At 45.6% G+C, this 144,179-nt stretch overlaps 1 protein-coding gene, 1 long non-coding RNA gene and 1 pseudogene across 2 annotated transcripts; 1 reads left to right on the forward strand and 2 right to left on the reverse strand.

The window, feature by feature from the left end:
* Positions 1 to 22,763: 22,763 nt before the first annotated feature.
* Sall1 (spalt like transcription factor 1) lies at positions 22,764 to 39,409 on the reverse strand. Its single transcript, XM_036187494.1, has 4 exons — positions 39,265 to 39,409; positions 37,601 to 37,693; positions 25,472 to 28,908; positions 22,764 to 24,328 (listed from the first exon to the last, which is right to left on the reverse strand). Exons 2-4 carry the CDS (start codon positions 37,674 to 37,676, stop codon positions 23,888 to 23,890), a joined length of 3,954 nt encoding a protein of 1,317 aa, XP_036043387.1. The 5' UTR covers positions 37,677 to 37,693; positions 39,265 to 39,409; the 3' UTR covers positions 22,764 to 23,887.
* Positions 38,460 to 86,048, forward strand: LOC118583795. The gene is made up of 3 exons (XR_004944976.1): positions 38,460 to 38,615; positions 84,826 to 85,053; positions 85,463 to 86,048. It is a non-coding gene; the product is annotated as an uncharacterized LOC118583795 (long non-coding RNA).
* Positions 86,049 to 96,201: 10,153 nt separating this feature from the next.
* On the reverse strand, positions 96,202 to 96,578 carry LOC118584817 (annotated as a pseudogene).
* Positions 96,579 to 144,179: the final 47,601 nt, after the last annotated feature.

The following is a 144,179-nucleotide window of genomic DNA, read 5'->3' on the forward strand; positions in this document are numbered from 1 at the left end:
TTGAGCTTGGGGGAGGGGGCAGACTTCACTTTTAGCAAGGTAATATAAGCTCTGCTAGGACATTAAAATCTACCATTGACTGCCCTTGTCTGTATCCCTCTGTTTGAAACAGATTGTGCATGCTAAGGTTACCATGTATTATGCTGCTGGGGAAAAAGAGTAACAATTGATATCAAAATCTTTTCAAAGAAGTTGAGAAAGCATGAGGTCAGAGACTCGTGACTCCCAGATTGTTAAATCATTTATTTATGTCTGTGTCTGTGTAAATGGAGCTTGGGGGATATGCTGTGTGTTTTAAGCAGTCTGTGTCTTACTTTTCAAACACACCATACACACACACACACACACACACACACACACACACAAACACCTAATACTTTTTTGTAAGACAGGCATAGTGTAATAGATTTGCTAAAAGCAGATTCACTTGCTGTTCAATGACCTTTGTGCTTTGTAATGTCATCAGAAATAAAAAATAAAAGTTAGGCATTAGCAACGTTGAGGTACTGTGGACTAGATCGTGGGGGTGGAGTAGTGGATGCACTGAATATTAAGCAGTTTCATTCTTTCCTAAAAAGAAAGAGACTTCAACTAAAAGACATGGTGTTCTACCTGTCTGCCAGCCCCCGATTAAATCTAGAAGCAGGCATCCCATCTGTTTGCTCAAATGAAGAGTGCAATATTCTACTAACTACTTTCTATTATCATTCAACTTAAAGGTTTCTCGGGAAAACGATCCTCGGTTCATTTGAAGTTTGTCTGCCACACAAAAGGAAGTTCCCGAAAGCTTAACGCTGTTCAGCTAATCGGCAGCACATAAGCAGCTGGTGAGCTGGCTGTGCACTGTGTTCTCAATACCTGATCGCTGCCATCACTGGCATGTTCATCTTGGTAGACCCCCACTTGTTGTGAGTCAGAAAACCTAGAAACATCTCAAGGACAAGGGACAACCAAGAATATAAAACAAATTAAATTAAAACTGCTGTAAATGTCTGTCTCACCACAGACAAATGGCTGGCCTCATGAAAATAACAAATGCTGTTGAGGGGCCTGAGGGAGGAACCCTTAGACTCTACTGGTGGCCTTGGGAATTGGTTCAGTCCCTATGGAAATCAGTACAAAGGCTCCTTAAAAAACGAAAAAATAGATATGTCAGATAACCCAGTTATTCTACACCTGGAGACAATACCGGAAGTAATCTAAGTCAGTGTTTCATTGAGACACTTGTACATCTATGTTTGTGGCTACTTTCTCCTCAACAACCAAGATATAGAACCAGCCTTGGTGCCCACCACCAGATGAAGGGTCAAAGAAAGGGTGGAGAACACAGTAGAGCTTCTGACCCAGCCATAAATAACAAAACTATGTCATCTGCAAGAAAATGGATGGAACTGGAGGTCATTGTGTTAAGTGAAGAAAGCTAGACTGTACTTTCTCAAATATGCATAATCTAGATTTTAAAAAAAGACATTAAAGTAGGAAGAGGGTTGTTTGGAAAGAGGAAGAGGACAGGAAGTTGTGGTGAGGAGGCAAAGTACATGATATATGTGTGTGAAAATGTCATAGTGAAACCTAAATGTTTTGTATGATGAATAAACACCAATAAAAAGTAATAAATTAAAAAAAAAAAACAACTAAAAGCCAAGTCTCCATTTTTTTTTCTGTGACTAGGGATGTTTAAAGTTACTGTGTTGTGTTGTATGACAGTATTTTCCCCACTAACATAAAACTTTTTACTAAATGAATCAAATCTGTTTTTTTTTTTCAAACGGTTGCAGCTTAGCCTCCAAGTGTGAGCATCACATACACATTCCCCACCCACACTTCCAAGCCCCAAGGGGGTGAAAGTTTGAAGTTGGGTTGTTCCTCATTCTTGCCTATGCTATGCTTTTATAATCGAAACGATGGGATAACCCAGCTGAGGGCAAATCTACCAGCTTGCTTGCAAATGCTCTCCCCCTGAGCACCTGCTTGGAAAAAGAATTCCACTTTCGGTACAATTCGGAAAGTCTTTGGGGGTTCCTCGGCTATATTAGATAATTGAATATAGCTCTCTCTGGTTGGAAAAGAAAATATCTCACACATGCAACTACCCCCGAACTCTCAACTCCCTCAGCGCACTAGTCAATTCTATGACAAAGTTAATCTGGAGCGTGACTTATGGAGTCCCAGTGGGAGGTCACTGGGGCCGGTAAATATGTAAACAGGGCTTTTTCAGTTTCCGTTTCGCATGAATACAAAATAAACTGCGGCCCTCCGCACGCTGGAAAGTTCTTCCTTAAAGTTAATAAAATCTGTCAACTTCCATAAAGGCCGAGAGGAAGGGGGTCCACAGGTGCAGCCGGTCGGCCGAGGCTGGGGAAGTCGGGGCAGCTAATACAAAGCCCTGGGCTCCGCGCGCCTCTTCCCATCAATTCTCATCAAGCGTTATTAGTCATCTGCCGCCTCGGAGGTGCGTCCGCGCTCGCCCCGCAGAAGCGACAATGACATTTGGCCGCGCTGCAGGTGCGGCTGTGTGTGGCCGCGGCCGAGTGGGGCCGCCTTTGTGGCGTTCCGGTCCTTTGATCTGGGCACAAAGGGCGGCGGAGCTGCAGCCCCCAGCTTTCTGCTCGCAGCTCCGCCCGCGCGGGAGGGGACGAGCCAGGAGGAGTGGCAGGCTGAGAGAAGGGGCCTCGGGAGGGGGGAATCCATAATATTTATTTCAACAATAGCTTCAAATCTTTTTAAACATCATAAGAACACGGCTCATTAAGCCCACAACAGCCTTGAAATTGTATTATAAAACCGCAAAACAGAAATCAATACATTTGCTAGAAAGGAGGTAATGAAATATATTGAGTTGCCTGAGAAGTGGTTTGTATGAATCATAATATTATTATGTGCGCATCAATTCCATTCCAATACTTAAAGTTAACCAGCTAGCGAAGAGCACCCTGAACCCTCGTTAAACAAACTCTCCGTTACTCCCCAGGCCGGCGCATCCTGTAATAACCGAGGGAGGAGGCCAGATCAATGTTGCCCACCCTGGGCTTCAGCTGCGCAGCTCTATTGCTTCCTGACCTGATCAATACTGGCTCACAATGGCCGGGGGAAAGCCGGGGGCAGGCCCGGAGCTTCCATCCAGAGCTGCACGGCCGCCAGCTTATGCCAAGGGGGGCTCTGGCCAGCTGCTCAGCCCCTCCCAACCGAGGCTGCTGCTTCCCTCCGGCGGCGCGCACCCCTCTGGTCAGGAACACCTAGTGTCTAGGCTGCCCCTACCCTACTAAGTGCGACCATTTCCAATGGCCCCAGCACCTGACACTTACCCAAGGCAAGGGGTGACCTCTAATTTGTTGTTGTTGTTATTGTTGTTTTCTCCTTGCTTTTGGTTTGCAAAAAGATATCGGTTTCTTCCTTCCAGGGGGCGAATTGAAATTTGATGCGTTTTATCCTTTCTCCTTACTATTTCTCCCAAAGCAGGACCCAATTAAACGTGGTTAACAGGAGACTGGAAGTCATGGAGGGTAAAATCACTGGAAATCATGGTTAGAGGGTTTGTGAGACATAAAGCTTAAGCAAGTTAAGGAGGAGGTTCTCTGAAATAAAAACTATTTGGCTTTTCCAAGCTTAAAAAATGGGTCTTAGGGAGGGCTCCAAGGATGGAGGCCTTACACTTCCTTTGAGAAACTCACACAAAAATAAATAAATAAATAAAAATTTTTAAAAAGTCCTATACACGCAACTCCAAACTGCCTCCAACCCTAAGCGCTGCCATGCTGTCCAGTGGCCCCAGAGCTAGCAGGGTCACCCCAGAGACAATTGCTGGAGTAGGAAGATCAGAAACTGCTCAGCTCAGGCCAGCTAACAGTCAGAGGGTCCTCTGAGGCCTTAAGATGGGGCTCCTCCTTGTCCTCCCTGGCTCCACTAGTGGCCCTCGCTCCGTGCATTTGAACCAAATGTTGAAGCACGAAGAACTGTGGAGTCCTGGGACACTGGTCACTTTGTGGACACAGTCTCATGTAAATGTGTTTGCATGGACACACATACACACAGAGACAAACCCTCACTCATGCACAGATGCACACACACACAGCCAAGTCCAAGCTCTGGGACAGACTTTTGCCTCAGCAAACACCTCAAAGTACAGCTGGATGGCCCCAAGCAATGGTTCCCTGCCTCTCCAAGACATTTGGTTCTGTTTGGGGATATTTTGGATTGGCATCACCTGGAAGAAAGGGAACACTTGGTTTCTATTGGGTCAGGGAAGGGCACTACTAGTCATACACAGGGCAGCCCCTCCCAACAACCCCAACGTCAAATGGCAAAGGTGTTGAGAGGTGGAAGTCTAGGCTACCCACTGTTTCTTTTCATAGTTCACAATGTTATGGTTACTGTTTCAATCCCAGTGGCTTTGACATTATATCCAGAGAAGGGCTAAGTGAGCTGAGACCCCGTGCTTCTCTCTCTCCCTCTTCTCTCTCTCTCTCTCTCTCTCTCTCTCTCTCTCTCTCTCTCTCTCTGTCTCTCTCTCTCTCTCCTCTGGGAAACAGCTTTGTGTTTCAGCCTCTATAGCTAACCACCAACAGCCATTGTCCTCATGTTTGCCGAGGCTCCAGCCCTGGGCCCTTGCTTGAGTCAGGGACACTTGTGCACTATCTCTCTCAGATTTTGGGGACACTTTAGAATGTCACTCTAACACGGCTGTTAGTGCCCAGCTGTGCCAGGAGCTGGCTGTGGGGGGTCGCTGTCCACAGCTAGCCCAGAATCACAGAGGAGTCAGGCATGGAGGCTCATTTTCCGGAGCTGTCTCCCTACCCCTTCCCTTATTCTTTCCCAACCTCCTTTTCCTTTCTTTTCCCTCCCAGTGGCCCGCTGTCTCATGCCCCTCCCCCACTGCCTGCTGTCTTACGCCCCTCCCCCACTGCTTATCCCAGAATTGATCACCCCTGCCATCTTGCCTGCTTCTAGAGACAGGCTTTGCTATGACCCCAGTTTTTGCTCTCCCTGGCTGAGAAAGAACAGTGGTCATCTAGACAGCACGACCACCATGTCTTTGCTTGGAGAGGGAGGGCCACATCTACCACACAATCCCAGTTACACACAATTAGATGACTGAGGCCAATGGCCACCTGGCCCATGACTGAGTCACCTCAGAGCCCCCAAACTGGTTTACTTTGGGCAAAGAACACTAAGTCAGAGCCCTGTATTTCTGTGTGAGCTAAAAACTTACATAAAATGCCCTGGCTGTTTTGAGAGCCAAACTAGAAAATAATTGGTTCTGGGTGTTTTGTTTGTATGCTTGTTTTTTGTTTTTTCAGATTTTCTTAAATTATTTTTAAAAAATTTGTTCTCACATCAGGTGTGCACCCAAGGAATGAACCAAAAAGAAAAACGTAGTGATACAAAACTCTCCTCACTGTGGTGCAGAAATGCCTATGAAAAATTAGCCCTGATTTCATTTTGAAACTTCAGAGGAAGAAGTTCAGTGACAAGAAAGAAAAATTGCTCAGGCCTAACATATTAAACTAACTTAAACAAAATAACTCAATCATCCTGTGAGTTAGGATTTGCCATAATTTGGTTTATGGAACCAATATTGAGTAAGAAAGTCAAAATGATTTCTTTCTCTGTAAATTTTTTGGGAGATTGTTTATAAATGTAGAGATTCCATCATAAAATATATGAGTTTTCTTTAAACCAAGCATGCAAAACATTAGGAATTCCTCCAAAATGGCAAGCAATTTATTCTTGTTTACTCTATTTATTGCCTCCAGGGTGTCCATAAAGTCTGGAAACACAGGCAAATATAAACAATGTGATCAAGGACATCTTTTGTCATAAAAAGCAGCTAATAATATCTAGATCCCCAAGTCTTCTGGTCATCTTTGATTATCTCTGTCATATAGACAGTGAATGTGAAAATCCAATTCACATCTCCCAGGTTATATTCAAATACACAGTCTAATTGAGAGTAAATACGTCTTCCTCTACATAATAATGAATTCCACTTGTGCAAAGTTTTCTGGAAGGCAGAGCAGATTGAAAACGAGTAGTACAGAGGATAGTTTCTTATAAGTGAAGAATGTTCTTGAGAATTCATCAGTTTCTGAGGTGGCGTTCACAGTTCCTTTAAATCCAGACACGACATGATGAGTTAATGATGGTGACAGAGATGAAGGTGGCAGCTCAAGGTCCTTGGGTTCTGCTGCATGGCAGATGCTCAGCTGTGGACTTGACACGTTCCATCTCAGTGGACACTCCTGCCTGGTCTGCTGGGATTGGGGGATGGCTTTAGGCACACCACAGAACACAGCAATGCTCTTGTTCTGTTTAAGTTGAGTCTAGGCCTGGGTATTCACTCTGAATGAAGTATGCCAGATGGTCAAGAATGTAGAAAGACAAAAACATTCAGGCGGTGTGACATTGATTAAAATGTTCTTTCTTCCTCACTTCCCTTTAGTGTCGGGCAAAATTTCTACAGGAACAAAAACATCCCAGGATGAAAATCCTATCAACTCCAACTCCATTGTTGGAGAAACACTCTTAGTTTCCAAGATTCCAAACTCACACATCCAGTCATCCAAAGGTAAGAAAAATGCTCACCATAAGGGCTGAATGGCCTACTGGGAGGCTCAGAGACACCAAAATTACTTCAAAGATATCTTTGGGGTAGCCTGGTGGCGGTGATGCAGGCCTTCAGCCCCAGCACTGGGGAGGCAGAGGCAGGCAGATCTCTGGGAGTTCTAGGCCAGCCTGGCTTAAAGAATGAGTTCCAGGACAGCCAGGACTACACAGGGAATCTCTGTCTTGAAAAACAAAAACAAAAGATAGAGAAGAAATCTTTGGAGCCACGTTTGAAGTTCTGATTCAGAGTTGGGACATTAGGCTGGTGACTTACTCCTCGAGTATTTGATATGCTTTCTAATTTTTGTGGGTAATGGTAATGTCATCTTCATGTGTTGCCATGATATCTGAGGGACAGACAAACGTGTTAAGTTTTGTTGAATTAGTGATTGTAAAGATTCTGTCCTTAATTACGTCATCAGCCTGGGATAGCCAGCCTAAAAAGCCGGTGGGCCCTCTGTGTGTCTCCCCTTTTCCCTCTCTGCTCTCTTCCCTCCCGGACGGTCCCCCTCCCCTCTCTCCCAATAAAGCTCTAAAAGGTAACTACGTTGCACTGAATCCTCTGTCCAGCACTCTGCCAGCAGCCAGCCATGAGCACCGGCCAGCCACCAGTGCCGCTGCCTTAACCAACAGTGATGATACTGATTGTACTAATAATTCAGGACTAATGGAGTTAGAGTCAGTAGGCTGTAGTGGGAAGTATGCTTGTCCCCATTTTAAAGTCTGACTCATCCCCTCAGCCCCTGTTCTTGCCATTGGCCCTATACTCACCTACTGCACACCAAACCATCTGAATCTGAACTTCAGCTGAATGTAAGCAAATCTTGTTTGCCACATTGCCTAAGTTTATAATAGCCTACACACACACACACACACACACACACACACACACACACACACACATGCGTGTTGGGAGGGCCTGGGTCCAACCTCCATGCTAGGGGGCATCTGTGTTTGCTGATGTGTGTGTATGTCTTGCCAATAAGAGAAGGACTGGCTTTTCTTTTACACCCCTGCAAATCTTGGAAGTATTCAAACTATCATTTTCAGCACCCGAAGCAGTATTTTAATAGAAAATTGCAAAGAAAAGAGTATTTGGGTACCAAAAGCTGGGACTGAGAGCAGAAGGATTAGTACGATAGTGGCTATCATCTGAAGAGAACCGACTCTCCTCCATCTCTACAGCTCCTGCACTGACTTCATAGCCAACATTCTTGTTCAGGACCTAATTGCTGGTTTTAACTGTCCCCCAGTCACACACAGCTCTGGCTTTGGCTGCCTCTTTGCACGCACACACACACACACACACACACACACACACACACACACACACACACCCCTTCTCCAAGGCCTGGGTCATTAGCTGTTGTAACTTGTTGGATGGCTTCTGTTCATAGAGCAGTCTCTCCTGACTGCTCCTCACAGGGCTGGGGCTCTGGGGAGGAGACAGGTAAAATGGGGGCCAAAGCTGCCCACAAGCACTACTTTAGAGGTGTTCTCTCCTCACCTGTGAGATCAAGGAATGCACCCCCACAGTTGGAGCCCACAGCACTACTTCTGGTTTTGCTGAGTTTGACAGCTCAGATCTGACACCTCCTTAGGAAGGCTGCAAGTTTAATATTTGCACTATTTGAAATGCAATTCCAAGTATTTCTGAGTTACACTCCATGCACAATCAATCTAGAAAAGAATGGGAGCCCAAGGGAGGGGACAGCAGACACCCCCTGTGTCTAGAACTTCCGTGGTGAGGGTGGAGACATCATAAATTGTCTCTATACCAATTTTCTCTGCAAAGGTCAGGCAAAGTCTCAAAGATTTAAAACTGGGGGAAAGGGCATGTGGATTTCTTAACTGAGGAAGGAGGCTGTTCCAGTGTCTGCATACTAGTGTGGGGTTCCCAGTACCTCCAGGCCCTGCTAAAGTTTTCAAAGATCCAATCTCCTCTCCTCAAGAAAAGATTTGGGTTGGGGATGGGGGACTGGATTCCAAGCACCCACCTTTAACCAAAACCTCTTTTGGAATTTAGAAAGTCTAGTTCTGTAAGGACCAGATCACCTCTCTGCCGCAGGTGGAGAATGTTTCCTGGGTTCAGGTGGTTTTCTCTGGGTTTGCGACACCGACTGTGTCTTGGTGTTTACAGGAAACCATGGGTCCAAAAGGAAGGGCTCCAGAAATGTTGCAGGTCCTCCCTGAAACTCCATAGTTATAAGACATCTTCAGACTGAGGATGTGGCTCCCTGGTAGACTGCTTGTGAAGCGCCCTAACCCTGGTTCTAGCACAGCCCAACAAGCTCACAAGCAAGCTAACTGTGCTTCCACTTTCTGTCGCTCGGTGGAAGTTAACCAGCTGTTGTTCCAGGTTCTTGGAGCAGTAACTCCAGTTTCCTGAGACCTGGTTGTGAGGCAGAATCCCGGGGCAAAGTCCTACAGGCTGAGGGCAGAATGCTAATTGGAGTTTTGAGTGGCTGTTGAATATTAACCCTGACACTGTCCTGGACAGTAAGTTTCTGGCCTGCACTGTTGACTTTAGGCTGGGCAGTCCTTTTTGACGCCCCGTGTCTCAGGAAGCGGGGCAGCATCCAGGCTCTACCCTGTTCTCATGTCCTCTCTAGTCATGACAACCAAAGATGTCTCTGGATGTCTCCAGTGTCTCTTATGGGGCCAATGTTAACTAGTTGAAAAGTGTTGCTCTCATCAAGGGGGAAAGCCATGTATTAGATATTTCTACTCCACTTGAGAGAGGGCTCCCGCAAAAGAGTGCCTGAACACAAAGTAAAAGGAAAAAAAATGTATTTTCACCTTGTAACAAAATGTTAAGCAGCCATTAAAAATGTTTTAAAGACACTTTCTAGGCTCTAGAATATGCGCACCCTATGATGTGAAGCAGGGCATGAGAATGTGCGGGCCACCTGTATTCTGTACAATGTCCACATCTGAAAACACTAAAAATGTCCCCAAAGGTAAAAGCACAAAAATTTAAAGCCATAGTCATTTCTGGGCAGCAGGATAATGTAGTATATACTTTCTTACTTAAGCTTTTGTTTTTTCCAAACTGTTTGCCTCATGAGTCTTGCATGGCACCTCAGTATACCCCGGGCTGGGAAGCTGCACACTGCCATCCTCTGCTCTAAGTCTGGCTTCCTTCCACACTGGAAGCAACCCCTTTCCTATTCCTGTGACCATCTGCTCATTCAACACTCACGTCATCCGCTTCACTCTGGGGCTAAGGTTCCAAGGTCAGAATTGTTTACATACACCTTGCTTCTCAGACTGAGCACTCATTCACACACTCAACCCTGACCCCAGCACTGCACCAGGGGCTGGGAAATTCATCCACGGAGAAGTAGGTGGAGTCCCTGTCCTTAGGAAGAAGACAGAAAACCAGTAAACAAATACAATAGACATATACAATGAGGCAAGACAGCTGGTCATCCAAGGCCTCCCTAGGGAAGTAGTGTCTGAGCTCGCAGCAAACAACAAGTCGAAGAGTGGAAAGACTTGTGGGAATAAACTCATCGCAATTTTGCGGACAAAGGGGAGAGCGGTGGGGCGTGGCGGTGAGGTGTGGGTGTGGGTGTGGGTAGGGATGGAGGGTCGCCAAGAGCAAGAGGCAGTTTCCAGCCTCCTGCGTCGGGCTTGGGTCTAACCACAGTGGTGGCAGAAGTATATCAGATTTTTGATCCAGGGCCCTGGGGGTCTGTCTTCAAAGTGATTCTGGGATACTAGAAAACTGTATGCCTAAAGCAAAGAGACCAACATGCCAGACCTGTGTTTCATTAGCGGTATCTCAAGTGGTCTGACGGCTGGCAAAGTAGGAGAAGAGTTGGTCTCAACCAGTGCATTGTACTTCACAAGGCAGTATGGACAGGAGCTAGGCACAATGGGACATACCTGTAATCCCCCAGACTTGAGACCCAGGAGGATCTCAAATTCAAGGTCAACCTGAGGAGTACAGTGAGACTCTGTCTCAAAAAACTAAATCAAAATCAAGTATATACACCTAGAGGGCATGGGTACTATGCGATTTTTTTAACTGATAAAAGATAACTGAACAGCAAAATATCTGATGATACCATCATTTTTCTCTGGGATGAAGGAGCCATAATATGGAAGACCAGTGTAGCTGTGGCTGTGTACGTGGCTCTTCTTCATGGACTGAATAAAGTATGGTGTGGACTGTCACCTTAGAATCTAGACATGCCTTTACACAGATTCATCTCAGGCAACAGATAAGGGATTTTTTCCCCCTTTTTTGTCTTTAGTTGTTTTGTTTTTTAAAGAAAGGAAAGTTCCTTATTAAAATAGGAATTTATTTGTGAGTGTGGTGGTTCACACCTTAAATCCCAGGATTCAGAAGCCAGAGGTAGGCTTATCTCTGTGAGTTTGAGACCAGCCTGGCTTATGTAGTGAGTTCTAGGATGAGGGGGTGGGGGGAGGAGAAAGGAAGGAAAGAAGGAAAAGGTATTTATAAATATTTACTATGCTGGGTTGGGTTAGTGCTCCACATTGAAAAAAATACATATATATCTTGGGAGTGATGAGCTACTCAGCAGGTAAGTACAACTGCCACCAATCCTGAGTTCGATCCCCTGACTCCACTTGGTGAAAAGAAAGAACTGACCTCTGACCCTCTGACCTCCACACTCATGCTCACCTAGGCTCACCCACTCTCACTGCCCCTCCCCCAACAATACATACGTTTTAAAAATCCCTCCGTCTTCCCTACCTCTTGAATCTGGCTTCTCCCTTTTTTATGCGCTAGCTTGTGCTGATGTCAGGACAGACACTACCTCCTTCCAGTTCTCAGGGAAAAGGCCACAGTGCTGTGCATCTTTGTCTACTCCATGGGTCTCCCTACTCAAGTACTTCCTCCAGCTGACCTGTGGCTCCTGACTGCCTTGTCCTTTGAAGCTGGTGAGCTGTTATTTCTAGCAACCCTCTCTAATCCTCGAATAAACATTTTGTTTCCTCCAGAGTGTTACAGAAAAACCAAGAGTTAGAAAAGGCCCCATCTCCATCAGCATTCTGCTGTAAAAGGAAGCTAAATGTGGGTCTAACAGGGCCAAAAACTAGAAGCAGGGTTCCCCCCTGTTGGTCAAGCCCCTGATCCATAGGCTTTCTCAGCTTTGTATCAATCACTATGTAAGGAGGGGCAGAAAGGAATGCCTTGATACCTTTTCTCTGACGGACAAGAGCTATGTTCTTTTGAGGCCTGTATTGTCACTGAGAAGTTTTCTGTGGAAGGATGGCTCCCAGTTCAGGGCATGGCCTTTGGAGGAACCGTGTCTGGCCTCAAGGCTAGCCCTGCTCTGTGCTGAAGGTGCAGAAAACCAGCATCTCACCAGCCACCAGGTCATCAGCATTCATCCCTGCTGGAGCAGCAGCTCCTGAAAAAGCAACTTGGAGCCTGGAGGGCTACTCCTCTGGGTAGTCTGCAGGATTGGAGTCAACAGGAGCCAGCTTGGCTCTGTTGCTGCTTGGGAGACAATGCTCCAGGCAGGGGAGGTGCTGAATATTTGTCATACCAGGACTGGGAAGGCTTTCATGAGCTCCTTCCCTGAGTGTGGCCATACTCCAGTGTCCTTTGCATTCTTCTGGACTCTTCTTGGCACCCTTTGGGCCTACACAGTGACCTCTACTGTGTTGTGAGCACCAGGGAGCAGTTCCGATGCTTGCCAAACTGCCTGGCATTTAGAAAGTGTTTTATCATTTACTAATTGTCTCAGTCTGTTTTCTGTTGCTATAGGAGAATTCCTGAGACCAGGCATTTTATAAAGAAAAGGGGTTACCTTGAATAATGGCTCAACATGCTTGGAAGGTGTCCCCCTCTGCCTGGCTGTCATAGTAGAAAGGGGAAGAGAGGTCAGGGAGCAAGAGAAAGCTGAGGAAGCCATACTTTCTCTCTCTCTCTCTCTCTCTCTCTCTCTCTCTTTCTGAAACCTGCTTTTGTGCAGCTAACCCATTCTCGAGGGAACTGCATCCATCCCTTCATGAAGGCAAATTCCCCAACACTCCAATGCCTCACAAAGGCCTCAGGACCCCCAGGATCACCCCCCAAGATCTCTCAATACCTTCATGAGGACTAGGGTCAACATTTTTGACAAGGACAAACCACTCTCAAATGACTACTTAAACTTTTTACTATTTGATGAAGGGAGGTGAGAGGTGAGGACAGAAGGAAGCTGGGAGTCAGGAGTGGGCAGGGAGTTGTGGGCAGAATCTGCTCCCTTCAGTGTGAGCATGAGGATTCCTGGTACAGGGCCTGCCTAGCCTGTGAAAGACCCCGGGCCTGAGCTCTGCACTATAGAACACAGTTCTTTCTGGATTATTTAATGCCCTTCTGTGGGAAGCTAGCCTGTTTATGTCTTTGTTGTGACTGAATCTGAAGCGAACCTGCTAAGGAGAAAGATGATAGAAGTTTCTTGCCATAGGAAAGATAAAACTTCTGGAACAGTGACTATCTGGTTGAAAATACCAGGCTTGTAGAGAGGAATCTCAGATTTACTCGTATTTATTAGATGTATTATTTGTGTAAAACAATGACTTCCATATATGATAGATATGCTCCGCTTTGATTCTATTCACCCTCTGTGACTCTCTTTTGTCCCCTCTCCTCCCATTGGTCTCTTTCTGCTTTCATTCATGTCTCTAAGGTAAATCTAGATCACTCATGCAAGACAGCTCATACAGTGTTTCTAAGTCTGGTTTCTTTTGCCTACTATGATTATCTACATTTCCATCCATTTTCCTTGGAATGACATTCTTTATCCTTCTTCATGGTTGAACCGTACTCTATTGACTATATCTACCACATTTTATTTATCCTTTCTCCTTCTCTGAAAAATCCGGGATGTAATTCTTTTTAAAGATATATTATTATGTGAGGAAGGGGCTGTGCATGCCGTGGTAAGGTCAAAGGACAACTCTGTGGAGTCAGTTATTTCCTCCCACCTTTATGGGTTCTGGGGGTTAAACTCAGGCGATCAGGCTCACAGACCAAATGCCTTTACCTGCTGAACCATCTCCCCAGCCTAAATCCTGAATAGAATGATTCTCTGCTGTTTACTCAGATGCTCCAGACAGATCTTAGAAAAGTGTCAGTTCTCTGGGCCTCATCTCTTCATTTGCGGGGAGGTGAGGTACTTCCGTGTGTCCCTTCCCCTTCAGCAGAGTTAGAGGAACAGCTTTTGGAAGGCAGTCTTGGGGGCCCAGGATGATCCCCACAGAAGGCCTGGCTTCATGAATCCTGTTGTTTTTGAACATCTCCAGGGAGAACTCCCTTCTGCAGGAAGCTGAGATCCTGTCTGGTTCCTCCCAAGGGCGCCTCATGCTAGGAAGGGCCTTGGTGATGTGTCGGGCTAGGTACTTGGACAGCTTGGGAGGAACTGGAGGAGTCTGGTAGGAGAGAGAAGCACTTAGCTCCCTCTGCCACCGTTGTTGAGATGTGGGAAGGAGACAACACTCAACTGACTGAAAAAAAAAATCCCTGGAAATTAGAGCATTGGAATGAGACCTTCAAGTTTTTAGTGCTGGCAAGACTTTCACATTTGTTAGCCAGGCGACAGGAGCCAAGCGAAACACTCACTAGAGTGGGTGGCGGGAGTCTGCAGGCTGTGGCTGGCTCCCCAGGCGCTTTTGCAGCTCTGAACACACTGCTTGTTGGGTTGGTGGAATCTGCTGGAAGTCCCCCAGGGCCCCTTCCCCTTTTCTCTCAGGTCCTCTTGGAGTCTCACCTGGGCTACTGTGATGGACAACTGGTAGCTGTTCCCAGGGCTTTATGTAGAAATAAGGTCTTTCCAGACGGGATCAAGTGAAGAGAAGATCTAGATGCTGCAACATGGTGGGTGTCCTCATAAGAGAAGTGGATAAACATGAGGGAAGGAGACAGTGTGAAGACAGGAAAGGCTTGCTGTGTGCAGGCTGTTGAGGCAGAGGTTGAAAGGCCGGATCTGCAAGCCCCGAGGTGCTGAGTCTTTCTGGCAATAGCAGATGCTAGGACAGGCAGGGTAAATTCTCCCCCAGAGAGGGTATAGCTCTGCCAATGTGAATTCAGACCACGAGTCTCCAAACCAAGACAGACCCTCTGCTGTTTCATCTACTGTCAGGCTCAGGTGGGCGAGCTATGGGTGGATACCTGCCATCCCTGAAGCATCCTGATTGGTACTTTTACTGAGGGGGGGGGCCTAAAGAGGCGAGCAGGCCCTCAGGAATGAGGTCCTTGCTGGGCTGCTGGAGGATGTCTGTCATATCTACTTCTGCAATGGCTGCCATCCTGCCCACAGTGGCCACACAATCTTGGACTTCCAGCTCCTGGAACCACAAACTAAATGAGTTTGATAAATCTCCAGTCTTACTGTTTTGTATTCTTTTGGCCAAGATGAAGTGTCAGTTTTGGACTGTGAGGGCTTGCCTCATACCCTGACCCCCAAACATGCTTTCAGTTTCAGATATTCTGTTGTTGCAACAGAAAACAGATCAAGACACCCATCCTGCCAATCTTCTCAAGCCTGTCATGCCCCATAGCACATCTATACAATTTCCTAAATTTGAATGCCTCCTCTAAGCACATCCTTGATTTTCCAGGAATGTTCAAATCTAGCTTTGTGCAAATGAGAACGTGTGGATTGCAGTGATTGTTTTTACACAGAGTAGAGACACAGCAGCTGCTCATGCCTGCAAATGTTCCCCTCTCAGTGACAGCAACTTGGGATGACTAGATGGCTTGCAGCCTGAAAATACACAGAAAAAGAGGAGTGTGCCAGCAGGTAAAACCCCACACATTTTTAGCTATCTGGAAGGATCATTTTCTATGGAAATTTATCTCTAAATTTGAGTAAGGCCTCGTGAGTAGGTAATAATTATCACATGCAAAAAGCACCTCTGGACCCTGAAGGAAGATGCTGGAATTAGGGGGAGAAAGGGTCTACCCAAGCAGCCCTGGCTGACCAGGAACCCAGGATCCTACTACCTCAATCTCTGGCCTTCTGGAATTTCAAGCTTGCACCACCACACCCAGCTGAGCCTCTGTTTTTTCAGTCTCCACTGTGACACTCAGATAGGAAGTTTCTTCCTCAGGCGGGTGTTTAGAGGACAGATCATTTGCCTGTGGGTCTGAGAGGGCTCTTCCATGGACACTTACAAGCGAGTAGGAAAAGCAAATGCCAGAGAAGGACACTGACTTATGAGGGAACTCTGAGCCTGAGGCCTAGCCAGGGAGGGACAGGTAGCAGATTCCTAGAGAAGATGTGTAACAAGGTGATAACAGCTCAGTCTTTAAGACTCCATAAGTGCTCTGGAGCCAGGCAGGGTTCTGTTGTTGCTTATCAAATGTGTGTCCTTAGGCATTTAGCAGAACCTCTTTTAATTAGTCTCCTTATCCACCAAACAGACTCTCCCGCTGTACCTCATCATGTGGGTGTTTCAGATTTAAAGCGTTAATTCAAGTGAAGTTTCTAGGTTGGTGATATTTTGTGCTACTAAACACAGCTTACAGAGCGAGGTGGCTTGTAGAGGATGTTGAGAAATCATTTCCAAAACCAACAGCATAAAACATTCAGGTGCCTGTGGCTGGGGCTTGGCCAGAAAAGGCTCCTACAAGCCACATTTTCCTTCTTTCTGAGGCTAGCTGGTCGCAAGATCACATGTAGAAATATGTCGTGTCCTCAGACCCAGGCTTGGGACCAGCACACAGCATCTACCTTCTCTCCCGGCCAAAGTGAGTTCCTTGAAACTTGGAGGCCACTGTGGGCAAGAAGCCCAGCAAAGGGAAGGGTGGCAGAGAGGGAGAGGAGATCTATCTGGTGCTGACTACTGTGGTAACTTGCTTGTCCTTTAAGAAGGGCTGAGCTGAGAATCCAGGCAGAGAGGCTGTACTCTGGCCTTGAGTCTTCCAACTGACTTTGACATCATTCTGCTCTCAGACTGTAAAGGGTTAAATCTAAGAAAGTCAGGCTCTGGACCTTAGACAAACTTCTATCCAGTCAAACAAGTTCCTTGCTGGTCAGTCTCAGCTCTGGAGACCAGGCAAGTGGACAGATAGGGTGGTGCATTCATTCCTGAGAGCCTAGCTTTTGGAGGCCAAGGCATACATTTTGTCAGTTTGAGACCAGCCTGGCCTACATAGCAAGACCTTCTTTCAGAAGAACCAAAGAGGAAAAGAGCAGTTTAAGTGACTGTTGCTGTGTTAAAATCGTATGTCCTGGAGTCCTCACACAACCTTCCTCGTGGTGGAGCAGGGTTTTCCTTTCCTCCTCCTTTGTGCTGTGCTGGGGATCTGAACCCAGGGCCTAGTGGAACTAGGCAAGTCCTCTACCACAGAGTCACCAGCCCAGCTCCCCTGAGGAGTTGTTCCTAAGGACTCTTCCCAGCTGCCTTCTGCTCTTGGGCCATGGTAAACTCCACACTGAGTACTGTGACTGGGACGCTTAGAAATGGCAGGATTTGGGAGGGATGTTATCTTAGTTACCCAAGAGCTGGGCCCAATTACCAATGGGGGAGGGGTCTTAAAGGGACAGTGCAGCCTGCTGTGTAATTAAGCTTTCCCACTCACAATTTTTGTTTCCTCTTTTGCATTAGTGTGTGTTTAAGGAGAAATCCTCTCCACAACAGAATGCTACTAAAACCCTCCAAGTGGAAGCAGCCTGGGCAAGAAGAGCACACCACAAGGCAGTACTGGGAGCCCAGCTGAAGGCCTCCTTCTCAGGGACAGGAGTGGCTAGAAAATGCTACCTAATGGATGAGTGTCCTCAGGAGAGTTTAGGGACCTGGACCATCTGCCTGTGCCTTCATCGTCGCTGTGTCCCAGCCCGGTTCTGACTGCCAGCCCTTGTTCTACTGTGTCAGCAGAAAATCACACAGGAGACCTTTGTTGGTGACCTTCCAACTTCTGTTTGTTTGCTTTTTCCTCCTAACGGTCTCCCTGGGTAACACAGGAATGGCTTGTAAGTAGTGATCCGCCTGTCTCAGTCTTCTAGGTTCTGGGATGGTAGGCATGTATTACTTAACCATACCCTGGTGCTTTAAAACTGTTTATTCTTTAAACAGGATGTCACTCTGCAGGTGGCCTGGAACTTACAGTGATCCTCCTGTCTCTGCCTTCTGGGTGTTCGAATTACAGGACACTCACCACCATGCTTGGCCCTTAAACTTTTTTGTGTGCTAACAACCACACTAACAGATGTGACGTTGGCCACACATGTGTGCACATGGACACAGCTGAGACCAAAGCTTCAGGAGACAGTCACATCCAAGCAGAGCGCTGGGGAGGCATTGATGTCACCACGTCCTGAATCACAAGCCAGGCTGAGGAACCCTGGTGATTTCAAATGTGTGTGGTGCCTGGTCAGGAAGTAGGGATCAGACCCCAATAAAACCTTCCAAGACCCATAGACTCCATGGATGGCAAGTGGCTGGTGTAGAAGAAAATGTAGCTGAGTGGCACAGCCGAGTGTGCTCAGATTATTTGATTTGGGGGCGTGTCACTGGCTTGGACACTTCAGCTGTGCACCAATTTCTCCTGTGCAGGATTCCAAGACTGTTGGGGAAACCTGAAGCTTGCATTTCCCATTCCTTTGGGAATGGGTCCACAGGAGCTTTAAAAGGGACTCAGCTAAATCACTGAATAAGGAACTGGAGATGCTTCATCACAGGAGGCTGTGACAGTGGCAGGACTCTGGAGGGACCAATGGCTTGATGAGGGCTGTCTAAGCTTGCACAATGCAAGATGGGGAAACCAAATCACTGATGGGATCAGCATCCAAGAATGTCCAGACAGGCTGTCAAGCTAGGGCAGCTCTGGTTCTCCTGTTAGTCCAGCCACCGGATTTCTGTTTTGTTTGTTTGTTTTTTGGCCTGCATGTCTGTGTGAGGGTGTCAGGTCCCCTAGAACTGGAGTTATAGACAGCTGTGGGCTGCCAGAAGAGCAGCCAGTGTTCTTAGCTGCTGAGCCATCTCTCCAGCCCCCAAGTCACTGCTTTTGGGACCTCAGTTTTGCCATCTGTCAAATGGATTTTTGTGACTCACACACAAGATGAGACACTTAGAAAAGCCCAAAGTTTGGGATGCAGAAGGAGAGCTACAGACCCACCAGGTCAGCCTTCCTTTTCCTGTTGTCACCATCATGGATTAGGTGGCCACAGTTACAATCCCACCCATGTTCACAGAGGGCATCTAGGCCTCCTATCAAAGGGAGCCATGATTATGATCTGTGACTCCAGTCTCTCATCCATGCCCTGATAGACTGCTGTGTCAGGATTTAACTATGCTTCCTGAGGCTGGGTGAGGTCCACTCTGCCTCCAACAGAGAGAGACTTATGTGGAACTTCAGCTTTGTGCTTTGTGCATCTGCAAAGCCCTCTACAAAAACCTAAATAAACGGTTGATCCTGGAGTTGCCCTCCTTGAGGAAAATGGAGGGCCCCACACAGAGGATCGCCTGTTCCTGGGGGTGTCTGTAAGGGCCCCTCACATTCAGTCCTTCAGTGTCCTGATTCACAGAGGGCCCAGCCAAGCCAACACATCATCTAGGAGTCCTTTCAACTTGAGCTAAGATGGATGCAGAAACTCAGGGAAGCCAAATCATATGTTTAAACAGTTGAGAGGAAACCAGACTCAGCACGGATGTAGGGCCCTGGATTTAGCCCGGGTGAATTTTCCTTCTCTGGGATTTCCTGTCCCTTTTCTGGATGTTTCTATCTACCCCATGTTCCTTGGCAGTTGGCTTAAAGGCCATCAGCTCGGCGGTGAAAGAACGTCTTACACAGACTTGGGCTTAGCTGTTAAAATATCATCCACTGCTGAATTGTGTGGATCCAATGCTAGGCTTATAGACATAGGCTCTCAGCCTCTGTCAATCTCGTCTTTCAGTGGAAAATGACCAAACTTTAAGACTAAGCTTAAAAAGCACACGCACACCCAACAGCCACTCTGGAGGCAAGCCACAGGGGCAGGATGGCTGCTTGGGGAGACAAAAAAAGAGATGGACCCTTAAGGAATGTAAAATAAGTGCTTCCAAAAGAAGGCCTCCTGCAACGTTCTTAGACTGTAGTTAAAATTTAACCATTTCTTAAAATGGAAATTATCCGGCATTCTCAACTACACAGGACAGGAGGGGGTTGGGGTGGGGGCAACGAGAGGAAGGGACAGTGCGTTAGGATTAGATAATTTACTTAGTGCTAAAATTCCAGGAAGTTTATGTTGATCTGGGCCTGCATGTTGTTGTTACTCTTTAGCTCAAATCTAAATCTTTATCTTCCCATTACAGTTGAGAGGACATTTTTCTACTTAGTCGTTTTTACAGTTGCAATTTTTACCCTTTCATCAAAGCGAGCTGGTTAGATTGGCACTTCTTAGCACCGAGATGAAAATATTGGGAGGCCCAGTGGGTCCTGTTTTGTTTCCTCTCACAGTGCAGCCTTTGATCTAAACATATTTCCTGGGGTCTGGACCAGATGACCTAATTCCTGTCTTACCCTGTTCCACTTTTCCGTGGATCTCAGATTGCTGCCTTACCGAGGGACCCTTTGAAACTCCCTGGACGCTCTTCCCCACGTTGTTACCCCTCTGTCGTTTCATTGGGGTGGAGTGTGTAACTCGGAGCAGAGAGCCCATGGCTTTGTTTTCTATCAGAACTGCGAAGAAGTTCTAACAGAGTGAGGACTCTTTGCCTTTTCTCTTTTAGACGTCTCTTTCTTGACATTCCCAACACGCCAAAAACAATAAGCAAATAACCTATTGCTAGAAGTCTATGTGAACTGCAAATCATCACGGACTTTCTGTTTGAACACTTTTAAAAAACAAATATAAAACTTAAAAATGCCGTTGCCTCCCCACGCCCTAACAGCCGTTTAGAAATCTGAACTGGGAAGCGAGGATGTGAACAGCCAAAGCTCTCTTCCGTAAATCTCCAGTAGATCTGCAAGGCCCTTTCTTCCATAGTCCTGCCCCCCCTCGCAGACCCCCTACTTGAGGGTCTTTAGGTAGCTTCCGCCAGCAGGGGTGGTAACTTCTTTTCCTCCCAGGTCACTGTCAATCATCAACTGCTTTTCCAAGGGTGTTTTCCAGGAAAGGAGGCCCTTATTGGGGAGGAGAGGAAGCAGGACAGGGAAAGGGGTGGAGGGAATCATGAAGGAAGAGAAGGGAAAAGACAGTGACACAGGGATTACGAAGCAGAAACAAGTCCTTAAAGTTGGGTAATTTTGGGCCATTGGCACCAGTAAATTTTTAGGTATCTTTACAATTTACATTAAAAAAAAACAACTCACCACAGTGAGGGTATTTAGTTTTAAAATTTTGCAGCCACCACCGTCCTTAGTTCAGCCAACCTGGCTCCAGATTACCATGTTGTCCCTCAAGGGAAAAGGAGGCTCGGTGGCAGAGCCGGAGATGGGCAAGGCACGTTTGCATCTTCTGCCGGAACCCACCCAGTTGCTCTGAGTATCAAAGGCCAAGCTTGTTTATTTCTGGGCTCCGCGGTTTCTGGGTTTGGAATGGACGTGGAGAGGAATGGGCAGGTAGTGATCAATACATTAAAATGATAATCCATCGACACACAGATAGGTCTGGACAAAAGGCAGGAGAAGGGGCACAGAGACACGGAGACTCTACCATGGGTGCCTAGGTGTCCTTCGACAATTTGTCTGAACCCAAAGTTACTTTAGTTCGCCTTAACCTAACTTGCAGAAAACGCTATAAGGGAGGTTAGAGGGATAGAGAAAAGCGCCCGCCCCTGCCCCCTCGCGGAAACGGCCTCGCAGCCCCCTGGGAAGCGCGCGGCCAGCGAGACTTGGGGACCCGTCGGCCTGCGGCAACCCAGGAGCGCGGGCCCAGCTGCCTCGCGGTGGCCGCGGAGGTGGCAGAGGCGCTGTCACTGCCTGGCCCCTGGCGGTGGCTGCAGCCCGGGCATCGCCCCGATGTCCCCAGGCTTCGTGCGTGAGCCGGGAGCGCGGCCCCTTCTCTGCAAGCGAGACCAGCGGTACCGTAGCCTCTCGGCGACCGAGGAGCGTCTGGCCTCTTCGTCCCGTGCTCACTCTTGGAGAAATAAATGTCGCAGGCAGGGTGGCAGGAAAAGACTCGGGAAGGTGAACGGGAACCAAGGCATCTGCACTGTACCCCCACTCCGCCCACTCGCTCTAGTTGGGGGCCCCATCCCGCAATGTCAGATCCAAGGACAGGGACTTTCCCTAACTCCCCGCTGGATGCTGAGGCTTAGTTGACGCTTGAACCGCGCCCTCGTGGCTCTCTGGGCTTTGGAGTCTAAGGACAAATCTTGGGTAGGAGCTGCCAGGGTCAGGGTAGCCCTGGAATGACCCAGGCCTGATGGGAGCATCTGCTGGGAGTCCTCACCTGGGCACAGCCAGGTTCAGTGAAATTCATCACCTGCCTGAGACAAAGGGTTCATCGACCCCTGTGCAGACAACGTCCATACTGTCCAGTGCTCACCCTAAAATTGTGCACAGAAAACATGCCCCCAGAACAAAAGACAGACAGAACTCAGGTGAACTTGGATGGTGAAATGTTTCAAGTTGTTCCTACAGATCCGAATTATACTTTTTTCATTTTAAATATGCATGTGCTTTTAAATGCCTAAAAGACTAATTAAATAAAGAAAATGTTGACCTGGGTTGAGGCCCAGTTTGAGTCAGGTTATATAACCCTGCTGCATGGGGAATTCTCTAGTAATGCAACTCTCAGCTGCCTGAAAAAACAGGCCACAGAATCAAGTGAAATGGAACTAGAATAGTTAAGGTTGAAATCTAAGTCCACAGATCATGTTGGAGGGAACTTACCTGTCAGGATGAGGTCTCCAACCACAGCTTATTTTTCCCCCCTCTCTTGGGAAGTGGAATGGGAGAAAGGTGGAAAGTAATATACATTCCCAAACAAGAAATGGATATTGGAGAAATAGGTAGATCGCCAGATCTCAAAAGCAAGCAAGCCAAGTAAACAAAAACAAACAAGGAAACAGGAAAAAAAAAAAAAAAGGTCCAAATCAAAACAAAATGCAGGCTCATGCTGGCCAGTTCCTGGTAGGCCTTTTACTATTTCTTATTTAGAGGAGATACTCGCTTACACACGCAATTTACAACTACCTGGGGAAATGTTAAACTACCTTTAGGGATCGGGCTAAATAGAAATGCACTCTAAAAACACAGACACGGTATGTTGTTTTATCTGTTGCAAAAAAAAATGTATTTGATTACTTGAGTAAAATTACAGTATCTCTGTTGTTAGTAAGTATTAAATGTTAAAGAAATTGGAATCCCCCCTTTTAACTTTCCAAGAAAGTGCATGTAACAGTCCATTTTTTTCTTTCCATACCTAATACAAAATAAACCAACACTATACCTGCTCTCAATCAAGAAGCATTTGCTCTTGTAAGGAACATATGTACATTTTAATGAAAGTGATATTTCTTATTGTATATACAAGAGCATCTACATTTCTCCACTGAAGCTTGTTCAAGATGCTTTCGTTAGCAGCATTGTGAAATTCCAGCACACGTTTTCTACTGTGAATATACCCTACAAGGCAAAAATGCTACGTCTCAGTTTCAACTACCAAAACATTTGTGTTTTTTCCCCTCTAAAGAATTCTGCGTGCTTATTACTGTACAGAAACTTATTAACATTGAAGACATCTCAAGTAAAAAGCACAATACATATAGCAGTTCAAAACGGAAATGGTTAACTCTATAAAATAACCAAAAAAAGCAGGTTGAAGTTTAGAATAAAAATGAAACAAAACCAAAACCGAACAACAAACAAGCAAACAAAAAACCCAAACCTTTCAAATGTTCAGCCTGTACTTAAAGTCCTTCCCTTAAATCTGTTTGGAAAGATTCGACAATGTGTTTGCTGATAAAAGTTCCCAGCAGGATCAAAGTGTACATTTATATACAGACTTTATTAGGGATCTAACGCATCACGGAGGCATTGCATCAACACCAGATTCATAGTAAACTGGATATAGAAAATAAGTTAATGCCAGATTAAGACGCCTAGCAGGGCAACTTGCGATTGCCATAAATGTTACAGCAAGCTTACAGCACTCTAGTCCATTAGTATTTAGTCCAAAATACAGAAGACCAAAGTTAATGCTTGCATTCTGTTTGCAAAGCAAGGTTATAGCACTAATAAATAAGCTTTCTTAGAACTCTAGAGGTTGAACAAAGTACAAAAGAATGTCTTCATAATGTAGTTCATAGTCCCAGGGGCCAGAAGGTAAGGGGCTGGCTGGGGTGGGAGGCAACCTCGGGCGGCATTCTGAGGGGAAATGCTCTGGCAGCTTTAGCTGGTGACTATCTCTTTGCTGTCCTCCACGAAGCGGGTGAATCGGAAGTTGGTTCCATTCTCGCTGCTCGCCATTTTCTCCAGGCCAGCCAGAGGAGCACCAGGTTCAGAATTCCCCAGCTTTTCCACGTTCCCTGTCAGCCCGCTGATAGGTGAGCTGCTTCCGCTGCCCAGGCTTCCAGGGATTGGAGGGATGCCACCATTCTGAATGACAGAGATCTCGTTGGTCTTCATGGCCAACCCGTTGGACAATGCTGCTGTGTACTGGTTCCAAAAACTGGACGCATCCCCACTTCCTGACCTCGCCGCCAGATCCTTCTGGAACATTTCTGGGAACTTGACAGGATTGCCTCCTAGAAATGTCATGGGGCCATCCACGGAGAGCCGCCGGCCCCGGCGGGCAGGGGTGCTGTTCCACATGTGTGTGCCCATGTGGACCTGTGATGTGGGTTGGGGAAGAGAGAGAAGAAAAGAGAGAGAGAGAGAGAGCCAGAAGCTTAATAGCTGAATCTGTCTCAATTCATATCCCAACACTCGACATAGCAAGCGGTCTAAATGTCTCTTCTTATTACACGACAGACAGGGAGAAAGATACGAGGAACCATCCACTCCCAAGATCTAGTAATAATGTGTTCACTCTCTGCAGCCCTGGGCTGGCTCTCCTCTTCCTGGGCAAAGAAGCCTTACTTACTCTTTTTTTTTTTATTACCCGTATTTAGCTTATAATGGCCTCAAGCAAGGCAGGCAGTCGCAGATAGAGCCTTTCAGGGTTAGAATTGTTATGTCCACTCTCATTGCAGTGGTAAGTATTGTATCTGACACCCTTTACCCTGTAAATGTCCTTTTCAGATGGGAAGAAAGTAGCCCTCACTGATTGCCCATTGGAGGGCCTGCACAGAGAAAAGAAAAACCAGAAAGTAATTATTCATTCCACATTTCTGGCAGCAACCTCCGGAGAAATACTCTGTCAACAGAAAAATGTACACAGCGAGAGTGCTCAACTGTTGCTCTAGAACGAGCATATTTGCTTTATTTCCAACACATATCAGTAGGAAATGTTGTGTAATCAATTATCATAATGCCCATTAGCAGAGGAGTGATGTTACTGTTTCTAGAAAAACAAACCATGCTAGCCTGCAGTTATGAAAAATAGCTGCATACGCCAAAGAGAGCCGTAATTATTAAGTGATACGGGCAGTACGCAGGCCACATGGAGGTCTTTAATCAATACCCCATGGCAACGCCAGGCTGTCTGATTTGGTAGGTAAAGCCATTCATTTGGTGCACTTAGCGAGACAGCAGAGAGGGGCTGCTACTTTGCTTAGGTACCAAATTATTCAAGGCGTGGTGACATGAAGCAAGCTACAGGCTGCCCTTGTCCCTGCCATGATTCCGACCTAATAAGGCTCCTTCACATCATATCCCCCCTCCACCCCTGTCAGCTGCCTGCAGCAGGTCCCCTTTCCAGAACCTTCTCCCCGACTATGCAGCTGAGGGCTCCAGGAGCATGCACATGCACTATCATCAATCAAGGGCATGAGAAAGGGCTGGTGGGTGGTGGGGTGCAGGCAGAGCAGGTACCTTCAGATTGCCTTTTGTTGTGAATGCTCTTCCACAGATAGTGCAAGCAAAGGGTTTCTCTCCAGTGTGAGTTCTCTCGTGGATCTGCAGGGCACTCGAGGAGGAGAAGGTTTTACCACATGTGTTACAATAGTGCTGTTTGGGAGTTCTCCGGGGCAGAGCTGGGAGCAGAACTGGGGATGTTGAAGTGGATGACAGAGTCCCCGAAGGGACTTGACTAGTGGGGGCATCCTTGCTGTCCTGAGGAGAAACGTGCACAAAGCCGTTGACCTCCGTTTTGATGAGAGATGACAATGAGTTGGCGGGAATCACCGCAGAGTTCTGATTGGGGCCGAGGTTGGGACTGGGCTCAAAGAGCTGCGACGGCAGATCTCGCATCTGATGTGTCAACATGTGCTGCTTCAAATTACCCTTTGTGGAAAAGCCACGATTGCAAACTGTGCAAATGAACGGTCTCTCTTTGGTATGACTTCTGTAGTGAATGTCCAAGGCACTCTGACAAGCAAAGGTTTTACCACAAATGTCGCAAGCAGTGTTTTTAAATTTACCCCGGTCTCGGAAAGGGAAGAGGATTCCCAGAGCATCTTCTTTGATGATTTTCTCTGCATGACCAGAGGTCAAGTCCAAAGCACCCCCATTCACTGGGGTGGGAGACAGACCATTGGCAAACTCGCCAGGCCCCACTCTCTGTGGCTTCTCCTCAGCGCTGGGCGACTTGTGAAATTCTTGGGTGCTGTTGGATGGGGACAGAGCCTGCATGGAAGAGGTAGACTCTGAGACTGCAGGGCTGCCGGCACTCTGGCTCTCCATATCGCCACCCACTGAGGACGAGTCATTGGTCAGCACATCCCCTTCCACGGACCCATTCTCCACTGACTTTAGGCTGGCCTGCAGCTGCTCTGCAAGGCCAGCATTGATCATCTTCATTTGATTTTCCAAAGCAGCGATGCTCGAGATCTCAAGGGGCAGAGGCGAAGATGACAGGCTGTCTTGGGACGCGTCAGCTGACTTGGGTGTATCCGGGATGCTGCCCTCAGGACAATCTTCCATGTTCTCATCCGAGAAGTTGTCTAAGTCATCAAAATTTTTCTCATCAAAGGAGCCCGTGTCAGACTCCATGGACTCGGGGTAGTTGTCAGGGACTGGGGTATTAGGGATCTGGCCTCCCATGTGCATCCGGATGTGCTGCTGAAGGACCACCGCGTTTGTGAACTTCTTCTGGCAGATTGGGCAGGAATGCTGGACTCTGAGTGGGGGCATGGCCCGGTGGACACTGTAGTGGGTCTTAAGGTTCCCTTTAGTGGTGAAAGCCCGGCCACAGATCTTACACTTGAAGGGCCTCTCCCCAGTGTGCGTCCGGTAGTGCATTTTCAAGGCGCTCTGGCAGCTGAGAACCCGGTGGCAGATGACACACTCGTTGGGGTCAGTGGCTTTCTTGTCAATGTTCTCTACCAGTTGCTGCAGCTTGGATGTCTCCGAGGCCTGGGCTGAATCTAAGAGTCCCCCAAAAGGAAACTTGGCCTTGAACTTCTCAGACATGAGTGGCAACAGAGGGTTGGTGAAGGTGGCCCCTGCTGGGCCACAGTCAGCCACTGGGGAGCCCAGTGTACTGCTGCCCACTGTTGGGACCGAGCCAGTGGTCACCCCAGTCTCTTCACTCCTTCCACTGAAGGGTGGCACAACAGACCCTTCGGCTTCCTCTGGGAGCCCACCTGGGTTTCTTGTGGCCAAATCAGGGGCCCCAGAGTCGCTTTTGACTGAGCCCTGGGGGCTGGCAGCAGAATGACTAATAGGGATGGGGGCTGGCTCTTCCGTCTTGATGAAGGGTGTGAGGCTTGGGAGCGTTGGGGGTAACGGAAGTCCAACGGAAGTGGTCAGAGTGGGCAGGACTGGCTTGGTGTCTAGCCAGCTGGTGACTGGCTTCTCCGGGGGGATGGACATGCCGTAGGGGATGCCGGTGCTCGTGGGGATATTGTCCAAGTGCTCTGGTACAGGGTAGGGGTTCATCTGGATGTGGGGGTACTTCTCTTTGTGGCGCTGGAAGTGGACCTTCAGGTTCCCCTTGGTAGAGAACCTGTTCCCACAGATGTTGCACTTGAATGGCCTCTCTCCAGTATGGGAGCGCAAGTGAATCTGCAAGGCACTGTCGCTCCCAAAGACCTTCGCACAGAACCTGCACTTGTGTTTAAAGAATGCCTCATCTGCAGTACTCTTTGCTTCAAAGGCAGTGACATTTGGTGGCTTGCTTTTCCTTTGCTGAGCCAAGGCAGACAGGGAGTTTAAATCTTCTGCAGTTGTCGCAACGTTGGGCAAAGGGCTGGGGAAAACAGCGTTAGCCGGGGTCGGCTGAGGTAGAAGTGGGTTAGATGCAGGACTTAACAGACTGCTTATTGCGAATGCTGGTGGCGATGACACAGAGACTGCCGGGGAGCTGACATGGGGGGCACCAGCGCTGGAAGCCACTTTGTCTGAGGACGGGGTGGGAACGGCGGCCGTCACTAGGCTCATGTTGGGAGAAGTGCCACTACTGGGCGGGACGATGGTGCCGGAGCTGTTCTGAGGTAGCTGGACTGGGGGGAGCTGTTTCACACCGCTGATGCTGGCAGATTGGCTAGCCAGGCTCTGCGCTAATCCAGCTGCCGCCGCCAGCTGCTGAGATAAATGGGAACTTAGTGTGGACAAGGGGTTGGCAGATGTTCGTAAAGTACCTTGAGAAGGGCTAGGAGATGTTGGCAGGTCTGCGTTCTGAGAAGCCAACAGCAGTATTTGGTGACGAATCTGCTCAATGAGTTGCAGCTGGTGGATCTGCTGCTGCTGCAGGGCTAGGAGCTGTTCCATGAGGGCTGGGATGGCCAGCTTGCCTCCGGAGGCCCCCCCACACCTCGCTTCCTGGGAGAACTGGGCCACTGCCACCTTGGTGCTCTGGAGATTCTCGATGATGACGTTGCTGTTGATCACCGAGAAGTTGCCCAGTGTTGTCAGGTCCCCGAGTTGAGGTAGAGAGGTTGTGATCGCTGAGGTACCCGTGGAGGAGCCGCCGTGGCAGCTTGGGGTGGTGCTGTTGGTGATGCTGCTCAATGTATCGCTGCTGCTGTTGCTGCTGCTGCTGCTGGTGGTAGCAACTGTGGCCTCCACCTCCATGGACTCTTCCCTGTCAAGTCCCTTGTGTTCTAAAAGGTTGCTGCAATCTTCTTGGTCTGTTTTGTTCACGGCGTCTTTCGTTTGCTCATCAGGATTATTGAGAGACGGGTCAGGAGGGAAGGTTTTGGGTGGGGAGGCTGGACTTTCACTGACGATCAGAACTAATTGATTCTTACTGCAGTTCTTTTTGTGGAGCAGAAGATCTGATAATTCAAAGAATTCAGCGCAGCACCGGCCACAGACATGGGCATCCTTGCTCTTAGTGGGGCGACTTGGTTGAACCTTCTCTGTGTCCCCTATAAACATCAAAAGGTGCAGGATTAAAATGAAGCCAGCACAGGTTGTTAGCAATGATTTGAAAAAGAGAGTAAGGGTCATAAATGCTTCCTATCTGCAAAACTCCAAATAGAGCCCCTGAAAGCTAGGTTGTGTTACCTGAGTTGTTGAGGGATTCCTATCCAGCTGGCATCTTGGATAGTTATGGCCTTCGGATAATTCATCAAAATATAAACTCCCATGAAAGGAGGACATTGGTACATAATGAAATTCCATAGTGAAATATTGATTTCCAATATTTTATACACTGATTGTCTACTTGCCGGGAGAGGGTCCCTCAAGCAGGCTGAGGACTTATTAGGCTCTTGAGTTTCTGTCAACCTTATTCATTTTCAACTGATGCAAAGACATCTGTGACAGTTTGTTCTGTCACTAAACTAATTTGTAGTCATTCAAGTTCCAATCAGTTGTTGACAAGGGGAAAAAATGCATATCACCTAGCTGGGGACCGACTCCAGAATCACCTCAAGCCCTTGCCTGGAACCTGAGCCCAGGCTGAGCAATGACAAGCACAGTTCAGTGACATCACTAACAGACCCATTTTGACTTCAAAAGAGAAAGCAAAACACACACACACACACACACACACACACACACACACACACACACATATGCAATGAGAACACAGGAACATAATCCTTCACAGGCTTGTCTGGTACCTATGTATCACGCCCCACACATTCAGTTTTCAAATTCAGGAATGAACCCTGGCGATCATTCTCCTAGCCAAAGAACATACGCTATTGTTCCCCAAGTGGCACTCTTCTAAATACCTCCTCAAAAGTGGTCGTTCTGTCTATAAAATCGCCATGGCACCTATAGTTCTACTAAACACTAATGGAAGAAGAATATGGTGAGAAGTACTCCCATCTTTAAGGAATCGTGCTTGAAGGACAGTTTGCCAATTTTTGCCTGAATGTCTTAAAAAAAAAACAAACCAACAACTCTGTTTCTTATTGTTATCAATTGTTTAACAGATCGTATCAAACCCTTTCATATACATATATTTGATATATATACATCCCCAGATTTCTTGTTTGTCTTCACTGGTTGCTCAGATGTCTTCTCACTAAGATCCATTTGTAAATTAAACACCAAAATCTCCAACTCCAAGCTAACATCCTATTCAAAGACAGGATGGCGTTCCCATGTTTGCTCAGCATGGGGAACACCAACTTCTGTTGTACAAATGGTGTGTGGTCATCTCCAAAGGCTGTGAAAAAAACTGTTTAATTCAAGGATTACCTCCCTGCATGCTTTTCTACAAAGCTGAATCAGATAATAGGTAGTTTCCATGACTTCCAAATTGAATCTTCTAGAAAACTTGCAAGAGGAAAAAAAAAAAGTAATTGCAGATATGAATACATGTAAAATCAAAATGCTGTTCACCCCCCTCCCCCTCCCAGTCAACTCAGAGTCTACTCCAAAGAGCCAGAGGTTACCTTTTTGGATTAAGCATCTAACAAGCTTGAAGAGTTTTGCATTTCAGAAAATACAATTAACACCTAAACAGTCACTTGTGAAAATTCCTTAACCCTATCTGCCTGGAGTGATGCGGAAGTCCATTAGGGCCCCTGGTAAGGCATGCCGCACATATGCATGCTCTCCTCACTGGGAGAGTTATTTTAGTAGCTAAGTTATACTTAATAAGCCAGCTTTCCTAATCCCCATCTTTAAGTCTACACAGGGTTATAGTGCAAAATGCATTAACAACACCAAACAAATCGCAGTTGTAGCAGAAAATACCGATAATGATCCAGTTTTAATTTAATGTTTAATCATCCTAATTGGCACCAGATTCCCATGCACACTGAAGGTGCTGTTTTAAGCACTTTCTGTCTCTCCTCCTGCCTTGAAATAATACAAACAAAATATTAAATGAAATTTGCTAAAGTTATACTGCTTCACTTGGGACAAAAATGATGTGACAAAAATTCTGTTTAAAGCTTTGTATTTTGACAACTGATTTTAAATGATGCATCCATTTCAGATGCTTATTTTAAACTGGAAATGCAATTCCTAATATATTCAACAGAAATGTTATTTCTTTCTCTTTGCACATTTCCATATGTAATGGTTATGTTTCCATCTACTTTTACAGCCAATTATGAAGGAACAAAAGCTATTCTGTTTGTTCACACATTTTCAACAAAATGCATTAAAACTATTATGTCAGCATGTTCTATTAAGCTCTGCATTCAGTGGAAAATACTTTTCAACCAGCTCACATTTATCAAAACATAAAGCCACTTTAAAACACAGTTTTGCTTGGTCAGCTGGGCTTAGACAAATAATGACAGATTCAGAACTAAATAACCAGCAAGGGACGTCAGAAAACTGACTTCATCAATTGTACACATTACAATGTGGTTGCTTCAAATATTTAGCACATCTGTGCTCACGGTTAAAGGACATTTTAATTCTTTATAACTTGCAAGCATCTGATATTCTCATAACATATAGAAAAAAATAAGAGGAGGTTACTTTGGAGGGCTTAATGGATTATTATCTCCCTGCACTGGGATTCTGCATTAGTGTAGCTTCAAGACTCACTGGAGAATTTTTAAGTTTTTCAACCTGAACATTTTTATATTTAGGATTATGCTAACAGGATAGAGAACAGAGATGCTTCAAAATAAATGCCTGCTTGCTTCAGAGACAGCCCCTGTCTAAAAGTTGCCCAGATGTGAGCTTTGATTTTCATAATTTAGTAAGCTGACATTCAATCTCACTGTTCAATCAACTAATTTAATTTCCTGATGTTTATGAACATGCTGCCCCCACGCCCCAAATTCTGGTATCTCTTTTGACTCACTTCCGAAGCAGGTGTTGCTACACTCTCAAATGCCTAACTTTAAACACATCTGCATTGTGAACACAGTTCTCCAGTGAAGCAGCTTCAAGAGAAAGAAGACAGGCCAGGAAACCAGCATGAATCTTTAGCCCCAACTGCTAAAAGGAATACTTTAAGTTGCAATTAGATAATAGACAGGCAGATGTGCGCGCGTGCGCACACACACACGTACACACACACACCCCTGTGTTCTAATTCATTTTTTTCTCATCCTATCCTCTGTTATCTTGTATCTCTCAATAATCTATTAGACAGGATAGCAACTGGTGACCTCATTATAGTAACTACAGTTAGTTGCCTCGTTCCCCTTATTGTAGTGAAAATCGCATTCTGGATCCTTTTTGAAGGATTTTGCATTCACATTAATTTTGTAATTCCAGTCAGGTGGGAACATTAACGAAGCAAGAGCCTTTTTTTTTTTTTTTTTCTCAGCAAACAGAAAAAGATGCTTATTATTTCTGTTCTTTTTTTGAAGGAAAGAGATGTGTACCAAATTGTTACCAAATCGACACTGAAACTCCAGATGTTTAAGCTCTTGGTGAGCTATTTAGGTACCCAATTCAAATTTGTCACTTTCTCATCCTCTGAACCAAACACAGCAGACTCGGAAGGAAAAAACTGAAGTGTTGCAGCCTATCTGTCTACTCAGAAAACAAAAATAAAACTATGCCTGGTACAGAAAGGTTTAGCCAAGCAGGAAAGGAAGAAAAGGAAAACAACCACCAGTCTCTACCAGATTTAGTTTTCTTTTTTGGAGCTCTTTAGAAAGACCCTCCACTCTACTTTACCTTAAGACCACATTAGCATTTCTTAATAGAATTCAAACAATGGTGGAGTGGGGCCCCTAATTTTAACAGGCTGTTCCTTCCCATGGACCTCCTTGCAAAGGTGATCACACACATATTTGATTGAGTGATTCTATATATTTTCTTATTTTTTTAAGATAGAGAATGTCCAACTTAAGGTTCCAGAAAAACTGTAAACACAACATGTGCTGTGCATATTTTCAGTAATGTCTGAAGTTTCCTTTATGCAGTATGCAACCAAATGACAAACTAACTGGCCTCCTTCAAGTTTACAGTGCCGGCCCCGATTCTGTGAAAGGATACAGGAGAAATCTCTGGAAAAATAACATAGACAAGATACTCCTTTGAAAGCACTGCTCCCGGCCCACCTCTTGCTCACAATAAATAAAAGGGGAAAACGTCTTCCCCACGGATGAATCAAACTGAACACTAGATGGGGTCCCAACTGCAAGCGTTTGTTCAAAAACTGCTTTGTGGCTTTCCTATTCCAGTGACGCGTAAAAGAGAGACTCCTTAAGGCGAGATCTAAACGCTGCTACACAAACATTGGCGAAGTCACAAGAAACTAAATCCTGCTGTTGGAGGGTGAAGCTGAGCTATGGGAACTACCTGTCAATCTTCCCCTCTGGGGGTCTGGCATCTGGGGGTGGCAGGGGAATAAGGTTAGGAAAAGAAGCCAAGCTGATAAGGAGAAACTAAAATAAACTACTAACTTCCTGCTAAGTGACTAGCAAGGCTCAAATTGGGGGTCACTGGGAAGACACTGAGGGACATATTATGATCTGGACCTTGTCACCTCTGCATGGGAGGAGGCCGGCCAAGGTTAGAACAGCTCTATGCACACAGGTTTTCTAAACCCTGGCACAAACTCTTTCCATTGGTGGGGGGAGGGGTGTCAAGTCTTAGGTTAATAGTCTCTTCTCTATCCTGTAAGAGTATTTTGGAACATAGGCTTTCCTCACTAGGGACTGTATTAGAAAAACCATGTTTCAGCTGTAGAAGAATTTCGATTTTCTGGTTACTACACACTGAGCTTGGCTAAGTTCGGAAACCTGGAACCTGTCTGAGTCCCTTCCCCCACCACCCTCCAGATTCTCAAGCAGAAAAATGTGAGCTTTTGCCTTCTGAAGGAGACTGTTGGTAAAAAGACAACTTGAAGCCTCCAAATGTGGAGAAAAGAAAGTGCTTCCCAAAGAGCACCCTATAATTTGGTACTTGTGCCCATGAGCCATTGCAGACACTGGATGTAAACTACACCACCAAATGCTCCATACCAAAAAGCCACCTTCACACATTTTATCTCCTGCCTGATCCGGCTTTGCTGTGTGTTTGTTTTCTACATTTTAGAGAGTATCTGCAGCCTGAAGCAAATCTCAAAACAAAACAAAACAAAAGAAAACAAAAAAGCAGTTCATTTTTTATCATCCAAAATCTTCCATATCCACCAAACTTAAAATAGGCTTGATTAAACATGAATTCTTTCCAACTGCCTTATCTTGCAGGTGTCAGATTTTTTTTTTTTTTTAAAGCAATTCATTATAGTTCTCCCTAACCTTTTGGGCCCAGAAATCAATGTGTGGCCATTAAGCTGCTTACAATGAGTAAATTACTTTGGTAAATAACACAATTTCTTTATTAATATGAGTAACAGGGGTTTTCAGGATACTTCTTAAGAGAGTCAATGTTTTATCTCCAATTTCTGATGTTTTAATTTTCTTCCAATATCATCCTTTCCTTAAAAAAGCTGAACAATAAAAATACTTAAACGAATCAAGTCAGAATGGGACTTCCAAGTAGCTGCAAGAATATTGAAACCATCACCAAAAGAAGTGAACACACACACACACACACACACACACACACACACACACACACTGGAAATCCAAACTCACAGAAAAGTAACATTTTAAATCATTAGATTCACACATTCTATTTTCTAAGAATTATCTATCTTGGTAAATAAATCTTTCCAAGGCCAGTTATCATTGTACAAGTAACTTAAGACTTGTTGAATATCTTTTAAGATATGAATCCTACTTACTATAATCCTGGTTTCATAAGAAACAGAAAAAAAAATACCCAAGTAGAATAAACTATCAACATTCTAAGATCAACTAAATAACCCTTAAAAAAAAAAATAAACAAAATTAAAACACACAAAAACCCTAAAACTTCCAAAACCTCAAATAAAGCTGTTGGAATGGCTGCTTAGCACGGCATGGCTTTCTTTGTAAGATTCAAACACAACATATACTACACATACATGAAGTAGGACATATAACCTAACAGGGGAATGTTTGCTTCAGGGCCACTGTGGCTGGCTCTGCAAACTTTTCTAGCTTTTGTTCTGGGTAGGAGTCAGACCGTTTTGAGGGACAACATGGGAGAAGGGCATAAACGGGCTGCACTTTGGTAATATCAGGTATTTCCCTTGCTACAGCAAGACCCTCTTGTGATAGAGAAAAAGGAAGGCTGGCATCCGAGTCGGGGATTGCTTTCCAAAGTGAAAATATCAAATGTCTGGGCAGCACCTTCTCAAGCGCATGCTCTATGCAGGTAAGTGGAGTGAGACTGTTGGACTCGCTTTTTAAAGCAAAGTTGAGCTATGTCATGAACTTCCATTTCTATCTATCTCACAACTGTTCCCGAATGAAAAGAACAGGGGGTTATGGGAGGCCCTCCTGACCTTCAGCTGGTGGGGAGGGTTCTCGTGTAGGAGTACCACTACAGCACACTAAATCCTGTAACCCTATTACAAACCTACCCTCTAGGCAACTTTTCCAAACTTATTGTTCAACCATGTAAAAACAGTCATAACCTAAAACTATTACTACTGAAGAAAAGGAGGGAGTGAGAAAAGGGCCGGGGTGGGGTGTTTCCTAGGGTGCTCAGAATAATCACTGCTTTGTGGACAATGAACTAGCTTTTAGGAAGAAAAAAGGAGAAATTAAGTGAAAAAGAAGAAAGAGAAAGAAAGGAAACTTGATTCAGTTCCTTAATTAACTTACCTCAAAGCTCAAATAAACTAAAAAAAATTGTACTAATAAATAATAATAGTAAGAGGTAGTGAACTCCTTTAATGCTATCGCTTTATGAGAAGCCTTAACTATTAAAAATTCCAGATCCAGACTCAAAGCGGAGAACTAGCAGGCATCATTTCTTCGAACGCCCGACGTGGTGGTTGTTGTTTTTGAAAATTTTGCATGGAAAATGTAAACAATCAGTACAAATTTACAAAATAAAAAATCCCTTTCTCCTCCCTAGTTGGGTTTTTCGTATGCAAATTGTTAACTTCAACAGCATTCTAGTGCAAAAAAAAAAAAAAAAAAAAAAAAAAAAAGCCTCCTCAGAAACTTTAAGGAAGATTGGTGTGGGGGCGGCAGGAGGCCTAAGAAACTAGCTGAGAAACCACACAAAATAGTCCGAGTGGTCGCTGCGGCCTTGGCTAATCTCATCTGGTTTACCCTCGAACCGGTTCTTTTGGGGTGGGAAGCCGGGTGTGTTTCAAGGGATCTTTCCGAAGAACCGAGAGAAGCAGACACTGATAGGGCTTCAAGCTTCAAAAAGTGCTGGGCAAACAGTTGTCTTAATGGGTCTTTGGTCTCCCGAAAAATGTCCAGGTATCTCAAGCCAGGACTGCCCTCTCCCAACAGCGGGGAGGAAGGAAGCGCTGGACCCTTCTCGCTGGGGCTCTGCCTGCGCGTCCCTGCACCCAGAGCTGCTAGTCAGGCCTCTGGGGAAGGAGCCTGCGATGTGGGACTCAGCCGTCCGCAAAGCCGAGTGGGCAGAGGTGAGGATCCCAGGTCACGATTCGGAACTCCGCTGGGGTGTAGTTCCCACCTCTACACCCAGCAACGCCTCCCGGGATTGAGGATCCCGAGGGGCAGCAGTAGCCGTGGACCCACGCAGCAGAGTCGGGCACTGCGCCGGGTGGCCCGGGAAGCGGGCGGAGGCTCCGGCCTGGGAGCTCGGAAACTCTGTCCTGAAACAGCTCCGGTCACGCTGGGGTCGGAGGGGTCTTCCCTCGGTAGCCCCGGTTCCCTGCCCGGGTGTCTCCTACTCTAGGCCATAGTTCCCTCACGCAAACTTTTCCCGACTTGCCCATTCCCTTCTGGACCCTGCCTTCGTCGCCTGCTTGCTTCAGGGGTCTGGTGGGCTAACCCCCAGACCCGAGAGAGTGTCCAACGAACGACCCTTTCCAGGACCAGTCCGGAAGGATGGGACTCCTCAATAGTGGGGAGCACACACCCAAGCCCGAATTTGAGGGATTCTGAGTGCAAATGTTGGGAGAAACTGTGTGGGGGATAAACTTGGAAAGCCGGACCGCGACACTTCCCGGTCCCAAAGCCCAGTCCTAGAGCCACTGGCAGCACACTCTGGCCGCGACCTCGGCAGCCACTCCTCCACCCCAGCCCCTGCTTCTCACGGGTCGAAACCCCCAAAGGCTCCACATTTCGCACGCTAGCCGAGTGGAAACGAGAGATGGGGAGGGGGTGCAGCGAGCTCCCCACGCGCTCGGCGTCCAGCCACCCGCACTAAGTAAACTTCTTTAACGCTGGCGGCGGGGATGGGCTGAGAGGCCCAGGCGACAGAGGCCCAGCCGAGGGACCCGGGTGCCGCGAGGGGAGCACGAGGGACCTCGCGTGGGCAGCCACGGCCGGCCTCTGCCGAGCGATCGCCCCTGGGGCGACCGGGTTGTGGCCCGGGCTCCTCGGACCGGCGGTGGCGCGGGGAGAGGCCGGCCGACCCTGCTCCGCCCAGCCGAGGACACGGAACTCCGGAAAGCTCCAGCCGGGATGGGCTGGCTCTCCCGGGGCAGGGGGAAACCCAGCCCGGCAAAATGAAATCGAGGAAGCATGAAATAAAATCAGACGCGCCGAGTGCAGAAGGCGAGAGCGGCGGTGGGCGCGGGGCCCGCCGCGTGTGCGTGGGTCCGAGTGTGCGTGTGAGTGCGTGTGTCTGTGTGTCCGCGGCGCGGGCCGGAGCACTCACCATCTCGCCGGGGGAGCGAGGCCACTTCGGGGTCGGATTGGAAATGTTGAGGCTTCGCTTGCTTCCTCCGCGACATGCTGGCTCAAACATCAGCTGGGGCAGAATAAAAAATTACTAAAAAAAATCTTCTCAAAATTACGGAAATCGAGCGGCGGCGGCGGCGGCTCCCCCCGCCCGCCGGCCCGCCCGCCCCCTCCCCGGCTCCCCGGCCCCGGGCACAGCGCGCATGTGTCCTGCTATAATTATGATTATCAATAATGCATTGCGATTAATCATAGAGGGGCTCTTTGAAAGGCGATTGGCACCGGGCCAGCGCTATTCAAACCCGCTCGCCTTAATCAATTAGTTCGTGATTTGCTGCAGACCCCTGTCTCTCCGCGCGCTGGCCCAATAAGCCGGCCGCGGGGCTGGCTCTGCGCGCCGCGCCGCCCGACTCTGGGTTAACCCTCTTGGCGACCGCCCGGGACTCCACGGCCCGGCCGCCGGGGGCCTGCCTCCTCGCCACTGCGCGCCCGGCGCCCCGGCCGGCGCCCCCCGCTCGGTCCCCTCCCCCCTCCCCCGCCCTCCATCCCGGGCTGGGCCGACCCGAATTAGCATGCCCGCCCCGGAGCCCAGCGGAGCAGGGCCGCGGGGAGGGGGGGCGGGGGACGGCGGCGGGGGGCTGGGGACCCAGGCTGCGGGCGCGCGGCGAACTTCCCAACTCCCGCGCTGCGTGCCGGCCCGCGGGGGGAGGGAGTCCCGTGGCGGGATTGGGGGTGGGGAGGGCGTCCCGTTTCGTGAGTGTTCCTTCGTTTCTTTAAGAGCTACCAGAAAGCAGCCCACCCCCACCCTCGTAAAAAAAAAAAAAAAAAAAAAAAAAAGCGAGTGGGAAAGAGCCAGCCCCACGCCGGTCCGCCTCCTGCTGCCGGGCCTCCCTCCCGCCTGCCCGCCGCCTGGCTCGGAGATTCTTCGCCCAGAGTTCTCCATTCCCAGGATCCCGGGCTCGCGGGGGTGCGGAGAAGAGGACCCAGGAAAGGTTTGGGAACGTGATGGATTTGGGGCCTGGGGGGAGGGGCAGCTTTCTCGCCACCCCATCCTCTCCCTGCCTGGGAGCTGCGCTCCTCCAGCCTCTGGCTGGCTCCTTAGCTCCCTTTCTCTACCTTGGACATTCCCGGGACAATTAAGGCTGAAGTTTTCGGGAGAAGCGCCCCGAGCCCGTGGGATAAGGGGGCGGCTCGGCTCCGCCTAGGACCCCTCCCGAACCTCCCCCCGGCCGCCCCGGTTGGCTGCAGGGCGCGTCACTCCGCGGGGAGGCGGCGGCCACCGTGGCGCCGCTAAGCCCCGGGCGGGTGGAGAGCACCGACCTGCCTAGGCTCCGAGTTCAGCTTCGACGGGAGGGAGGGGAGGGGCGCCGCTAATCCTGTGCTAGGCAGCGTGCCGCCGGCCTGCGGAGTCGGACCCTAGGCACCGCCTCTACCCGGGACCCCACTACTCCCTACCCTAGCCGCCTCGTCTGCGACGAGGTGGCTTTCCTGAGCCATGAGTGAGTGAGAAAGGAGGGGGTCCTGTCCGCTGCCCCTAGCCACGCCGCAGCTCGCCTTCACTTTTCCGACACTTGCCACGCGCGGCGCCCAAACTTTTCGCTCTATTTCCATCTCCCAGAGCTGGGTAACAGTCTCCCTTACCCGCGCACGGGACCCCGGAATCCGGGCCCTGCACTCCCTCTTCCGGGCTGAGTCGCCCGCGAATCCGAGGCTTGGTCCTCGGTTTAGCCTAGATCTCCTCCCGCCTCGGGGTTTCCGCTCGCCGAGGTTCCCGAAGTCCTGCGCTCGAAGGACTAAAGTAACTAAACTTCGGCTGAGTAATGGGGGTGGAGGCGGGGGAGGGGTGCAGATACACAATCCTTGCCCTATCTCGCGATCGGGAGAGGAGAGGGCTCATAAGGACGCCCCAATTCTGGAGCGCCTTTGAGTCTGGATCGTGCCACAGTCGGCTCGCACGAAGTGGGCACCAGCCTTCGCAGCAGAGCTTCAGAATTCAGGACCCATATCGCATTCTCTTAAATGGCCTTTTTTTTTTTTTTAATTCTCCGATTTTTTTCTTTTTCCCTTAATTTTTTGTGTGCTAGTTGAAAGTATCTTTTCCATCTGCCGACTTTATTCTTTCTTGGTATAACTTCTCCCTTCTTTCATTCTCCCTGTTCACTCTTCCTACCTTTTCTTAGTTTTGCCCTTGCTCACCCACCCCTCGTGCGTCTCCCTGGTCTCCCGCTATCCCCCTCGCACCTCGCTCTTTCCCTCTCTCCAGGTTCTGTGGAGTACTGTAGATTTTGATAAAAAGACAAACGAAGCTATCAGTGAGCCTGATGTTGAAGAATGAAGATAATAATGTTTCCATAGGTGGTGTTTCAAATGCCATTATTTCTCACTGAATATTTAAAGAGATCCCTCGGCAAAGATGGATTTGCGCGCTCCTGGGGTGCGTGCCGCTCGCTTGCCCCAAACCCCCGGGAACGTGATCAGACCTGAGCATTTTTAAATTTAGCACTCTTCCCCCACCCCGCAAATCTGCGCGCTTGAAAACACACGAATGCGCACCCTTCGGGGTGCACCGACGCTTCCAGGCGCACTGGAGCCTTTCTTCCCCGAATCTGCGGGTGTTTGGAGTAGTCGTGAACAGTCGGTAACATTCTTGGCTTCTTGAAAGTCCCTACCTCCGGGCAGTCCAGTGACTAGAAACCCAGTGGAGCTGGCGGTCCCACAAACCCTTCTCACAGTGTGCTTCTCGGGAAGCTCGGGGGAGAAGCTTCACACGTGCTCGCTGTCGGCTCTATGTGTGATTAAGGGGTGGGGGGGAATCTCTCCCCCCCAATACAACAAACGAATGAAAACGCAAAAACTGCTTCGCGCTGTTTAATTAAAAATGGGCGAGTAGAGACGGATTAATTGGTGGTATCTAAACTTTGATAACTTTTTTCGTTCTTTTGAGCCCTCGACGACGTAGAGGCGGGCGCCTGGCTCTGCGAGCGGCATCCCCCGCTAATTTCTTGTTTGTTTTCTTTCCCTTTGGCCCGGAGAGAGATGAGGGGAGGTGGAGGAGGGGGATGGGAGGAAGGGGACGGTTGGAATGGCCGGGAGAGGAGAATTGGTCTTTATTGTTGGTGGCGATACATCAATTACAGGCCATTGTCTCCCGCCCAAGTTATGCGGTTCGCTGGTGCGGTCGCCGAAGTGTCAGCAAGCTGGCAAGGCACCGCGTGCCGCGGAGCAAAGACATAATTAAATCAATAAAAATGGACATAGAGTGGGGGTTAATTTTTATTTTTGAACGGGTCGAGAAAGCGGAGGCCGGTGAGGTGCCACAGCTGGGGTCCCTCCGACCGCTCAGCACACCTCCAGGCCAGAACACTCTATGGGGGCGCGCCCTCCCAACCATGGATGGGGGCTGCTTCTGGGAAATAAGGCGAAGAGCTTGTGGCTTGCAGGTTCCTCAGAAAGGCCTGGTATTTGGGGACAGATACCCAATAGGGAATGGGGGTGGCCCGAAGTGAAGTGACAGCTGCGCAGAGGTCGCGACCTCTCGGACCAAGACGAAACGCACCCTGGGGAGGCCCTTAGCAGTTGTGCAAACTGCCTTTGGCGGGCGGGGGACTCTGTTCCTTCGACTCTATCACCTCAGTTTCCAGATGTCTAGTTTGTCCTAGTTGAGCTGCCTGGCCCGAGGGCCGTGGCCCAAGGCCGCTGCCACAGCAGAGTTCTCAAGGAAGGGGTTTCGGTGCATCTTTGTTCAAGCTCCAGTTTTAGGAAGGGGTGGTGGCATGAGGCCTTCCATTCTGAGGCCTGTTTCTTCAGCCGGTAAAGTTTTCTAATCATGACCCAGTCTGACCCGGGTGTGGGATGGGGCCTGGGTCGAGGCCTTGTGTGAGTCCCCGACTCTCTTCCGGGTTCCATTGGTGCAGGTTGAGCACCCTACTCCAGAACTGAAGATGGTCCCTAAGCACGCTGCCTATGCCCCAGCTTCGGAAATCAACAGCCCAGGGCCCCAGGCAGGGACTACAAGGGCAGTAGAGGAGGTTTCGTTTTCCTGCGCCGGGCAAAAAGCGGCAAAAAGGCGGCAGCGGCGCCCAGGGGGCGGGGAGCAGGCACGTCGATGGTATCAACATTATTGATGGGGAAACGTTCAGGGCAGGAGCTTGGAGATCAGGTTCCCGGTCCCTCCCCTCCCCAGAGGTGGGTGGGACCAAGTGGGTGTTGAGCTTGGGGTGTGTGTGGTGTGTGTGTGTGTGTGTGTGTGTGTGTGTGTGTGTGTGTGTGTGTTTGGGGGATAGGGCTCCTGGATGCACCACCATTAACCACCTGGGGTTTATTTGTGTTTTTCTTGCCTAGATGCCTGCCGGGTGTAGGTGGGGGAAAACAGGGAAGTTAGGTTGAGGTGGCTTGTTCTCCTGACCTTAAGGGTTCTTTTCGGGATTTAGGGGTTGGGGGTGGCGGTAGTGATGACATAAAACAAGACAAATTTGGAAAGTATTCCATAGGTTCGGCCTTTTTCCAAGCTTGGAACTCCGCTTTCCTGGGAATTTCACAGACTCTTTTCTTAAGCTAACTGCAGTAGTTCAAATCCTAACCTCCCATCGGATCTTGACGCAGCTTCGAACCCGAGGCCTTGGAGAGCGAACTGTGTGCTATGCCCAGCAGGCAACTCCTGGAGAAGTGGAGAAGAGAATAGAGGCCGAGGGGCGGGGGAGTGAGGAAACGGACGCTGTCCACCTGCAAGGACATCTCTAGTCCCATGTTCCTGCAGCGCGAAGACAGGGTGCCCAGGTGCTGGCTCTGGAAGGAACTTCAGTCGCGCGCAGCGGAGGCAGGATTCCATGCGGGCAATGGATCCCTTAGTACTAGTGCGTGGCAAACTTCCTCTTCTTCTCCCTGCAGAGCTATACCGGCATTTAAAAACGGAATGGGCAGGGGACCGCAAATGCTCCTCCGGGTTACGCTTAAGTTCCCCGCAGGCAACAGTGCCTCGCTAAGGGGTGCTTGGGTATAAAATTCCTCCCAGAGGACATGTCCCGAGGCAGAGAAAGTGGAAAAGACTAATCGAATTTATAAAAAGAAAACCTTTGCTTCCTTTTAGTAAAATCCTTTTGCGGTTTTCTGACGAGAAAAAAAAAAAATTACTACCAAGCAATAGCGTGTGGCTAATTCTTGGAATGAGTAACCAAGGCGTTTAGAAAGCCCAGCGGGGTGCACAGGTTCCCTGAGGCGCAAGAAGTAGGTCCCCAGGATCCAGCGAAGAGTGATTGGTTCTCATTAAGTGCCTTCAGTTGAGATTGACAGTGAGGTCTCTAGGGCCCCTGGTCTGGTGTGGGTGTATTTGGGGATGACCGGGAACTTGCCAGGGAGCAGTAAGAGATCATCTCCAACCGCGGGGCGCCCAGACGTGGACGAAGCAAACCTCATTTAGCAGCATTTTTTTTCTTTTTCAATTATACCGTCACTTTTTCCCCCCACCATCAAAACTTTCTAAACAACCGATAAAACGTTTTCAAAGATGTTGGCTTTATTAAGAGGCTCTGTGCCTTGAAAACTTGCCCGGTGAGGGTCTTTTCCCCAACTAATTTTCATGGGGGGGGGGGGGGGGGGAAGAGGAGAACCTTTTAGTTTCATTTTGATAGAACAGAAATGGCAAGGTCTGGTTTCAGGGCTCGTCCTGTCGGAGGGCCTGCTTGTCACTCACATGGATGGTGACTTGCAAATCTCACACCAGTCAGCTGAGCCCTGGCTTTCACAGGGAATGCTTTGCTGGGTTCCTCTCTATTTTCAAGGGAAAGTTTTTCTCCTAAGGAGGAAAAAACCAAAACAAACAAACAAACAAAAAACTTGCCTTGTCCCTGGGTGCTAGCTTGACTCAGTCATAGCTTTACCTCTCCTTCAGGTCCATCTGGCTGGCAGCCTCTTCAGACCTGTACCCTTAATTAGTGCACTCTAACATCTTGCTTCAGCCGCAGCAACAATCCGCTTTTCCTCAACTTGACATTCAGTTTAAAATGCAATAGGGAATTTGAGATACGTACATTTCCTAACTCCAAACCGGTACCGCCTTGCTTTCTCTCAGGATAGAATTCTGAAATCATCCAAGTTCCCAAGGCAATGTGAAGAAGGAGTTCTTGTCTTCTCCCTTCACACAACTTGTCATTCTGGTCTCTGCCTGTCTTTAAAATTTCCCTAACTTGCCCTAGACTGTTTGGCATATTTTGTATTAAAATACAATCCCAAGAAGATCGCCCCTTGAACATTGCTTAGTCTGTAACATGTCTAACCTTTAGATATTGCAAAGATTTGCATAGGTCTGGCTCCAGCTTTCCTTGGGCTGTGCTACATGCTCAGAGCCAAACACTGACTGCCAGGGGATGGCTTCCTTTGCACCCGAAGTATGTGATTTCAGAGGGGGGCTGGATGGATTCCGTGTTTCCCAGGTTTGCTTTCATCTCTTCTTTCCACCTTGGGCCTCACAACACCTTCAGTCTGAGAAGAGCATACTGAGCAAATCGGCACCCACGATCTCAGCTCCCCCTTCCAATCTTTCTTTGGCTCATCTCAGATATTTGCAGGGCAGCCTTTTTGCACGTGTGGTGTTTAGGTGTTGAGAGTGTGGAGTCAGAGCTGGCTATTCAGGTTTCACGTTTTGGATGTGTCATTTAACAGTCACCAGGGAAGAAAGCCCTAGGCTTGGTTTGTGTTCGTATCTTGGCTAACCTCATTTAAATTAATATCATGACCCTCTGTTCCCTGCTTTTGTTAAGTATGTAGTAGAGAAGTAGCATAATCCTTGCCTCCTGTAAGCAAATCTGCCTCCATGAATTCCTTCGTTTGCTAAATGGAGATAATAATAGTTCTTATTCCATAGGTTTCCGGGGTGGTAAAGGAGTTAATATGTATGAAGATTTTAGGATGATGGCTGGCGTGTAATTACAGTGCAACTGTTAGCTATTATTGTCATTGACCTCACAGGTTTGCTGTGGGGATCAAATAATATGATGTGGTCAAAATATTCCCGCTTTATCTGTCCATCCATCCATGTATTCATTCATGTCATAGAGAGAAGTGTTGTGTGAGCATGGGGGATGCCACTGGGAAAGACTGGCATTCGTTTTCTTATAGTAATAAATCAGAAGGGTTGTTACTTTGTGCTATTGCCTGGCTCAGTGTTAAAGGCGGAGGGAACAGTGTGGTGGCGTGGCGTGACGTGGAAACCTGCTTGATCTAGGAAGCTTTTGCCAATCTAATAAAGAAACTGGAGATTAGAGGAGGCTGTACCCGAGCCACGCTGACTTACCCAGGTGGAGGCAGATCTTCTTCATGCTTCTGGGAGGTTGTGAGCACTGTAGAAACAGGAATAGCTAACTGCTCAGGTGCCAGGCTGTGCTTCCTGGATCTCTTGATTTAGCTTTGTTGTATGGAGTTCCCTGAGACATGTACAAACAGAGCAGAACAAACAGGACAATAAGATATGCAGAGCTTCCTTGGGCCCTAGATGGTATCAGCCAGTTATGGTGTCCCAGGCCTTGCCTCTCTGCTATCCTTTCCCTTTCCATTTTGTCAAATTATGAACATTCACCTTGGCCATGCCAATGGAGCATTCTTCCTGCTGCCTGCCTTGCCCTTTTGGTATAGACTCAGACCCTCCAATGGCTGCTGCTCCTTCTGTTATTGGGATTATAGCCATGTTGTGGCTCAATGTAATCGAACACCTACCAGCAGAAAGCAGAGTGCCCTTGTGAACTTACTCCCTGTGCAGTGAGATTAAAATGCCTTTTATGGCTGGAATCTGGAAAAGGAATCCAGTGTGTGCAGCCGTACCTGCTAGCATAGAGCTGCTGGCATGGCAGGTGTGCACACTCCTTGTGCTGCTGGCTTCCTTAAGAGATGCCTGGCAGCAAATGTCCTTAAGAAGCTCCCAGACATCAACTAATGGAGGGTGAGGCTTACCTCCCAACATCCCCCACCCCACGATGGAAAGACAGATAATATTTAATCTGTCGCTTTATGTCCTTCTACTCAAAAATCATGTTGGGGGCTACAGAGGCCTTTTATTTAGAGGCTCTCAGGAGCTTGGCAGTATGTAAATTCTGTGTGAGTGTTTCTCTGGTTCCTGTGGCCACAGCTGGGGAGTTAAACATGATCTGGCATTTCTGATGATCTGTGGGGACATTGTAGTGGTGGGGAGGGCACTGACATCTCTCACTTTGCATACCATAAGCTTCCAGGTCTTGGTGGCTCTGTCCATCTGGACTGCTGACCTGGTATAGGAAAGTACTCCAGTGTTGGTGGGTGGCCCTCTGAACATCATTACTTTGGGGAATGCAGGGATTTTCAGAAGCGGAAGGTTTTTGTAAGTTAAGAAAACACAAGTCTCCAGTGGCCCCTCACCTGCTCATCCGTTCATCCCTTTACTCACAAATTCATGGAACTGACATGGACTGAGCAGCTTAACATGCCAGTGGTGATTTTAAGCATGCAAAATGTAATAATGGTGATCAGGACAGAAAAATACTTTAGTAAAAACAAAATCTATCACTAAAAGGGTACATACTGTATAATTTCACTTACATAAAATTCTAGAAATTCAAACTGATTCATGTGTCAGAAAGTAAATGATGGGTAAGGTGATTGCATGGGGAAGAGGAGGGGGTTGGTAAAGGGGATGAGGAAACTTTGGGGAGTGTTAGAAATGCTGGTGAACTTGAGTGGAGCCATAGCCAGTGGTGTCTTAGGACTGATGCTGCTATTCACTTTAAGTGGATGCTTGGCAGTGCACATTAATTGTGTTAATATATTGGAAAGTTTATGGCCTATGAGATGTCTCAGCCAAGCCTGTCAGAGGACTTGCCACAAGGCTGACACGCTGAGTTCAATCCCCAGAACCCACATAAAGGTGAGAGAAAAGAACCAACTCTGAGTTCTCTTCTGCTTCCACACACACTTCACAGCATGCACACCCTTCCTACTATGTGCATGCATATACACTGATAACAATCAAATCGAAACTTTTCATTGAACAATTATAGGAAATGGCTATGGTATATTAAGGATTTGAAGGGGGAGGGACATTGCAAGTGCCATGTCTAAGCACTTGAAGGCTTTTTGGGGCTTGTCACATTTGGCTTGAGGATAGTACAGGCAATATGGAAGTGGGACTGGATTGTCACCAAGCCACCTGTCTTGGTTCTGGAAAGAGCAAAACGTTTTGCTCAGGTGTTTTCTGGGGAGCACTGATGCTTCCCACTGGTCTCACTAGAAACAAAAGACTCCTGCATGTCAAGAGCTTGTGACCCTGACAACCAAACTTCATACTGGGGAAGGAAAAGGGTACAGCTTCCTGAGGCAGTGAGTCCAGAGAGAGCTCAGGGCTGTGGCTAGACACTGAGTCCCTGGCATGTGGCACACTGACTGCATGGTTGTGTCGGCATGCAATCCCCACTTGTGGTGAAGGTGAAAGATCATCTTTGGTGGAAGAACAGTGGGTTTCTTTTTCTCCCACAACCTGTCATGGACCAATATTTGCTCAAACATAATAAAATATATTACCTTAAAAGTGAAATAGAAAACAGTCGCACAAAATATAATCTCAAAGTTTCTTGTATTGTCTGCCTCTCACCAGAACCCACTGCATATCATGGACTCTTTGATGGGCTGTGAGAAGTATCACATGGAGCAGAGCAGAGAGGGTGGCAGTGGGCTTTCTATGAGGAAACAAACGCTGAGACACTTTCCTTAGATTCTTAGCTGCCTACAATCACAGAGTCCAAGTTAACAGAGAAGATTCTCATGGAACTGGGGAGTACAAAGGTTCTACAGGAGGGTCAGGAAATCAGAGAAAGCCTGTCCAGAGTTGGCCCCCAGAATAGCTCAAGAAGGTCCAGAATAAGCTCATGATAGCTTCTGGAAGCAAATCTCATTTTGGCCACACAGGAGCCAGGAAGCACAGCATCAGCATCATGATGTTCTCATACAGGTCTTGGCTGATGAGTCAAGCCTTGCTGGGAAGCATTTGTTGGTTATATCATAGCTGCAAGGGAAGCGGGGAACATGGATGCATAACATATTAAGCTTTGGTGCTGGGAAGCATCTAAGGTGCATGGGGTAGGCAGTCCCCTAAGCTAGATGAATCAGAATAAGGTCAGACATCTGTGTAGGCTCTTTCAGCCCCATGTCCCATCAGAGCATTTCAGAGACCTCTGAGCATAGTTGAGAGCTTCCTCAGACAGCAGGGCCAGCATCCCTCTCTCCAGTCCCTGCTCCTCAATGGACTGTGACTCTGTCTTCTGGGTTTAGGAATCTTGAAGCCCTCAGAAGAATCTTGGGATGTCCCAAGGATAAAGGAAATGAGAAGGTGGCTACCATTCATTGCTCACTTTCCTGGATCTAGAAAGATGTGGTTCCAGGATAGCTCATTGTACCCCCAGAGCCCTTTGAAGTGTTTCTGCAGTTTCTAGTTCAAACTTGGGAGTGGAGGTATATGGCCATTTCTTTGGGCTCTCTGAGTGGTGGAGCTGCTTGCTGCCTACAGCCATGGGTCTTTTTTTTTTTTTTTTTTTTTTTTTTTTTTATCAGAAAACAAAATTCAGTTATGGTGGCACCTACCCTGCACTCTGCAGGCTGAGATGGGAACCAACAATTCAGACCAACCTGGGCTGCATCATGACGTCCTGCCTCAGCTCCTACACTTCTCCCAACAAAACAATAACAGCCTTAGAACTAAGTGAGGCTAAATGTCTGGCAGCCCCCCAAAATGTTAGAGCCCCCAGGAAAGGAATAACTTGGGGTGGGACTTTTGGGACTCACAGCAGAAGTGTGGTCTGGACTTTTTCCGTGTGGGTAATATCTACAGCAGAGGTGTAATCTGGACTATTTCCATGTTGGTAATATCTAATCGAGGGTACAGATTTGCTAGGCTCAGGGCTGTGGCTGCTTTGTGGTTTTTATGTGTGGTCTGTAAATGTCTTTGATTTCAACCTGATGAAACCGTGGAGAGCTTGGAGTAAAGCTAAGACTACCCCCCTCCCTCCCCTGAATTAAACTGTCTTTGAACCTCTGATTCCTGATGAGTTGGTAGCTGGTACCAGCCATCAATCTGTGTGACCCCAGCCCCCACCAGGCTTCCAATAGCTGGACAAGCAGAAAGTTCTGCTTTTTCACCCCAGTGAATGTGAAGCAGGGCATGTGCTGAAAGCGCCAAGATTTGGGAAAAGGAAATTGCGTTAAATCCTGTATTCTGCCATTAGCAGCAGGATTTGGCCTGAGTGTTTTTACCTGGCAGAGCTTCATTGTAGTCCTGTGTGAACTGAAGGACTTCATCTGTGCACTTATCTGCCCAGCGAGTGTGAGACACCAGGCTGTCACTCCCAGGCCATTAGTGTTGTTGAATGAACTGAATATAGAAGAAGGTTGCGGGTATCTGTTTGTACACACTATGAGAGTTTACATTTGGAATATCTTTAAAGGCCTGTGTGTTAAATGTTTGGTCCTCAAAGTGTGGCTGCTAAGAGGTGGGGAACCCTTAAGAGGTGAGGTCTAGGGGAAAAAATGTGCAGCCCACTAGGGAATGGCCTTAAAGGAACCCAAGACAGCTCTGTTTGTTGTTTGTTTGTTTGTTTGTTTAGCTTTTGTTTTGTTTTTTTCCTTCTTTCTGGCTGTAAGGTAAGCAGTTTGTTTTGCACATGGCCCCACCCTACAGACCAATGAGCAAGGGGCTGGAGAGATGGCTCAGTGGTTAGGAGTAGTTGCTGCTCTTGCAGAGAGGACCTGAGTCCAGTTCCCATCATCCACATTGGGCAGCTTATAACTGCCTGTAACTTCGAGGAATCCAACCTCTTTTGGTCCCCCAGGGCATCTGTATATACTCTTCCCTCCCTTTCTCTCTTCTCCTTTCTCTCCTTCTCTCCTTCCTCTTATACACACACACACACACACACACACACACACACACACACACACATACTTTTTTAAAAAGAGACCAAATAAACTTTGTCTCTTGCAAGTTTATTATCCCAGATGTTTGCTATGGTGGGCGGGAGCTGACGCATGGGCAATGCCAAGTGCTGAAGGGTGCTGCTTATTAGAGGCTGCTGATTACAACCCAAGCTGCCATTACAGGGAAGACCAAAGACTTAAATCCATCTCAGATAACCTGAGGGTCTTGGTAGGATGAAGGTTGTGAATTACAAGGTCAAAGGTGGGGCCTGAGATTCCAGATTTCCGGTAATCTCCTCAGGGGTCTGCATGGCATAGGCCACTCTTTGTAAAGTGTTAATTGCACATAAGTGGCAGATGCAATTGGCAAGCAAGACTGCGTTGGCTAACAGGGCAGTCACCTTAGCTGGTGACCTTCAAGGAGGATGGCGACCCCTTCTCTACCTCATCCTGTATGAACTATTCCTATGGACAAGAGCACAGCCTCTCCCCCCCCCCCCCCCAGGAAGTCCCGAGGGTAGCCTGGCATGGTTTCTTATGTTTTTTTTTCTATATTTGGTGCACATTATGGGTCTGGTGGCTTCTTCCTCTGAGTCACCAGCCTGTGGTATGACACTTACTTGAGATGATATCGAGTGCCTGGCACATGGGTTGCCGGTGCTGCAGGTGGCTGCCCTAATGATGCTGTGTTATGAGGTTCTCTGGCATCTTCTGGAGTTCTCTAAGCAGTCAGGGACTTTAAACACTAATTGAATAGGCTCTGGGGTGTTCAGGGCCTCAACATGCCAGCTCTGTTAGTCAGTTTTCCTTGCTGTGACAAATGTCAGACTAAGACCACTTCAAGGGGGAAGCATTGATTTTGGTGCCAGGATTCAGAGGTTTTAGACCAGCATGGGAGGGAATGCCTGTGTTAGCAGGCTTCCTACTTAATTCATTGGGGGCCCCAAGGATGCCATTCACATTCAGGGCCCAGAAGTCTATTGTGGGATAATCTTTTTATGTGCTGTGAAGATGTGTCTGTTTTACCTCATCTGCCTAGACATCTTCTGATTGGTTTAATAAAGAGATAAAAGGCCAGGCTGGAGAGATGGCTCAGAGGTGAAGAGCACTGACTGCTCTTCCAGAGGTCCTGAGTTCAAGTCCCAGCAACCACATGGTGGCTCACAACCATCTGTAATGAGATCTGATGCCCTCTTCTGGTGTTCAGACAAACATACAGACAGAACACTGGATACATTAAAAATAAAATAAATCTCCCAAAAAAAGAGCTGAATGGTCAATAGCTAGGCAGGAGAGGCTAGGTGGGACTTCCAGGGAGAGAGAGGAACTGGTGGGGGGGGAGTCTGAGAGGCAGAGGATTCACTATGGAGAGGCAGAGGAAGTTGGACAGACAGTACTGAGGAGTGTATGTGGCAAAATGTTGATTACTATAAATGGGTTAATTTAACTGTTAAGGGTTAGTAGGGAACACACTTAAGCTAAGGCTATGCTTTCATAATTAATAAGTCTATGGGTCCTGTCGCTGTTTGGGAGCTGGTGGTCTCAAGACAGTCCAGCTACAGAAGTGTACTCGGCTGACCTCTCAGTCCGTTCAAGTTGGCCATCAAGATTAACCACTCCACCAGCCATGTTCCTGTCTGAAGGCTTTTGCTTGGCGCTGTAATGTTCAGCCGAGGGTAACTTCCAGCCCAGTGTCAGTTTATAACATCTGGAGATGTCTTTTATGGTTACAACTGGTGACTGCTAGTGGTACTTAAAGGTATGAGACTAGGGAGGAAGCTGAACACCTGCAGAGCAGAGGACAGCTTCCCACAGCCAGCTGTGTGGGCAGGCCAGAGTTAGCGATGCTGGGTCGAACAGCCTTTAGCTGAAGTGGTTCACCCCTACCGGACTCCCTGTCCTTTTCCGCCTTGCAGTCTCCTGCAGGTTTCCTGAACTGGCTTGAGAATGAAAGTTTTCATTGTTATTTTCCTAATTTGTATTCTTTTTAGTCTAAATTCACGGCCAGTGAGTGGCCTTTCCTGACCCCTAATGCTGTGCAGCTGTCTTCTGTAGGGTGTTGTGAGTATAGCACCCCACATTCTCCTTCTCAGGCAGTATGTGTGGGGTGGAAGGTTGAAGAGGACTCCTTTGGTTGTCTGTTTGTTCTGCTTGAGAAGTGGACATTCCTGTTGGCTGTTTCTGACTGAGAGATGTAAGGGATGTCTGTCCATCCAGAATTCTGGATGGACAGACAACCAAGACCCACTGTGCTTGCAACATCCAGACCAGTTACTTTATTTTGTCAAACACAGGAGAAAGGATTCCAAAAAATAGTATTCTAAGCAACTAGTTTGGCAGAATAAGTCCCCCCCCCCCCCCCCGCCTCTACAACAACAAAACAACAACAAAAAGAACTTGAGGATGGATGGACAAGGTGTGGCTTTCTTTAAATAATTTAATTTGGAATAGAGCTCACTCAGCAGCATGCAGGGCTTCAAAACACCTTCCCTGACTCCCAGGAGTCAGTATTCACCACAGACTCCGAAGGAGCCTTCTGTCATACACTGTATACGGGCACACAATGGGTCAGTCCTCAGAGGAGGCCCTGCATGCTGCCTCCTGAAATGGTTTTTTTGCTGCAGGCCTGTTGAGGAGATGTTTATCAGAGAAGGGGTGGACAGGTCTGCAATGGACGGGCCCTGTTCTGTCTCCAGTGGCCTTTTATTGCTAGTGATAGGTGCCATCAGTGTCTTGCCTGAGAAATGGCCGTGCTGCAGGCACCTCTGCTGGAGCATCTTATTGATCTGTGCTCTGCCTCCTTCCAGAAGACAAGAGTAGTAAAAAAAAAAAAGTCAGAGGCCGCTGGCTTGAGCAGCCCTGGCACTGTGGGCTGAAGCTGCTCTCTGGGGTAAATACAAGCGTCCTCATCCCTACAGCTGCTCCATCCAGCATTACAGAGCCTAGCTCCAGAAGGCAGTGTCACCTGGGCTGCACAGTGACCATCCAGCAAGATGAATGTGGCTTCTGAATTTTTTTCCCATTGAGGCTGTATGGCTGAGATTCATTTTCTCACCATTGACCCATTGGACCTCCATAAAATAGGACTGAAAGCAATTAATCTGGGGCAGAATGCCCCTAGAATCTCATTCATAAATAATCCTTTTTGGCCCCCAGCACTGGAATATAAGTAGAGATTTATAAGCTCAAACCTGTAGGCCAAACTGCAGGAAGCAGGGTGTACCCTGCCTCTGGCTTTGCACATGAGATTAAATGGTTATGATCAACATATTGCCATAAGCACCAGGGGACATTTTTATGGCGTTTACATAAGACTTTATAATGTAGAAGAGACAGGATCTGCCACCAGCCCCAACCTGGGCATAAAATACATCTTATAAATAAAAATACAAAGGTACTTTGGCAATAGTTCTATTGTATAGTTGCTACAGCTTCAGAGAAAGACATGTAGAGAGGAGGCTAGGATAGGCTGAAATCATACTCAGAATGTACAAGGGTATGCCAGGGGTGGGGGCAATGGCATTGATGAGTTATAGCTGTGTGGCTAAGGGCTCTGGTAAGAGGCTGAACATGACCCCCTTACCTTTGAGCTACATGACCTTGGGCTACTCAAATTCTCTCTCATCAGTTTATTGATGAAAATAACAGCACCTGCCTTCACATGGTTGGTTGTTTTTCTCCCCTTTTGGTGATGCAGGGGGATTGTATCTAGGATTTCATGCACGCTAAGCCAGCATTTCACTACTGAGTGACAACCCAACCCCTACATGAGCTTCCCCTCAGAATTCAATGAACTAAAGTGTATAAAATGTAGAGCTCATCCCTGCAGCATATGACTTAATAACAGTTAGGAAAGAGGAGAAGATGCTGATGGTGGTGATGATGTCAGTGATGATGGTAGTGATAATGATGATAGCAATGGTGATGATGATGATGGAGATTGTGATGATGGCAAAGTATAGCCAAATATCTTACTTATTGGCTTCTTACCTCTGTCAGGTAAGAAGCAGGCTCAGCTAGTGTGATCATTTGAATGCAATTGGCCACCATAAGCTCATAGGAACTGGCACTATTAGGAGGTGTGGCTTTGTTGGAATGGATGTGGCCTTGTTAGAGGAAGTATATCACTGTGGAGGTGGGCTTTGAGGCCTCCTATGTTCAAGCTACACCCAGTGTCACAGTTCACTTCCTGTTGCATGTGGATCAAAATGTAGAACTCTCATCTCCTTCTCCAGAATCATGTCTGCCTACATGGTGCTATGTCCCACCATAATGATAATAAACTAAACCTCTGAAATTGTAAGTCACCCAAATTAAATCTTTTTTTTTTATTTTTTATTTTTTTAGAGTTGCTGTGGTCATGGTGTCTCTTCACAGCAATAGAAACCCTAATTAAGATAGCTAGTCACTCCCAAGCATGACTGGTAACAAAGAGGCCCAGCCAGGCAATTACAGCTGTCTCTGAGATGGCTGTTTGTCCTGCAGAGCTGGCCTTGAACCTCTGCCCTAGCTCTCTCTGGCTTTGTTGTGCTACCATTGGCTGTGTGTCCTGAGACTGCAAACTCATTTTTGCTATGAAGATCAGCAAATTCTGGGTTGCTGTGCCAAACTTTGATATGCCAAGAAGGCGGTTTTACCAGTGCCATTATTCCAATATTCCCGTTTGTTTGATGTTGGTTTTGGAAGGTCCAAGTCTCCATATTGTTGTCTTCATCCAACATTGCCAATGTACAGTGAGCATGGCAAGTGGGAGACCCAGTGCAGCCAACATCTAAGTGTAGATGTTGTTAGTTAGATAGCAGGATTCTGGGTAACCTTTTGGGGAACAAAAACCCATGTTTGACTCCATCCCTTCCTGAGGCCATGGGAGCCTGAAACCATCTCAATAGTTAACTTGTACTGAGCATGATTAGTGCCAAGCATTCAGGGGAATGCTTTACAAATGTGACCACAGTAAAGCTTGGCAACAGCCCGCAAAGAAAGCCCCGTATCTGTCAGCATTCTTGGCTGGAAGCAGCAGAAGCTGACTCACTGTCACAAGAAGAGGTTTATTGGAAGGGTGTTGGGGGTATCTAGATTTGTCAGATGGATTGAGGACAGGGCTCTGAAAGGAGTGAGCCTCAGGGAGCCCAGAGAGCCAGGGGGCAGCAGTTTCTCCTCCAGACCTGGTCTTAGGCCTGTGCTCAGAAGATCTGCTCCTCTGCTGCCCTGAAACTGGTAGGAATCAATTAGACTTCTGGCTCTCTCCATGCTGCCTTCAAGCAAGATAGGCTGAGTATGCATCAAGACCTGCCCTTGGGCCTGGGGAGAGGTATGTTCTGTTACTTGTCTCTAGTGTTGGGCAGCTTGCCCTTCACCAGAATTGTATGCTCCTAGGGAATCGCTAAGAAGAATTTTAGTGTTGGGAGACTAAGATGGTCCAAATGGGTAACCACCTTCACAACAACATGCATGTTCTTCTTGTACGGATTGGTAAATAGATGTTCAGAAGGGCTGGTACATTGCCCAATTTCATACAGGAAACAAGTGGCAGAGCTGGGCTTGCATTCAGGATTCTTATATTCAACTGCTAATAAGGCTCTGCCTTTGATTAGCACAGAGTGCTGGGTGGAGCAGGCCAGCTGGCCAGTCCTGCAATAGTCTAGGGATTGACTGATGGAAATTTAGTGCCTCAAGTACCTGGGGTTTTTTAATGCAGGGCTGTAGGTGTGGTCTCAGGGGCCTGCTCACGTTGGGCTCCCTTGTAACTGCAGGGGATTGTTCTGCTCATCAGGGTTCCTATATGCTTGTCATATTCCACTGGGGAAAGCCACAGTATATTTTGATATTTACTTTAAAGCACATGAAACTTTCTCAGATGCCTCCCACGAACATCTCCTTGAGTCTTGTAGGATGCAAGAGGAACTTGTGACCACCATTCAAATACCTGCTGGATTCGATTAAACTCAGCTTTAGCACTGGGGCTGGAGCATAACTCCAAACTGCATGACCTGTAAAGGTGATGGAGAGGAGAGGGAGGGCTGCAGTTGTACAGGACATGGCTTATGTTTGTACACTGCTTTCTCCCACACGTGACTCCAGACTCCCTAGAGAAATGGGCCACCTAGAATAATCCATGCTTCACTTAGAGGTATTGGATGCACTTTTCATCTTGATTTCCTAGATTCCTGAAAGCTGTCTGCTGATCCATGTGGTCCAGGTCCCACCCTAGCCCAGAAGCTACATTGAGCTTACAGATGACTCTCTGGATGACCCTGTAGGGTAATTCCTAGACAAGGCGTCCTGGGCATAGTCCCATGGAACCACCATCATCTGGTGCTGGAGCAAGTGTGGTAGGAGCAGGGATGGGAATGTCCCTGGTCATTTGTGGATTTGGCTTTGCTGTTGTCTTCAGGGATCCTGGAAATCTGTTCTCTCACCTCTTACTCCAGAGGATTCTTGGAGAAAGGTGTAGGGTCTTTCGGTAGAGAATGGTTCCAGAGCCCTGCAACTGGATAGCACATCATATCTACTAACAGAAAGGCCGTAGATGGGTATGCAAGTCAGAGGCATACCACTAGGGTTGTAAGGAATCTGCTGTCATCCTGTGCATTGTGGCAGCTGCATCTGCATGAACTCCCCGAGGTCAGGACTGTGTAGGAATCAGCTCTGTGGTCTGGAATGTAGCTCTCCTGGCATAGTATAAGTGGAGGTTGAAAGATTTTCCGCACCTGATATTAAGTTTTCCTCCGATGTAGTAAGCTAAATCAAGCCAAATTAAAAAGATGAGGTCTATTGGCAAAACACTCCTGGGTGGCCTTTTCCGGCCCCCCAGAGATGAGACAGGGAGAGGAGACCTGGAAAAACCATGTGGCCATTCTCTAGGAGGCAGTTTAAATACTCAGTAGGCCCAGTCTTGAATGATGTGTATTTTTGGACCCCCGGTAGTGGTTTTCTCCGTGGATGTATTAATCCGTATCAAGCTGAATTAAAAGTCCAGATTTAATGAGCAAAGCACCCTCAGGTGACTCTCAAGCCCCCCAGAAGTGAGGCAGAGGAGCGAGGAGGAGGAATCTGAGGGCAGTCTAGGGACCTGAGCTTAAATACCCTGAAGGCCCTGTCTTGAGCAGCTCCAGGGGAGGGGCCACTGCTTGGTGGGCTTTCTAAGAAGGGCATGCAGGGTTCGGAATGGGGGTGGGGAGTGAGGCCACAAGAAGCTTCCAACTGAACACCTCAACCTTATTGGATTTATGGGCACCGCTTCAAATCTGGCTACTTCTTGTTGGCATGGGACAATGTGGGGAAGGGGAGTCAGGAGTCAGTGGGCTCACGCTCAGGGGGAGGTGTTGGTGAAGAAGTATTTGGTTAACTGCCATCATGGAGAACCCAGGGATCTGTTTCTTGAGGAAGCAGAGGAGGCAAGTTGCTAGGAGGAAAAAGTGGATTATTAATACTTATGAATGGGACTAGCCATGGGGAGAGTAAAGACTGCCAGAAAGAATGGAGTGGAGGTGTGCCCTGGTTGTACAGAAAAGGTAAGAATGAATGAGCCAGACACAAGAGCAGATAGGCCCTTCATTGGGACATTCTGAAAAACCAGAGGGTAGAGGGTTCCAGTTGCTAGACAGACCATTCATCTTGAATAGGTGCCTGCTTGAGCCTGGAAAGGTGGTAATAGCACTGTTGTCCCAGGAGCTTGGGGAGATGGCATGCCAAATTGGGGAATGATGTGCTCCAGGAGTACCTGAGCCATCACATCTGCTGTTTCCCTGGAGGTGGGGAATGCCTCCATCCATCCTGTAAAGGTGTCAACAAGAGTTAAGAGATTATGGAGCTTTTTATGAGTGGGCATGAGGGTGAAGTCAACCTGCCAGTCCTTGCCTGGTTGGTGTTCTTGGAGCTGGTGCAGGGGCTGGCATATCTGGAGGGCGCCCTGTGGATTGGCCTTGGCACACGTCTGGCAGGAGGAGTGGATCTGTAAGGATGGGTGGGATCAAGGAGGGGCTCTAGAGACTGATATCAGCTCCCACCAGGACCATGCAGGTATCTTTAAAACAGCTGGAACAGACTTACGCCTTGGTGTCAGAGCAAAGCCTATGTCTTTGGGTTAAAATATTTTTTTCCTAGGGCCTGGTTTTAGCCCCATGAAGCATACCTTTAAGTCTATGCTTACAAGACAACCAGAGGAAATTTACTGAACGAAAGAGGTTGAGCGAGTGAAGGAGAGGGAGGGAAGGGGACTGAGGGGCAGGGGAGGGTGAACAGAGTTGAACACATCTGCAGGCTTCCACACACTCTCTAATGCTATAATGCTAATCTGTTTGGGGGGTGGGATTGGCATTAATGCAGAGTTTTGCCATACGTCGGTGGAGACAATATAGCAATGCTGAAAAAGCCTTGATGCAGTCCTAAAAGCTGGATGAAATTCACAGAAATTTAAGAACTTCTAAAAACCGCTTGTAGTCAATGCTCTCAGTTTATCAGAACTGCAGTTATCAGTGCAAAAACTCTACCTTCACAAAGTGTAATAATAGCATAGAAAGGGTATAGAAGTCTGAAACATCCTTACATCCCTTAAGTAGGAAGTTACATCTGAAACCTGTTGATCCTTTACTATGAAAGCAGACCTTGTGAACAAGGGGTGGGGGAGCTGTTTAATGGGTAAATCTATCAGTACCCTACTCACCAAACGCCATCAGATCTGAGAAGCACGAATTTCATATTGCAACTTTCCGGCTACCTAGGCAGCTATCCCAGGTTTCTCTGTGGTCTTTGGGGATAGGGATCCAAGGACAATATAAGTCTTTGGCTGCCAGGTCCAAAAGATCTGAAAGGCTTTCCTATGGAGTAGGAATTTGGGGAGACTGGCCTACCTTGTCTTGGTAAAGCAGGGAAATTAAATCCCCAGTGTCATGTTTGTCCACAGTCTCGACAGGGTCTTAGCAGCAGTTAAGGTACAAAGCAGTTTTCTGCTCTGTGGCTGGCTTTGCTACATTTAAAGCAAGCTCCAGGTGGAAGTTCTTCTGTGGCCATCCATCTTTCTTGGAGGAGATACAGGGTGTTTCTAGGAGTTGGCATATTTCTTTCAAGAGAAGCTTTTTTATTAAATGCCATATTCTCAGATCTCTGAGGCATTTGAGAATCAGGGGATCATTATCTGTTGGATATAAGCAGTTTAGTATCTCTAGAAGGCAAAACTCAGTTTTCACAGTGTAAATAATTTAGTGTTTCTAAAATCAATATCAAGGGTATTACTTTTACGTTACAAAATCTGGCTGCCAGCAAGATACATCCCTCTACATGGATGTATGGAGATGCAGTTTTAATACTTCATTAAACCAGCATTGTTTTAAATTCTATCTCTAATAAACCTTGTGTTTTTTTAGGGCAGGAGGCACCACTTGGTGGGCTTTCTGAGAAGGGCTGGTGTAGACAAATTTCTGAACAGTCTTATTAAATAAGAAACAGAGTCAAATACATGGTGAAGGCCGTAGAGATCGGAGAAATACAACTAACCTTAGCTCACCATGCCACCCTAGCTTCCCAAGGGGACCAGCTTATTCATGTCTAACCTGTGCCTTTATTGCCTTCCTGTTCTGCCTTCTCATTGGCTCTTCGCCCAGCCACCTCACTTCCTCATCACTGCCTGTCTATAGAGACCTGGAGGTCTCTATGGTTGGTACTAGGTAGGATTAAAGGCGTGTGTCACCACTCTTGGCTGTGTCCTTGAACACACAGAGACTCTGCTTGCCATGTGATTGGATTAAGGGCGTGTGCTACCACCGCCTGACTTCTGTTTATGGCTGGCTATGACTTCTGATCTCCAGGCAAACTTCATTTATTAACATACAAATAAAATATCACCACAGGCAGGGTTTGGATTAGCGTGGTGGGTGTGACCAAAGCCGAGCTTCCAGCTGAACCGAGGTGAGTGAAGTAATATCCAAAGGTTTTCCCTTCAGGGCAGAAAGAAAAGTGCTCGAGAGAGATGCATGAAGTTTGCATGGATTTTGAAAGGTTGGCTCTTTTGACCCGGCAAACTTCAAAAGACACTGTCTATGTGCAGCTACTGAGCTGTGCCATGAGGGACAGTCAGAAAGGCCAAGGAGGAGGTCGGTTGCATTTGCATGGGCTCAGGCTTCTAAGTGCTTCTGTTCCTGGCTTGGGCCTCACGACCAAAAGTTCTCTCTAGAATGTCATCATACTGTGGAGAGCAAATGAGAATGTCCCAAGACATCAGCAGCTTTGTGGTGGTTGTATTGACTTTCTAGAGCTCCATGCAATCCAACTAGACAGCATCATTTTGTGCAGTAACCAGACGATCCGGGGAGAGAGAGCGAGAGACAGATCAGGGAGAGGACAAGTGGTGGGGGCTGGGAGGCTAGGTCTCTGAGATTTCAGACAGCATCCTCACAGCTCTGCCAGCCACATTCCATGTGCCAGACACATGCCCTGTGGCCCTAAGCAAGCCTATCTTTGTGTGCGGAGCCCATGTTTCCAGATACACATGAAGAGCTGGATTTATTATCCCTGGGGACTTTGCAACCCCAGCACTTCATGCTCCTACTGTGCCCCACTGGTTGCACTGAACACCTAGGAAAGACAGGGTTTTGCTGAGTCCCTCAGCAAGTTGGGGAAGGAGCTGAGAAGTGAGCCCATTGTAGGAATAAGACCATAGAGTTTCCTGCTGCCACAGTCAGAGTGGATTCTGGGTAAAGACTTGCTGAATGAATGAATGAATGAATGAATGAATGAATGAGTGTGAAATCTCCAGAGGTAATGTAGATTGCAGAGATGCTGCTTCTCTGAGGCCTTCGGAGGGAAGGAAGGGCTGATCTGAATGGTTAGACACGTTTTTCTTTTGTTTTGTTTTTTCAAGACAGGGTTTCTCTGTGTAGCCTTGGCTGTCCTGGTAGACCAGGTGGGCCTTGAACTCCCAAGAGATTCACCTGCCTCTGCCTCCTGAGTGCTTGGATTAAAGGCATGTACCTCACCTGGAAGCTTGCTAGAAAGGCAGGTTTCCAGGCCCCACTATGCTGGAAGCATTTCTGGTAGCTTGACCATGTTAGTCTTCCAGAGCTGAACACTTGATAAAATGTAAATGTGGGATTCTAGAGTCACCTAATCTAAACAACAACAACAACAACAATGATAATAATTGTTATTTATTAAGCTGTGCAATGTATTCATTAAGTGGCACTGTTTACCTTGTGAGAAAAGCCACGAGGTACAACAAAGCGCACTATAAGAGTTTATTAAGAGGAGGAAGTGGAAGGGGGTGCTTAGGCCTATGGAAAGACCGTTCAGGAAGAGGAGGAGGGATATGTGGAACCCGATTTTATAGATTCCTCCAGCACATGCGCATATGGGCTTAAGTAGCTATGCCGTATGTGAGCATAGATTACATGATCTCACAGCTCAGGGATTATGTAGGACGTTAAGGCCCTAGGATGACTAAGCATCTTGCCTGGCTACTGGATAGTGCATGTGCGGTCACATAGCTGGGGGAGTGGCTGGGAATTCTAACAATAATAAAAATGGAAACACACAAGTTAAGGTATAGCATAAAAGAGGCTCCCCCTAAACCTCTTACAGGCTGCTCACAGTTTCCTTGTAGCTCACTTCATTTCTGCTATACTTTGCCACTGCCATGCCAGCTGGCCTAGCCCATCTGTGGTTCTCTCCAGAATCTCTTGGGTGCTGGCTCCTGCCTGGACAGCTTATCACCAGGTGTAGCCTCTTCAGGGACACTTCCCTAACTAAACTGCTCTCTTCCAGATCTAGCTCCCCGAGTGCAAATGGGAATTATCCCCTTGCCACATCAACTGGAAAGAATAGCCCCTGGAATATAGTAAATCCTCAAGGCAAACAGAAGTGGAGTGATCCTCCATCAGAGGAATCAGCATACACTGTAATGTGAGGTGCGTTTTCAGGCCACCGCACCTTGCCCTACCTTGCACCTGGCATGGCCTTTCCTTCATCCAGGAAAGTTTGCCACTGAAAGAGCAAGGACAGGATTCCCTCCTCTAGGTGTTTCTTGGCTCTGCTACCTCCCATAGGTAATGCTTTACATTTGTTTGGGTACCTGATTGGAGTGTCACCTCGGATAGAACTTAAGAGAATGCCAAGAATGCGTTTCTCATTACAAAGGATTCCTTTTCCTCCTAAGGTGTGAGCCACATCTTCAGACTCAGCCCTGGCATATAGAAAGGGCGTGGGTGGGAAGGGCTTGGAAGTCCCTTGTAGAGCTTGGAAATAACATCTAAAAGGAGCCTGAGTACGAAGAGGGGTTGGAGGGATTTGTATGATTTACATAGGGCATGCAAGTCATTGGAGCTTGTGGGGATGAATGTATGGCTTAGGTTCCATCCTGCAAGCATCCTTGACTTCTGCTTGCTCGCAGCCTCACTGCTGGAGCCTTTCTTAGGCAAGTGTGGCTTTGGGTGGTCCCCGAGACCCTCCTTACCATTCTTCTGGAAGCATGCGGGGGAGAGGGGGACCTATGTTGACCGGAAGAGTGCCTTGACTTCCTGCTGGGCTGTTTGCTGAATGGCATTATGACTGAGCTCTCACAGCTGAGACCATTAAGAGCTATTCTCCTTTTAATTCTTCGTGGTCGCTCTCCGCTCTCATTCCTGCCTTAGAGAAACCTCTGATTTTCACTTGTGAGATGCTCGGCTGAGCTTGTCATACCCTAAAAGGTGATTTTAGTTCTCTGATGCCAAAGAACCCTTTTCTGCTAATCAAAACACAGCTGCAGAGGCCCGTGTGATTTGCTAATGGGCACCCCAACTCGGGGGTATGTCTGTCTATACCTGGAAAATAGATGTAATTAGGATAACAGATATCATAAGGATATGCTAATGCATCAGGTAAAAAAAAAAAAAAAAAAAAAAGGGCCGGAAAGGCGACAGGCTCATGCTGCTGAATCCCACCAGACCAGCTGTGCAGCTTAACCAGAGGCCAGCTTGGTCATCCCCAAGCCTGCTCCAGTACCAGTTCTAGAGACCTCTCTGCACATACTTCATCCCCTCTGCTGGGTATCTCATACAAATTATATTTAAAAACAATTTTTTTGAGATTTCATTTTATGTGTCTGAGTGTTTGTCTGAACAACCCCAGAACTGTAGTTGTTGGGGACTCCCACTTAACGTTCCAGATGTGCATGGTCATCCCAGAACATAAAAGACGCTCTAAGCAGCTGGGGGTAGACCTGTTTTTACCTTGGCCCTGGGCCCAGCTATGGCTTCCAAATTCTCTATCCAAAGTACCCTCAGCCTGGCTGCAGGCTAATCTAAAAAACTGAGTTTGGGAGACCTCATATCAGGTTCACTTGTTCAGCTCTAGGTTCAAATCTGTCCTCAAGATACATTGGACATATGGCCACTGTTGGCCCCAATTTGGGAACTTTTGATTTCTAATGCCTAAATTTATTTAGGTAACTCTGTAAGATGGAATGGTAGCCTGGTCCAAGTTCTTATCCCCCATAAAACCCACAGTTCACTTTAATCTTTCTTAAGGCTCTGGCTTACAACTACACCAGAGCCTGGATGCCCATAGCCTGGGCTCCAAACTTACATCTTTCCTAGTCAGATAGCACAGAACCCTTTGCCTTATGCCTGTGTCCTGGGAAGTTCTGCTTGTATCTTCAGCAGCTAAGAGGTAAAAGAATTCCAGGTTGTCTGCTCCCATCTGCAGACACACACCAACTGATTATGGATATGTAGCTCACCAGTTTCAGTCTTACAGAGATTCAAGTGTTTTTTGAGTATGGATAATAACTGAAAAATTGTTGCATGCTGTTCTACTATACTACTATAAAAGGCTGGCTCTGGAGTTTAAATGTGGACCATCTGCTCTAGACCCAAGCATGTTTGTTTCAAAGTTTCCTCTGAAGTCTCAGTCCTGGCTCAGGCTGACCACCTGACTCTATGGCAGGGAGGAGAGAAAAACAGAACATCCCAGGGACAGACACTCTGCTCTTGAGAACAACCAAGGAGTAAACACAGGGGTTACAAATGGCAAGGTGTTTAAGTCTCTGAATTCTCTCTCTCTCTTTCTTGGTTTTGTTTACTGTTTTTAAAGCTTTTGCTGAAACTTTCACTTTCTGTATTTTAGCATTTCTAAGTTCATTGAGTGTGATTTAAAAAGGATGTATAGATAATCTTGATGTGGATATCACTCTGTATATAAAATGCTAATTGGCCAGTAGCTAGGGGAATATAGGTGGGACAAGCAGAGAAGAGAATTCTGGGAACAGGAAGGCTGGGTCAGAGAAATGTCGCCAGCCGCCGCCATGAAAAGCAAGATGTAAGCCACGAGCCACGTGGCAATTTATAGATTAATAGAAATGGGTTAATTTAAGATATAAGAACAGTTAGCAAGAAGCCTGCCACGGCCATACAGTTTGTAAGCAATATAAGTCTCTGCGAGTTTACTTGGTTGGGTCTGAGTGGCTGTGGGACTGGCGGGTAAGAGAGATTTGTCCTGACTGTGGGCCAGGCAGGAAAACTCTAGCTACATAATCTTAATTTGCTATGACACACCATGTATGCAACTTGGATTCAACTCTTGTTTAGCAACAGGGTGTGTACCTGATGATGTACCCTTGGTGTACCATGTCACTTGACGCCATCTTGGCTGATGACCTAGGCTCACCTTGGAATACCATGTGACTTGTGGACATCTTGGAAGTCATGTGATTCAGCCAACATCTTTAGTAAGGTTACAAAAAGGCCATGTGACTTCACCACCATCTTGGTTAAGGTGACCACAAGGTATAAACCAATCAGAGCAGCACCCGTAAAACTACTACATTCACTGAACTCTCTGCTTATCATGACTTTTATCAGACTAAGGAGGCAACACCAGCTTCCAAGATAAGGTTTGTTTTGAATGTCTGTCATAGAAAAAAAACTGGCATTTTGTAAAATTAGACTAAAAAAGGCCGATCTCTCTGTGAACTATATTTATGGTTTTAAGTCTTTTTTTATACTAATGGATTGATCTTTAATTCAAGACTTATATTTTTTAAGGCTTAAAAGGAATGGGGATAAAATTGTAAAATCCTAATCTTATATTTTTGGTTGTGAGCCTAGTCTTTAACGGCTGAGCTATCCCTCCAGCCCAAATCCTAATCTTACAAAAGAATTACTTACTAATTGTAAATTGTTAATTAGGATATACAAGCTAATGGTTAGTCATGCTAAGTACAGATGTAATTTAGAGACAAGGTGTTATGAATTATGCATGCGGGGACCAAAGGATGGCCAGACCAGGGCCCACTCAAGAGAGAAGACATGCTGGGCAGATGAAGCAGGGGTAGGGGGTTGAGGTGGGGGTGGGATGGCGGTGGCATGTGGACAGTCATTCACATCTAGGTGCTGCATCCACGTGGAGAGTTTATTATAACAGAGAGATGAAGAGAAAGATAGGAAAGAGGGGGAGAAGAGAGAGAGAGGTGTGCATGCCTCATGGGAATGGAGAAAGAGAAAGAGAACGTGGAAGAGAGAGAGGAAAGGGGGGTTTCCTTTATGTCAGGATGTAGGGCGGCCCCAAGGGACGGGATTTCAAGGGGCGGGTGAGTCAGAATGTTAACCCAAGTTTGGAGGGAGAGATCAGTTTTTAATCTATCTTCCATCCCAGAGTCTCCTGTTACCTTCCATCATATAGTATTCTGCATGTGTTATCCAATTAGGCATAAAGCAAGTAAAGTAAAACAAGTTTAAAGGGAATTTAAACTTTGTTTAATGCAAAATAATATTCATAATCAAGTATATTTTAAAAATTGTTTATGAAAAAATGAATGCTTGAGTGAAATGGGTTAAATTTACACAGTACACTTGCAGGCAGGAAAGCCCCAAGCTCAAGTAGTTTCCTTAGATGGAGCACACGTTTCCTTGGACGGAGCGTCATCCCACCAGAGTAAGTTACATGCTAGCCTCCTTACAGGACAAGGATTTGTGGAAAATAAGACTGGAGAAAACAAACCAAACCCCTCCTCCTTATCTAAAGAATTATTCCTCATGTCTCACATGAGAGAGGGATGGATTCCCTTGCCCAGAGGAGGATCTCAGAGTCTACATCCACATCCTAACTGTCTCAAACAGCAGAGAGACAAATATCAATTGCTCTGCCCTTGGTGTTCTTGAATGTGAGGATGCTGTTAACAGAGACCCTCGTACATAAGCCTACCACCGACTGGCATGGGACCTGCTTGATAGTTCAACAGGTCATGCCCTTTACCCCAGCATTCAATTCCTCCTCCTAGCAAAAACTAATTTTTGGGGTCTATACCCTAGCCACCCATATTTCCTGATTATAGAAGGATTCTAGATACTGCCATCAATCTCACAGCTTCAGAAAGTTATTCAGAATATCGAATATCCTAATGGTGTCTTTGACAGTCGGTTTTGTGTCTGTCTTGTCAGTAATGATTCTATTAAGTGATGTCCCAAGCCTGCAGGCTCTTCAGGAGATGACTCAGATGAAGGACTTTCTCTCCAAGCTGGGCTAAGCTGTGGTACTTTGAGAATATAATCCAGTCTCTACCCAACAGAGCGCTTAGAGGCCAAGCCTGTGCTCTCACCTTGAAACCTACAAGGAGCATAAGGGCTTTGGCAGTGAAGTAATGTACCTGAGGGAAAAGAGACCTTACTGTTCTCCAGGCCTGCAGTGAGGCTTGGGAATATTTTCTTTAACAATTCCAAAAGCCAGCAGCTCTTTAATTTAATCTTGCTTTATAAATTATGCTTCTGAACAATCAATCTATTTTTAAATAGACTGATGTTAAGAAATATGCTTACTGCTGTCAGTGTGTGGTGACCTAGAGATTTGTCCTTCTGCAGAAGGAGTAAAGCGTTGGCTTGAGCCATCTTTGTTAATTCAGTCCATGTTACATGTAAATTATTTGTTGCAGATTTGACATGACTGACTGCCTCATCTATTGGTGGAGTGTATACAATGAGAATGCAGAGGATTTTTTGCTGTTTTTTGTTTTGTTTTTTTAGGTTTCTGTTAATAGGGTTAATTTTTACAAAACTTTGTAAAGTGAATCATTTACATTTGACAAGACAAATTACATTTGTCTCTGGAAGTAGTTTTTAAATTAGAAATTGGAAATCATTTCTTTTGGGGGAATACAACTTAGAATTAAATTGTCTCTTTACACAGCTTGACAATATAAAATATATTCACTATATAATCTTGGAATGTAGGTATAACAATTATGTTAACAAAAATATGTATTGTCATGTTTTCAAATACTGGATATGGTCTTTTAAGGAAATAGTCCTAATTTTTTAAAATTTCACCTTATCAAATTGTTTCTAACCCAAAATTTTGTTTTACTTGAGATATAGCTTTTGTTAATCAAATAATAGCTGGTGTTGTTAATATTTGAAACAAATATACAAAGTTCATCGTTCTTGGAAGCAAGGAGTATCATCACTTAGACACTTTCTGTTCAGATTATCCATTAGATGCTGACTTTAACTGACTTCTGTTACAGACCTTCTAAGAACTGGTTCCTCATGCAGGAGACTTATGTATCAAACAGCTCATTAGTCACCTTATCCTTCCACAGAACTCTGGCACACGGTCCAGCCAGTTGTACAACTGCATTTAACCTTATGTCAACTCTATATTTAACCTTATTTTATATGGACTCATGTTAATCTCGATGTCAACATTTTCCCCATGTAACCTTGTCTCTTAATGTTCCCCACAAAGTTGTGAAGTTACTACCTCCTGACTTACGTTCTGGATCCTTGCCAGCTGCCAAGTTCTCTCATGGCCCCTTGTATGGACCCTCTTCTTGGGCTCTCTACCTGCTGCTTCCCTCCCTTCTAGCAGCCTTGAAGCAGTTACCAAGAGATCAGTGTCCCCAGACCTTAATAGTTCCGAGGACCTATAGAAGGGGACTAACGGGTCATAGACCACTCACTCATCTTGTCTCTCTTCTTGCCACTCTGGACACGTTTGGGGACTCAGAACTGAATCAGCTGGACTGAAGCCTCCTTTGCCTCAGTTACTCTCTGTCCCACTGGCTCAGATCACCTTAACGTCCTTCAGGACCAGCTGGACTCCATGACTGCTGCCGTACTTCAAGATTAAAAAGGACAGGATCTGACTCCTGCTAAGGATGGGATTTCTGCCCTCCTTGAATAATCCTGCTTCTACAACAACAAATCCTAACTGGTTTGAAATGGGGTCTAAAGACACAGGCACTAGACAAAACTTCCTTCTGGTTCCCTCCTGCTCCAGCTCCTCCCCTGGGTCACTTTCCTCCTTATTATCCTCACACCTATGTTGTTACCCTATTGAATTTAAATGTTTCGCTTTTTGAACTTCACTGATACCCAGACAAATGCTCCACGTCAGCTCTCCCAATAATGCTTACCCTCAACAATCCATTTGCTCCTGAAACATCTGCAACAGACCTTTTAGCTGCCATGGAGAAACTCTGGCTAAAGGGGCCTTTGTCCCCTTGACCCCAGACCAGAGAGAATCCTTTCCACCAGTCCTCTGTTTTATTCTGTTCCCTTCCTTTGATGCCCTGTCCTCCCTGTCACACCTGCTGGCTTATCTGATGCAACAGTCCTGGCAATGGGACCCGTCACTGCCATCTGAGTCAGCTCTCTGCCGACTTTCTCCCACCTCTGTTCCTCCTTATCCCTCACCCTTCCTGGAAAATCTCGGTTTTACTCTGTAACCAATTGCCGGCTTTCAACTCTCTAAGAATTATTTTCCAATTCTCTTCAGGGATATGGGACAGCCATTGCTTGACTCATCACAGTGGATCAAGTTTAAGACCCCTCCTTAACCAGAGGACCCCCTCTTCGATGGACCTAGAACGACACTGGCAGACAGACCCTCCTCAGCAGAAAGTAGCTGTAACACCCCTGCCCTGCATTTGTCCATCCTTTAGTTAGGAATGGTAGTTTCCTGCTGAAGGACTACACTTCCCAGCTTCCCTTGCAGAGTTCGGAAGTCATTCCTGCCTCTATAAGGGGCCTCAACCCATCTTCCCCTGTAGGCCACCTGCACGTGTGAGTGACAAAGATGTCCCCTCCATGTGAATGAAGGCGGTCCCGCCTAAGGTTAGAACGAGCCTCTCTGTCTGCCGTCTCTCTTTATCTACACCCGCTTTTTAAAATAACCTAACACAAAGGGCTACCTAACCCTGTGTGCACACCTCACAGTATCACTGTTACCCAGCCAGCAGACCCTTGGTATGGACTTTCAGCCCTCAATAAGCCATGAGGGCCTGCGTGTGCACATTCAAGTTGGGGCCAGGGACAATGCTGCCCCTACTTTTTTTTTTTTTGTTTGTTTGTTTGTCTCCTAGGCTGACCCGCAAATCTCAATTCTCCTACCTTAGGGTCCTGATTGCCTGAGTGTAGCACATGCACAGCTCAGGCCTTTTGCTCTTTTTACTTTTTCTTTGTTTTGTGTCCGTGTGTCTGCAGAAGCGAGTGAATGCATGAGCCGTCCCAGTGAGTGGATAACTGGGGGGTAAATTCTGCCATGAGCGGTTTCTCTGTCCTGTGGTGCAGTGAGGAGGCTAATGAGACCTGCCACACAGACAGTGAGTGAAGGTGACATGGGCTCATCTATCCGTATCTCAGGGTCCTTGTTATCAGTTGGCCTCTGTGGCATCGACAAACAGATGACATGGTTTGACTTTGGGGTCATACCTTGATTCTGCCCTCATTCGTTCTTTCTTATCTAGTTGTTTGTAGTACTGAGGATTTGAACCCAGGGCCTGTTACATGCTAGGTAAGTGTTCTACCTCTGAGCTCTAGTCCCAGTGCAATGAACGATAAATGGCGTTGGTTACTACTGCACAAGGTCACGGGGCAGGGCCACGACTGCCAAGTAGCAGAGAGCTTTATCAGGAGGAAGAACCAGGCCTGGCAAGGAGCGTGTGCAGAGAGAGGGAAGATGGAGAGAGAGAGAGGGTGGAGCGTGAGTCACGGCTCTTCAAGGCCCAGGGGGGGGCTTACAGAGCTACACCACGCATGCGCTGATTGCGTGACCGCACACATTGATGAAAAGACCCTTTGCTTAAGTCCTGAACTGCGCATGTGCGGTCATGCAGCAGAGTGAGGCCAGAATTCTAACACCCAGTCCTTATTATTATTTTTTTAATTTCTAATTTTAAAACATGGTCAGTAGGTTGTGCTGGCTTTGAGCTCCCTCTGTAGTCCAGGCTAGTCTTGAACTTGTGATCCTTCTGCCCCTCAGCATCCTGAGTACCTAGTCTGGTTTTATTATATCCTAGCTGTGACCCTGTTTGAATTTCAGCTTCCTAAAACTGACTGAACTTGACTTCTTAAGATTCAGGTGCTGATTCTGTAGGTCCATGTGTCCAGCCCTGTCATGTGCTAGGTGGAAGGTGGAGAGTGTCTTGCTCCACCGTCCTTTTTGAACCACAGAGCTAGGCTTCCTGTTTCCTAAGCAGCTTGTCTCAAGCCCCAGAAGAGAATGCCATTCCTTATCACCCTCAGCACTGATGGTTTTATTTTGCTGAAGGCATCAATGTTTGCTCAGTGGTGTAAGTCTTAAATAAGCATCTACATGACATGCCGCAGATGATGCAAGTTGTCTGTGGAAAGATCATCTCACTCGATCATGTTTCCATCATTATCTGGGGCCTCTGCAGTGGGCAAATCTCTGCAGCTACTAAATGATAACATTAGTCCTAATACCATGTAAAATGACTAGTTCCTCCGGGTAGGTTTATTTTTAATAGTCTGTGTCAGCAGCAAATAGCTGGGAAGACCCCAGAGGAAAAGCCCCGCTGCTCTCACTGAAGTGACGATATGGACATATTTAATATCTATATTAAAAACCTTTTAGGCGCTGTGGTGATATTGAACTGGATAGTTAGAAGCGTGCAGGGAAAAAATCCAGGGCTGTTTATAGGCACTCAGCGGCATGTGCTGTACAGCTTCTTGGGGTTGTTTAAAGTCAAACCTGGGCTTCAAAAATCTTTGACAGACATTTGACCCCTGCGGTAAAATGCTCGGAAACTCAAGCCCAGGGGTTCAGATCCCTCCCTTCCCGCTTTTCTGTGAGTCTGTTGGTAAGTTTGCAGCACTATTGAACTGGTTACTCATGTCCAGCAAGGGTGAGCGTGCGTCTGAGGCTGCGCTTTATTTGCATGTCCACCTGCTGTTTCTCCAAAAGACTGCCAAGGACCCTCAAAGGGAAAACACTCCTCCCCCACCCTTTTGTTTTGAGACAGGGTTTCACAATGTAGCCTTGACTAACCTGGAATCTACTACTACATAGATGAGGCTAGTCTTAAACTCAGTGGTTTGTCAGCCCATGCCTCTCCAGGGCTGGGATTGAAGGCAAGCACCACCCCACTTGGCAACAAAATCCTTATTTATTTATTTGTTTGTTCGTTCATTCATTCATTCATTCATTCATTGCTTTATGGCCCAGGCTGCTCCAAACTCTCATGCTACTGTTTAAACCTCTTTAGTGCTGGGATTACAGGCTTGAACCCCTGCCTAATTACAGACCACACATTAAAAATCCCACACAGACATTGATTTGGAGTTGATGCAGAGGAAATGGGGGAATATACTGCTTTCTCGTCCTATGTGCCTGGACTGTGCTTATGGTGTGCCCTTCAGGCAGGTGCTGAAAGGATGCCAGGGCTGGTCCAGAAAGGAAGAAATGCTAGTGGGGGAGGGGCTGCTTGCTGAGTCCAAACATAAGAAGTCCCAGAAACAACCAAACTGTAGTTTAGCCCTGAAAATTAGAAACCATTAATAAGTTTTAAATCATGGGCCATTCTCTGTAGGGTGAGGAATTCTCATGTTGTCAGACTCAATCCCACTGGTGCTGTGAGTCATGCCTTCTTCCAGATTATCCGAACTGTTCACGTCATCTGCCTAATCCCCTAGACGCCGTCCTGCGGTGGAGGAAAGGATTTGTGCATGTACCTTAGACGGTGGCAGTGTCTGCGTAGAGATCACTTAATCCAGTGAAGTTTTGTGTTCCCTCTCTGGATTTGAAGGCACAGTCTTCCTTACCCTCTATAATGAGGGGGGGGGGGGTTGTTTCACTTAATTTTTAAAGGCATCATTTTACTTATGGGGGCGGCACACACATGCCACAGTATGCATGTGGAGACCAGAGAACAACTTTGTAGACTTGGCTTTCTCTTTCCATCTTCATACGAATTCTGGGCATTGGACTCAGGTCATCAAGCTTTTGCCACAAGAACTTTTATCTGCTGAGCCATCTTCCAGGTACATATTATTTTATTTTTATTTTTATTTTTATTTTTCCTATTTGTTTAGGTGGAAGCCCTGTCAGTGCCATATATACTCGAGTCTGGGATGATTAGGTGGAAGCCCCACCTCTCTTTCTCCCCAGACCCTGCCCCTAAGAAAGCCTGCTAAGAGTCAGCCCCTCTCCTGGGCCGCTCAAGACCACACCCACAGGCTGCTTGAGACAGGGTCACCATACCTGCCATGTGCTCTCCTGCTCTCTCCCCTGCCTTCCTGAGAGTCACCCAGAAGTTGCTTTACTTTGTTTATTAAACCTGGACTTAATAATTCAGCTTGATTGGCGTATTGCATCAGCGGCAGAGGAAACCCAATAACTGGGGATCCAAAATTTACCATTACTTTTCAGACAGGAACTCCTGTAACCCAGGTGGTCTGGAACTCCCATATAGCTGAGGATGGCCTTGAACTTCTCCTGCCTCCACCTCTTGAGTAGTGGGGATGACAGGCACATGCCACCATGCCAGCTTTACAGGATTTTCAATGTTGCAGAGTCCTTCCATTGACCACAGCTCTCAGCTATGGGCAGGGCAAGTGTCAGGATGCTCACCTGTTTCTGTGGGGACTGAAGGGCTCACCCCAAGACACTAAGCCAGGAAACAAGGCTAGGGAGTCTTGAATGAGATTTCTGTGTGTGTGCTGTGGGATTAGAGGTTTCCTCCGCTCTCTTTTGCATTCAAATAGGAAAACCGTGAGCATTTGGCAAGATTGCTGTTGGGAGCTTGTAAAAGATGTAGGGAAGAAATCCCACTGCCTAGTCAGAGAGGCCTTGTCTTCAGCTGAGGACTGACCAGAAAAGCTTGTTAGGAAAAAGCCTCCCAGCTGTGAGTCTGGGGCAGCATGTGGGGGTGGGGCATGGGTAGGGCTGAAGTACTCTGCTTGGATGCTTGATTAGGATGAACCGGGAAGAAGATGTAGCCTGTGATACTCTGAGAGGAGCAGTATCTACTGTCTGCCTGCCCTGACCAGTTTGGGCAAAGTTGGGGCCTTGAGCATATTTCTTGCGTCTGGCTTTCTCTGAGAATTCCAGAAGTTTCACCACGCACACATGGCATCCTCCAGCACAGTCTCCTCCCCATTTCTGTCATGGGGAAATAGAGATTAGTTCAAGGTCACACAGGATCCAACACACAAACTCTCCCTCTCTTTGTCTGTCTGTCTGTCTCTGTATATGTGTGTGTGTGTGTGTGTGTGTGTGTGTGTGTGTGTGTGTGTGTGTGTGTAGGCCAGAGGTTGATAGCAAGTGTCTTCCTCAGCGGCTCTCGACCTAATTTTTTAAAAATTATTTTTATTTTATGTGCATTGGTGTTTTGCCTGCATGTATGTCTGTGAGGCTGTCTGATCCCCTACAACTGGAGTTACAGGCAGTTGTGAGCTGCCATGTGGGTGCTGGGTATTGAACCTGGGTCCTCTGGAAGAGCAGCCGGTGCTCTTAACCACTGAACCTTCTCTCCAGCCCCAACCACCTAATTTATTTGAGACTAGGTTTCTCATTGAATCTGGAGCTTGCTAATTAAGCTCGGCTGACCGGCTGGCAATCCCCAGGGATCCTCCGGCTGGCTTCCAGTACTGGGAGTATAGGGGTAGGCACAAGTGCACCCAACTTCTTCATCAAACCCAGGTCCTCAGGCTTGCATCACGAACCATCTAACTCGTACAGGGAGAGAGAATGAATGTTGTTAGTCTGTTTCCCAGTTGAGAGCTTCAAGGTTCCAAGATGTTGAGTAAGTGGCCCAGAACACACAGCTAGTGAGTAGTGGAGCTGGGAGAAATGGCCTGGTGCCTTAGTTTCCCAGTGATGTTAAGGAATGGTTAGTTAGGACTTCAGCAAACTGAAAGTGTAGGTCCTGCCTGAACCCTGTCACTCAGTCCCAGACCAGGGCTGTCAAAAAGGAATGTTGGGGCTCTTCTGGTCTTGCTGGATCATCTGATTTTTTTTCCCAATTAAAATAGAAATCGTAAATCCAGAATTTAGAACGAAACTCCCAGATTTTTACTTCTAATGATTTATTTTTGTTTTATGTGCATTGGTGTCTGTGTGAGGGGGGCCAGATCCGCTGGACCTGGAGTTACAGACAGCTGTGAGCTGCCATTGGGAATTGAACCTCGGTCCTCTGGAAGAGCGACCATTGAGTCATACATCTCTCTTAACGACTGAGCTATCCCTCTAGTCCCACCCCCAGCCCCACCCCCAGCCCCCAGATTGTTACATAGAGGTTACTGTGAATTGCTGTAGGTGAAGACAGTGTGCTTGAGACCTTATAACCCCCAACTCATTCAAGCACAAGATACTGAAAACTGAGGCCGGTGACTAGCCCACACTAAAGGACACAGCTCAGGCAGAGATGGACAAGGAGGGAGCCACTTAGAGTCTGAAGAGGCTTTGCAGGGCTGGCTGCTCCTCGATGTACCTCTCCTGGCATCACAGTGTTTCCGTCTGACTTACCATTGATCTAGTGGGGCTCCAGTCATTACTGGGGAGCAGGGATTCCTAGTTACATCTCTAACAAACAACCTGAAGAGTTACAGCATCAGGACACCAGTGCACACCCAGAACTCCTGACCTCATGCAATCCCTCAGGGTCCCAAAGCACAGAAGGTGACTTTAAGTGCTGTTGTATGTGGGCCATTTGCAAAAAGAAACTTGTGAGGAAGGACATTGGGAAAATTGGTTATGCAACAGAGCAAAGTCCTTTCCAGTGGGAATTAGCAGAATCTTAAACCATGCTATTATGATGGCCAAAGAGCAGCCCTGTGACCATGGAAACTCTCCTGTTTACTTTTTTTTTCAATCTTTTTGTGGAATGTTATCAAGAACATTCTTTGAGACATTCTGTTTCATCTTTCCTTTGAGCCTTCTCTTATCACTTCTTCTTTGTTTGTTTGTTTGTTTGTTTGTTTTTCAAGACAGGGTTTCTCTGTGTAGATTTGCGCCTTTCCTGGATCTCGCTCTGTAGACCAGGCTGGCCTTGAACTCACAGAGATCCTCTTGCCTCTGCCTCCCGAGTGATGGGATTAAAGGTGTGTGCCACCACCACCCGGCTCTTATCACTTCTTATACCACAGTCCCTATCTCTCGAGGCATTTATTTATTTGTTTGTTTTTGAGTGAATCTCACATATCCTGGACTACCCTTGAATTCTAGGTAGTCAAGGAAGATGGACTTGAACTTCTGATCCTCCAGGCTTGCATCACCACCCCTGGATAGGGCCTGGTTTCTGCTGCATGCCCTAGGATAGCACTCAGGGACTAAGTTCTTTCCTAGCCCCCCCACCCGGGGATGGGGGGTGGAGGGTGGGGGATGCTTTTCAGAATTGTGGCTTTCTGTTCTCAGAAAGTGAGTCCTTTCTGTAGATTGATTAGTTTAAAAACAGAGGTGGTTAATAAAGCATGGGGGAGGGCACTGTCACCTTCTGTCTCTGGGTTCTAGGCTGGGCACAGGTATCCAGCCCTGTCCCTAACTCAGGGTAACAGTAACAGTTGAAATTTCCAACCCATATTGATCGACATTTACCTTGCTGCAGAGGAGGAGGAAGGGAGAAAGTAACTTTCTCAAGGAAACAATTGCTCTTCTGCCTGGGGACACAAACTGGAGGAGGAGACTGCCTGGGGACAAACTGGGGGGAGGAGACTGCCTGGGGACATAACTGGGGGGAGGAGACGGAAGAGGAGGAGGAGGAGGAGGAGGAGGAGAGAGCAGCCCCTGAGGGTCTGAGCAAAACAGGCCCCTTTTATGGCCTTCCTGTTTATGGTCAGAAGTAAGCAGTTTAGGAGCCAGGTTGTCTCCTGCAACAGCTGTCAGGGACCTTCTTTCTGGATGGCAGTGGGAGTGGGATCTGCCACAGGCCATGCTGTCCTGGGGTGCATTGTTTTATATTAGCACCTCTGAGCCTTGCTTCTCCACAAACCAGCTTGGTTTGGGGTGGGTAACCTTGGGGAATCTGTGTGCACAGTTTAGGTCTGCTTTCAGCTCCAACACTGGATGGCTGTGTGATTTCAGGTGAGCCCTTACGTCTCTGAGCTTCATTTGTAGTGAGTGGTAGGCCTCCCTCAGCGGGATTTGGGAGAACACACAGCCCCATGTGTCTGGCATGTGGTAAATGTCAAAATGGTTTTACTGCTAAGATCCCTCATCTTCCTTCCAGACTCAGCCTGAGGCCACGGGGATGGGGTGGGGGGTTGTGGGTGGTATTTAGGTGGTGTTGGATAGGAACCTGCTGCCTACCTGTTTTGGATCTCTTCCTGGCTGGGCACACAGAGTGCTTTGCCTCCCAGGAAATAAAGGCTGGGGTGGACCACAAGGTGCCTAACTAAGATGAAGAACATGGTGTCAGGGCAGCAGACAGCAGGAGAAATCAATAAACTATAATTATCAACAATGTTTGCGGGGGTGGGGATGGGGACACACACAGATGAGGGGCAGGGGCTGCCGGAGGGAGAGCAGGAGGCACACACTGATGTGCAGGAGTGTTCGGCAAAATAAGCTAATGGAAAAAATAAGCTAAGGTATAGGCTGTCTGTCCTCCTGGTTGAGGGGCTTAGGGGGGCTGGAACACAAGGCCAGCATGGTCCTCACCTACACCACCCCTCCAGCTTATGAACACAGGAACAAAAGTAGAAGGCCCTGAACACAGTATCTAGAAAGGATGCTGCATAACTCTGATGCAAGGTCAGATTCGCTACCTACCATCCACTTACAACACCCAGTGGTATGAATTTAATCATGCTTAGATACTTAACCAATGGAGATCGTCATCATTAGGTTAAAACAGAACTTTGGCCTACCAGGTCATCACCACCCTGGAGGCTATGCCTCTAGCCACCATCGGCACTGGTTTGCTTTCCTGCCTGGAGCCCACCTGTGAGACTCTTGCCATACTAGTACCTGCTTGCTATTCCTGAATACTGCCAGCCTGGCACTCTGGGATTTTGCTTTTTTCCTAAGACTTCAGTTTTTTGTTTTTTTGCTTTTGCTTTTAAATAACAGTTTAATTTTATAGCAAAACGGAGAGACAGGCTTCCCATATACTCTAGCCTGGCATGTGACCTGATTGCTTTGAAAAAGCGACCCTTGCCCTGGTGGCCAACACTTGCCATTTGGATGTCATTCTTGAGGAGGAATTGCAGGATGCGTGGGATCCCTGGCCCCGCTTCTTCTCATTTAGTCTGGTTCTCTTTCCCAGCCTGCAAGCCATAGTGTTCAAGGGTGGTGGGGGCCGCAGGTCCTCTTGGGTCTATGAAAAAGCCTCCCAGGAATGTTCTTATAATTTTCGAGGACTACTCAGTGTCCAGGCAGACACCGTACCCATAATGTCCTCCCACCTTCTCCAGTGAGGGAGCTGAGGGAGATTCCCTTCCAAGACTCACAGTGAGGACAGAGAGCCAGAGTCTGATCAGGGGATCAAATTGAAGAGGACAAAAGGAAGAACTCCTGTAGAACTCCTGTGTTGGGAGTGTCCAGGGACAGTGGCTGCCACTGCCTCCCTCTGCCTGGACACCTTCCTTCTCTAGCTCCAGACTACAGGTTTTACAAAAGGGCCAGCTTTCTGGCTGGAACCGCATGGCTTTCCAGCTTCCTGGGAGGTTGAAGGCAGGATACAGCACAGCGCCAGGCTGGATCCATCTGGACCTGCTCAACCGCAGCAGCTCCTGCGCACCCCCTCAGTATTCTTTCACAGGCAGGCACTGTCCAGGGAACAGAAGGGAGGGGCCGTCTGCTCATTCATTCTGCCATGGCAGTGCTGGTGCGAACACCCTTCTTTGGGGCAAAATTCCTGTATATGCAAACGTCAGATGGGAAAGTCTGGTCTTTGAGCAGGCACACCGACTTAGACCCTAATCCCCCCCAGCTGCCCCGCCTTTTGGAAGGAGTATTAATTTCTACTTTGTTTCTATTTTTTTGTTTGGTTGGTTGCTTTTTTTTTTTTTTTTTTTTTTTTTTTTTTTTTTTTGTGACAGTGTTTCTCTGTGCAACAGTCCTGGCTGTCCTAGAACTCACTTTGTAGAACAGCCAGCCTCAAACTCAGAGATCCACCTGCCTCTGCCTCCCAAGTGCTGGGTTTGTGCCACCAAGGCCTGGCTCTGTTTCTATGTTTATGTTACTTCAACTTTGACCTTGGGCAAAGGCAGCTGGGAACTTCCTTTTGGATTTATCTTTGTTTTGTGTTTATGTTTCACACTGTAGAAAACTGCTAGGCAGCTTAATTTGGATACAAGGAACCAGATAGCAGAAACCTAACCTCCCCTGTGCACGCCCTGCACGGCTTTCCTCCTCTGAGCGCAGCCCTGATTTTCACTTACAAAGTTATTTTCCTACTTGATAAAGAATGACTAGAGAAAGGATGGTTAAAAAAAAAAAGTGGCCGGGCAGTGGTGGCGCCTTTAATCTTAGCACTTGGGAGGCAGAGGCAGGCAGATCTCTGTGAGTTCGAGGCCAGCCTTTTCTACAAAGTGAGTTCCAGGAAAGGTGCAAAGCCACAGAGAAACCCTGTAGTCCCACTAAGTGCTCTGATCCCTGTTGTTTTCATGCTTTGCTTTGGAGCCAGCCGGCAAAGGAGCTTGCTGGCATGGGTGGTGGGGGTCAATAGTCTGAGGAGAGGGAGGTCTGGAAAGCTGAAACCTGCATGCCCAGTAGAAGACCAGCCAGCCACCTGCTTTTTTTTTTTTTTTTTTTTGGTTTTTCGAGACAGGGTTTCTCTGTGTAGCTTGCTGCAAATTGCTTTTCTCTTTGGACTGTTAAATTTTTCTCCCATCTTGCTGGCACATTTTTATTCTCTTCCTCACATTTCAATGTGTGTTTTTAAATATGTGCGTGAGGGTCATTTGCTTAGTATCTGTAGCGCTTCCTCCTCTCCCCTGTCAAGATTTTGTATCTCTGCCTAAAAATCAGGGATTTCTGTGCATGCTTGGTCCGCTGTGCTGCCTTCTTCCTGGCTCATCTTACGGTCCATGCCCCTCTCTGACCTCCTCCCACTGTGGGCAGTCTCCTGAAGGGCACATCTAGGTGTGTTTGATACAAAGTTTTAAGCTTGTCCCAGGTTTCAAGACTGTTTCTCTGGAAATGCTCCCTGTCTGTTAACATGGACGGAGTCCCTGCTCTCTGGGCTGATTTATGGTTGTATTAGGGAAAACTCTACCTGGGATATAAAATACAGTGTCGCATGCCTGGGTCCGATCTTAGGCGCTATCGGTGATTGCAAGTGCGTTTTATAACCCTGTGCCAAATCGAAATCAAGGTGATTTGTGCATCAATCTCCCGGATAAAATCAAGGCATGCCCTATTGCAGTCTGACCTTCCTAGTGCCTTTGCTGGTGCGGCTTGCCCATGCACTTTGGACAGTTACCAGAGATGACCAGAATTGTATCACCAGCTGTATCAAAAGGCTTGACTGCTCACCCTGGAGTCCCCAGAGGAGGAGGCTCCTGAGGGCTTTGTTGCATGAAGATGCTGCAGGCAGCTCCTAGAGCCTTCTCATAGGAACTTTCAAAGCAACCCTGACCTCCTCTGCTATTCTAGGAAATGGACTCTTACGATAAGCTGGCAGAACTGTGTCCCAGAGAAAGCTGGCATGCCACAGGCTCTCTCTGCCTTGTACATAACCCCAAGAGCTCGACTGATGTCGGGCCAGAGAAGTCACCCACTTTTAAAATGAGCAGGGACAAGAAAATCACTTCTTTTACTCTGTCCTCCGCCACTGTCAACCATTGGTCCTTCTTGTAATTGTCGGGACTTTGAGAAATACCTGAGTCCCTCTGTGAAGTTCCAGCCCTAGCTGCGCTCTCCATGATACAGTCCAAGTCTGGCAGGGTGACGGCAGTTTTGAACAGATCGTGGAAATTGTAGATTTTTAGGAAGTGAAGTTTCTTCATGCTGCTACTGGTCAGAGGGGGTGTTTAGGATATATGTTTTTCAGTTAGGTTTTTGTAACTATTATCTGAGTTTCTCAACTTATATTTAACACAAACTTTTTTTTTTTGAGCAGAGGATCCAAACTTATTTTTAAGGTAATTTCACCTCTTTTGATTTCATAGCCTTTCATAGCCTAGGGAGGAGCTCAGTTGTCTACAAGTGCCACAGTCTGCTTTGTGAAACCCCTTTAAGATATGTTAATGGATGGGATGATTATTAAGATAAATGCCTTGTGTAGGAAACCGGACTTAATTATAATATCTACAATCAGTCACCGGTCAGCCTAGAAGTTATAATTTATTGCTCCCTAATTTGCCTTTATTACCAAAGGTATTTAACTTAAAGGGATTATATTTTTTTTAAAAAAGCCTGATTTGAATGGTGAGCGTTTAGCAAACTTAAAAACTATTTCTTTCAAACTTTTATAAACTCCTCCTCACATCTAATTTTAGGAACTAATATACCAGCATGAGAGAGTCATTTATACTTGTTGATTTAAAAAAAAAAAATGGGAAAACTACTTTATCAGAAGAAGCGATGAAGGCTTTTCTTCCAGACCCACATTTTTGGAACGCCCCGTAAACTTTTACAATAGATTCAAGTCTGAGTGGTGGGAATATGGTGTTTGCCTGGCTGGTGAGGTGTCTATTAAACAGAGTACCTAATGCTCTTCCTCGTAGATGATAATCCCCTCCCCCCAGTCCAAAAGGGAGCAGCATGTACCAGTGCTGTGGCTTTTTATAGGGCTTGCTCCACACAGCTCCACTGGCCTTCTAGACAAAGGACTCTGCATTCTCTCCCCTGACCCCCTGCACTGACAGGACTCTGGGGTCCTTGACCACACAGGCATGGCTTCCTTGCATCTCTTTGTCTCTGAATTAGTGTGGGTGTTAAAGGGGCCTTGGCCCCCATGTGGGGTGGCAATGTCTACTCCCCTGCCTCCCAGGAACCTTTAATAAATGCAGTTGTACTTTGACTCGCTGTGTGTTAGTCTGAAATATATCCCCAGGGAAGAGACATGGGGGATGTCAGAGACTTTCCTCCTGAGATGCAGGTACCACTGTCCCAGGGTGATGTCAGTATTGTCTGCATGGATAAAGCTCCCACATTCCCACATCTTGTGGCCAAGATCATCCTTGAGCCATTTGGATGGGACTTTAGAACTCACTAGAAGCAGCGCTCTGAATGCTGTTGTCTCCACTCTGCCTTCCCAGGTCAGAAATGAGGTGGCGTGTGTGTGTGTGTGTGTGTGTGTGTGTGTGTGTGTGTGTGTGTGTGTGTGTGTGTGGTTTCTGTAAGAGTGCAGCAGTCTGAGGGTCACTTGAATACTCGTTCATGGGATGGAAACTGACTTCTCTTATTGAGGTAGAATTGAGAGTAAAGATGGGCCAACCTTTGAAGATGAGGCCTCAAACCACCCAGTGTGTTTGCAGGCTGTTAGGCTAGGAGAGCTCTGATAGACAGACTGATGTCAAGCAAATGAGATATTTCCTGGTCGGTCCTGCAAGGGCTTCTCGCCAGGAAATTCTGCTGAGCAGCGGTGTGACCACAGCGGTGTGACCACAGCTGTGTGCAATGCAGTGAGGGGCACACTAGATGCCAACAACTAAGGGACGGATCACTACCTAGAAGAGATGGTCCCAATGTCACCAGAAACCAGCAACGGCGGGGCTGCTGGTTAGGCACTGGTGTGCTGCAGATGACACTCACCTTCACACCAGAGTTCTGTGTGTATATTAATACCGAAGCCTGGTCCAGAACCCTTTGCTGTGTCAAGGATCAAGGCACTTACTCTTCCGAAGCTCCGGAGACTCAGAGCGCCACCTCCCTTCGAGAATTAGACCCACAGTTCCAAAGTGGCCCACAGTGCACAGCTGGCCCCAGCTGGAGAGGTGATCCAAGGAGCAGTTGCGGGGATCTTCGTTTCCATCAGGCCAGTTTCAGGCTATACTGAGGATCACAGCTTCACTTGGCTCTCTCTCCCTTCTCTCTCATTGCCCTCTCTCTTAGGCATGACCTCAGCTACTTCCAGGTACTCAGCTTCCTGTCTCGGGCCCCACCCCCCACTCCCCTCAAGTCTCAGACCTCAGGAGCAGAGATTTTCTGAAGCAAAAAAACCTAATCTCTAGTCTCCCTCACCCCGCCCCCTCAGCAAGCCTACCCCCAGATCCTGAAGCGTTTGTAAATCTGATTTCTTCCTTGTTTCAGGTCCACTTTCCAGGTTCATTTATTATCATCCATGGGTCTGAGTTACAAAACTCTAGCCACACCGAAGATGTCACAATTCCTTACTCAGCAACTGTGTTTAAAAGTCACACCCAAGCCGGGCAGTAGTGGCTCACGTCTTTAATCCCAGTACGTGGGAGGCAGAGGCAGGTGGATCTCTGTGAGTTCAAGGCCAGCCTGGTCTCTAAAGTGAGTTCCAGGAAAGGTGCAAAGCTACACAGAGAAACCCTGTCACCAAAAGCAAAACAAATAAACAAATAAACAAACAAAAGTCACGCCCAGCCTCTGGGAGGCAAGATGCTATGACATTTGCCTAGGACCAGACCTAGGTTTAGCCCTGATTGGTACTTGGCTCCTATGTAGTACTGGGTGAGAGAGCAAGTCCAGCACTACCCTCACCCAGCTGGTGGACTAAACCTAGGCGATCTAATCCTGAGTCCCTGCTCTTAACCTCTAGCCTATATAAGGATGCAACGGTGCCAATATGTTTGTCCTAGTTCTTGGCTACTCAAAGTGGGAGCGGAGAGGGTGATTCTCTATTATGTGTCTCTTTGTTGTTTTCTGAGACAGAGTTGCTTTGTAGCCTAGGCTGGCCTAGAACTCTTGATCCCCTTGCTCCAGCCTGGACCACGGACAGGTGCCACCAAGGCTAGCCAATGATTGCCCCTTAATGCGCTGGTGAATAGGATGACTATGATGATGGTGACAGGGTTGAGAAAAGCCTTGCACACACAGGTTTGAACTGCAGCTGAGTGGTAGGGAACTTGTCTGCTGTGCAGAGGGCCCCCTCTTCATTCTCTAAGAACCCAGTCCCCAAAGAACCCAGATTGAAGCAAAACAAAACCTTCAACCAGCAGAAGATGGTAGACGAGTGACTTCCGGATTCTTCCCCAAATGCTTCTACTGATGCAAAAAGCAAAACCAAACAAAAATCATCTGAATCCTAGAATTAACCCCAGTAGGTCTTAGAGTGAGGTCACTCCATGAACCTGAGATGCCAGTCTTGGGTATATCATGTCAAGATAAAGTAGAAAGAGATCCTGACTGGACCTGCTTAGTACTCTACCTGGAATAAAAGGGGTCTAGTGGGTGTCTGGGGAGAGGAAGGCCTTGTGTCATGGGAGAGGACTTTGGAGGTCTCCAGAAGGAAGTAGTGTATGGCTCCCGCTTCCTATTATTCAAGCTCTTTCCCAGGAGTTGGTGGGAAAGGCTTGCCATAATGTCCTGGGCTCCTGCAGACAGAGGTCTGCTCCACCAATGCAGGGGTTGGCTGCCACTCCTCAAAGAATCAGATCTTTGGCATCCCAGGCTCCTCTCCTGTCCCCACATCCTGTGTTCACATATTTGACCTAACTGAAAGACAGCTCCAGAAGCAAATGCCCATGAGAACAGGGGTTTTAGTTTCTCTTCTTTATTACTGTTTCCACAGTGACTGGAATAGTCCTTAGCCCACACTAGATATTAAGAAAAATATTGTTGGGAAAATTAATCTTGTCAGGAACCCAGAGGCTTTAAGATGTATCTGCTCTGTTCTGTGGCTGAACAAAGCTGCGGACTTTGCTAATCTAGTTGGCTCTTGATGCCAGTTCTGCCTTTCAAAACAGAACAATGTCAGTTGACTCTACTGTAGCTTTGAAATGTAAAAGCTATGAAACTGATTAAAAAAAAAGGGACAGTTTTCGGAAGTTGAGCTGATTTTAGAATTCACAGGAGATAGTGTTTCTAGAAAATATGCTACAGACATGCTTTTTTAGAATTTTCAAACCATCTTTCCAATTAGCTCTTGGGTTGAGAAGTTAAAAAGAAACCAGTTGGAAATGAGTGATACCCCATACCAGCACCTTCCGAATGTGGCTAAAGTAATATCCAAAGGGCAGCTTATAGCCTCCATGTGCTCCTCAAACAGGGCACGGAAAACAGGATGAACCAAACATTCCACTCGAAAGGGCAGAGAACAAGCACCAGTACCCCACCCCTGAGACAAACACACATGCACGCATGCATGCACATAGAGAAGAAAGACAAACTTCACCCAAACTTTTTTGTAGCTAGGTCATGGCAGTGAGATATATCTCTAGCAGGGTATTTTCTGAACATTGTCACCAACTAGCACATTTTCTGCTAGTCAATAGCTGCCACCCTGCAGAAGATGAATTCTTGTGAAAGGCATGGCCACTCAGGATTACCCTAATCATGCTTTACTTTATCTAGGGCGTTCTGGGAAAGCATTAGTGGAAGAAGATGGAGGGTGTGGCTTGATGGGGTGGTCCGAGAGAGAACAGAGCTCGTTCTGGTCCTTTCTGGGTGTGATGATTAATCTCAAGTGTCATCTTGGTGAAATCTAGAATCCTCTGGGAGCTGGGTCTCTGAGGGGGATTATCTTGATTAGGCTAACTGATGTAGGAAGACCCACCCACTGTGGGTGAACCATTCCTGAGCTAGGATCCCAGACTCTATAAAAAAGAGAAGGCAGCTGAGCATGAACAGTCATTGTTCTGCTTTTCTGATTGTGCTGGACTGAGTGTCCTTGAACTGTGAGCCAGAACAAACCCTTTCTCCTACAGCTTGCTTTTGTCAGGACATTTTATCTCAGCAACAGGAAAAGAGAGGAAGACACTGGGTGATGTGACCTGTATGATATTGTAGCAAAACTGATGGAACCTGGAGCCTGTGTGTGCAGGCAGGATTCTAAGTCACCAGCAGGAAAGGCAAAGGGGAGCTGGCTTTCTCTTCTGCCTGCTTGGGGGTAGTGATTCTGATAATCAGTAGAGACCAGAATATCTCTTCTGAGATAGTGAGTAGAGCCCCTTAGCCCTGGCTGGAGCCGAGACTTCCTCTGTTTATCTCTCTCAACAGGTCCAGACTCTGGGATCCAGTTTAGAGCAACTCAGAGAGAAGGCCAAACCCTTTTCTGTCACACCATCTCTGGTCAAGGTGCTGGTCTGGCCTTCCCTACTGCCAAGGAGAAATACCTAGGACACAGGAAGACTTTAAGGCCCAGACTTCAGCTTACCCGAGGCTACTGGTCCAGACCACCATCAACTGAGCATCAGGCCCTGGGTGTCCATGGGGTTCGCCCCGAGGGTAGGTGCTCAGATGGAGGCTCCCCTGACTTGCTGGCCACTTGGAGCCTTGTTAGGTTCAGTTTGGTTGGTTAGGTTTTTGATAAAATGATAATGGGTACCTCCACAGATTGGGGTGGTAAAGGTTTATGCAAACGCAAACTATACCAGAATGACCTATGATCAGCCTTTTGTGCCATTTTTCATACTGAAAACAAAATAAGCAGAGGCCATGATACCCCATTTCAGAAGGGAGCTTAAGTATATAATTTTGAGTCCTATGAAATTGTCAATATTTGATCATTTCTCAACCTATAAAAACAGCAGTTTCACGCAAGTCAGCCCAGTAAAGCACTGTCTGCTGATTCTTCTTTTTAGAGACTTCGAGCCTGTCCTAACTATGAATTGTTCTGTTGTCCCCCTCTATCTAGTTCCACAGAGCAGCAAGAAGACACACAACTGGAGCTTTCTTCCCCCTGTATTATTTTCTTCGCTGCACACCTACAATTTATTCAATATCCAACTCTGCACAGCGCTGTAGGGGCGAGTTCTGCTAACCAGAAATCCCCTACAGAAGATCACAGCTTTGTTCATTTTTGCGTTCAGCTCGTCAATTGATTTGATAATTGCCTGGGAGACATATACAGGCATACAGACACACAAAACAAATGTCGGGCCACAGGCTTTTCCCTCGACAGTGGGATGAAGATGTTTTACTTACTGGAACTCAGATGTCACCTGGAAGAATAAGAGGAGGTACTGGGGAAAAAGAGAGAAAGGAATGGAGACGGCATGGTGTGGGAGGCAGGTGGTCCCCCTTGGTTACCAAGTGTGATGACTCTCTGAATATGACAATAAATCACGGCAGGAATCAATCTGTCGGGAGGCTACTGCTCCATGCTGATAATGCATCAATCAATATTTAATGTTTACACTTTAATTAATCCACACACGGGAAGCATTCTTTCAGTGACAAAAATAAAGGGATGAGAAATAAAACACCTTTTATATCAAGGAGCTGCGAGTGCACGGCCTGTCTGGGTGGCTTTGATTGGAGCTGTCATTGATCACTGGGAGCCTCTCTAGCCTTCTGGTCACATTTGGATAGCAAGCCAATGTGGGGGAGGGGCCCAGGGTGTCAGTATTCGGCCTGGGAATATGGTGACATCCTCAGAACTGCTGTATGGATTCTGGCAATGGCAGCACAGAATCAGAGGCAGTATTGGATTCTAAGCATTGGTGTCATCTCCCAGAAAAGACTGCTGTCTGCAGATGACAATCTGTTGCTTGGAGCCTAACGGCCCCCTCCCCTGATGATGGCGAGAAGAAACCATGCCTTCTTCGCTACCTACATGGCTGTCTCTCAAACTCTAGTGAAAGCAGGGTGAGCCCCAGAGGCATTTTCTTTTCTGATTTGAAGAGTACCAGGATAGTGTTAGATACACAGATCCCCAAATCAACCACTGGGACCATGGCTTGACATTCCTAGACATTCAGCCCACCAGTGTGCTCTACTGCCCAGCCCGTATCAAGGGCTGCTTTAAAAATGCCATGCCCAGCATTAGCTATGGTTCACCTGGCTGAGTGGTTGCCCATGGCTCTGAGGCTGCAAGGTGGCCTCACTCTGCCTTTTGCACTCACCTGCTGAGACACTTTATGGAAGGTTTTGAACTGCCTTTAGAGAGCTGACCATCAGTGTCTTCTGCTTGGGTCACCAAGTGTCTTCTGGGCCTTAAAAGCCAATGGATGGCAAAGGGCACACCTCTGGTTGTGTTTGAGAAGAGGGCTTGAGAAATATTGCGGGATCTTGACCCTTGATACACCCTAAGTATTCATTGGAACAGCAAGGTTAAGTTTACAGGTATAAAAAAGCAGTATTCAGGGCCGTGCGGTGGTGGCACATGTCTTTAATCCCAGAACTCGGGAGGCAGAGGCAGGCCTGTGAGTTCGAGGCCAGCCTGGTCTCCAAAGCGAGTTCCAGGAAAGGTGCAAAGCTACACAGAGAAACCCTGCCTTGAAACAAAACAAAACAAACAAACAAACAAAAAGCAGTAGTCGGGACTGGGTGCATTCAGGTTCATGCTGCAGCATGAAAAAGGCCCTGGTTCCAGTGCTAGCATACATAGCAGTATTTAGAAGAAACATCAGTGAGGTAGATCACTGAATCTACCCTGAGAAAAAAAGACAAAGAAATAATAGGATAAATGGGTAGATCACTGAATCTACTCTAAAAAGAAAAAGGAGAAGATATAAAAATGACAAAAGGTAGACTACTGAATCTATTATGAAAAGAAAAGATAGGATAAGTAATGAAAAATTTTTGTCTGAGTTTTATCAAATGTTACTGGACTGGACATTATTATAGATAATGGAGTTTTTCACCTGAATCTGTCAAATGTTAATAGACTACACATCATTAATGTAATCTTGACTGTGTATATTGTATATACTTATTGGATATGATTTTTCTTGTATTAGTTATAAACTTTTTTTAATTTTAGACAAAAACAGGGGAAATGTGGTGGGTATTGTGTTCCCTGAAATATTGTGTGTTCCCCGAAATAAACATATCTGGGGGCAGAGAACAGACAGCCACTAGAACAGAGCCAGAAATGGTGGCTAGAAAATGGGAAGAGTAAGCCATAACAGAAGTTGGGTGGTGGTGGTACACACCTTTAATCCCAGCACTTGGGAGACAGAGCTAGCCAGATCTCTGAGTTCAAGGCCACTTTAGAAACAGCTAAGCATGGTGACCCACGCCTTTAATCCCAGGGAGTGGGGGCAGAAAGAAAAAGGTATATAAGGCGTGAGGACCAGGAACTAGGGGGGAAAAAGCATGTAGTTAGTTAAGCCTTGGAGCAACACAGTTCAGCTGAGATTCATGTGGAGGAGGACTCAGAAGCTTCCAGCCTGGGGAAACAGGATCACCTGAGGAACTAGCAACGTGAGATAGCTGTGGCTTGTTCTGCTTCTCTGATCGTCCAGCAGTCACCCCAATAACTGGCCTCGGGTTTGAGTTTTATTAACAAGACTCTTTAAGATTCATGTTACACATCAGAGCCATGATTTGGGTTACCCCAAAAACAGATCCCAAGAGAGGAGTTTGAGGAGGCAGGTGAAGGCATTTGCTGTCAAGCTCAACAATCCAAGTTTGATCCCTAGGACCTGCACTGTGGAAGAAGAGAGCCAACTCCTAATGTTGTTCCTTGACCCCCACAGGAGTGCTGTGGCGAGCACTCTACCACATGTATGCACACATATGCACAGAAAATGAGTCAATGAAACTTAATATGAAAAGAATGTGAGAAGAAGGAAAGTGGCCAAGGAAAGAGGAGCCTTTGCTGTGGGGGTTGGGGTGCAGTCAGGACAGAACATTCATTTCAAGCCTTGTCTGTCAGACAGGACAAGGGAGCCAGTGTGCACCCAGTCACCTCAGGCTTGCAGCTGATGACTGCATCTAGGGGTGTTGAAGACCTACCTTCTCCTGCTCCTCAGGCCAGAAGCTCCAGCAGAGTCATTTTCTCCTTCCAGAAACATCAGTGGCCAAGTTCAATGTCAAATGTGGCTGCCACACCAGGGCAGATGAGTAATGACTGGCATCCACTGATTGTGAAGTGTTTGAAAACAACTCCAAATGCTTTTAGGCCCAACTGTTTCAATTGCTTTTTCCCATCATATCCATCAATCCAGCCACGTTATTTCTATCCATGATGGAAGAAGGTGCTGTCAGAGCACGTATGTCAGTCTATGTTATGCTGTTGTGACAACGTACCAGAGTCTGGGGGCTTCACAGAGATTGACTGGCCCGAGTTCTAAAGGTCTGAGAGTGTGGAGTTGATATGTGAATGGTTCTGGTGAAAATCTAATAGATAGCATCAAGACACATGCAAGCTGGGCATGGGGCTCAGGCCTGTAATCCCAGTGCTTGGGACACTGAAGATCACTACAATTGTAAAGTCAGCCTGGGTTTACATAGTGAGCTCTAGGCTAGCCTGGGCTATAGAGTGAGACCCTATCTCAGAACAAAATTCAAAATAAAATAAAAACCCAATTTAAAAAAAACAACAAAAAACAAAAACCCACAAACCAAACAAACCCTCACAGCCCTCCAAAACCAACCAACCAAAAACCAAACCAAATCAACCAACCATCTGGTCAACTAGCTAACCAACCAACTGGAGCTATATAGAAGTTGCCTGTGAGTGTGAAGGAATGCACTCCCAAGGGAGAAAAAAAAAATTTCCTGGTAAAGACCTAGTTACCTGTCCCCATCCCCTAATGCCTCTAGGCTCCACCTGACACCACCATAACCTGCTTCTAGAATGTGACCTTTTGGGGGTCAAGTCATGAAGCATAAAGCCCCTAAACGGGGCTATGATTGAACTTCCTAGGGCAAGGTATTCACTGAGACACAGAGACTGGGGCTGTTAGAGTGGCCAGTATATCCACACCATTTTCTTTATTTCGAGACCGAGTTTCTCTGTGTAGTTTTGGAGCCTGTCCTGGATCTCACTCTGTAGATCAGGCTGGTCTTGAACTCACAGAGTTCCGTCTGCCTCTGTTTCCTGAGTGCTGGGATTAAAGTCCTGTGCCACCGCTGCCCATTTCTTTTTTTTTAATCTCATCATTTTAAAATCGTTTCTTCTCTTTTCCCCTTTGTTTCTGCCAGCCTTGATTGTCTCTGAGCCAAGCAAACTCTCACATGACTCAGTTCTTACACATTTATATAAAGTCTACTTTATAATGCAGGAACCATATTGTACCCCACTAGCCCAAACCAGCAGAATAAAGATGATTCATATAGAACACAAACTACAGTCATCCAATGCAGACATAATTCATTTCCCTTCTTTTCTATATTTAACTGCATGTTACCCTCCCAAGTTCCCCTGCAGCTTACTCCGTTTACTTCCCTAGCATGCATCATTGACCATCTTTCTAATTGGATGGGTAGAATTGAAACCCTTTAAAGCCGCTGTTACAGGAAGCTTGTCTTGTCTTCATCATTTTGAGTCTTAGAGACTGTTAAGGAGTCTTTGGATACAAATGGTAGCTTGGGTTTTGCTAACAAGTGAAGAAAAGGAACCAAGGGAGGGCTGCTGGCTGGCCCACAGCATCTCTGGTTACCTTAGTAAAAGCGCACTGAGTACCTGCTGTGTGGCAGGCTCTTGGTATAACCAGAAGCCCTATGGTGTAAACTCACTGTCTAGTCAGTGTTTTCAATTCTTGCATCCCTTAGCAACAAGGTGAAATACTTTCCTCATCTACACACTCTTTACATTGTGCAAAAATCTCCTAGGAGCATTTTAATCCAATTATTTGCAACTGGAGGTGACTTTGCTTCCTAGAAGGCACTTGGCAGAGTCTGGAGTTGGGGTGGAAAAGAGCCACAGATCTCTTGAGTAGAGATAGAAGAACTCCAGCATAGCCTACAGTCACTTGGTGACTTCCCACAATATTGTGTTCTCTGCTTCAAATTCTCCACAGTGTCATATTTCAGAATCTCTGTTTTGATCCCTGTTTCCTTCCTGGGGTGGCACTGCCAACCTTAACCCAAACATCCATCAAAAAGAACAGGGATGCTGAAGATTATTAGTCCCATGAAGCCTTGTAGCTCTATCCTTTGGTACCCACCCATCTCTGCCAGTGCTCAGAGATGGGTACCAAAGGGTAGAGCTACACACACACACACACACACACACACACACACACACACACACACACACACACACATCTTTCAAGGTTCTTCCCTGGAGGCTGACACTGAGCCAAGATGCCTGACCCGAGCTGTTTTTATTGGAGCCATGGGCAGATTGCCGCAAGAAGAGAGAGCCTGAAGTCTAGAGTTTGGCTGTTTTTGGAGCTGAGTGTTACCTCCTGAAGCAGAATTAACCCTACAGACAGATTCCCTAAGTGAGTTCCCTGTTGGCCAGATTTAGAATCCCCATGGCGGTTTTTTGTCTCCCTGCTCTATCCCTAGGGTTTTAGCACACTTATCAGGACTGGACACTATATTCCTTCTGCCCCTCTGTCTGAGAATTGACAGAGTATGGCATGACCTGAACAAGTACTACATAGGCTCTACACACCAGAGAGCAGGTGGCCTTGTGCTGGCCTTCACTGGTAGGTGTGTTCACCAGGCTCTCATCCCCCTGTTAAATGCCTGGGAGAAGCAGTTCAAAAGGAGGAAGGATGGCTTTGGGCTCATAGTTTTATAGGTCTGACTGAGCCACTGTCACTGGCTCCATTGTCACAGGAAGTGGAAACAGAGCATGAGAGTGACAGGGAATGTGCCGAGCTGAGATGTCCACTCAAGATGGCTGGGAAGAGGTGTGGGGGGGAGATAGTGAGAGGACAATCTTAAAGGCGTGCAGTGGCCCACTTCCCTCCGCTATACCTCACTTCTTCAAAGGTACCATTACTTCCCAAAGTAGCATCACCAGCCAGTGACCAAACCTTAACCACAGGAGCCTGGGGACAATTTCCTATCCAAACCATGGCTGAGCTGGTTAGGTCTTCCTAAATATACTTAAGTCACATGTGTGTGTTGTTCTAAAGATTTTTGTCATGTCTACGAACTTCTTAGACTCTTATGTGCTTAATATTTTCCTTCTGATTCACTAAATTTATTTTATACATTTTTTTTGGAAAGTGAATTTTTATTCACTCATAGGTCGAAATCAGTTTTCACAAAAGGAGATAATAGAAAAACAAGCATAATGGAAACAAATCTTCCTATTAAATTCTAGGTGAAGGCTGCCAGTCCTTGAAGGGTCCAGGCATTGTGTACATTCTTTACCTGTATTCAGGAGGAAGACCCAGAAGGTCCAAAAGCTCAGGACCATCCTTAGCTACACTGAGGCCAGCCTTGGATTCAGAAGGCCCATCTATTTAAAAAAAAAAAAAGTCTAGCACAGAAGAGGCAAACATGGGGCAGGAGGCCTCCCCTGAGATTCTGGAAAGGCAGTACCAGTATTACCGGAGTTCCAGATCTCTGCCCCTTTCCATGTTTCTGGGTGATCCTACTGGAGGCTGCCAGTTAATCTTCTGTCTCTTTAGTTCCCAGGGAGCCAGGCATTTCAATCACCCTTTAATGTGTACACAGGCACACAGCTGGTCAGGCAGTGAGAGCATTGGAGTGTGCTGGTTAGCTCATCTGGCTCCCCACGGTGAGATTCTCCTGCCCTCTGGCCCAGGGTGTGTACTGCAGCTAAAATTCACTCATAGATATGGCTGGGGATGTGCTACAGTTCTTGCCTGGCATGGAACCCTGGGTTCAGCTCCAGCACTGAAACAAAATAATAAAAACACCCTAAAAATGTGCCTTGGTTGCAGCAGCCAAACCCATACAGAAAGCAGCCTTTAAGGGGCCTATACAATTCATGTGTATATTTCCACAGCCAAGCTGTCTCACAGCCACAGCAAAAAGCCACGTTTCTTCTCTGACTGCAGTGTCCAATTCTGTCTTTACATACTAAAAAAAATCAAAAAAGGGAAAAGATAAATCCTAATCCTATTTTGCATTGAAGTCTCAGTTTTTTAAAGTTTTTTAAAATGGTAATTGAAAGAAAACTCCCTGCAGAATTGCTATGAAGTGGTACTTCAAAAAAGTAGATTCAAGATATAGATGATTTTAACTACAGCATTTCTAGAATAATAAAAATGAGTCCTAGGAGACTAGTGGGAAAATGTCTAACTTTCTTACTTAATAAGTCTGATTTGCCTTTCCTTAATAAGGGCTATGCTTTTTTTTTTTTCCATGATGCCAGAGTTGAGGGTCTGTGTGGTCTTTATCATTCCTAGAAAAAAAAAAATTATCATGCAAAGTAGACTGCTGCCTCAATAGCCAGACAATTAAGTAACTTTGAGAATCTGTGAACAAGCGTTAAATGATGGTATTGCTCTTTCCTCCTATGCATTGTGTGGAAGTCAGCCCTGCTCACACCTCTCATGCTGAATCAGAACAAGAGACTGAATGACTGAGTCAAAAACAAAACAGATTTAAAATTCTGAAATTAGAGTAAGCCATTTTCTGTGTTGAAATCTCCAAGAAAGAATCTGATTTTGGACTAGACTCTCTTAGAAATGGAGCGTCAGAGGTGAGCTATGAGTTCCCTTTCTGTGGTGCAGTGACATTGATGACCAGAAGAAGTTGCCATGTCTTTTCGGTTACCCACATGGCTCTCTCAAACTCTAGGCACTCCATAAGACCTATCTACAATGTCTTTTTCTGTTGGTAACAAAAAAATGAAATGTTGGTGGTGGCCCATGCCTTTAATCCCAGCATTCAGGAGGCAGGGATAGGCACATCTCTGTGAGTTTGAGGCCAGCCTGGCCTACACAGCAAGTTTCAGGACAGCCAGGGCTACACAGAGAAAGCCTGTCTCAACTGCCCCCCCCCCCCAAGAAAAGAAAGAAAATTAAATTTAGGGCTACTTTACAGGGTGACAGTATTGGGGGAAGATTAAATTATTTTTGCCCCAAAATACACTCTGAGTATTAATGGGCCACTGTATAAACTTCTTACAAAAGGGGGCTCTGAGTTGTGCTAGGATGTTAGCAAGATTAGGATATTATGTCTAGATAGTAGTAGTTAGGCTGTTTTGAAAGATTTGATGAAGAGTTCTTCTAAATTGGCTTTTAAGATATAGGGTTAATTCCACCTAATGTACTGGACAAGGAAGGACAAACCCACTTACTCCTAGGATAACAACCTAATACCTAGAGGACATTTAGATGCTGTGGTACTTTGAATGTAATTGGCTCCCATAAGCTCATAGGGGGTGGCACAATTAATAGGAGGTGTGGCTTTGTTCAAGTAGGTGTGGCCTTGTTGGAGGAAGTGTGTCACTGTGGGAGTGGGTTCTGAGGTCCCCTATGCTCAAGCTATGCTTCATGTAGACAACTCCTTCCTGTTGCCTGCAGATCAAGATGTAGGACTCTCAGCTCCTTCTCTAGCACCATGTTTGCCTGCATGCTGCCATGTCCTGCCATGATGACAGTGGACTAAACCCCTGAAACTGTAAGTCACCCCAATTAAATGTTTTCCTTCATAAGTATTGCATGGTCATGGTGTCTCTTCACAGCAATAGAAACCTTCACTAAGGCAGATGACCATTTATTACAACCCATGAATATTCCACTTGATATTGATTGTAATGTCACCATACTACTTAGATAGGGGTACATGGAGGAGTTGGAGATGGAGTCTTCTGGATTTTCAGTTGAGAGTTTTTTCTGGGTTAACCATCTAGGATATCAATCTGCCTCGACAGCTGTGCAAAGGCAAATTGCTCTAAAGCCATCATTCACCCACCCATGTGCCCTGTATCTATCTAAAATATTAATGGTTCTTTCTCTTTGGGCATTCTCTTAGGTCCTAGGGTTCTGAGAGGGACAGATGGTATCTGTGTCATCAAGAAGCAGGCAGTTATGGAATGCAATGCCTTCTTACAGTAAATCTCCCTACAGTAAATATGCTCAGACTCATTTGGGACCTGGGAGACTATGTGTTGAAAACAGATGGGAATCAGATGGATACACAGCCATTCTGACACCTGTGGTGTCTTGGAGCAAAGGAGTATCAGTCCTTCCTTTTCAAGATTATTGGCGGGGGTTAGAGAGATGGTTGAGGGCTGGAGAAATGGCTCAGCAGTTAAGAGCACTGGCTGCTCTTCCAGAGGTCCTGAGTTCAATTCCCAGCAACCACATGGCAGCTCACAGCTGTCTGTAATTCCTGTTCCAGGAAATCTGATGCCGTCAGATAGACATGCATGCAGAAAAAACATCAATGTACACAAAATAAGAATAAATAACTTATTAAAACAATATTATTGGCTACTGTTCTTTTACCTTTGTGCTTCAGCTTTAGAAGCAGTATCTGTGGAAGGCATAGGTGCTGTACTTTTCCCGGAGGGGAGGAGCAATCTCACTGTTCCATTCTTGGCTCTAGGATTTGAGTCTTCTCTTTTTTCTTGTTCATTTGACTAAAGGTTTGCCAGGTTGGTTGATCTCTTCAAATAACCAACCTTTGACTTCACTGATTTTTCTGTTATTTTTTTTAAGCTGGGATTCATTCATTTCCCCATAATCTTTCTTCCTTTCTCGTGTCACTTTGGTTTCATCTGCTCTTTCTCCAGTTTCTCAAGATAGACCTTTAAGTCATCCATTTTTAGATATTCTTGTAAGATATTAAAAAAAAAATTATGTGTGTGGGTACTTGCCTGCATGTATGTGTGTGTACCACGTATGTGCCCAAGGAAGACAGAGGGTATTGGATTCCTTGGAATTGCAGCTGGAATTGGAATTGGTTGTGGGTACTGGGAACTGAACCTGAATCCTTTGCAAGAGCTGGGCCATCTCTCCATCCCCGGGATCATTAAAAAATATTTTTGTTCTTTATTTTAAGTTGTATTTCTTTATGGGTAGGCTTGAGTACATAGATATACAGGAGGTTGTCAGTCATCACGTGGTGTTGTGAAGCAAAGCAAGAGAAGCGTCTTTAGCTACCAAGTCATCTCTCTCCAGCCCTATACCTTTTTAAAGAGCTGTTTATAACTACCAAGTTCCCTGTTAGCAGTGTTAGCTCTACCCAGTTAGTTTTTGTGGATTGCAGACTCAATTCATCTCTATTCGTCTCTAAGTGTTTTCATATTTCCCTCATGGTTTGTTTGTTGGCCATTGTTTAGTGGGGAGAGGGTTGATTTCTAAACATACATGGCTTGTTCAGGTCTGTTTTGTTTCTTCTTTTTAAAGGCATTTCATCAGAGTCAAAGAACAGTCTGTGCGTCATTTCAATCTTTTCAGAAGCTCTGCGATCCAATATAGGAGCCGTCACATGGTGTACCTTGGTGAATACTGCGTGTCTGCTTGAGAATAACGTGTCTTGTGCCATCTTGGGGTGGAGAGTTTTGTATAGATGTCTGTCAGGGATAGTGGTTCAGAGTGTTTTCTGTGTCTCCTAGCTCCTTGTAGATCTTCTGCTTAAATTCTTTTTACACAATGTATAGTGACATCATTATTAATTATTCAATAATACCAGTGACATTATTATTAATAACTATTAATTAGTAATAATTACTTTGTGACATTATTATTTAAGTAATTAAATAACAATAATGTTATTATTTTTAGCTGTCCTCAGATTTATTGAACACATTATAGAACAGATTCAAATAGTTCCATGTGGTATTTTGAAACTCATCCCAACTGTAGGCTGAGTGACCTGCAGATGGGAGAGGCTGTGGAAGTCTAGAAGTTTCAGCATTTCCTTAGTGTCAGAATGCACCTCAGAGGTCTCCTGACCCAGGGCTGAGGCCTCAGGAACATATTTATTCCTGTATAATAATTAGCCTTCCCTGTCTCGGCCCCTTTTGCAACTTGATAGAACTAGTGCTCCCAGAACCTCTCTGAATCGGCTTCATTGGTGGGGTGACGTCACCTGCCAGGGATCACGGCGCTCTCTGTGCACACACGGCTGTTGGTGTGGAAGGCCTTAACCAAGTGTGTGTAGTACTTCTTGATGATGATCCAGGCTGCCTTCTTCATAGTGTTGGTGTAACTTCAAAGCCTTGGTGTGGATGTGACTCATGTTGGCAGATCCTGGTGAAAGAGAAACATAGATATAATTATTAATATTATAAATAATTAGCTGGGCGGCAATGGTGCATGCCTTTAATCCCAGCAATTGGGAGGCAGAGCCAGGCAGATGTCTGTGAGTTCGAGGCCAGCCTGGTCTACAGAGCGAGATCCAGGATAGGCACTAAAACTACACAGAGAAACCTTGTCTCGAAAAACCAAAATAAATTATATATATGAATTATATATAATATAAATATTATAATATATATTATAAATATATAAAAATATTATTATTATTACATTGTTTTCTCTTCAATTTTGTCAGTTGTTGCTTTGTACATTTTAGGCTCTCTTTTGGGGTTCATATATGTTTATAGTTGTGTTTTCTTTTATTTTTATTACAAAGGTCCTCCTTGTGTCTATGGACTGCCTGCCTTAGTCTGTGAATGATGCTGTCACCTCTGGCAACTGTATCCTAATGCACAAGCGCATCCATGATCCTCAGCACTAACGGCTTGCTCCATGGCTTTCTGAACCAATCACTTAAGCTCCGTATACAACAGCATTCAGAACTTACTCTGAAGTTCATAGCCCCAAGAAGAGCCTCTGTCTTTAGTGTTTTCCCTTAGTGCTCGTGCTGGGTGACCTCTCTTAGCACCCCAGGCCAGATAGTTGAAGCAATTTTAGGCTTTAGTTCTCCTAAACTAGCACTGTTTGTTCAAAATGAAGTATTGGAGAGAGTCTCTTATAAAATGAGAACCCTTATACAGCTTTAAATATATCCAACTTTGTTTTATCCAATAAGTAATTTTAGGGAAAAATAACCTAGTATTCAAGCATACATGGTCTCCAGCTGAATACGCAGTTTTTATTCTACATCATAAAAATTCAGCTAGCACATACAATGGCATGCATACTCCTCTGGCTTCCTGGTCTTTTGAACCTGCCCAGCCCAGGGCCCTAGATCTGACCAGTGAAGTCTTGGTGAGTAGCTCATGGGGCTCTGTTAGATATGTTAAGTCAGTAGCTTGGCACCTGAGGGACATTGGCTGGGTTTGCTGTTCTTTCCTCCATTCAGCACTGTCAGGTAACCACCAGGGGCTCCTCAGAAGCAAGAGAAGCATAGTTTTGTTTTTCATAAGATTCATTGTTTTCCAGACATCAAGGATGTTGGGTCATTTGGTCTGGCGTCATCATCCTGGGCCTATTGATATGGGTCACTGGCTCTGTACCATTTAGAAGCATTTTCAGAGATATGTTTTTAGAAGAAGAACCCATTTTTATAACCAGATTTCACACACACACACACACACACACACACACACACACACACACACACACGTGCGCGCATCCACATGGCACCTAATATTCTCCCTGGAGTCTGGAATCTTAGGAGTGACAGAGACCAAGTTGTTCTCTCAGCACAAATCTAATGAATGCATTCATGTGGAAATGTGGCTGGGACCAAGGATACAAGCTTGTTTTTCTTTTAATGTGCGCATCCAAACATGACTGAGAAAGGCATGTTTTGGAAAGCCAGACTGTCTGGCTTGAAAACACGTTGAAAGTAACAGTTCTGGCAGCACTATCAACTGTGTGCTGTGTTCAGACTTCCTAGCTGCTGTCTCTTGGTCTCTTCCTTCTTTTCTCCTACCCCTGGATATCACTGTCTGCTTTTAGGAGACCAAATGAAGAATAAACATGTTTGACCTTGACTTAAAAATCTCAGAAAAACTGGGTGGTGGTGGCGGCGGCACACACATTTAATCCCAGCACTTGGGAGGCAGAGGCAGGAGGATCTCAGTGGATCTGGTCTACAGAGTGAGTTCCAGAAGAGCCAGGGCTACACAGAGAAACTCCGTCTTGAAGAAACAAAAAAGGAAAAACAAACAAAAAAACCCTCAGAAGATTCAGAGATATGATGCTTGTGAGCTGGAGACTCTGACTTGGCAGAGGATGCAGGCTCAGTATGTATGATGCCATAAGATAACCCCAGCCCTGGCATAAATCATCTGGGTTCAAATCTGTGTTTGAAGAACAAGTCTACCTGACACAGACCTCCAGAGAAACAGCAGGCTGCTTTAGGAAGCCACAGGCTTCCTGGTTCTGGAGATGTTGCAAGGCAACCTTGACCACCATTCATCACCATCCTCATCTCTGGGGCCCAGAACCATACAGATGAGAACTCAAAGCCCCTCCAGTGGCTAAGCAGATGGCCGCTGAGTGGTTGGTGCTACGTAGACTCAAGGAGGAATCCAAGTGTCCAACTTTGAGGAGGCTGCAGCTTGGTGTTGCTGTCACACTGTGGGACAGTAGCCTTCACAAGTTGTCCTAGCTGTCATGAGGACTAGACTTCAGCTCTGGACAAGATGGACCCGGTCTCACGGAGCGTCCACTTGTTAGTTTGTAGAATGTGGACAGTAAACAGGGAAGTGGACCCAGTCATACATCATAGACCAAGATGGCTGCTGGGAAGGAAGGACACAGAGAGGCTCCTATGGAGCCAGTGCTCAACTCCCTCCATTTCTAGGACTGTTTTGGTGGGAAGCCATGGCCCTTCCTGGGTCTTGGTCTCCCAACAATTCTGTGAAAGCCACGGTAAAGCTTCAGGTGCTGGGGACTTGGTGTAACCCCAGGATGCTGACATATGCTGCCCCATTAACAGCTCTGACAGAGTCAGGATCTGCTCAGTCACTTCAGACAGTCAGTCTAATGTCTCATTCTGTTCTTAAGCAACCTTGTGAATGGGGAAACTGTTACTGTCTGCAGCTGACAGATGAGGAAACTGAGGCCCCAAGCAGTTAAGTGTTTTATTCAGTGCCTCGCAACCAGACAGGGCAAAGCTGTGTGCGTTGTTCCCAGGGACATCTCACTACTATATTACTTCATGTCAGGTATTGAGGCAAAATGTATACACATTCTGACAGGGCATACCATTTCCTAACAAGGTAGCGCTATGCTGCTCAATATAGTACTCGCCAGCCACATGAGGCTACTTAAACTTAAAATCATTAAACTTACTGAAATTAAAAATCTACCTCTTAGCCACATTATATGTGTTCCATAAGCTCCAAAGCCCCACAGTACTAAATCCCACAGTATATTTTGAGCACTGAAGATACAGAACACTAGAACTTTTCACAGAAATTGTATGAGAAGCACTGTAGCAGATGAAGAATCAGAAAGTCAAAATGACTTAAAAAACACACAGTGAGACCCAGGTTTTGAAGTGCACACAGCTTAGATGTCACGTCTAAGTCCCTCCCCGGCTTCCTATTTCTGTTTCCAGCACAACTATTTATCGTTTGCAACTAGACCCCACATCTGCCCATGGCAGGTAGTTAATCTTGGGTTTCATTTGTGCGCTATGCTCTGTGCACTGAGGGTTGGTGCATGAGACATGGCTATCAGGACCTGCACACTCACTTGGCCTTGTAAGAGTCTTAAACAGAGACACTGCTAAGAGTATAGTCCTTGAACTACAGGTAACAGCTGCAGATGCTTGGGCAGCTTATGCAAACTTGGACCCCGAGTGGGATCACTTGTAAAGGGATATTTGACCTCAAAGGGTCTGGACGCGTCTGCTTGAAGGTCCTAGCCAAACACTCCATAGCCACAACTATGGTCATTACCTTGCTGAAAATGACTTATGTGTCACTGCACTGGAGTGATGCTTTTCAAGGGCGTACTTCATGTGTACCTCCTGGTTATTGCTGTGTCCTTCAGGCTAGCTCCCATTGATGGTAAGTTCTAGAAGAAAACAGTGATGGGATTAGTCTCGAAAAAGGTTGTTTTTTTGTTTGTTTGTTTTTATATGCTTTATGGTTTATGAATCTGTCCCTCTTCTTTGGAGTGATTTTTTTTCTAATGTGGGATTTCACTATGTATGTAGTCCTGATTGACATGGAACTCATTGTGTAGATCAGGGTAATCTTGAACTCACAGAGGTCTACCTGCCTCTGCCTCCTGAGTACCAGTATTAAAAGTGTGTACCACAATGACTGTCTTGGGGACCTTTGTGGATACCTGAAACTGTGAGAGAACGGAGCTCCAAATAGTCTGCACATTCCTATGATGAAGTTTCATCTATCAGTTAAACATGGTGAAGAGTAACTAATAAGACAAGACAGCTGTAAGAATGCATGATAATCCACGCTATGTGAATGTGCTCTCCACCCACCCCACCCCCTTACTGTACTGCACACATCCTTCTTCTGCCCCACAGGATGCCCACATGATGAAGTGACACAGACTTACGCTCCATGTAATGGCCACTTGAACACAAGTGCTGAGATGTCCTCATAGTGGATGCAATGAGCCAGCTGACCATGTGGCTAGCCAACAGGTAGTAGATACAGCAAGGATAGCTGGTCCGAGGATGATTCGTGACCAACAGGGAGGAGCAAGATTTCCTTATACTATTCACAAAGGCATGCAACTTAAAACGTGTGAGATTTTTCTTTCTAGAATTTTCCATTTGAAATTTGATCATGGGTCACTAGAACCATGGTAGCAAAAGTGACACCCAGAGGAGCGTATAGTTCAGTTTCCCATCAGATGCACACATCTCTAGGAGCAAGTGCTCTGTCGTGCTGGTCTGGATACTGCTTGTACATCCAGCAACCGGGAATTTGCTACCCAAGGACAGTGCTTTGCAGCTTGGGCCTCCTTGCCACAGCCAGAAAGGGTCCTGAGCTTCAGGCCATCCTTCCATGCCACTCAGCCACCTGAATCTCTTGGCTTCTGCAGAAATAGGGCTGTGTGTCTCCAACTAGCTTTGTGAAGTTTCATGCCTATCACTGGGGCTGGGGAGAGGTGGAAAATGAGCCGAGAGAATCTGGCTATTAAACACATTACCTGTATTTATGGTTCTCGTGCCCCAAGGCCTGGGATAAATCGGAGAAGGAAAAACATTCCGCTCAGGCTCTCAGTGACCCCTGAAGGAAACCCCCCATGGAGTCATTTAGGATAGTAATTTGAGCATAGACTCCAGCATGCGTTCCCAGCCTTTCCTCCATAAACTCAGGAGCCTCATGATAATCGGCACCAAAGTGCTTGAAAATGTGGCCCAGAACCCTTCCAGATGAGGGTCGGACTCAAAGAAATAAAAAGTTAAGGGCGCGTTGCTATGGCATTAATGTTGAGGGAGTGTGCAAGGACTTCAAACTGTGCGCTGAAAGTATGTTCTTTCTGTGTGCCCTGCCCATGAAACGCTAAGCCAGCAAAACCATTAAAACGTCAGACAGGGAGCCAGGTGGAAGAAATGCATGTTTAATAGTAAACATGTAACCCATGGTAATTGTGTCCGTTGAGAAGTTAAAGATGGGGGAGACAGAGGAGTTGAGAAGAAAGCAAGCTGGGGAAGTGGGGCCGTTGGGCTCCTTCTGCTCTGCACTGAGCAGGCAGCCCTCCTTACTCAGCAAGGCTCACAAAACCATCCTTCCATTTCATTAACGCTCTGCCGCAAATTAACCAGCAAGTCTTGAGTCCCAACTTACTTCCAAAAGGTTGAGTTCTACAAAGTGGCCAACGTTACAGCCTCTTTGGTCTATGAAAAGTGTCGACTATATGGCTCAACCTAATTAAATCTCAAACAAGCTCTTTTGCCCATCTCTAGCATCACCACCTTGGTGTCAGTGGCTTTGTTCTCTTACACAATGAGTTCAGGATGCTAGTGCACACACAGGCAAGTGCTGCTGTAAGGGAGAGACGTCTGGAGATGTGGCATTCTGATTTCCAGTTCCTTCCTCTAAACTGGAAAGAACAGATTTCTTGGTTGGGCGGTGGTGGCTCACACCTTTAATCTCAGTACTCCTCGGTAGGCAAAGGCAGGCAGATTTCTGTGAGTTCTAGGCCAGCCTGGTCTACAGAGAGAGCTCTGAGACAGCCAGGGCTACACAAAACCCGTCTCAAAAAACCAACCCCCCCCCAAAAAAAAGTACAGCATTCTTGTTTGCTGCTGCTAGCCTCTCCAAGGACTTTACAAGGCCAGCTCTTGTTTTGCCTAATGCAGATCTCAAGTGAGGAGCAGCATGCTGCATGAGGAGCAAGTTCTTCAGACTCAGGGCAAGCAAGAGTTTGTGGGTGGAGAAGCAGTGTCATCTAAGGAGAAGCTAGGGTGGAAATGTAAGGGAGGCATTGCCAAGGGCACACACAGTAGCTGGAGAGATGGCTCAGTGGTTGAGAGCACTTGCTGCTCTTCATAGAGGACCTAGGTTCAGATCTCAACACCCACCTTAGGCAACTCACAACTGCCTGTAACTCTACCTCCAGGGATCTAATGCCCTCTACTGGTCTCTGTAGGCACTCATACATACTCATGTACACACACACACACACACACACACACACACACACACACACTAAATTGAAAAAAAAAAAGACAAAGAAAAAACTTCACATACAGCCCTGAAAACATGTGATCAGAGAAGACCTAAGAAGACTTTAAGATTTCTCCTCTGGTCCCCTAACTTAGAAAATTAGTGAAAGACATCCTTTGTTAATTAATTTGCAAAGGTTGGCTGTCATGGCTGTTTTTTTTTATTAAGCATTTGATTTTCAACAGCAAAGTTATCCTATGTGCAGGAAAGCACAACCCACTGAAAGATGAAAATAAAGTGACACAAACTGTTCTTTAAAAAAAAACAACATTTATCTATCTATCTATCTATCTATCTATCTATCTATCTATTGTGTATAGTGTTCTGGCTGCATGTATGCCTGCAGGCCAGAAGAGGGCACCAGATCTCATTACAGATGGTTGTGAGCCACCATATGGTTGCTGGGAATTGAACTCAGGACCACTGGAAGAACAAGCAGTGCTCTTAATCTCTGAGCCACCTCTCCAGACCCACAAACCATTCTTGATGAAGTAGAGATTTCATATTTACTAGACAAAGACTTAAAAGAATGCCATCATCACTAGGCCTGTGGGAGTCCTAGAAGGAGGGAGAGAAAGGGAAATGAGCTTGTTCAAATAAATAGTGGGGTTAGAGGGCTGGCTCCACGGCTAAGAGTGCTTGCTGTTCTTAGATAGGACCTGAGTTTGGTTCCCAGTACCCATGCCAGGAAGCTCCCAACTGCCTGTGTTCCAGCTCCAGGGGATCCACTGGCTCTCTTCTGGTCTCCACAGGTGCCAATACACACATGTACACACACACACACACACACACACACACACACACACACACGTACACAGACACACAAATATAAAGTAAGTCTTTTAGAAGGAGATAACAAGCAGGATAGTGGTGGTGCACACCTTTAATCCCAGTACTCGGGAGGCAGAGGCAGGGGGAATCTCTGTGAGTTTGAGGCCAGCCTGGTCTACAGAGTGAGTTCCAGGACAGCAAGAACTATACAGAGAAACCCTGTTTGGAACAACAACAACAACAACAACAACAACAACAACAAAAACAAAATCAAAACAAAAACAACAAAAAAGAGATAACAGCAAAATGCCTCCCAAATTTGAATAATTGGATATACAAACTTCAAAAGTTATTAACCACCTGCTAAGATAAGCCCAAAGAGACTCACTTCAAGATACATAATCACACTGCTGGATGACAAAGAGAGATTCTTAAAAGCAACAAGAGAGAAAGGATTTGCTTATGTAAAGGATTCTCAAACTAGCTGCTCAGTGGAAAACCAGGATGTTGCAAGGCAGTGGGTGATACCTTTAAGGTACACATGAACTAGCCAGGATGTTGCAAGGCAGTGGGTGATACCTTTAAGGTACACATGAACTACCACCAACACTATTACTACCATCAATAAAGACCCATTAACCATAAATGAGGGGAAAGGAAGACTTCTCCAGAAGATCAGAAGCTGATGAATTCATTGTTCTGTTCACTTTCCTAGGGACATAAAAGGTCTGTTATCCACAGACAGCGTACCAATAACCACCTGTTTCAAGTTTCTGCTTAAGTCTAGCTTGGTGAACCAACCCAAGTCTAACTGGGGTTACTTACCGAAGCTTGAGTGAAAGTTACCTACAGGAGCACGGGCAACTTACAAGCTTCTGTTCCACTAAAGGAGAGTCCCTACCCTCCCAGTAATTGCTAACCCCCACATCCTTGTGGGAGAGCCGTGGTGGAGGGTGGGGCAAAGAGCTTTGTGCATCTCAGTAGCCACCTTATGAATTCTCTGTAGCCCCCAGTGTACCACTTTGTGAGCTACGTGTGTGCAGCCGTATGCATCTTGTGAGCCCCTCCCTACTCTCCATGATGGGATGTTAGTAGGCCCAAACTTGTGATGGTCTCACTCCGATTTAAATATAGCAACAGTCAGTGTGGTAGTTTGGAAGAAAATGACCCCCAAAGGGAGTGGCGCTATTAGGAGGTGTGATCTTGTTGGAGTAGGTATGGTCTTATTGGAGGAAGTGTGTCACTGTGGAGGCAGGCTTTGAGGTCTCATATATGCTCAAGATACCAGCCAGAGTCTCAGTTTACTTCCTGTTGCCTGCATATCAATGTGTAGCAGCTCCTTCTCCAGTACCATATCTCTCTGTACAGCACCATGCTCCCTACCATGATGGTAACGGACTAAACCATTGAAGCTGTAAGCTGCTACTACAATGAAATGTTTCTTTTTATAAGAGTTGCCATGGTCATGGTGTCTCTTCATAGCAATAGAAAAGACAGTCACATTATGCTCTGAGGATAAAAATTCATTCTACCTCTTACCCAGCCCTTACATTCTTTTTGTTCCCCTTTCTGCAATGTTTGGTGAGAGTGATATAGATGCTCCATTTAGGGCTGAACATCCAATAGTCAGTTACCCTTAACACTCTGACCACTTAGCAATCTCTGCAATAACTGCTTCCCTCTCTAAAAAGAAGCCAGTGTGACCAGCAACACAGGAACTGTAATCTATGGGGAAAACCACAAATGTTAAGAAGGAAATTTGATAGGTATGTCACATCCACTCAAGAAAACAATAGCAATTGCTTTCCCCTCTTAGGGTTTATGACCTCTTTAACCAAATACTTTTGTCCTGGTTTATAGTACCAGACATGAGTACTCTCTCTGCCAAGTAGGCCTTGAATCCAGAAGGCAGTTGGCTGCACCTACAACGATTGTGCCAGTATTACACAAGTGAACACATTTCATCTGGAATGTTGATGGTGCAGCACTCAGGGTCCACAGCTGAGAAGGACTATTGGTTACAAATCCCTCTTAGTGCCTTTTAGCTCTAACAAAGCCAGTCATCAGGGAGGAAGCTTCCACCTTAGTCCCAGCTTGATTTCTTTCATTTTTTAAAAAATTACATCTCTATGTGTACATATGTATGTGTACATGCACATATGTGGAAGTCAGAGGACAACGTGCTAGAGTTACATTCTCCTTCTACCATGTGGGTTCCAGAGATCAACCTTAGGTTGTCAGGGATAGAAGCAATCACCTTTACCTGCTGAGTCATCTCACTGTCCCCTAGCCTGATTTCTTTGTGTCTTTCAACCAAAGCATGTGATGTCTTCAACAACAGGTAGTGTTATCTAGTTCTGGCATGCTATTAATAGTAGCGATAATAGCCTTTATGGTTTGTGGCCTCAGGGTCCTCTCTGGCCATTTAGCTTATGTCAGTAGGGAACTCAGGTGCTGGGATTTCCCCCCCCCCCCCCACTGCCTCAATAATCTTATGGCTCCTGGAAAGTGTCTTCTGCCCACATGGTGTCAATGTGCTTTATTTCAAATCCTTCAATTTATTTTTCAGGTGTTTCCCAAAATGTGTAAGACATTCAAGAGTTAGCACTACAGGGGAGGAGTTAGGGGTTAATACAAATAAAATATATTGTATGGAATTCTTAAAGAATTAATAAAAATCTTTTTTAAAGCAGTTAGCATCACATAATGAAACTTTTTTTTTTTTTTTTTTTTTTTTTTTAATAGAGAGTAGGCTCTTAGAGCTCATTGGCCCATTCCAAACAAATGCCAATTGGTCTTGGGAAACTAAGGGGATAGTCACATAAAATATTAGTAAGGGCTAAGACAGCATGAAAAGACCCCATCCCTTGAATCAATTGTTTCCTTAAAAGAGCATCTAGGGTATAAGATCATGGATGGAGACACTGTCTCCACCCACATTCTCCATGACCCATCTGGCCCTCTCATCCTGGAGTGCTGCCTTGGGGCTGCCGTGGATCTTAGCGGGAATAGCTTTCACTACTTGGCCTGGTCCAGGGCCAAGGGGCACAAAGCTGTGCTCTGCTGGAATCAGTTCCTGGGGTCTGACAGGTTCTGGCTGTCACCATGGCTGCCACCTCTCTGGAAAAGGCTCCAAGCAAGGTGAAGTCTCCACCCCTAGTATACTTTCCTGCAGTGAGAAAGGTACATAGCTTTGCTGAGGAGGGACATAATTGCCCCCCCTCCCCCAACTCAGGACAAGCGTGATCTTTCCATTGTCATTTACTCCTTCTTTTGCTCCTTTGGTGGATAGTTGCTGAGCCCCTAAAGCCTTCCAGAGGCTCCTCAGGGCATTTGGCTTTCTATTAAACGTCCTGGAGGACTCTCAACCAAGTCAAGTCTCTCTACATTTGAATGACCTGGATAGACACCTTTTCTGCTTTCTCTTTTCTTCCTCATTCCCTGAAAACATGGTGCCTTACTGGGGAGGTTTGAATAGGAATGGGTCCTACAGACTCACGTGCTTCAATGCTTGACTCAGAGGGAGTGGTGCTATTAGGAGGGGTGTTGGAGAAGGTGTGGCCTTGTTGGAGGAAGTGTGTCACTGGGGGTAGGCTTTGAGGTCTCAGATGCTCAAGCCCTACTCAGTGTGGCAGTCTCTTCCTGCTGCTTGTGGATCAAGATGTAGAACTCTGCTCCTTCTCCAGCACCATGTCTGCTTACAGACTGCCATGTCCTGCCATGATAATAATGGACTAAACCTCTGAACTGTAAGCCAGCCCCAATTAAATGTTTTCATTTATAAGAGTTGTTATGGTCATGGTGTCTCTTCACAGCAATAGAAACCCTAACTAAGACACTTATTAACTCACTTATACAGTGATCTAAGCCATTCAGATCTGCCAGGGGTCTCCTACTTTATAAAGAGTATTGGTCACTGACAAGGCTCAGCAGAGCCACTGAAGCTTCATATCTGGGTCCCAAGAGCCTTACTGAGCCGGCTTATTTTTCAGTTCTCCTGTGAACACAGTCCTACAAGCCCAGTGAATTGGGCATCAAACACTACTCTTGTAGCCGGTTTCCTTAGTAATGCTTGCCCCTTCTGATACTCAAGGGGACTTCAGCATGTGGTAGCCAGATGAAACAGTCCATTGGGGTCTGTGCAAGGCTCTTTCATTTCTTATTTAGACAGCTTTCTCAGGCCACCGAGATGGCTCAGTGGGTAAAAGCACCTGCTGTCCTCAAGCCCGATAATAGGTTTGAGTCCCAGAACCCACTTGATAGTAGGAGAGAACTGGCCTCTGACTTCTATGTGTGCTGTGGCATATGTGAACCTAGACACACAGGCAAACAGGCACACACACAAGAGGGGCACATAACAGAGGCACACATACACAAGCACACACACACACAGGCACACATACACAAACACACAGAGGTATACATGGCTTTTCTGACTTCAGGACAGCAGCAGCCATGTCATGCATGCCTAGAAGACAGAGGTCTGCAACATTTTACTCTAGACACGTGCTATATAGGGTCCTTCAGATTGAAATGAATGGGGACTGTTGAGTAACTCAAAGCTGTATGAAATGTAAAGATCTCTTACAAGTATCTGAGTAAATATAAAGACAACAACTAAACCTGAACATGGCTGTGAATGTCTGTCATCTCAGCACTTGGAAAGCAGAGGCAGGAGTGCAGTGAGTGCAAAGTCAGCCTGAACCATGTTCTAAGATTTTGTCCCAGAACAAGCTCTCACATGGGTCTAAAGCAACACCAAGCAAAACTCTTGTTATTTGGGTATGTAGTTATACTTCTTATTTTATATGATTCAAGAGACTAACAGAATAATCATAAATATGGTAGTTATAATAAAATATACAAAGATACAATTTGGGACACTAATAATGAGGGACAAGGATGGAGCTCTACAACTCTATGGCTTTTGTATACAGCTTTTGTGACTGGGGCTAATTTTGTATCAATTCAGAACAGATTGTCGCACATTTAGACGTGGAAGCTAACTTCCATGTTAGCCACGTGTGTGCACACAGCTTGTAGACTATCCACAAAAGGAGATAGGAAATTGAAAATATGTCATCAAAACATCAAGTAAGCAAAAAGTGATAGAACTGGATTCTCCTAAAAATCAAAGGTAGCTGTAAAGGAAATGAAGACGACTAGGTAAAAGAGAAAACAGATACAACGGCAGAAGTATCTTCCTTCTCAGTGATCACTTCTAAATGTAAATGTATTAAACTTCCCAAAGAAAAGGCTCACATTGGGAGGGTGGTTTCGAACACATGACCTAACTGTGTACTTTTCATCAGACTCATGACAGATCAAGCGACACAGACAAACTGAAAGCCAAAGGATGGAGGCGGTTCAATAGACCTGAGGCAGTTAAATTGATATCAGCAAAACACAAAAAAGACAAACCAATGAAACCCAAAGTTGGCTGTTTGAAAGAATTTACTAAGCTAGCTAAGAGAAAGTAAAAACTCATTACCAAGATTTTCTTTAAAATGAAGGAAGTCACATTACTACTGATTCTATAGAAATAAAAATGGCAGACAGTACTAAGAGCAATTGTCTTCTTAAAACTAAGTGATTTAGATGAAACAAACAACTTCTAAGCAGAAACGCATGCCCAGTTAAGGCTGATCAGGAAGAAACTGAGAAGAGACCTACAGCTCAGGAGAGGGTTGTCAGTAACCAAAGGCCCCCAAATAGAGAAAAACCTTTCTCCAAATGGTTTCACTAGTGAATTCAATCAACCAGGAGATTAATTATTGCCCGCCCACATTTATTGGTTACTTCTCTTTTCTTTGTTTCTTTGTTTCTTTGTTTCTTTGTTTCTTCCTTCCTTCCTTCCTTCCTTCCCCCCCTCTCATTCTCTCCCCTCCCTTCCTTCCTTCCTTTCTTTTTTGGTTTTCCAAGACAGAGTTTCTCTGGGTAGTTTTTGGTGCCTGTCCTGGATCTTGCTCTGTAGACCAGGTTGGCCTTGAACTCACAGAGATTTGCCTGGCTCTGCCTCCCAAGTGCTGGGATTAAAGGCATGTGCCACAGCTGCCTGGCTGGTTACTTTTCTTGTTGCTATGACAACATACCTGAGGAAAGCAGCTTCAGGAAGGAAGGGTTTAATTTGGCTCAGAGTAGTAGATGAAGCAGTCCATCACGGTGGCAAAGGAATAACGACAGGGTCTTCATCGCCATCATCAGGAAACACAGCAACAAGTGTGCACGATTAGCTGGCTTTCTCCTTTTTATGCAGCCCAGGACCCCAGCCCATGGAACGGTGCCACTCATGATAGGTCTTTTCACCTAAGTTCCTCTCATTTAGATAATTCCTCACAGTGATGCCTTGAAGCTCATCTCTAAGGTGAGTATAGATTCTATCCAGTTGACAACGTGACATCATTCCTCCTTCCTCAAATTCTTCCAAAAAACTGAAGAGAGGAGAATGTTTCCTTAGTCAGTGAGGCCAAGATTAACCTGATTAAACTGAGATAAAACAAAGAAATTACAAGAACAGATAAATTTGCATCCCTTATGACTATTGATCCTCAAGAAATACAGCAATTGTGATTCCACAGCACTAAAATAATAATATACTATGACTAAATGGAGTTCACTCTGGAAATGGAAGGGTAGTAAATATGTGAAAACCATTGGAATACAAAATACTAAATAAAAAGCCCCATGGCAGGAATGGGTTACCTCTATTGGGATTATTGGCCAGTGAGGTCCTGTGCTAGTTTGAGTGTAATTGGTCCCCATGAGACCATAGGGAGTGACATTATAAGAAGATGTGGTTTTGTTGGTGGAAGTGTGTCACTGTGGAGGTGTGCTTTGAGGCCCCCTGTGCTTAAGTTATACCCAGTGTCTCAGTTCAATTCCTGTTTCTATGAACTAAGATGTATTAACCCTCAGCTCCCTCTCCAGCGCCATGTCTGCCTGTTTGCTGCCAAGTCCCATCATGACAATAATGGTCTAAACCTCTGAAACTGTAAGCAGCCAATTAAATGTTCTCCTTTATAAAAGTTGCTGTGGTTGTGGTGTCTCTTCACAGAAATAGAAACCCTAACTAAAACAGGTCCCATAAACCTCCCAATATTACAGGCTGTTATTGCCTTTGCTCTTGGTTACCCTCCAGAACATGAAAGTAAGACCCTATTGCTGAAGGCACCACATATGTGAGTCATAGGACATAGAGAAATCATGCTAGTATTGACCTGGAATCCTCGTTCTTAGTGGCTAGCTTTCATAATGCTTGAAGGAATTGTGCTTGCTACTGGAGGAGAAAATTAATCATTAATCTAATCCAGCTGTGAACCCTGCAAACTTCAATAATTTCTTCCCTGGCAATGATCAGTGATCATTATGGTGCATTAGTGGCATGAATGGCATGAGAGTAACCAAGCACTTTATGATTGGCTTTTATGTTCATTCCACAAGTTGGAACCCATACTTTGAACGGTTATCAGAGACAGCAATCTGGTATAGAAAGGTTGTAGGTCCCTGGAGATGACTCTGCTAATGGGGCATAGTATAAACCAACTCCTAATGACTTCTCCTTATACCCATATATTAGTTCACCTCTCAAACCATATCAGAGAAGCTTCTTTTTGATTAACAGAGACCTACTAGTACTCACTGTGCAGAGAACAAGAGACTGTAGGGTGCTCAGTCCTAAATGGGGCAGCTATAACAGCCCCCTTCTCCACAGGCTCAGGAGCACTGCAGAGGGCAGAAAGATTGTAAGAGCCAGAGGTGGAGTACTGTGTCTGAAAAACACTGCTTCCTTGTGGTCATTGGCTATAGGCATCACAGGGCCAGGTGCACACATAAACTCACAGTGGTTGTGACAGCATGCACAAGACTTGTGTAAGCTAAAGCCAGAAAAAAATCCCAGCATGGGGTCTGGTGGGTGGTCATGAAGTCCCAACCCAGCTGAGGAGCTACTGGAAATTGATAACTGCCAGAGAAGTGGGGGGAGCATTCTTTAAGGGTGTAGCCTCTGGTAGATCTAACACACTCCAGGGGATGACCACATACCCAAGAGTACATAGGCAGCACTAATGAGTTAAAAAGAAACAAACAAAAAACATTAAGGACATAAAGTTGGGTAGGTACAGGTTGGGGGGTGGATCTGGGAGGAGATGGACAGATAAATATGCTCAAAATACAATGTATGAAATTCTTGAAGAATTTCACACAAAATTTATAAGGAAATTCTCAAAGAATTTCAATACAGAAAATAGAAGAAAAGAAAAATAAAGAAAGATATTAAAACAAAGAATGCAGGGGTAAAAAGCACACGATCACCTCAGCTGATAGAATGTTGCATTTTGCAACACCAACACCCTCTCCTGACAGACACTGAGCATGCTAGGAATAGAAAGAAACAGTTGATATCCTAAGGTCATGGTTGACTTCAGATTTCAGATTAAGCAGCAAAAGATGACGCTTTTTCCCTGTAAAAGATAAAAAAAGACAGAGACTCTTACGGCTCCAATTTCTATTTAAGATGATACTGTGGCTACTGGAAAGAGACATTGGCCAATAAGAAGAACGGGGGAAGTCAAATGACGTCTGTTTGCAGATCCACTAAACCACACTTCAGAAAAGAGGAATGAGCCACAGAGGAAAGCAGCAAAGATGTTAGAACTAAGACATGACTCAGCAGCCCAGCAGGGCAGAAAGTGAACACACGGACATCATTTGTGTCTGCATGTTCTAGCGGTGAACAGTCTAAAGGTATGAAAAGAATTCGTAATAACATAAAGTTGTGTAATAGAGGAGAGAACAGGACCACCCACAGTAGAGGAACTCCCAGTGGTGAGACAAGGTTCTAGGAGCTGAGGGAGGAGCAGGAGAGGATCTAGACAGAATCCAGCACCCAGGCCAGTCAGCATTCCTGTCATGTTTCCAGTCCACCCTGCTGTCTCACACTACACACTCTACCTTTACTTAACATCTGATTTAGCGGGCTGGTTTGGTCCTATTCTGTTCGTCCCTTATATTGCCATTCTGCCCTCTTTAGTCTCTCCTTTCCTTCCCTTTCCCATAGCCTGGCCTGGTGAGCAGGATCTCTGTCCCTCAGCCTCCTGAGAGCCAGGACTGTGTCATGTGATGTAATTGCATCTGTTAGCCTCCAGTTAGTCCATCTTCAGCCCAGACGTCCTCTTCTCCCATTCTTGTTTATCTGTGGGTACCTGCTTCTGTTTCTGTTCTTCTCCTCCAGTTTCAACCACCTCAGTACTTAGAGCCTCACTACACTTTATCTCCCCTTTCCTTTTCACTTACTTTACCCTTCTACCCACAAATGTATGTATTAATACACAAAGGACCGCCATGGTCCCTGTACTCCCTATTAATGCTTTAGAAGTGATTGCCCTTGCTGTGTTTTCACCAGTTTATCCTTGGCTAATAACATTTGTTGTAGACGGTATTCTCCTCTCAGAGGGGGACAGGGATAGAGCCTGTTGCCCTGAAAGCCAGTATAATAGAGGGAATCCTATTACAACCTAGCTCCTCTTAAACCTTGCAAATACCTCTATCAAAAGTAGGGTGACAAAAACAAATAAACACCCCCAAATCAACAAGCCTAACGAAAGGTCTGATGTCAGAAACACAAGTATGGACGCACAAACACAAGCCACATGAAAAACCAAGACAACATGTTTCCACAAAAAAACTACCAGTGCCCCAGTAAGGGTCTCCAAGGAGAGTGACTTCAATGATACTTCAAATGAAGAATTCAAAGGAATAAGCATAAATATGTTAAATCTAAGAGCAAATGAAAAAACTCTTGAGTTAACTCTGAGAGAATACGAACAGCTAAATGAAATAAGAAAGGTAATACAGGATATGAACGTGGGATTCTATAAAGAGATGGAAATATAGACTGAAAAAAACCGCAAACAGAAATGATACTGGAAATGAAAAAGTCAGTAAATCACTCAAAGCCTCTGTAGAAGGCCTTATCAACAGAAAGGACCATGGGGAGGACAGAGTGTCAAGGGCTGAAGAAAGGTAGAAAAACTGGGACATCCAGTGAGGGACAGGGATAACATAAACAAACACCTGAATGTAACATGCAGGACCTTAGGGACATCATGAAAAGATTAGGACCATGAATGATAGGAATAAAGGAAGAGAATTACATGCCAAAGACCTAGAAAATATTTTCAATACAATCATAGCAGAAATTGCCTCCAATCCAGGGAAAAAGAAGCCCTGCCAAAAAAAGAGACTTGTAGTACACCAAGCAGGAAGGGACTAGGAAGAAACTCCTCGTGTTATAGTTGTGATACTAAGCATGAAGAACAAAGAAAAGGCATTGAGAGTTGCAAGAACGGAATGACAAATCAATATAAAAACAGGGCCCTAAGAATGATAGCTGATTTCCCAATAGAAACTTTAAAAACAAGGGCAGGGAACGGTGTGTTTCGAGTTCTGAAGACTATCGCTAGCAGCCCTAAGTACTGTCCACACCAAGGCCATCTGTCATAACTGATGGAGAAAGAAAAACATTCTATGATGAAAACAGGCTAAGAGAATTTATGACCACCAAGCCAGCTCTACAGAATATAGTAAAAAAAAAATTCTTCAGACTGAAGAGAATGATTAACACATCCAAGAGGCTACTGAGGAAAAAAAAGTAGAACATTAGTTAAAACAACTGAGAATCAGGAAAACACCAAACATTGTATAATTCACACAATGACAGGAATCAATACAAACTTTTCAAGAATAATTCTGAATATCCATTGTTTACCCAATGGTATAGACACAGACTAGTAGACTGAATCTAGAAATAGGATCCATCTACTTGCTGCTTCCTAAAAATACACCTTCCAATCAAAGGTAGATATTATCCTAGGGTGAAATGGTAGAAAAAAGGTATTCTAAGCAAATGGAACTAGTAAATACTTGTCAATATTATAGTCTGATAAGATATGTCTGACAAAAACTAATCAGGAGAGATGAAGAAGGTCATTTCATATGTGATTAATTCCACAAGAAGAAATTATAACTCTAAATATTTATGCCCTGAATACTGCCATGCCCAGTTTCATAAAACAAACACTACAAGATGTAAAGCCACAGATTGACCTCAACAAAGCAATACTGGAGATTTCAGTCCTCCATAATTATTAGTGGAAAGGTCATCCAGACAAAAATTAAACAGAGAACATTGTAATTAAATGACATCAGAGTTCCAATGGACTTAATAGACACTAGAACATTCTATCCCAACCACAACAGAATACCCATCCTTGTGAGGAGTCTATGACGTGTCCTCTGAAATATATAAGACATAAACCAAGTCTCAGAGAACACGCAAAAATTGAAATAACTTCATATATTCTACCTGATTAGAACTAAGTAAAGTCTGGAATCAAGAGCATGGGAAACTACAGAAAATCCACAAAGTCATGAAGATTAAACAAGACACTTGCTGAATAATGAATGGTTCCTTGGATAAATCAAGAAGGAAATAAAAACATCCTAGAATTGAAGGAAAATAAAGACACAATCCACCAAAGCTGTGAGCTACATTGAAAAGAATCCCAAGAGACATGCTCATAGCTGTCCCTAGATATTTAAGAAACAAAACAACACAACAAGGAGAAGTCGCTGATAAATGACTTAATAATACACTTTAACCCTTGGAAAACTAAGAAGAAGCCAATCCCCAAAAGCAGTAAATATAAAAATAATTAAGATTAGTGTAGAAATTAATGAAATGGAAATGTATAAAATAATACAAAAAAATCAATGAAAAAATAATTGGTTCATTGAAAAGAAAAACAAAATTAGCACTCAAACAAACTAACCAAAAGAAATGGAAAACCAATATTAACAAAATTACATACAAAAAGGGAGGCATTACAACAGACAGCAATGAAATTCAGAAAACCATAGAGATGTGTGTTAAAAACCTACATTGCACTAGCTTGGAAAATAAAAAAAAATTGGATGAATTTCTAGATGCACATGACCTACCAAAGTTAAACTAAGATGAGATAAGTAATTTAAATTTACCTATATCAATCTTTCTCTATTTCATAAATAGAAGAGGAAGTACTACTTTCAAATTCTTTTTAGAAAGCCAGTAGTATAACTTTGGTACCAAAACCGGATAAAAACACAACAACAACATAAAACACACAACAAAATAAAACTATAGACCAATCTCAAATGGAATTCATTTGCACATCGAAAAGATCATTGACCATAATCAAGTTGGCTTCTTTCCAGAGATGCAGGGATGGTTCAACATATACAAAGCAATATACAAAATAATCACATAGGTGAATTCAAGGACAGAAATCTCATGGTCATCTCAATAGATTCAGAAAAGGCCAATCCAACATCCTTTTTTCATAAAGGCCATGGAGAGGTTAGGAATGGAGGGAATGTGTCTCAGCACAATAAAGGCCACATACAGCAAACCTACAGGTAACAAGCAGCTAAGTGGGAGTAAAAACTCAAATCATGTCCAGTGAGATGAGGATCAAGCAAATGTGTCCACTCTCTCCACCCTTGTTCAATACAGTGCTAAAAGTCCTAGTTACAGCAATAACACAAAAGGGAAATGAAAGGGATTCAAATAGGAACAGAAGAAATTAAGATATTATTTTTTTGTTGCTGTTTTGCAGAGACCCCAAAGAATCCATAAGAAAGCCATAAGAACTGAGTGACATTTTCAGTGAATTGGAAGGGTACAGTGTGCTAAGCACACTGAGAAAAAGGTAGGGAGAGCCATTTCATTCACAATAACCTCAACACAATGCAGTGAATGAATAATCAAACTCTTGGACTAAACTTACCCAAGGAAGTAAAAGCATGTACAATGAAAACTTTGAAACAATGAAGAAGGAAATTGAGGAAGACACTAGAGGATTAAAAGACCTCTCATGTTCAATATTATGAAAATGGCTGTCTTACCAAAAGCTATGTACAGATTCAATTCAATCCCCAACAAAACTGCCATGCCACTCTTCACAGAAATGGAAAAATATCTTAAAACTCATATGGAAGCACAAAGACCCTCAACAGCCAAATAACTCTGAACAAAAACAATAATGCAGGAGGTAGTTCCACACTTGGATTCAAATTACACTGAAGAGCAGCATGTGAAAAGAGCATGGCATTGTACAGAGTAGACAGAACAGATGGATGGACTAGAGCAGAGGACCTGGATATATACCATCAGAGCCACAGCCACATGATTTGTTTTTATAAAGAATCCGAAGAAAACTACACACTGGAGAAAAGATAGCCTCTTCACCAAATGGTGCCAAGTAGGATGTGTCCTGTGCTGCAATAGCGGCAAGCCTGTTAAGGTATCCAACTACCTTCTGATGGGACTTGAAGCCTGCTCCACAGGAGGGATTAATGTAAAAAATCTGTTGCTAGAGGGGGTGTAGGCCCTTGTAGGGAAGTTACTTGTGGTGGTTTGAAAGAAAATGGCCCCCAAAGAGGAGTGTCACTGATGGGAGGTATGGCTTTGTTGGAGTAGATATGGCCCTGTTGGAGGACGTGTATCACTGTGGAGGCAGGCTTTGAAGTATCATATATGCTCAAACTATGCCCAGTGTCTCAGACAACTTCCTGTTGCCTGCAGAAGATGTAGAACTCTCAGTTACCTCTCCAGCACCATGTCTGCCTGTATGTTGCTATGTGTTACTATGATGATAATGGACTTAACCTCTGAACTGTAAGTCACCCAATTAAATGTTTTCCTTTCTAAGAGTTGCTGTGGTCATTGTGTCTCTTCACAGCAATGGAAACCCTAACTAAGACACTACTGCTGTCATTTTGTTAAATGGAAATGATGTTCCAATTGAATTGCCTTCTAAATAATCATGAGAAGCCTCTGTTTACTGTGGTTAGATGTAACTGTAGAGACTCATAACTGGCCAAAGTGATGAGAATAAGTGACTCCTGACTGATCGATCAGCTGTGAGACATCTGTATCATCTTCATGGCTCAGAGACTGTTAAGGAAGAAGGGGTGAAAAGAATGTTAGACCTGGAGGAAGGGGAAGAGTAACATAGAACATGGACTTCTAGGCGTGACAGGGTGGTTGTACTCCTTTAAAAAAGATCTCTATATATTTATGTGTATGAGTATTTACCTACATGTATGTGTGTGTACTCTGTGTATACCTGGTACCCTTGGAGGCCAGAGTCTAGACCTCGAATTACAGATCACTCCGCACTGCCATGCTGAGTCCTGTTTACAAGAACAGCAAGTGCTCTTAATACACTGGGCCATCTCTCCAGTCTTGGTTGTTGCACTCTTGAACTCACGATGGCAGCTGTGATTACATGCACAAGATCTGTATATAACTGGACCTGTCAACATCCTGTCATGGAGTGAGAGGAAGCTTATTGGGTTCTACCCCTCCCTGAGGTTTTGTATGTAGTTAGTGGTTGGTTGGGTAAGGTGAACTATGTTTTTTGATGATGTAGCTACTGGTAAGGTATCCATGTTCATGCAAACAAACTCTCACACGTGATCCTGTAAATGACCCTAATGAAAATCATTGAGTTATTTAAAAAACAAAAGCAAAACACGACAAGAGTTGGCAGTCTATAGCAGAAAAGAGTAAGAGGGTTGGAAGGGGTGTGTGGGAAGGCCAGATATGGTGGTACATTCCCTTAGTCCCAGAACTCAAAAGGCGGAGACAGGCAGATCTCTGAGTTCCAGGACAGCCTGGAGAGAGAGAGAGACCCTGTTTCAAAACAAAACAAAAAAATTTTTTAAAAATTTAAAAAGGGGAGGAGGAGGAGGAGGAGGAGGAGGAGGAGGAGGAGGAGGAGGAGTAGTGAGGTAAACAAGAAAAGGCAGTGGGGAGAACATGGTAGAAATACAATAGGTATATTTTGAAAATATGATCGCAAAATCCATTTTTTTTTTTGAGACAGGGTTTCTCTGTGCAGCCTTGACTGTCTTGGAACTCACTCTGTAGACCACACTGGCCTCCAATTCACAGAGATCCTCTTGCCTCTGCCTTCTAAGTGCTGGGATTAAAAGCATGCACCACCACCATTTGGTGGAGAATCTATTTTTATGTATAACCAATACATGTTAATAAAGAACATTAAAGAATCATTTAATAATTAGGAGTTAATTTAACCAAGAATGTGAAAGACAAAAACTTGCTGAAAGAAGATTTGAGTAGAAACACATCCCATCTGCACAGATTATGAAATATTAAGGTGTCAGTATTACTCAAATCTATCTAGATTAATGAATGCTTATCAAAATTTTAATTGTTATAATTTTGCAGTCCTGTTCACTATAGCCAACTTATGGGATAGCCTATGTTCCCATCAATGGATGAGTGGAAAACACAGCAGATACATACAACATAGCATTTTCTTCTTCATTATTTCACAAAGAAGAAAAATGCATGCAATAGCAGAAAACAGATGAAGCAGAGACCATCCATGCTCAGTGAAATACGCCAGGTCCAGAGAGACAAATGACACATTTTCTCTCACATACAGAGCCTGGATTTCAACCCATGTAACTAGACGGGAACTACCAGGGACCAGGGAGAGGGAGTGATGTGGGGGCTGATCGAAATACACTACATGCAGGTGCGATACTGTCATAATTAAACCCATTATTTTGTACAACTAGTACTCACTAATAAAAACCCAAACACTCACAATTAAAACAGATTAAGCAATTTTAGAGTATTTCTTTCATTATCAACATCTGAATATTCACTTCCAAACAAAAAGAGGAAATTTAAAAGTTTCTTTTCCCCGCCCATAAATTCCAATAAAGTGATAACTGAATAAAAAAGTTCTGGAAGGCAGATTGCCCCGCCCCCACACAGCCCCAGCATCTGGAATAATCTAGAATCAACCTTCCTAATGCTGTGACCCTTTAATACAGTTCCTCATGCTGTGGTGACCCCCAACCATAAAGTTTTTATCATTGCTAGTTTATAACTGTAATTTTTCCACTCTTATGATTTAACATACCATAATGTAAATATCTCTGTTATCTGATGGTCTTAGGCGTGCCCTGTGAAAGGGTCATTCGAGCCCAAGGGGTTGTGACCCACGGTTTGAGGACCACTCATCTAGACCATTATTAATATTTATGAATGAATGCTGTGGAGACCCCTGGCATCTATCTTAAGGAGGAGGAGTACACAGAGGGCAGGCCATTTACAGAGGGGGGAGCCCACCCCCCCACTCATCCAGGAGACTGTCTAGCAGCTGACTCCCACTTCAGGGAGGCGCTCTTATTTTATAATGGTAAAACATTCATAACATAATTTTTTTTTTTTTTTTTTTACCATTTCAGCCATTTTAAAGTGTAAATTAAGTAGCATTAATTGAATTCACATTGTAATCAACCATCACCTCTGTCCATGTCTAGAATTTCCTTATCTGGAATGGGTATTGTGTACCCACTAAATGCTAGCTTCAGGTTAACCCTGTTTGTTCCAGCAATCTAGTCTATCCCCCCCCCCCCGTTCCCCAGTCTCCAAACCTTTGACTTGTATAGCAGTTTCAGAGAAATTGCATCACCCCGGTCTCCAAAAGTCTGTGACTTTTCCAGCAGTCTCTGAGGAACTGTACCACCTGCTGTAGCCTTTAATGCCTGGCTTTGCTTTTTCACTTAATGTTGTCATCGTTGTTGTCGTCATCGAAAAGGGCCATCCTGTCCTCACCAGCCAGCCTCTCCTTCCCTCCCTCACAGGGGAGAGCACTTGTGCTGATGTGCAGAAGAATTTTGGCCCCCGTGTCAATGACCCAGTGAAGCTATGGTAGCAATTGCTGGCCCAGTGCAGGGCTGAGGAACCGGCATCAGATGGAGGGAGCAGCTCTTAGGGAAGAACACCCTCCTCCTTTCTCTCTGTCTTTTCAGGTGTGGCCCATTTCTCCATGATTTCTGTGAATGGAGACAGCAGAAGGCGGGTACTTCCTTCTCAGAGATGCTGAGTGACCTCCGTAGACCCCCTACTTATTTTCATTCCATCTGACCATCTCAAAGAGAAGGAAACCTGGGCAGGTAGGTGAGCTTTGTCACCACGGTAACCAAAGGAACCTATGAAGGAGCGTGAGATGAGGAAGAGAACCATAGGGTGATGGTGCTTTACAGGAGGCCCAAGTCTCTAAAGATGCCTCCCCTCACCCTCTGCTCCTCAGAGATAGGCTCCTAACTCTCCTCACCTCCTCATCTGCAGCTTGTCTCCTTCTTCCCCTCCTGTTCAGGATCCAGGTGAGTAAGTGTGACGACTGTGGCAACCCCGTGGCATTGCCACTTGGCATCATCCCAGACCTGGGTATCAGCTGCCCAGCCAACCCAGGGATCCTCCCCACCATGCAGGCTGGAGGGTTTACAGCACCAGCTTCCAGCTTCCCCAAGTCGTGTTTACACTGCTACGCTGTGCAAATTGGAGAGTTTCTCTCCGAGAACATCTGGGAGGACCAGCTGGACACGTGTTTCCCTTCGCATTAATTTAGGCTCCTAATTAATCGTGCAAAACCCAAACCAAATAATCAGGAACCCGGACTGAAAATAATCATTAGCCCCACCCCCACAACACACACATTTCAATGAGAATTTGGCCCAGGTGATGGGGCCTCTCTTGGCTCAGCGCTGTGGCGTGGTATCTTGGTTCTACACTGGGAGTTCGCTAAAGAGAAAGGCTGGGAAACAGCATTTGGCCATCTGTCCTGTGCAGGGCTTCACCAAAGCCAAAGGACGCCTTCCCTTAGCCCAGTGTGTTGTGTTCCCTGGTGTCAGGTAGTCTGAGGTCAAACCCTTCTTGTGGTGGCAGCTGCTGTTTGGCTGTCTAGCCTGTAGTTTTCTCCTCCGCAGAATGGGAACATAATGTCACGTGCCTCACAGGCTATTGTGAATATTAAGATAATTTATTTCAGGTGCCGAGTTTTGACCATGGCACACTGTAATCTCAGTAAGTTGTTGTCATGCCTGTCTTATTCCATATCAATAATCTCTGTTATTATCTCTATTATTTTTATGTCACATTAAAAAATAGAAATGTTGGGAGCTAAGGGAACCATATCCATAAACCCAAGACATATTTACATCAACAGTTCATGGACATAAAAATATTTTCCTTATCTTCCTTTGTCATCTGTCTTGGACCACAAGAATCCAGCTGCATGTGCAGTTATGGTTGTCTGATGTGAGATGTATTGTTCTTCTTTGTTGCATTTTGGACTAATGCTCCATGGAAGCTTTATAGTACTAGAGGAGATGACCAACACATCTGTCTGTGCAGGGGACAGCATCCTGGCCAGAGAGAAGGAACCATGTCTGGTGACTAGGTTCTTAGTTTTGCAACCTCCTCCTGTGCTGAGAGCAGGTCTTCCTGAAAGAGTTATTGAGTGTTTCAAGAGATTCTTGCACATCGGACAGCTGCAAGAGGCTGATGCTGTTCAAGTCCAACCAAGGCCTGAGAATGTGCTGTGCTGCACTTGGGATTACAGGAAGGAGGTTCAGGTTATTTATTTTGTTCTAGTGCTTAAAACCAGGGTGTATACTAGGTATACTAGTCAGGGTTCTCAAGAGGAACAGAATTTATAGAATGAGAGAGAGAGAGCAAGAGAGAGAGCAAGAGAGAGAGCGAGAGAGCGAGAGAGCGAGAGAGCGAGAGAGTATGTGCGTGTGTGTGAAGGGGGTTTATTAGAGTGGCTTACAGCCTGTGGTCCAGCTAGTTCACCAATGGCTGTCTACCAACAGAAGTTTCAAGAATCCAGTCCATGAGGCTGGATGTCTCAGCTGGTTTTCAGCAAACACTGGAATCCTGAAGAAGTAGGCTCTAATGCCAATGAAGGACTGGACTTGTGAGCCAGAGCAAGAGCAAGCAGTCAAAGAGAGAGCAAGCTTCCTTCTTCCATATCTTTATATAGGCTGGCAGCAGAAAGTAGGGCCCAGACTAGAGGTATATCTTCCCCCGTCAAAGATCTGGATTAGAAGTGGGTCTTCCCACTTCAAATGATTTAATTAAGAAAAAAATCCCTTACAGGTTATGTCCAGTTATTTGGGTTTTACTTAATTCCAGGTGTAGTCAAGTTGACAACCAAGAATAGCCATCACACTAGGCAAATCTCAACCTCAGATTCCGGCCTTTTCAAAATTTGAGTCAGGGTCTTGCTAAGATTCCCAACCTGTCCTTGAACTCACTGTAGCCTCAAGAACTTGAGGTTGTCCTGCTTTGACCTCCCAAATGGCTGGGTTTTGCGGCTGTGCTGCCCACATAGCTCTTTGAGGATGTATTGATAGTCACCCTCTTCCTCTTCTTTTCTTCTCTTTTTTCTTTTTATGTATTTTTTGTTTTTGTTTTGTTTTGTTTTGAACCAAGAGGATTGATTTATTCATCCCACTCATTACAGACCAGGAAGATTTTTTTTTACAATATTCATATACTTTCACATTTTGAACAAGCTGTGATGAAAGCTGAGTTTCCCAATATTTTTTCTGGGATTTTCCAACATATAGGCAGGAACAGATCAATAGATGCAGATGTATCACAAAGAGAATCATTCTGAAGCCATTGAAAGAACAAAATGTCATCCATGTGATGACATTGCAGTAATAAGAAAATATTAATATCATACACAAATGCTTCTCCCCACACATCCCCCTTTTCTTTATTGCCACATAGACCCTTGGAATGCAGCTGAAACAGTCATAGAGCAAAGCACAGGCAATTACCTCCGTAAAGACAAAGCTGACTACTGAGTGGTCTTCCTGTGCAAGCTGCCTTGAGGTAAGTGAGCTGCAAACTGCTGCCTGGGCCTGAAGCTGTGACTCTGTTTGTCTCTTTCATCCAGCACTCTCTCCTGCTTCAGACTCCTTCCAGTTCCCAGATCTACAGACTCCTATCCCTTGACAACGCTCTAGGCTGCACCCCAGGGCCCCTCCCAATCAGGCTTCAGAACCTTTGGCTTCTCTGGCAGGAAGTTTCCCTCAAATGAGACTTCACTAAATTTCTCTCCTGTATCTTCTGCATCCTTTCCATACCTTACACTTGTTCCAGAGAAACAGAGTCATGGGAGGCTCTCTTTAATTTGATGTCTTGGACAGTTTCTGGCTCTCTCTGGCTAGTGGGCTGATGAGTTTCTGGGTGAGGAAAGAACATCTAGATTGATGCATGTGCTTCCAACCTTGATTCTGAAGCAGGTGTTAGGGTCTGCAGATCACCCCACAAAAGACCACCATTCACGTATGCAAAAGCAAGAACATTTATTTCTGGAGAGAAGAATTTCTTCATGCAGCAGTCAGCCACACAACAAGATGGTGATGACCCCCAGAGAAGCTCGCAGGTTCCTTTTATAGACAACCAGGAAGGGATTAGGTCATCCTAAACATGATTGGCCAAGACAGTAGCAGCCACATTAATAAATTCTGATTGGCTGAGGCTGTAAGCGCCAAATCACGCTTGGTATGAAATATCTTCCCCACCTCCCTCCTCAGAAACTGAAACTGAAACAGACCCTGAGACCCAAACAGAAACTGAAACTTCACTGAAACTTGGGCCTAGTAGAGGCTGGGTCTGAGAGAAACCCAACACAGTGCTCCCGTGGCTTCTCACAGGGCTGTTGTTGGGGCCGCCTAAGCCGATCGATCGTCACCTGTAAGTGCAAGGTCTTCCTAGAGTCTGAGCCCAGCTCTCTGGCATGGCCATCTTCTTCCCCTGCCACCATGGCCTTCCTTTGTCCTTTGAGTTTATGTGACTCATTTTCCTGACTGTGTATGGATTCTGCCCATCCTGGCCAAAGACTTAGAGCAACTTCAAGGAACACTCACTTGTCTTGCCTCATACTCTCCCTTCTATACATCATGGGAGAAAAGCAGAGCCTTGCAAAATTCCTGCCCCATCCCATTCTACCTGCTCCTTCCCCAAGTACGAGGCCTCCTGCCTTGTCTCCTGTCAACAAAGAAGGCAGTTAATATGTAAGCTTCCAAGATGGTATGTCAGAGCTGAAGGCTGCTCATCCTGGGGAGTGGGTCACAGGATTCCATGCAAACCCTCCAAGGGCCAGATAGATGGTACCTTTCTGTGATCCCAACACCCAGGAGACTTGTGCTGGGGAATCCTGAGTCTGGGTTATACAGTGAACCCTTGTCTCAAAATGAATAAATAAATAAATAAAATGGAAAAAATCAAAACAAACTGATAGAGGATTTTCTGTGGTAAGCCAAACAGAGAAACTCAGCAACTTTAAAGGTATTGTGCTTGCAGCTGTCAGTACCAGAAACAGCAACTCAACGTGTCATAAGCAAGACAGGTTGTTCTTATAGGTGCTTGGAAATTCTGCATGAAGGGTTCAGGATGAACTGCTTTCTGAGGCTGGGTGATCTCACTAAAGACCCACTTTCTTCCTTAAGGCTGCAAAGTGGCTTTCAGTGGCCTCAGAGACTTCAGATTTTATTATTTGAATCCAGGAGGGAAGAGAGGAATGCCTCACGTCTGGCATTTCTCTAGAAATTTTTCTACTGCAAAACTGACTTAGGTGGCTTTTGCCCAACTTCAGCCAATCACCATGGCTACGTGGAGGGATGTGCTGATGGAATGAACGGGAGAAGGCGAGTCCTCCAGAACACCAGGGGCTTTTGAGTAGAAACCAAGAAAGGGAAGGCAGGGACACATGCTATGAAGGCCACCGGCTAACGTGCGTCAGCGGCCTGATGGGAACCCTCAAATGCTGATCCAAGCAGCTCCCCCTGGTGAATGGGGGAAATTACTTTCAGCTGGGCACACACACAGTGTGGGGACTGTGAGCCGGCCTCTGCTAAGAGCAGGAGAAAAGTGTTTGGTTGGGATTTCACAGTCTCTCCGCCAGCAGGTACACAGTTGGGCTGAGGACACATGCTTGCAGGTGTCTCTGGAATGGATACCAGAGCCACGAGCTGGCACCTTGCTTGACTACTCCTGTGGCTGGGTCCCCATTGTCCCCACATAGGTGTGGCAACATGAATGTCTCTCTCCTTACATTTCCTTGTAATCTGGACATTAATCCAAGCTCAAGGAATGTAATGCTAACCCACACAATGCACCACATGCAACCTCCTCGAGCCTTCTTGTTGTCTCAGGTTAGTGGCACAGTCCCCTGTAAGGGCTTGTTTACTTATGCAATACCCAGGTTTTACTTGGTTCAATGTACTGTGTTACAACAACCTAGCAATTTGCATGTTCTTCCTGATTATCTGGTAATTAAACCCAGTAAGTACAAACATACTGTAATTATCGTGTAACCGACCATCTGGACGAAGGGATGGAAATAACCGTGTATTTACGCTAGAGCTGTATGACAATTATGACGTAATGGAATGATCGACCATGAACAAGAAAGAGGATTTGCTGAGAGTCACGAACATGCTTGAACAGGTTTCTAGAATTAATTCTAGCCTTAATTTTCTAGAAACAGCCAGCCCTGGAAGGCAACTGGCTGACGAATCCCATCCAAACACCGGCACTGCAGGCATCGCTCAAGATGAGCAAGTAAGGAAGAGAGAGCAGAGCAGGAAGCCAACGTACCCACTCATTTATTTGGATCTTGTTTACACTTCATTGAACATCACTAAGCATTTGTTTATTTGAACTGTTCCCCCATTTGCATCAGACAAATCAGTGCCCATCAGTAAATGAGAATGTGTTCGAAATTGGTTGATATGTTTTGTTTTATAGGTCTTAGATTCTTGGAGGATGAAATAGGGTGTTCGGCCACAAACATAGTTTGCAGATAATAGCATTTGTACTGTTGTAAAACTGTTTGTAAAGCACACTCATCATGTTGGACAGCATGGTGACTGTAGTATCCTGGCCAGTGGGTATGTGATGCTTAAATATTAATTATCACAGAGTGATATGTACACAGGAGAAGAAAGAAAAAAGAGAATGTGGGGCAGGAAGGAGGCCAAAGTCATAATCAGATAGCCAACTAGCAAACATCTGAGTCACAAGCTTGAGCTGAGGTAGCTCTATCAAGTTCAAGATACTGGTGAGGTAATACACATTACACAACGTTTTCTTATAAGAATTTTGAAATTAAGTTGATTGCAAGCACACTCATATTAAGATGTGGATTCAGGATTTTTTATTTTTAATTTTCTCCTTCTCCTCCTCCCCCTTCTTCCTCTTCCTTCCCTTCCCCTCTTCTTTATATTTGGGAGGGTCTTGCCAAGTATCACATGCAGGCCTCAAAATCACAATCTTCCCACCTTGGCCTGCTGAGTGCTGGGTCTGCAGGCATGTGCCACCATGCCTGGCTTCCCTTTGAATCATATATTTCTGTTTCAGAAACCCAAAGGAGAAATACATGGAGGAGGTACTTCTAAACCATCATCGCAGGATGTGGCTGCCTCTTTCAGATGGCTTTGCCACCAGTTTCTTGCTGTCTCTGTTCTTCATATAAGTGTCCCTCGTGTCATTGGGCCTTTTGTTGATTCAACATCTCCTAAAGGACTGGGCTGTTTTCTCTGCCATTTTCTTCCCCAGTCCACTCACATCATACAGCATCATTTACAGCTTAATCATTTATGGTAGCTCTGAAATGGTATTCACAATATTCATTGAGTTAGAATTTGAAGGTTTTCCTTCTGTAAAGATTAAAAGTAATCTAGTGAGCAAAACAGTTTTGAGGGCCATGATTACTCAAGTTAAGATTCCTTCATTATGAGCCAGGCTTCAGGATCTTTATTGAAGTGTTTTTTTGTACATGAAGGTTAATGAACACACAGGTTTGTGTTATTAAAGTTTTCTTTTAATTCTCACAGTTTTATTCAGTATCATTTGTTTAGGTTTGTTTATAGTCTGACATTGGTCTGTTCTGTGACTGATGTTTCCTGGGGAGATGCAACATACATGTCTACTCACCCCAGATAGGGAACCCACATCAGACCAAAATAAGGATACCATCGAAGTCCAACTTAGTGGACCAATGAGTTTTATTGGGGTTACTTACAAGAATATGGATGAGGGGTTATTTACAGGAGCAGAAATGACTCAAAGACAGCAGCAGCACCAAAGCACACCCCAGCATGGGGGACAGCTCACAGTAACTGGAAACCTGGAGCACACCACACAACCTGCAGGAAGCTCAACAGGTTGAAGGATGTCCTTTCCCAGTGCCTCAGTATGTCTGAACCTCTTCCGGGCAGCTTAGCAGGCTCTCCTTCTTCCAGGCAGCTTGACTTGTCTCAGTCTTCTCTGTAGCTTGACTTGTCTGAGAATGACTCTCAGTCATCTTTGTTGTTTCCTTGTAGGGAGGAAGAAGTCTAGTGAATCTGGTAAGTTTCAGGGACTTCCTGATTTTAAGTTGTTTACTTTCTGTCTTAAGGAGCTTCCCTGCAGGATGGAGTATTTCATTGTGGGCACAAACAGCTACACAAAAGTGTTCCAGTAACTACATTTCTGTTGCTTTTTTGGTTTTTTTTTGGTGGAGATAAGGATCTTGACTATATCTGTGTGAGTCTCTTTCCAGCATCTGGAATGAGTGAGATTATATTTTCCTCTCTTTTCTTTCCATCTTGCCCCTAGCATGCTAAAGGCTGCCCAGGAATGTGAAGGTGTGAAGGTGAAGAGAGAGGTTCATATCCGTGTGAGGACTTTGCTCACAAGTTTAAATTTACCTAAGAAAGTTGAAGCAAAAGAGGAGTATTTCTCAAAGCTATAGGTCACAGTAGACTTCTGTTGGGTGTCTTTGAGACTTCCTTTACTTCCTGCTCCCATCAAAGGTACTTGAGTCTCTGTGACTATTTCTTTCTTCTATTTTCAATCATAAACATGTCAGTAGGTAGACTCCACCCTTCTGTTACCAGGGAGGGTCTGATAGTCTAATCTAAGTAGCACGTCCCACCTCTTTATTCACAGTGATTGGTTCTAAGATGGGCATGTGCCTACTTTAGGCTAACGAGAGTGGACTTGAGCAGGACCACCCGAGAGTGCCTCCTACTCTGGCTAACTTGTGTCACAGTGTGAAACTAGAGCTGCTGTGGTCATATCACCGTCAGCACCAGGCAGTCAGAGGTGCAAGAGGATCTGTGGTTCCTGGGAAAGGATGGGATGGGACTGAATCTATGGCCAAGTTATTTCAGCCACTAAATGAGCCAGAATTCTGGGAAGTTGAAATGATCTTAGGGCTTTCTAGTAATGTGTCTAAATCTTATTTAAATAGGGTCATTAGAAATAAAGTTTTTATTTCCATTTATAATGCAACACAAGAATTAAGACAAGAATTAGTTTTATTTATTTACTTTTAATTTTTGTTTATGCTGGGTCTTGTTGGCTCATTGTAGTGGATAGCCATCCCAGCATTGGCCTGGAAGTTCCAACCCCCATTGAGGCTTCAGTAATGATCACGCCCACAAAGCGGGGCAGAGGGGGGAGCAGAAGACCAAGGATCAGGAGGAGGTCGCTGGAGGTAGACCTGAGCAGAGTTCTCCAGAGAACACTGCCGGACTGCGCTATACCTTTGCCAGACCCTGCAACCTACCCCTTCATTTGTAAGTTAGCCCACAAAATAAACCTCCCTTTTAACTACGTGGAGTGGCCTTAATAATTTCACCAATAGCTCATGCCATTAATTCCAGCATTTGGGAGACAGAGGCAGGTGAATCTCTGTGAGTTCGAGGTCAGCCTGGCCTACAAAGTGAGATCCAGGACAACCAGGGTTCTTATGCAGAGAAACCCTTTCTCAAGAAAAAACCAAAAGAAAAAAATATTGTTTATTTTGTTTTTGTGTTATTTTTGTTTTTAACTTTAAATTATATATATATATATATATATATATATATATATATAATGTTACTTTGTTTTAAAATTTTAAGTTATGTATATATGTATACACATACACTTATATGCAGGAGCACATACATTTACTTCAGGAGGCTAAGGAGAGAGGTCTTAAAAGTGGCCAACATGTTCCCACTGTGACCTATAGCTTCAATAAATGTTTGTCTTCTGAGTCTTGCTTCTTGGAGTTTTCTGGAGCTCACTATATTGCTGTCCTTGAATTTTATCCTATACATAAGTTAACCATGGCAGTGAGCCCCAGCAAACTTCTGGAAATAGAAATGTAGACTTACTAGAACATTCTGTTCTTCATATCTGCTACTTGTGTGTGTCAAGGGGTTCTTTGCCATCTCCCACTTCCCCAGTGGCCTTCAAGGGTCCACACACATGACTCAGTCACTGTCTCTCAGCAGCAGATCTCAACTCCCAGGAGGGAGATGCTAATTGGACCAGTTTAGGTCAGAGGTCAGCCTTTGATCCAGCAACTATGGCCAGAATGCCAGGGTCACCAAGGATACAACTGGCTCTCAGTCCATCCCTGGGGGCAGTGGGAGGGAGGTCCTGAGAGGAAGAGGCATGGGGCATGTTGGGAGGAGCTTAGTCCCTGCAATGTGCCAATTCTCAGTGGCCTCTGAGTGGTCCCTTCAGGGCTTATGGTCCCATTCCTCCATACAGCCAGGCTGCACAGCTAAGTGGTTGCCTTGTGTTTCCACTTGAAAATGGAAAGCAAATGGGGGTAGATGCAGCTGTGAGGTAAGGGCAGTATGGAAAGTTCTCTTGTGTTCTCAGCAATGCTGAGCACATCTCAGGAGCTGGAGAGACATATTGCTTGTGTTATTCAGCCATTGTGAACTCAACACTGGGAAGCTTCCTTTAGCATTACTGTGAATGACTCCTGCTTTCCTGGCCAGGTTCAGTGCACAGCACTTTCTCATCCATGAATATAATGGTCCAGAGGCTCCCCTGGGGTCTCAGAGCCCATGCCCTCATCTGGCAAATAGAGAAGCTGAATGGTTTCTTTAGCTGGTAGTTCTCAGCATGAGCATCTCCTGGGAATTTGCTAGAAGCAAAGCAGAGTTTGCAATACTTCCCAAGACCTGCCTTTGACAGCTACTGCGATTCTGGTACCCACTGAGGCCTTGACCTCTTTGCCAGGACATTTCTCTGCAAGCTTTGCAACCCTTGAGTGAGGCTTTACCAGTAAATGCACATGCCTTTGGCCCCAGTCTGTGTTCATGAGGCCTCTGATGCTGCAGAGGGCATTTAGAGTCAAAGGTCCCTGCTTCTTGATTGTTATTTACTAGTTACATCTGGGAAGCCTGACTCTGGTCTTTTGTCTCTCTGGTGACCTTTATCAGGCAAGGCCAAGCTAGTCTTGCCACATCCTTCTGTACCTCCATATACCACAGGTTGGTGCTGAATGAGGAGAGTGTGGCACTGTCAGGATTTTCTTGCTTTCTCCTTGTTCTCACCTACCTCCTCTTGCCTCTCATTCTTCCCTGAGGACGCCAGGCAGCCCCTTAGTGAGAGGTTGGTTGGCAAAGCTGATGTATCAGGTCTTTCATGGCAGCATGGTTTGTGTATGATCCATGTTGTCTTGGTATCAGGTCCATCTCTCAGTGCCCATTGCAGAGTCCCAATGCCCATGTGTGTTTGGTTGTGGTGAAAGACTTCTTCATGGTGTGCATAATCTCAAGGAGTTGAAACTCAATTCCTTCCAGAACTCTGAGCAGTGCTTCTTCCCTACACTACTGTATCAACAAGACTTGTTACCTGTAAGGAACCTCAAGAAACAGATTGGCTGACATCAGCAGGAAAGAAATTAGTTCAAGGTTATGGGAGGCACCATGCCACAGGGATAGCTGAGAAATTCAACTTGGGGGCCACAGGTCTAAGGGATGTCCATCATCTCACAAGAATGTCTTGTAAGGGAGATCACTCTTATGGCCAAGATGTACAGCTAACCTTACTGGGGTGACCATGCTGCCTGTGTCCCTTCCCACACACTGCCACTATAGCCCCCAGTATTCCCAGTTCCATCCTTTTTGTATCTCAAGGATCTAGAAAACAACAAAACACCCTAGGATGGATGCTTCTGACCAGGGAACCATAGGTCACATTCCTCTGTTTTAGCTTCAAGGGGGATTCCTAAGAGGGAGAAAATTTGCCACAAAGAAGTTGGAAAGTGTCTTTTGAAGGTTCAGTATTTAACTCTGCTGAAATAAATGGACAGTAGACTGTCTAACAGGAGAAAAAGCATTAAAACATACTACTAACCATGTGCATGGAGCCATGAGAAAGGAGGCTTGGAGAAGGACCAGGTGGTTGAGCTTTAAATAGTGTCTTCAAGAGGGAAAGCAGAAGGCAGTGGGTAATTTTATAGAATAAATAACTTGTAGGAGAGAGAAGGGGCCAAGAGAACACACAGTAGGCATTAAATTTGTCGTCTGATTTTTAATCTCTTTTACTGTGTGGGGGAGTTTCTTCCTTGAGTAAGGACCTGTCATGGAGAAGATGTAAAGGCAGTTGGCATGCCAATCAGTTAGTTGGTTTGTAGGTAAAAATTCAGACTCCTCCCTGCACAGGCTCCTCCCCAAGGACTCTCACTTTCAAAGTACAGTACTTGAGGTCCCATTTACTGAAACTTAACATAGTTATAGTTATTTTTATCTTTCAATGCGGGAGGCAGAATATGCTTTTTCCAATGTTCAGAAGGTAGGCAGTTGTTGTGGGATATTTCTACACTGTGTGAAGATGTATTGCTGTGATTGTTGTAATAAAAGCTGAATGGCCAATAGCTAGGCAGGAGATATAGGCAGGGGTTCCAAGGAGAGAAAAGAAAGAGGAGGAGGAATCTAGGTGGAGAGGAAACAGGAGATGCAAGATGGAAGAGAGGTAATGCCACATGATAGAACATAGATTAATACAAATGGGTTCATTTAAGTTAGAAGAACTAGTTAAAAACAAGTCTAAGCTATAGACCAAGCTTCCATAATTAATAAGAAGTCTTCGTGTCATTATTTGGGAGCCAGCTTGTGGGACAGAAAAAGGCTTATTACATATGACATCGAATGTGAGGGCATGTATTTCCACATAGGACCTGGAAAGTTTAAAAGAAATGTTCCAGACACACAAATACAGAGCCAGATATGGCTTCCTTGTCCTACAACCTCAGGTAGGCCACAACATACAGAGACGAGGCTCCCTACCACTGCCTGCAGGCTTGAGCCAGCTAGTGCCATGTGAGGAGCTGTATGGTGGGTTTAAGGCTTGGCTCATGTGGTCAGAGAAGGCTGCAAGCATACAGTAAAGCATCCATACCAAGAGAACCTTTAAACAGGTACAGTAAAAAAAAATGGGTATAGACAGTCACAGAAAAAAAAAATTTTTAAAATAAGAAAGTCTTTAAAGGGAGAGTAAAGTAATATAAAAGAAAAAAGCCACTTAAAGATAGGACATACACAGGGCATCTGGATCCTATATGGTGTTTTGTTGACTTGTAATTTTTTGAATGCTGATGAGTGAATGGCAGCTGCTGAGAGACATTGAATTATGAAAAGGACTGCTGAATTAAACCAGCCTAGATACTTTAGAGATATTTTGGCTTCAAAATTTAAGTTGGGAAATGTGTTGCATTAGGGGAGAGGTTCTATCTTTGATTACACAGGAAACAAAAAATTATACTTCTCTTCAAAATTAATGGAGATCAAATTTGAATGGGGGAGACCTCCTGAAAATCTTGCTACAGCCATGAAGAAAGAAACCAAGAAAGACTACAGAACAGGTGAAACTTAGGCTGATGCCTCTACATGGGAACAGCTCTGAGACTGGATGAGACATGATAAATCTTGCTGGCTGCAGAGTTCTCATGACTTATTACTACATGCCATCCTTTCATATGGATGGATAGTGGTTTGGTTATACAATCCAAACAAACTTATAAACTTAACAGATGCCTTTTACCTGCTCAAACATGAAACATAAAATCATCTGACTTGTGTACACTGCACATTCTATAATTGTTTAATGCACATATATATGTTACCTTTAAAAGTTTATGTGTTTTCAGAAAAAAGGACCAGAAACCAATAAAGACAAGTAGCCCAGATGATCCAGCCTCTCAGAATGCCTCCATTGCAGTTTTCCTCAAAATTCTGCATCTAGAACAACTTCAAAGCTGCTAGCTGAGATGATCCAGCCTCACAGACTATCCAGCCAAGACTTCAGATAAACTCCACATTTTCTCATCACACAGAGATTAAATGAAAAAAATAATACAGTTAGCTCTCCCAGGACTTGATTGTTATCCCAATTTTTTCAGGGTCTCCCAAAGATGCCATCACCCTCAGACAACAGGATATAGTTTAGAGAACATTATGCCCATATTCCCAAGATGTAGGGTGGGTGGTTTTTGGTGATTAGGTGGGTTATGGATGTTTGTCATTGTTTAGGGTGATCGGTTACAAATTGTTGTTGGTCATGGTCAGAAAAAAAGCTGCAAAAAGAAGATTAGATTCAGGGATCTCTTTCTGAAGTGGAAAGGAGGGGGTAGAGTATAGAAATAATGGAATAAAAGGACAGATTGTTAAATCCATTTTTAAACAACCACTAGTATCAAATACAACCCACTAGTCTCAAATATTTTACATTGGTATGGATTTTTATATATTGATACAAATTAAAGGTTTTGTTATACTGTACATATGTTTCTCTTCTTTTTTAAGGTATAGTACCTATGCAGCTCATTTTAAAATGTAGTATAAAGTTTTAGTCCTTGAAAGCTACTTAGGATAATAAAGAAATACAGTCTAATAGTTAGTCATTTATAACAATAAAACTTATAATCATGTCAGGTATGTTTTCAAAGTCAAATAGAGATATATTTTAGATAGTTAGATAGTCTTCAAACACTTCAGAGACCTACAGAATATGGTATTTAAGATGTTTTGATGACATAAGGCTTTTCATGACAATTAGACATGTCTATGTCTGGAAGCATCAATCTACTTCAGAGAAGATGATAGGTATGGAAGAATCTCCATATGGAGTTTGCTTTCATTTCTAGCCACTAGGCAAGAAACTGCTTTGCCTTGACTTCTGAAAGTATGCTGTCAAACTGGACAAGCAGGACACAAAAGAAGGTGACTGTCAGACTTTGCCAAGATAAGGTAGGACAGTCCTTCAAAATTCTTGATTCACAGAAAACCCTGTCAGATATTCTAGGCTCATAGGCTGAAGATAGATACCCCATCATTGCAGAGCAACCTTGGGTGACTGTCTAGGCAGCCAGATATCTTTGTCATTTCTTTGTTTTGGAAACTGCTGGCTCTGCACTTTCTGTTTAATCAGGTAATATTATATCCTTCTCTGGTCTCTGATTGGGTTGAAGATTAGATAGTTATAGTTACAGTTTTCCTTGGCATTGATAGAAAGTAAATGAAGTACAAAACTTTGGACTCACCAACATAGGATAGATAATGGAGTATTTTCTTTGAATTTGCCAATACTAATAGATTGGACATTGTGAATGTAATTCTTACCTGATAATTGTTTTTATTGTATATAGTTTTACTATGTTAGAGTTAAAACATTTCCTTTTTATTTAGACAAAAGGAGAAATGTTGGATATTTGTATACTGTGTAAAAATTTATTGCTGTGATTGTTATCATAAAAGCTAAATGGCCAATAGCTAGGCAGGAGGTATAGGTGGGATTTCTGGAGAGAGAAAGGAAGAGGAGGAGCAATCTAGGCACTCGGGATATACGAGGAGATACAGAGAGGAAACAGGAGATGCAAGATGGAAGAAAGGAAATGCCACATGATAGAATGTAGATTAATATAAATGAGTTAATTTAAGTTATAAGAGCTAGTTAGGGACAAGCCCAAGCTACAGGCCAAGCTTTCATAATCAATAAGACTCTGTGTCATTATTTGGGAGCTGGTTGGTGGGACAGAAAAAGATTTGTTACAGGCACTTTTCAAATAGAAAAGAAGTTTGCAAGCTAGGTTTCCCAAGAATATCCATTAAAAAAATTCTTGCCTGTGGAGCCATTGTGGTGACACACAGAGCACTGAGGCAGGTAGACTGGAAGTTCAAGGCCAGCCTGGTTTTACAACAGACCTTGTCTCACAACATGAAATCAAAATAAAGCAATCAAATAATCCATATAAAAGCTGAGAGTCCCACAGTTCTTACATTTTGCAGTCTGGTTTCGGCACATGCACTCCAACCCATCCCCACCCCACCCCACGCCCACCCCACCCCCACCCCACCCCTGCTGAGTTCCTAATGCTGTAATAAAACACTATGACTGCAGGCTACTTGAGGAGAAAGGGTTTATCTTATCTTGCACTTCAAGGTCACAGACCATCACTGAGGGAAATGAGCAGGAACTGGAGCAGGGCAGAAACCAGGAGGCAAGAACAGAAGCAGAAGCCATGGAGAAACATTGCTTACTGGCTTACCCCCATGGCTTGATCAGCTGCTTTGTTTTACACCCCAGGACCTCCTTCCCAAGGGTAGCACTGCCCATAGTGAGCTGGGCCCTCCAACATCAATTATCAATCAAGAAAGTGTAGCACAGGCTTGCCTACAGGCCAATCTGGCACAAGCATGTTTTTCAACTGAGGTCCTCTCTTCTTGAATGACTCCAGCTTGTGTCTAGCTGACATAAAACTAGCCAGCACATACCCCTTATTTAATCACCCCAGAAGTCCTGCGAGCTGGGTACTATTATTACCACCCCATATAAACAGGAGGAAACAGTCCAGACAGTATCTCCTTGGGAATGAGATCACAGAGGACACAAACTGACTGCTTATATGATTGCATGGATGTACCTCATAACTGTGGCTCTGGCATAAGATTCAACCAATTGTAGATTAAAAATATCTAGAGAAACACTGTGTGTCTCTCTGGACATGTGCAGACTTTTATTATCGTTCTTCCTTAACCTAGAGAGGAGCTATTTACAGAACAATTATTATAGTAGGGCTTCAAGTCACCCAGGAAGATATGGCAAGGCTCTGTGCAAATCCTGTTGATTTACAGGTGAGGCCTGGCTGTCTGAGGAGTTAAGGATGCTGAGGTACTGAAACCAATAACCCCCAGCGATACTGAAAGGCCACTGTATTTAGAATACTATGGGTGGCTTTGGTAGCTACTTCCGACTGACCAGAATGGGCACACAGGAAAATGGTGTCCCTTCCCTAATCTAAATAAAGGGTTTATATGAATTCCAAGTGACACATCTGAGATCCCTTTCTAGGGAGTCAGAGCAGCTGGCAAGCTGGTTCCAATTGACATGTTGACCTATAACACCTGGTTATGAAAGAATATGATCCTAGGAGCTTTTCTCTCCCACTTTAGTTTTGTTAGAATTTCTTCTTCATTTAACACAATTATGTTGCTTGTTGTAAAAATAACACAGTCTTTAATTGGACATTTAACAATGACAGGAAGCTAAGGGAATGAGAAGAGAGATGATTTTGCTTTAACATTAAATTTATCCTTGAGTTTCCTGGTAGTCTGGTAAGGAAGGGCAAAGATGAGTAGTCCTGTGAGTTTCCCTCCCGAAGAAAGCCAAGGACAGTAAATTATAGCTTGTGGTGACTCTGGCTCCTAGCTTGCGTTATCCCATTATACAACAGTCCCTTATCCAGTGGATGCCTGAAATTGTAGATAGTAGGGAACCCTATGTGTTTTCATATTCATATCTGCAATGAAGTTAATGTATAATCCAGGCCTAGTTCAATGTTAGCATGGATAATTAATAATAACATAGAACAGGGCAGGTGAGGTGGCTTAGCTGATAAAGGCATTTGTTGCTGTGCCTGAGATTTGAGTTCAATCCTGGAGTCCTTGTAGTAGAAGTGACCTCTACACAGGAACTGTGGCATGCATGTGTGCATACACACACACACACACACACACACACACACACACACACACATGTGTAAAAATAGTTTAAAATAAAATAGAACAATCACAAAAATGCTGTGATAAAAACCCTTTCAAACACATGAATTGCTTCTTTCTGGAATTTCCCACATGCTGCTTTTGGACTATAGATGACAGGAGTCTCTGATATCATGAGAAGCAAAATCAGAGACAAGGTCAACACACAAGTTCAAAATTAAGGAATTTTTTTGATTATTCAGTGTTCATATTAATGCCCATTTGGTACGCTGTTTTAGTGTGTTTGTGCAGCACTCATAGATCAAATTCAGCCCCTCCACCTCTTGCCATGCTTCCCAGCCTCTGGCCATCCCGCTCTACACACAGAACAGAGAGAGAACAGCGTTTCCCTTCCCCAAGCCTTATACTTGCTTTCCAGAGGGTCAGCTCCAGCCTGACTCAGAGCTTTCAAATTGAACCAGCGGCTGGCAGCTCCGGTTCTCCACCCTCCCACAATGCCGTTCTCTCTGTGGCTGCTCCCTGAGTCCCCAGACATCCCCTGTTAGCACACCATTGGGGACAGGAGAGGCACACAGCTGTGGCATTCTGCCCAAGGAAGCTACTGTGACTCCTGCCCCATACCATGCTGCTCTCCTGCTCCTATCTTTCCATCCACTGCCTTCTGGACAGTCAGTGCCCTTCCTAGGTGCCAGCCCACAGGCTCTGCCTGCTGCCACTCCTCTGCTTCTCTCTTAGACCTTGGCTTGGGCTTCATCCCTTTTCTCATTAAGGCTCCACCCTCATTGGCTTTCTGTATTTCAAACCTACCCCTTAGGTGGCCACCTCAAGGCCTCAGCCTTGGCTTACTCTCCTCCTGAACCCACCCCTGCAGCCAGCTCAGGTCCCTTCTCAACTGTCCCCAGCCCTGCTTCTAAAATAGTCCCCCACCTCCACTCCCTGCCTGTGCTCCCGGCTTCATTTTGTTCTGTGATTTCAGTATTATCTCTGGTGACCATTTCTCTGACTACCTATCTTTTTTTTCTTTTCCACCAGGCAATGTAAATTCCTCAGGGCTGGGGGTGGGGCGGGGCTCACATTTTGTTCATTATTACTGTGTGCTTTGCTCCAGAGCAGTGCCTGGCACATAGGAGAGGCTGAATGTGTGGCATAAATGCATAAAAGTCTATGATTGGTCAACATTTATAGGCAAGATGTATGTCTAGTCTTCCTGGATAAAGACATCTTTATATCAATGTAAAGTTTGCAGACATAGCCATGCATTGTTTGATCTTGAACTATAAGGATACAATGCTGCAAAGATCGCTATGTTTATATCTGTAGTGTTTCCAGATTAGAGGCCAAACAATGGCCAGTAGTCAGAGCAGGCAAGAACAATGGGAAAGCTGTTTACAGTTTCCTTGTGGTGCAAACTGGTTCTCTGAGCTCCATTTCTTCATAAGTCAGATTAACCCTTTGTGTAGCTTTGCCCCTTTCCTGGATCTTGTTCTGTAGACCAGGCTGGCCTCGAACTCACAGAGATCCGCCTGGCTCTGCTTCCCGAGTGCTGGGATTAAAGGTGTGTGCTACCACCACCCAGCCATTAGACCCTTTCTTAAAACAGTTGGCTAACCCTTCTCTGACTGACGGAGCAGAACCCAGACATGCTGCCCTCATTTACAGGTAGCTTTTGACAGAACTGTTGTTCAGGGAGCCTGGCTTCCTTCTCTACACTACACCTGTGTGGCCACTGGGCCAGGACCACCTGTGTTGTGTCTTACCTTTCAGAGTCTCTCACAGCAGGGCTGAGAGCTGCCCTGTTCATTTCCATGGCTGTCAGCCTATGTCACACCGTTGCCTCATGCTAACAGGAACTGCTCCTACCTAGCCCACAAGTCTTCTTTCAATCAGGGCAGAAATGTATCCTTTCCCAAAGCATGCTGGCCACACACCAGTTTTGGAAGCCACTGTGGTTGGGCATGCCATCTAATGGGCAGCTGGCTGCCTGGAGAACTGTTTTTATTATCCGCATCCCAGGTGGGCAGCATTGGCAGGCCATAGCGCCTGGTTGGAGATAACTGGGTGGGGGGAGAGAGCCTTCTGATCTGGAGAGCTGTGTGAGCCAAGCCATCCATCAGGTGGGGAGCCTGCTGTAAGCCTGGCTGGCCCTCACGCCCGCCTTCCTCTACCTGATACCACATAGCTCCCTCCAGCACCTCTTGAGGGAGAAGGGGTTTTGATCTCTGACTTAGAGGCTGCCTTCCATTACTAAGGAGATGGGGTGTCCTTATGGGGATGGTATTTTACCCCCAATCTCCACAGGCCCTTCTGCTAGGAGAAAGTGCCTTTTTTTTGCCCTTCTAAAGCCACTTCCGGGAGGCAAAGCTTCAGGAGAGGAGAGCAGATGTCAGCCGAGACACCCAGCCATCGATCTACTCCGTGCTTGTATTTTCCTACCAATTTTGTATTTTTCAAAAAGGACAATAAAACAATTGTCCTCCGGGCTAATTAATGACAAGCTGGTAAAAGCATCTCCTCATTGTTCCATTTATTTCTCCATTTCTCCCAGTTAACAGCCCTGTCTCTGAAATGAATCAATGTCGTTTACACAATGCTGTCACCCCATTGTTCCTTTATCATCCTCCATTTTCATAAATCGGGGTGTTAATCCCTTAATGGCTTTTCTCAGCACTTAAAAAAAAAGGGGGGGAGGAAAGAAAAAAAAAAAAAAAGCCCAGCCCCAGCTCAGCCTTAATCCACCAAGAGACAAAGCCTGTTTACACAGGCGGCCTTGCCCTGAATTCAGCCTGGGGATTTAGCCCCTTCTGTTTGTTGGGCAAACAGGAGTCCCCGCCCCCCCAGGACACGCCTCCATCCAGTAGGTCCCTCCCCAAAGCTGCCCTCCTTGAGGCCCTGAGTTTGGCCCTGCACCTTAGCTAAGGGGTGCAAGACTAGAGGAAGAGGAGTTGGGGTTTCCTGGTCTCCTCCCCTTCCCAAGTGGGGAGGCGGTGTTTCAGCACTGTGGGGGCCCTGGATAAGCAAGGTCCACATCAACTGGGCATGGAAATAGCATGCCTTGGTCTCTCCAGCCTGTTGAGTGGGGAGCGGCCTGTGCTTGAAGCAGTCCTCCAGATAATTTCCAATGCGCTCCAATGTTGAGATCTGTTATCCCAGACCATTGTATGCTAAGCTTAGCCAGAGTAACTGCAGTTGAGTACCTCTCATCCAAAGGGCTTCTGATAGAAGCCCTTTGGATTATGGATGTTTGTGGGTTGCGAATATTTGTGTATATTTCATGAGCTACCTGGGAGACCACACCCAAGTATGAACACCGAATTTACGTGTTGAAATACTTTACACACACAGCCTGTAAATACTTCCCTACATTTTCAGTGCACTTCACTGTGACCATGACATATCCATGAGATCAGGTGTGGAATTTTCCACTTGGGCATCAATCTCAAAAAGGGGTTTGGGATCTTTGGATTCTTTTCTGATTAGAGACTTTCAGTCAGTATATAAAACAAGATCATTTCAGCAAGCAGCTACAGTCTGGCTTCTGATATGTTCGGCACAACACTGGTTAAGTAAGTGACATCATTAGAACTAAAGCTTCCAAAGTCAATCTGGTGGGACATTTTCTCAATTGAGGTTTCCTCTTCCCAAATGACTCGAGTTTGTACGGAGTTGACATAAAACTAGCCAGCACAAGCAGTAATAGTAACGTTGGCTACCCTGTGGCAGCCAGTGGGTGTCAAGGAGGTGTGAGGTCTAGTTTATAGCGACCCTCTTAGCACTGAGAGCCATGGAGTTGTACAGCTAGAGCCCTCTGCTTGGAAGCAGAGGGAGGATTCAAATCAGGTTGGCTGCTGCCTCTGTCCTGCTGTCATTCAGCTAAAAGAAGAAAAGATGAAATTGACCTGCAACCTCACCACTGACGGGCAGTTACAGATGTTTAGTGTCACCACATACACATAGGGACAGAGGTAATTTTAGTCAAGATGTGACGGTGTCTAGTCAGCTGCCCCTAGCTCTTTCCTTAAGCCATACTTTCCTTCCTTGCTTCTTCTCCCTCTTTCCCAAGTCCCTTCAGGAATCACCCTCTGCTGCCTCCATTCACTCTTACTCCAGTGGGGTCACCATTCACCCTACCCAGTCTGATCAACAGGTCTCACTTTTTCTTCAGAATACCCAGGCACACAGACCAAATATGCCGGAAGTTCCTGCCCTTGGTTACTTCTCCACTAAATAAAACACCGACTAAAACCAATTTAGTGGGGGTAGGGGGTGTTTATTTCATATTTCATCTTAAAACTCCCGGGTCACCATCCATCTCTGAGGGAAGTGAGGGCAGGAACTCAGGGCAGAAACCTGGAGGCAGGACCTGAGGCAGAGGCCTTAGAGAGATGCTGCTTACTGGCTTGCTTCCCTTGGCTTGCTCAGCTCCCTTTCTTATGTACACTCTAGGCCCACCTGCCTAGGAATGACACCCCCCATAGTGGGCTAGGCCCTCCCACATCAATCAGCAATCAGGAAAATGCCTACAGAGACATGCCACCACACCCGCTGACGCTGACCATTCCCCAGTTGAGAATGCCTCTTCCAAGCTTATGTCTAGGTTTGTGTCAAGTCGACAAGAACAGTGACAGTTGCCAGAGACCTTCTTTGCTAGCCAACGGGGAGGGTATGTCTAAAAATAAAGCCCAGGATGGAGAAAGCAGAATCGGTATTCTGATAAGTTGCCTGAGCTCTGGGATCCAGCTATGCTTGAGGCCTTTTTTCTCACTTTTGAACCATGCAGGTATGAGTCAATAAGTTCCCTTTATAGCATCAGCCAATGTGAGTCAGACTCTAAGACATACCAGCTTTTTCCAGTTGTTGTAAGTAGAAATTGACCCTGCTTAAATCGTGTGCTCTGAATGTTCTTCTCTCATCAAGTAGAAAACATTGCCTTGGACTAGAATGTTCAAGTTGAAAATTTTTTCTGTGAAAGCTCTTGGTCAGTTACCATCTCCTTCTTACCAACCACCCCTCCCACCATCACATCAGCATCACCATCTACATAATCACTTCCAGTTCTATCCTCACTGCCATTATCAGAAGTTCAACTCTACTATTACCATCACCACTACCTCCGATACCACCATTACCACTATCAAGAGCTCAACACCATCATCACCAACTCCTCTCCCACCATTATGACTGCCATGACTTCTTACAACATCATCACCACAGCTGTCCACACCACCATCGCCATCTTCACCATCACCATCTGCAGTGCTATCATCATTACTGTTATCACCGTCATCTCCAGTACCACCGCGACCTCCTCCACTACGGCCTCCACCATGTCTATTTCATCACCTAAAACTATTGTGATGGTACCTTCTTGTGCAATTTCAGGTAAGCTATCATAACATCCTTCAAGAGAGTTTTCAGGTCATCTGTGCCCTCACTCACTGAACTGTGAGCTCTTTGAAGGCAAGGATTCACTCACTGACTGATAGAACATAACATGCCTTCATTATGGAGAACCTAGGTTCATGAGCAAGAGGCTGTGGCAAAGACCTTGATTCAATAACCCCAAGTGTCTTTGGTGCTTATCAACCATGCTGAAGAGGAGATAAGCCTCATCCTAGCTGATAATGAGGAAATTCCTGATACCTATATTCTGGGTTATAATGATGTCTATTACTTTTTGCTGATCACAGAGGGACCATGGGCAGGGCTCAGCAGACTAGAACCTTCACCCTTTTCTGCTTCCATTGCCTGTCATTCCAACGGAGTCACCATTCACCCTACTCTCTTCCAGTCTAGTGATCATGTGACCAAGCCTGGCCAATTAGTTTGAACCTACGTCAAAACAGTTGCCTGAGATAAGCATGTGACTCTCATCTACCTGACTCAAGTCACATGCTTATCTCGGTCAATTGTTTTGATTTACATTCAAACTAATTAGCCAGGCTTGGGTCACATGAGCCAAGATTGTGATGCATTTTCTTAATTAGTAATTGATGTAGGAGGCCCCAGATTATTGTGAGTGGTCCCACCTCTGGGCAGGTGGTCCTGGGTTGTATAAGAAAATAGGCTGAGCAAGTCAGGGAGAGCAAGGCAGCAAGCAGCATTCCTCCACAGCTTCTGCTCTGATTCCTGTTTTCAGCCTCCTGTCCTGGCTTCCATCAATGACTTGCATATAAGCTGTAAGATGAAAGAAACCCTTTCCTCCCCAAGTTGCTTTTGGTCATGGTGTTTTATCTCAGCACTAGGAACTCTTTCGAAGACACTGCCTTTGCCTTTGTAGCATGAGCCGGCATTTCTTCTCTGAGAGCCAAGGCCCTCCATCTGGCATAGCTCAGATAACTATGCCATTTCTTTCATCAGTGTGATGGGAGTATTCCCGCAAATATTCTTAACTGGCCAGTTGATTTTATTGTTTATTGTGAAAGACCTGTCAGCTCTTCAACAGAAAGCACGTGACACTTTCTGTCTTAAGACTCCGACAAGCCTCCCTTGTGGCTTCAATGCGCAATGTCCCCTGTAAACTCCTGTGTTTGAAAGCCTGCCTTCAGCTAGGGGTGAGCCTTGAGGCCTTGCGATAGAAAGTGGGTTCCTCCAGGTGGGCCTTGAGGCTTCTCTGACCTATTCAACTTGCTGCATGGTCTCTGCCTCCTGAATTTGTGCATTCTTGCCACTATGCTTTTCTCACCACAGTGGGGCATATCCCTCA

Source organism: Onychomys torridus, chromosome 5, assembly GCF_903995425.1.
Source record: "Onychomys torridus chromosome 5, mOncTor1.1, whole genome shotgun sequence".
In the NCBI taxonomy this organism is placed as follows: Eukaryota; Metazoa; Chordata; class Mammalia; order Rodentia; family Cricetidae; genus Onychomys; species Onychomys torridus.

What these genes read in the sequence shown, in the direction of transcription:
- Sall1 (XM_036187494.1), bottom strand. Translation starts at nt 37,676, where the DNA reads ATGTCGCGGAGGAAGCAAGCGAAGCCTCAACATTTCCAATCCGACCCC. An exon ending in CTCGCTCCCCCGGCGAGATG is followed by an intron (nt 28,909 to 37,600) that starts GTGAGTGCTCCG and finishes TGATGTTTATAG; the next exon opens with GGGACACAGAGAAGGTTCAA. An exon ending in CAACAAAAGGCAATCTGAAG is followed by an intron (nt 24,329 to 25,471) that starts GTACCTGCTCTG and finishes CCCACATCACAG; the next exon opens with GTCCACATGGGCACACACAT.